Raw genomic sequence first — 100973 nt, 5'->3', positions numbered from 1 at the left:
TGATCGCTCCATGAAGATTTATGATTATTAATAAAGCTCACTGAAAGAGCAGCAAGAATATGAAAGGTTTATTTCAAAGCTGTAAGAAAATGGACAAGTGCATTTTGATTTAAAACTTGTGTGGAATCACTGCTATGGCAGCATTTCCAGCTCGCACGGAAAATCAGGGGCAGCATAATGCTGAAACTTGCTGCAACCTTAGCTCGACATTGAGTAGCAGGAAATAATGTTGCACCCATATGTGGAGCTCTAAAGACAAATGCTGATATTCAGAACAGCCTGGAGCTATACAAGGAAAACAAAGTTAGCAGGTACAGCAAATGTTAACTATTGTATGTGAATTGGAGTACAAAAATAAGTATCTGAGGTATTGTGCAGTTTTAGTCTCCATCTCAAAGGAAGGATATAGTTGCACTGAAGGTAGTACAGCCAATATTCATCAGATTGGTTCCTGCAATGAGAGGGTTGTCCCATAGTGAGATGCTAAGTAAATTGGGCCAAATCCTCAAGGGCAAGAGTTGGTCTCTTCAAAACATACATGATTCTGAAGGGACTGGATATGGATCGACAGGTTGTTTCTCTTGGCTAGGGATTCCACAACCCAGAGACAGTGTCATGATGAGGATGATCATTAGGATTAGGATAGAAAAATTTATTTGCTCAAGGGTTTTGAATCTTGAGTGTTGTGGATGTTCCATTAAGTATAATTCAAGGCCAAGGTAAATAGATTTTTGGCGTCTCAGGAAATAAGTTGACATGAGGAGCAAGCAGGAAAACAAGAGTTGGGGCACATGAACAGCCATGTTTGTACCGGAGGGCAGAAGCTCAGTCACATGGTCTATCTCTGCTCCAATTTTCCTAACTGTCAGAGGGGCCCCAAGTTTTTTCCCTTGCTTTAGAATGCCTTTGATGAATTTAGTTACACTACTGAAGAATTGCCAATTTGCTCCCCCCACCCACCCATCACCAACCTGAATCTGACAAGGTGAATAATTCATGCTTTCCACATGTTCTCTACAGCCTTTTAGACTCTCCAGCAATTTCAGATCACAGCCTCTGCCTCCAGTTTTTTTCTTGGTTCAGTTTTGTTAGTTCATTTATTCTTTCACTTTGTTTTTGATCAGCTCCTATCCAGCCACTCATGTCTTATCTGGATGCATCTTTTACATTCCCAAAACAAATCATGTAATCTCCCCTGTCCTGTCCCCTGACCTTTCCTCTTTTGTTCAAATCCTATTACATTTCTATATTTCCTCAGTTCTGATGATGGGTCTTGAACTCTTTTCCCCCCTCAAATGCTGCCTGCATTGCTGAGTATTCCCAGCATCAGGAATGCTGTCACATGCATGTATTTCAAATGCAGAATTAATCATATGCTGCTGAATATGTACTAGGCTGAAATCAGTCCCTCCTTGAAACCCACTGCTACTTCTCCCAAGTATTCTTGCATCAGGCGAATGAGGAACTTGAGCCCCAAGAGCACTGACTGCAGAGCGAAGTGTAGGAGGTGGTGGTGGTTAATACGTTAAGCAAGGTCCAATGCACTACTTTTTTGTGCTTGAATAAAGCCAATAACAATGCACATTTGACAATTCTTTCACATAGTTTACTGCAAATGTTTCAGGTACTGCCCTTGTTACTGTCAAATAGTAAAACCCTGTAATTGCTTGAACTAGTCCCTGCAGTAGAGGGGCCATTCAGCCCATCAAGCTTGCACCATCATCAATCCCATCCAGGTCCTATCCCCATAACCCCATGTATTTACTAGCTCCCTAACATCGAACAGGCAATTTTGCACGGTCAATCAACCTAACCCGCACATCTTTTGAAGGGTGGGAGGAAACTGAAACACGCAGAGGAAACCCATGCAGACACAGGGAGAACAGAGTGACTGAAAGCTGGAATTGAACCCGGGTCCCTGGCACTGTGAAGCAGCAGTGCTAACCATTGTGCCAACATGTTGAACTGTGGGTGGAACCCAGAGGAAACCCACGACACAGGGAAAACATGCAATACACAAATAGTCACCAAAGGGTGAAAATGAACCTGGGTTCCTGGTGCTATAAGGCAGCAGTGGTCCTTTTGCATCTTTGTTATGAGCATTCTTTCTGGTCGAACTGCACAAACAGTAATAACACTTAAAAATTCCATGAGTTAAAGGAAGGGGAAGAAATAGAGTAATATTTTGCATGGATTCTGCAGAAACAAGATTAAATGCAAAAACAATATCAAAACCAGAAAAATAGATTAAGGTACTCTAAAGTTGCCTCCACACAGGGATCAGTTCTCATCTATATTAACAAATTCAATCAAGTGGCAGCATAAAGCATTCAAGAAACACTAATGTAGATTAAGACAACAGCGGAGTGTGAGTTTGCACTTGTCTGGCATTCCACTCAGTTGCTGCCTGCAGATGCTGAAGCAAAAGGACAAGCTATCATAGTTCTGTTGTCCATTATTATTTTAGAACAAATCTACCAGGCAGCCATGGCAAATTTGCCCTGTTGCTAAGTCTGCATCTCACGTACCTGATTAAACAAAATGTAAAACCAGCTAGTCATGCAGTAAACAAGGCACAATCTATACAAAAGATTCACCTGACATGGGCAACCTAGACTAACTTTGCATTCAGTCACAATATTATTCCAATTATTACATTGCTTTATATTCAATGTTACAGAGAATAATACAATTCTTGCAATGATTGTAAAGAGCTAGTTTGACTAAAAATGAAGGCAGCACGGTACAGAGAAGAGAAACAGGAAACAAAGAAGTTTTTGCTGAAGTTTAATGTTCATTTTGCATCAGATATTTAAAAGCATTTCACACACTTCTATTCAGTGCTGCAGGTTCTGCACTGATACAAAAATCCTCATTTAACAGAACAGTCTCTTCACAACATGAACCCAGAAGATTTATGGACATGAATATTACTGATGGGATACAAAAATAGTCCCATGAAAGATCAAATAACTTAATCTAAAGGAACTAAAAAAAAATCAGTAGTTAACTGAATTCAGCTAATCACAATTAGTTGAGATTAAGGCCAGGCTTAAGTGCTGCATTTCCTCAATGTTTTTGAGACTGATGTTGGAAAATGTCTTTTTGATGTGGAAATTTTAAAAAATTTGTCAGAAATTGAACACTATTTTCTACATATAGTTTTCATTTAATTTGTTCAATTACCCAGTATGTAATTCTTGAAAGTAGCATTTTACTAATTTAAAATTTGGGATTTTAACTTACTCCACACTGCAGGAAAAAAGCCCTTCGCTGAGTTCATGGGACTAAGTGAGAACACAGGAATATTGCTACAAGTACAGATCTGGAATCTGCGTATGTACCAAGCCCTACCCAAGTCCAATATTAGTTCCCATCATCAAATTTCAAAGAATATACATCTTATTAAATGAGACAATAGCAGCTACAGTCATTCACCATCGCATTATGTTCCTATCAACACTCAAGCTGCTCAAGATTGAGAAAACAAAGTTTATGTTGGTCTAACGGAAGGGCGTAACAATGGTCGTTTTATTGATAACAACCTAATACAACCAGAACATTTTAAGCTTCTTACTAAACACTTTTTGAAAGAAAAAAACTTTACACAAACATGACTAAAAAAATTTGTTTCATATAAAAGAAATCTTCAGCAAATAGATCAGCTGGCCTTAAGGTTGTAAGTTGAATACATCAAATCTTCAGTAGCGACCTGAAAGAGATAAGTTATCATTCATAGCATTAAAATCTCTCAGATCAATACAGTTGGACTATCCAAGCCTTTTGTCTCCAGGATTTAAGTAACACAGAACCTCAGAAGTATAGTGAAGTGAAAATCCTATCAATTTCCATAACTGAGCTATTACTGAGAATATTTTCTGTTCAGACTTGGCAACGCTGTAAATGATTGACTTCAAATTTATATGCCCACAAAATTCTAGTAGGACAAACCAAAAAACGTATGGAGTTCATTGGGGTAGATTTCCAGGTTTTGCTGCCTAAAGACCAGTTTCATCCACACAGATGATCTCATTTGATAGCACTTGGATCATATTGCTGAACAAACCACTTCTTTGGAGACAAGTGAAATGCTAACAACTGAGCTGCACAATCTTAAGTGAGAATTCAAATCACAGTAGATGAATTGTTCAGATTACTAGCATAGAACATTTTGATGACATACAGGAGGACATTCTGAAATTGACTATTTAAGCCATAAACATGTTATGTCACCTTAGGAAAAAACACTATTCCTCTAATTAGAGTAAACCAATTATATTTGGTACCACTTCAAAAAATGGTACTTTGGAAATCTGACATGTCCATTGTGACTCGCACCAGCTTTTACAGATGCACCATAGAAAACATTCTTTCTAGTTGTATCACAGCTTGGTATGGCTCCTGCTCTGTCCAAGGCTGCAAGAAACTACTAAGAATCATGAACGAAGCCCAGTCCATTGCTCAAACCAGCATCCATTGATTCTGTCTACACTTCCCACTGCCTCAGAAAACCAGCCAGCATAATCAAGGACCCCACGCACCCCTGACACACACTCTTCCACCTTCTTCTGTTGAGTAAAACATACAAAAGTCTGAGGACATGTACCAACTGACTCAAGAACAGCTTCTTCCCTGCTGCCACCAGACTTCTGAATGGACCTACCTCACATTAAGGGTGTAGATCTTTCTCTACACCTTATCTATGACTACACTATATTGTGCACTCCTTTCCTACTCTGTGTGCCATACACTTTGCCTGTAAAGAAACAATACTTTTCACTGTATACTAATACATGTGACAATAAGTCAAATCAGATCAAAATCAGTTCTACTCACAATAAGAAAAATGACCTGCTTCTACTTGCATCTCCAAGATGGAGAAGAGGAGGAACTGGACCAGACTCTGCCAACTATCTTTTCCCTCTTCTCCAACTTCCTGGATCCCTTGAATAGCCCTATCATTATATAAAACCCTTCATAACAAGTACTTATTGATTATCAAACTTTGCACTTACGTGGAGAATAAGAACGTGATCTTGAGCGAGAACGATAGCCACCCCTGCTATAATAGGGAGAGGGAGAACGCCTTCTGAAACAAAAAAATTCATTAGACATGACATGAAAAAGTGCAACATACCCAAAACTGGTGGCAATGGAGCCTGATGGTTGCCTGGGAAGAGGACATCACTGCAACACGAACAAAAATTGCCACAATTTGTAACATATTCCACATTGTATTGTAATGTATTTGTAATTAGTGATGAGAATAGCTATTGCTAGATATTCTTGAAGGAAGTGAGATGTGTAGTCCACAACTGTCAAAGCAGTTCCAGATGCTTTTATACATGTAAATTTGCTAGACACTAGCACAAAAACATTACATATTGGCATCAGACTAAGCCTCTCGTCCCAAACTGCACAAAGATTTTAAAAAAGACAACTTCAAGTTCACTACAGAAAATAAATCCATTTTACCTCACTGAAATAAACTGATTTTATCCTCAAGATATAAAGGAGGGTTGTGTTCAAATTTGAACTTCAGAACAAGCCAGTACAGACTCTAATAATAAAGCTAGAGATTAAATGTGACAAAAGTCCATTCAAGTGAAGTCCACTGAGTGTGTGCAAGATCAGCCAGCCAGAGTGAGGGTATCAGGAATTCAGTGCTGAGGGGAAAGAGGTGGTTATCTTCAGGAGGAAGAGAGAGGGAGACTCAAAGGCAAGGTGAGAGGTAGAAAGAAATTGAACCGTGAAGTTAAGCCAGCAGGTAAGTGATTGGCTGGTGGCTGTAGATAGTTTTTTCCTTTTCTTCTTTCTCTTGGCATTGTAGTTGTTGTGGTGAGCTAACTTGAGAATTAAGTCATGGCAGAAAATCCGATACCTGCATCAGGCTCCTTTTGTGCAATGTGGGAATTCAAGGACCCTTCTGGTGTTCCTGGCTCTTTCACATGCAAGAAGAGTGTCCAACTGCAGCTGCTGTTAGACCACTTGACAGCTCAAGATGTGGATGGATTTACTTTGGAGTATCCATGATACTGAGGAAGTTATGGATAGCACGTTCACCGAGTTGATCACACCGCAGATAAAAACTGTTGAGAGTGTTAGGGAATGGGTGAGCAGACAGAGGAAGAGTAGGATGGCAATGCCTGGATCCTCTGTAATTATCTCCCTCTGAAACAGATACACCCTTTTGGATATTGTTGGGGGAGATGGCTCACCAGGGGAAGGTGGCAGCAGCCAGGTTTATATCACTCTGGCTAACTCTGCTGCACAGGAGGACAGGAAAGAGAGTGGCAGAGCTATAACAATAGGGGACTCAATTGTAAGGGGAATAAACAGGTGTTTCTGCAGATGCAAATCAGACTCCAGGATAGTATATTGCCTCTCTGGTACAAGGGTCAAGGATGTCTTGGAGTGGCTGCAGGACATTCTGGAAGGGGAAGGTGAACAGGCAGCTGTCATGGTGCATATAGTAAGAAGCCTCTCAACACCAGGTTGAAGTCTAACAGGTTTATTTGGAATCACAAGCTTTTGAAGCACTGCTCCTTCCTCAGGTAGGAATCTCAGGATTGCTAGCAGTGCCATGTGCTAGTCAAAGTGGGAATGTTAGGATATCAAAGATAAATACCTGGCTGGGGGCAGGGGGGATTCAAATTCCTGGAACATTGGAACCCATTCTGGGCGGGATGGGACCAGTACCAATCGGACAATCTGCATCTGGGCAGGACTGGAACCAATAGCCTAGGAGTGTTTGCTAGTGCTGTTGGGGAGGGTTTAAACTAGTGTGGCAGGGGATGGGAACTGATGCAGGAAATCGGAGGGAAGGTGGGGACAGAAACAAAAGGTAGTAAGGATAAAAGACAGAAACCGAAGTCACAGAACAGAGACTGGAGAACTCAGCAAATGAGTCCCGTAAGGCTAAGAGAAATAAAACATGGAGGTTTTTATTTCCGTCATGATGACTGAACAGATGGTCTGAAAAGATGGCAGAGAGCAAGGGAAGTCCTGATTAAACTGCATTTATTTCAATGCAAAAGGCCTGACAGGCAAGGCAGATGAAATCAGGGCATGAATAGGTACATGGGACTGGGATATTATAGCTATTACTGAAACAGGGTGAAGGGAGGGGCAGGACTGGCAGCTCAATGTTTCAGGGTACAGATGCTATATGAAAGCTAGAACAGGAGATAAGACAGGAGGGGAGTTGCATTTTTGATCAGGGAGAACATCACAGCAGTACTGAGAGGGGATATATCCGAAGGCTTGCCCATTGAGTCTATATGGGTAGAACTGAAAAATAACAAAAGGAGAGATCACTTTGATAGGATTGTACTACAGGCCCCCAAATAGTTAGCAGGAAATTGAGGAGCTAATAAATAAGATTACAGATAGCTGCAAGAAAAATAGGGTGGTAATAGTAGGGGATTTTAACTTTTCCAACACTGACTGGGATAGTCATAGTATTAGGGGCTTGGATGGAGAAAAATTTGTTGTGTATTCAGGAGGAATTTCTCATTCAGTATGTGGATGGCCCAACTGGACAGGGTACAAAACTTGATCTCCTTTTGGAAAATAAGGAAGGCAGATTACAGAAATGTTAGTGAGAGATCACTTTTGGACCAATGACCATAATTCCATTAGTTTGAAGACAACTATGGAATCTGATAGGTGTGGCCCAAAAGTTAAAGCTCTAAATTGGGGCAAGGCCAATTTTGATGGTATTAGACAGGAACTTTCAAAAGTTGACCGGGGGTGGGGGGGGTGTGTGTGTGTGTGTGTGCTGTTTACCGGCAAAAGGACAGCTGGTAAGTGGGAGACTTTCAAAAGTATGTTAACCAGGGTTTAGGGTAAGCACATTCTCTTTACAGTGAAGGACAAGACTGGTAGAAGTAGGAAACCCTGGATGACTCAGGATGTTGAGGCCCTGGTCAAAAAGAAGCAGCAGGCATATGACAATGCATTGGCAGCTGGAACCAAGGGGATTACTTGGAGTACAGAAGTTGTCAGTGTAGAGTTCAGAGAGAAATCGGGAGGACAAAAAAAGGGACACAAGATTGCTTCAGCAGATAAGGCAAAGGAGAATCCAAAGAGCTTCTACAAATACATAAAGAGCAAAAGAGTAACTAGGGGGAGAGTATAGCCTCTTAAGGATCAAAGTCATCTACGTGCAGATCCACAAGAGGTAGGTAAGATCTTAAATGAATATTTCTCATCAGTATTTACTGGTTGGGAACTTGGGGAAATAAATAGCAATGTCATGAGGACTTTACATGTTACAGAAGTGATGGTGCTGGAAATCTTAAAGCACGTCAAGATAGATAAATCCCCAGGATCTGATGAAATGTATCCTAGGACGTTGTGGGAGACTAGGAAGGAAAGTAGTAAGGACGGATACAATTTTCTCTTTTAAAAAGCATTTGGACAGTTACATGGGTAAGATAGGTATGGAGAGATATGGGCCAAACGCAGACAAGCGGGACTAGCTTAGCAGTAAAAACTGGGCAGCATGGACAAGTTGGATTGAAGAGTCTGTTTCCATATTGTAAACCTCTATGACTAAGTCATGGGGCTACAGTAGCAAGTAGAATGATCTCATGCCAAGTATGTGGCATCAATTTATCAGCTGAGCCACTGGCTAGAAACTAATGAACAATCTTGCCACAGAAACAAACTCAGTCACTTAGCACATCTTACTTGGGTTCTTAAGCCTCAAGCTTATCTGGGAGAAAGCAGTTTGAACAGGCAACGTTTAGTCTGGGCTACTATTCAGCCCCTCATGACAAAAGAAAACCAGGATACAACTAATGCAGTAATACAGACTTTCAATTTTCACAACTTCACTGGTTTCTAAAAACAAATCAGAACAGAATGAGGTGTAATTGAATTGGGCCACAACCCCTCCACCCCCAAACAAACAAGTTGTTTAATACCTGTCCACATACCTGTAAGACCTGCTATAATACTCTCGGTCATCATATCTGTCATAGCGATCATAACTGTCTCTGCGGCGTGAACTACTGCAATGTGAAGTAAACAGGAATGGTTAAACAGATTCCTTTCTCGTGCAGTTTATAAACTGACTAATTCTTTAATGTCACAGTTACACTCTTGAAAAGTGTGACTAAGCAAAGCAATAGTAAACAAATCAGATTTTATCCTACAACTAATGTATAGAATGGAGTTAGGTTCTTTTGGGCATTTCTTGTCAGGAAAAGATGTACAGGACATTCCTAAATGAAATAATTTTTAAAGTAAAATAAATTTCTAAAAATAACAAATCTAAATTATTCAGAGGTTTTACCATTGTACAAACTGACAGCAAAAACAGAATCATGTGGTGGTGGGTGTGTGAATAGTTGTCAGACACAGGTACCGGAATTCCACCACCCTACCTGCCATAGATTTGGAGCCGACAAGGGGGTGGGCAACCCTAAATGTCCACTGATGCCTGGTGAGGGATTTTCCAGTCTCGCTCGAATGAAGCCATTAAATACCATCCAGGATGTCTGATTAAAATTGGATTGCAAAGATTAATATTCCAGACAGAGGGGCGAGAGAGGGGCTTGGATGGGTGAACAGGCAGTAGTAGCACAAATAATTTACAGGGATAATCTGTTGACATGCCCAAAAGGGAAAGTGAGTTGAAGCCTTGAGGCTGTCGACAGTTTGGGTCAGTTTTACAGTTGGATTTGCTGCCTTTGTGTTCACCCCCAGTAAGGTCCTTAGCCCGTTTTGGAGAAAGTTCCTTTTCCTTACAGTCTGAATAAATACAAATAAATTAGTTATTCACTCATGTCAATGATTTAAATACTGTGCCTTAAAATCTGTGATTGCTGAATTCAATAACGAACAAAGCTGATATTATCAGTATTCAAATTCTCCTGTGGGGCTTACTGACATGCAACTTAACAGCAAATGTCACAAAGTTAAAGGGATATGTTTCCTACAGAGTCAGTGACATTGTAATGAAAAAATTTTGACTGAATCAACACTAAGTGAGGAACCCCTGTACAACAGAGTACCACAGGGTGGTGGGATACAGGCTTATCACATGAACAGAGAAACTCAGTCTTCGTCAGGCCACAACTCCAAAGAAACAGACATCTAAGAGTTAATTCATGACACTCCTGTGCGTTGAAAATAACAGCAAGATAGGTTCCCAGCTGTGAGGAAAACTAAAATCACACTATGTATAACTAAGCTAAATTACCACCTCTTGTACTTCATACAAAACCTTCATTAAAATCATTGATTTTCTGTCTATGCGTATTTAGACCAAGTCATTTATTTATAGAATAGATTTCATAGAAATTATAGAAACGCTACAGAGCAGAAAGAGGCCATCTGGCCCATCGAGTTGGAACCAACCGCAATCCCACCCAGGCCCTACCCCCATATCCCTACACATTTACCCACTAATCCCTCTAACCTACACATCTCAGTACACTGAGGGGCAATTTTAGCACAGCTAATCAACCTAACTCGCACATCTTTGGACTGCGGGAGGAAACTGGAGTACTATGAAGAAACCCATGCAGACATGAGGAGAACGTGCAAACTCCACACAGAGTGACCCAAGTCAGGAATTGAACCCAGGTCCCTCGAGCTGTGAAGCAGCAGTGCTAACCACTGTGCTACCGTGCTGCCCATATATAGATAGAGCCAATACCCATTTATATTAATTGTTTTCTTATTACCAAAATGATTTTATTAGGAGTAACAGATTTCTAATCCTGTCTTCTTCGGCAAGAATGTCAAATCAAATAAACTTACTAGGTTGGTCTTCCCATGTAGATTCCAGGGGTAGGTGTGTGGGCTCTTTTAGTAATAGAGAAATCAACACGAATCCTACGCCCATCCAATTCCATTCCATTGGCACGTTCTTTAGCCTGCCAAAAGATAAAAAGTTGCAACAAACCCCAATAAAACCATACCTATGTTAAGTTACTTGAAACCCAAAGCTTTTGCTCTGGGTAAGTGATGGAACTGAAATTTGATTATAGTCTTAGATTCACTGCCCCATGTACAGAATCTCAATCTTTACTGTAACAGGCCATCAAGTCTGCACCAACTCTCTGAAAGAGCATTCTACCATGTCTCACTCCCCTGCCTTATCTTGTAACCTAGCATATTCTTTTTCAGAAGTAATCCAATCCCCCTTGATCAAACCTGCCTCCATCACCCTCTCAGGAAGTTTGTTCCAGATGCCAACCATCTAGATGCTTATAGTTTTCCTCATCATTTTTTACTCCTTTTACTAATTATTTGGAATCTGCACCCTCTCGACCTTGTTGCCCACTTGAATGGTAACAGTTTCTCATTACTTATCCTGTCCATACCCCTCAAGATCTTAAGCATCTCTATCAAGTCTCTCCTCAGCCTTCTTTTCTCCAAGGAAGCGACCCAACCTCAATCTACCTTCATAGCTACAGTTATTTATCCCTGGAATACTTCTTGTGAAACATCTTCTCTAATGCCTTCACATCTTTCCTCAAGCAAAGAACACAGAATCAGATGGAGTACTCCAGATGAGACCCAATGACTGTCTTATATCACTTACAGGTTTCAGATTTAAACCGATAAACCAATGGTGCTAGTGAAAATTTTCAAGTAGCACTCTTTTACACTTTTACCTCTTTAGCATCATCGACATTCTCAAAGTAGACGAAAGAAAAGCCTCTGGAACGATTTGATTGTTGATCATACACGACGTTAACCCCTGCAAGTGGACCATACCTCGAAAAAACCTCTCGCAGATCTCGCTCAGTGGTATAAAGACTTAGACCAAATACTCCCAGGCAAGTGTTGGGATCAGGGTTAGCCTGCACACAGAATACACACTGAATTAGCAAAGCAAAGCTCTCCAAGGAGCAAAGTTGCATATTTTCCAGGACACTGCTGAAGTTTTGGATCTAATGGTGTTTGCATACTGTTATTTTATCAAAACTTAGAATTAACTGCTATGCACCATCATTAAATCTAGAGCTAGTACCTTAGCTGAGCCAAGAATGAAATGCTCCAAAGGAATGTGACCATATTGTCTAAAATCTCAGCAGTGTCAAATCAGCCAATAATTACGGTTTCAGGTCCATGACTTTTCATCAGAGCTCTTTTGACAAAAGGTCATCGACCCGAGTTGTTGAACCTTTCTTTCTCCAGATACTGCCTGACCTGAGTATTTCCACCATTTCTCACGTTTATTCCAGATTTCCAGCATCCACCATTGTATCAAATCTGGATATGCTGGGTACCATAGACACCTTTCAAGCTCACTTTAGCCAAATAAACATTTGCAGCACAAGGATTTCTAGTCCTCCCACCAGCCATCCACATGTCTCACATCCACTTGCAGACTTCCCGTTATGCTTCCAGCAGATACTGCGCAGGCTGCTCAATATTTATTCCCTGCAAAATACCATGTGAGCTCAGCCACGCAAAACACTTACTGAAACCTTGTGCTGAAATAAACAGGCCAGATCAAAAGAAAATTTAGAGGGAAAGTTGTCCACTTGCTCTTTAGACATTTCCTGTTGAAACATAGTGCTGCATATCTAGAAAAATAGGTATGTATTTATACAACACTTCACAACTACTGGATGCCCAACGTACATTTTTTGTTTTTTTTCACTCCATTCTTCAAGTTACAAAGCCAATGTTCAGAACGGACTCGGCAAACCCAAATCCATTCTTCACTTGCTCCAAAAAACAAATCTAAAATTCAACTGAATTCAATTCAAGATCCCCACAAGGGAGGCAAACAAGATCCAAGTTAACAAGATGAGGCACTGCACTCCATCTTGGGATTGACTTGATGTCCAATCTTAGCTAAAAGGCAGAGAAGCAGCCAACATACATTTCATTGGCTGAAATGTTTTTTGAAGCTTCATCATTGTTATTGCAATACAGGAAACATAGCAGCCAATCTGTGATCTGCAAACTCCCACAAACAGCAAACGAGTAGATTTGTGATTTTGATGCTGATTAATGGATAAATAATGGCCAGGATGCCAGGAATAACTTCACTGTTCTTTTTTGAAATGCTACTATGGAATTTTTTTAAGTTCACCAGGGCAGGTGGGATCGCGATTTAATATCTCACCTGAAGGATGGTACAGTGCAGCACTCTCTCAGTACTTTATTGGATGTGTCAGTACAGATTGCTGCGCTCAAGTTCTGCAGCACAACTCTTCTGATTCAATAGTTAAAAGTGCAGCTGACAAACCAATGGTTGGCACATAGGAAGAGGCATGGGCAAAGGTCTTTGCAATCAAAACCAATAGAAGGTCTAGCCAAGCAATGGGCGCTGACTGAAAGCTGAACTGCAGGGATTCGTGGATAACGGCCTCAACAGGTGTATCTGAAATTTAACAATTCTCTCAAGGGATTGGGCTGAAGCTCATTTAAAGTGACTAAATATTTGGACCATAAATCTTTAAATTCTACTTTATGGGTCCATAAGAATTCAAGTCAGAGTCAGGCTTCACTAAGAAAATTTTAAAAGCAGATAAATTGGAGCATCAAGTAGCACCTTAGTAGCAAGAGTGAATTAAAGACTTGCATTTGTACAGAGCCTTTTTTTTTTACAATGACAGGACATCCAAAAATAATTTACAGCTAATTATGTACTTTTGAACTGTAATAGCTGAATTTTACTTGGAAGTTTACATCAAGTTACAACAGTGGATGAACAATGAAGCCAGCTTCAGAGATTTTGCTCTAACCTGACACTTCCCAGCCATCCACAAAATACCCTTACAATACATCTAATGCAGTCAATTTGCAGCTGTAGCACTTTCCTATCAATTAGGAGGAAGAGGTACAAAAAGCTAATGTGGGATTTAATGATTGCTATACAATAAATACCCATTCACCTTGAAAATTCACTATGACTTGCAATTTTATTTCAAGTGTAATGTCTGGATTAAATGTACAGAATGAGCAAGAGTCATAACATTTTTACATAAAATATTATAAGTTGACCACAAATTTACAATCAGATCAAAAAGCAAATCAAGTTACACCAGCATGCATTTAGAACCTTATGAAAATAATTGGTATCTATATAGGATTCCTATAACCTCCCAAAGAGCACTTCACTTACATCTATGAAATGCATCTTTGGTCTTATGCGTACATATCCTCAAACCAAACTTTGACCTCGCAAACATCCTATTTCAAAGCTTCCTTTCCTCTCCAAAGTCCTTGGGACTTCTTGTCGCCTCCCAAATCTGTGCCCAACTATATCACAAAAATTTCAATCTTTCCCCTGAGGTTTTTGCCCCACATACCAAAACAGCTCTGATCAAAGTCACAAATAGTGTCCTATGTAACAAAAGCATTGATGCATTTAAATAAGAAGATATTTGACGAGGTTAGATGAAGGATGAAAAGAAGTTCTCATGGAGCAAAACACCCCAGCATGAACCTGCTTCAACACTAAAGTTTATTTATTCATGTCATAAGTAGACTTACATTAACACTGTTATGAAGTGGCTGTGAAAATCCCCTAATTACCATGAAGGTATAACAGCATCCCCCCGCCAAAAAATATAGATTTGTTTCATACCCGATTGCCAATATGACGCCTCCGATTTGACATAGGAGATCGACTATGGCTGCGGCGGCGCCTATAATCAGGGCTATAGGATCTGCTCCTGGATCTCCTACGGCGAGAATGAGAACGGGATCGAGACCTTGAATAACGCCTGCGAGAACTCCTCCTGGATACAGACCTGCAGAATCGGTGCACTGTTAATTCTAGATACAAGTAGCAGTTATTCTGAAGAGAGAAGGAAAGTTTAATCTTTCCTTCAATCTCTATGAAGAAAAAACTCATATCTTTGCATTTTTTGAATTGTTTATAATGTGCATTTTTAAATTGATTTTTCAGGTCAATTTGAAACATTACTCTGGTGAGCCTATGGATTTGATCATTAACACTGTTTCTCTCTGGATAGATGCTGGCAAACTTGCTGAGTTTTTCCAGCATCCTCTGTTCTCATTACTGATGGGGTGTACACCAGATTAACTCCATTCACTTCAGCAAGGATCATAGCCTCAAAGCAGTTGCATACTTTCCTGGGGTGAGGCAGCTCCAGGTTGGCCTTCAGTCTAGTCCAAAAACAAAGTGAAAAATGTCATACAAAACCTCCACTCCTGGACCAAAAAAAAGCTTTGTCCCAGTCAATAAGTGGTAGGGAGCTCAATTTAACTTTTTATAAAGTTCATATTATATCTATATTTTGGATATACACTTTGAAAAGACTGCATTTCTCTTAAATGGGATCTAAATATCAGATATACACAAACAGTCTAGCCATCTTCAAACAGTTCATTTCAAGTTGTGCTGATAGATAACATGTAACTCAGAGCTGATGAAGGGTCATCGAGACTTGAAATGTTTGCTCTACTCTCTCTCCACAGATGCTGTCAGACTAGCTGAGATTTTCCAGAATTTTTGTTTTTGTTTCAAATTCAGCATCCATAGTATTTCTGCATTTATCATAGTAGTCTTTATACTGACCCCCGGGAACATCACTGTATACTCCTCTCCAGTCTGAAGAGCAAACAAGCATTCACCACAACCTGCTTTCTGTCCCTTAGACAATTTTGTATACACAACACATGTTCCTCTAACTCCATGCACTCTAACTTTGCTAGGTGACATTTTATCCAATGACTCTGGAAGTTTATTTACAAAATATCAACCACATTACATTAACCAAACCTCTCAGTCAGTTCATTATAGATCAAGCTAATCAAATACAATTTGCCTTTAATAAATCTGTGTTCTCATCTATGAGCACATTTTTCCAGAAACCAATTAATTTTGGTTCAGATCCCCCATAACTGATGTTAGCCTCACTAGTCTATAAATTACTGGGTTTATCCTTCTCTCCTTTTTAGAAAAGGGATAGCATTTGCAGCCTCCTAACCCCTGGCTCCACCCCAATAAAAGACGACTGATTGCAAGCAGACCTAAACAATATCCACTTTTATTTTCCCCAAAAACCTTGGTTTCATCTTTGCCAGAGCAGGTAACTTTTTTCCTTGAGCCGTGAAAAGGAAAATATGACAAAACAAATAGAGCTATCAAAAGGGAGTATTACAAGAAATTACCAACTGGTTAACGGGTGATTTTATGCAAATTTTTTAACATACTGGAAATGGATAGTATATAGAGTGCAAAACATTTTCTGTTGGTTTGAAGTCTACAACTAAGCACATGGTCTAAAAATTAAAGCTCATTCAAGAATGGAATTAGGAAACATTCTACACAAAGGGCATATCAGAACTCTCATCTACAAACAGTAATTGATGCTACATCAATTGCAAGTTTTAAATGAGTGATACGTTTTAGGTATTAAAGAATGTGGCACAAAGGCAGGCAACATACATCAGCCAGAGTCTCAAAAGCACATCAGGTGAGGGGCTAAATTGGCCTGCATCTGTTCCAAGCAGCACCTTTTAAGTGCAACATTTTGCCGTCTAATACTGCACTCACCTTCAGTGTGGCAACATCCTCTTCTACTGCAGACCAATGCAATTTATTTGTTTAGTACTCTTGTCATCACAAGATCACTTTCTTTTCACCCTAGACAGCCCCATCAGACCTGAAACATTAAACACTTTTTTCTCCACAGATGCTGCCTGATTTGCTAAATACTCATCATTTTTTATTTTATTCCATCACTGCTTTGACAAATTGTGTTTGGATTCCTTTTTATATTAGTAGAAAATCTATTCAATCTATTCTCATAACTCTCATTTTCTCTCTTTTTCCTTTGAGGCCCCCTACTTTGAGTCAGTTGGTTCTCTCTGGCATTATGATCATGATTCCAAAAGCATCTTTGTTTCATTTTAATCTCTGCACCTTCAGTTATCCAGAAAACTCCAGGTTTGAAAATGCTTTCTTTTCATCTCATGAGAATGTCTACATTCTGCACCCAAACACAAGCTCTACAAGTGGCCTCTTCCAGTTTAGCCTACCAATTTTGATTCTAATCCACTAGTGCAAAATTCCTTTCTAACCTCATTGCAATTAGCCCTCCTCCAATTCAGTATTTTTCTATTTGAATGTTCCCTGTTCTTCTCTATACCTATTCTAAAATATTATAACTGTTTGCTAAATGCACCTCCACCGAAACATGCTCCATTTCCCCCAATTCATTTCCTCGAACTGGGACCAGCCTTGCTTCCTCACTGGGTTCGAAACACATTGATCAGGAATGTTCCAATACACGCATTTTAAGACTTTCTCGCTCTCTTTGCCCTTGTTACTAGCCCAGTCTAAGTTGGGGTAACTGAACTCCATTATCACTCATTTACAATTCTTGCATCATTTATGAAATGTCTGCAAACTGACTCTTATCACCTTTCAGCTATTGGTAGTCTGCAACATATAGTCAGTAAAGCATTAATTCCTTCATTACATAAAATATATGGCAGAGAAACAGACCATTCTGCCCAACCAGCCAATGCCAGTGCGTATGCTCCCCTTCAGCAGCGTCCATTTTTCCTCATCTAAATCCATCAGTGTATCTCTCTGCTCCTTGCATTCAAGGGAAAGCTAGTCAAGCATCTATACTATTCACTTCAACTAGCTGCTGTGATAGCAAGTGTTATTCCGCAATTTCCAAATAGATTCTGCCTTTGAGCCCTCAGCAACATCGTCCCTTTGTGTAATTTGGCCTGCCAACAGTCTGCAAGAGCAATTCAGTTCATCCCATGCATATTTTCACCCTTCAGATGTTTTATTCAAAGTCATGACTGCATCTGCTTCCACCACATTCTTTAGCAGATTTCCTTCTTTATATTTACTGTCTCTTTATGCCCAGGATCCTGCATGCCTTTTAAATGTCATTTTCAATTCATCCTGTCACCTTCAATGACTTGTGCACATATCATAGTCTCTCTGCTTCTGCATCCCCTTTAGGCTTTGATCAATATAGCTAATCTCCCTTTTTTCTTTCCTGGAAATAGTGTTCAGAGCATCCATGTGAAGGTACAAACGACTATCATGCTAAAATTTTTGAGCTCTATTATTTATGGACTTCTCATTATGAACATGTGTTGTATTGAAGTAAAAAGGCACAGCCAGATTCTGGATCACTGAAAAAAAAACATTAATGGTTTGGAGTTGCAAAGTAAAACAACTACTGACCTGGATTTAGATCTTGAACGAGATCGTGACTTGGACCTGGAGTGCCTCGATCCATCTCTGGAATGGGAGCGCTCAGCAGAATTTTCTGGAGACTGGCTGGCAGACTTGCCAGATCCATGTAGGCTTTCACTTGGTGATTTAGAAGGGGAACGTGAATCCTATATTTAAAGATAAATGTATTAAATTTTTAAAAGTCTAAAACATGGTTACATTAACTTAAAAGTATAATCTGATTAAAGTCTAAAGTATCTGAATGGAATAAACAGGCAACCTAACTTGTATCCCACTGTTTAGCCTTTGCAGATTCAATTAGGATTGCCCAGGCATTAAATACTTTCCTAGAATGCACTAGCAGCCCTAGAGTGTATTCTTCTACCTTGGTTTGTATAGTGCATGCATTTTCTTTTTTAGTACAATATACAGGTACGGGCTTACGTTAGCTGAACGATTTGAGTGAATTTATTAAAATATTACAATTCAATTCAAAATTAAAAGTTCTGGCATGTGAAAGTATTCAAGAAGCTAAACTTGTCTTCATGCTCACTTACTTTTTAACCAAATTTCACTCAAAAATAAAAAGTCCCTTGAGCGAAGTTTCACTCAAGACTTCGTGAGACTACCGCAAGCCCCGCACGTACACATAAACAGACTAGAAATTACTTAGCGTAGTGCTTTCTGATTCCAGATACTTCTGATCTTAACTTCATTCTATTTCTTTTCTTCATTCTTCAGTTTCAAATTCTCACTTGGTTCATCTTCCCACTTCACACACTGCACACATTCTATTTGTGGGACTTCGTGTCTTTTTTTTTAGCATGCATTCTTTTTTTTTCCCCAATTCAGCTTCACTTATTCCTGAGCTTCAATTATTACACAAAACTTGTCAATTGACTTCTTCCACATTTCTTTTCTTCATGAATATTAACCTTAACAAAAAAAGAACAGGATGAGGCATGTAATTGCAGAGAAAACCTGTGCTGAGATTAGCCAGTTACAACCAGTGAAACTTTTCATCAAAGATTCTCATCTGCAACAACTGTAGTTATAGGAAATAAAGCTATGCCAACAGTCGACTCTTAACAGCTATAGGCAGGATTCTTAACCAGGCAACAAAAGGGTCGACGTGAACACTTGAGCACTTGGTTACAAACTAAGTGACCAAAGGTACTCATACCTTAAGGTCTGTAACTGGCAATGGTTAGACATTAGAATGGTATCTTCTCAGCTATTATTATGATTTTGTTTGCATCTCACTCATCCTCCTCCAGTGGAACTATCTGGGAATAGGCTTTCCCAAACAAGTTGCCAATTTCACTCTGGTCAGCAAGTATGAGGCACAATTCAAGTTGAATTATAACATGTGAACTGGATAGACAACACTAAATTCTGTCTCAACCTTCCAATTTGGGGGTCAAGAGTTCCTAAAGAACAGGAGTTAATGCCAGTATAAGTCACCAAAACGGTCACTGTAAACATATTGTCAGACTGATACTCACCATCTCCTAATCTCCTACCCCATTTGTTTCTTACCTGGAGGCGCACACAATGCTGAAATGTTAAAAACCCGTTAGCCACAATTTAAACTGAAGAGTAACTCATTTCAGCTGAACAGTTATTCATCGAACTGGATCTTCGTGGCACCAAAAGGCCTGTGTCACTCCATCATTCACCTTGGAATTAGCATGTCACTGAACAAACAGTTTAGAAATACATGCATCATGCAGTCGTGTATCAGCATCAAACTCAAAGTAGTACCCACACTATAAATTGATGCACCCTTTTAACCATCATAAAGTAAGTAAAAATTTAACACATCTTCAAAGATATCAACCTATTTAGGTTTGCCCAGTCAAGATTTCATGTGTGTAGCATCGTGAATGAAAAAGTTACATGCTAAATGTTTTTAGAAATTAGGTAATTAATTTGAAACATTAATTTTACTTCAGCCATTTGTGTTGTCAGCTGCTCAACAGTGTGCCAATGAAGGTGGTTAATGAATAAATTGATTGTATCACGAGACAACTGCTGAAATGAGTTGACTTCTTCAGAATGGGGCACTAGATACTCAAGACTATTTATTCAACTACTTGATCTGAACAAGTCAAAGTTCGTAGAAGTTGATCAGCTCCAATTTCATGAAAAGATGTTTCCCAGGGAGGGAAAATGGATGGGAACGAAAATCAACACTTTGGACAAACCTGAATACCACTGTTTTAAGAAAACAGGGTGACTATAAACTTAGGACCACCTAAAAAAAAGTCCAAATTCAGATTAGCTTGGATTTCAGGATCATATTTTCACTTATTCCTACTGGTAACATGTAGTTGTGGACCAGCTTATTGACTTGTCTGACAGACCCAGCGAGGACCATTGTTGTAAACTTCTGTTAAACTGACTGAAATACAAGGAACAAAGATTTGTGGTTTACCAAAAAAAAATGAACACATACAGTGGGCCACAAGGATCCAACTTGAGGACAGTTACCCTAAACAGATTTGTTCAGAGAATACATCAAATGCAAAGACCTCTTTCAATAAAAGCTGTAACACAAAAGCAAAATACTGTGGATGCTGGAAATCCAAAGCAGAACCAGAAAATGCTGGAAAGACTCACCAGGTCAGGAAGCAACTATGGAGAAAGAGTTCACACTTGAGATTAATGAACTTTGAGCCACTGACCGAAACATTAACTCCATCTCTCTCTTCACAGATGTTGCCAGACCTGCTGAACATTCCCAGTATTTTGTGTTTTTATCATAGCTGATAAATACTGGATAGGTATGTTCATTTCAGTTATATTAGTCGTGGAGAAATTGTCAAAATTTCACCAATGCTTCTGATATGGTAGGGAAAGCCCAAAACTTTCACAATTTGCTGAGTTCTGATTTAGTAACAGGAATCTGCGCCATCATTTGACTAATGTGTTGCAAGTGGTACAACTTGGCCATGTAACACGGTTTCTTGGTTTAATGGTATATCAACATTAGCCAGAGGACAGGCCTTAAGCAGGCAGTATTGTAAGCTTTCTGACCATACCACTGTGATGGGTTTGGCCAACAATCACAGTAGAGCAACATAATTTTAACCACTCAAGTTATTTATTCAACTTGTAAAGAGCCACGGGAAAAAGAAACACACCAGATCAGCCAAGAAATGTTAGTATTTTAGATCAGCAAAACAAAATATCCACTGCTTTGCTACACCACTATCTAGCATGCTTACTGCCAGCCAAATTGCTGAAGTCCATCTATTTTTCAAAAGGTATTGATAATCAACTGTAATCATCTATGGGGTCAGATAATACTCAGTAAACTCCTGTCTAAACCAGCAAAATTAAGCTGCAAGGTAGCAACTCTTAGCACCAACTCATTAAGTATTAAACAACAAATACTAGGACCTTGTGTACAATTAAAATACCATTTGGAAACACATACTTGTAAATATGAGGAGGTCTGCTCAATATGTTATAGGTAGTTTGCTTACTTTAATTGCTTGCAAACTGCAAAGCTCTTTCAGATAAGAGCTGTGCAATAAACTACCTATACATTCTACCAGCTGACTGGCTCTTCATTATCCTAACCAAATTATTTTGGTGATTATACCAACTTGCAAATGAATGGACTGAACTGACAGGGAGAGCATTAATAAATACTAACTTCAACACACTCCCCATAGAAACAAGTCAATATTGCAGACCAATTTCAAAATGACTTTCACAGGACAAATATTAATATAAGGCTCAATGACTTAAATTAGCTTCAGCTAACAGTGAGCTTACTGTGTTAAAAGTACTTCACAGCTGTGAAGCTTGCTGATTTTCTAAAAAAAAATTACATTGACTTGAATTGCCCCAAATCACTAATTCTACCAAAATGCTCTCAAAAATGACTTTGTTAGTTAAGAGCATATATCAGCAAGATTCGTATAATTGAAACAGCTCAAGTCTTCATTGAGCAGCACGTTGCATTTTACAATATCACATTTCAGCCTGCAGGAACTTCTGCTCCTGAAAACTACTGCAGATTCTATTGCAATCATTGTTTAAAAACATACTACACTGTCTCTGCAGCTTAAAACGCATTAGAGACAACAAATTTTGCTTGATACGACATTGAAAGTGAAAACATATATTAGGTGTTTTATACCTGAGCACTGTTGGGGTAAGGCAGCCTAGAACAAACGTTTGGATAAACCTCTGTTCTCAGAATACAAAGCATTGGGACATTATTCTTTTCACTTCACTGGAGGAGTACTACTTTCCACGTAGACTGCGCCCTTCAGAAGCACCCTCCTCCAGGTTTGAGGTGTCAGGGATTCTCATTTAGCAATATCCTCACATCAGAATGCAAAACCAAGCTTTTTGATGAGCTATTCATACAAGGCTACATCTGCCTCAAACCATAATAAGAATGCCAATGGAGCTAGATTTTTGTATCGCTGAATTTGCGCCAATGCCACATGTGTGCAGTTTTCGTGTTTTACTTTAGGGTTTACGAGCATGGGGCAGGGTAATGGTTCAGGAAACAGAAACAGTGGATTCCGTCAACCCATCTTTTAGAGTTTTAACTCCGGCCAGTGTGAAACCTCTTGTATAAAATTAGGAAAATAATTTGGGCATTTAATGTAATCTTAACCACTACAAGGCTGCAAATGCTCGAGACCCAACAGTCTATTGTTCCAGTTTCAACATATAATGCAAATTAAATGCATATTTTGTGTTTGTAGATTTTTGGAATCATGTTTCACAAAGCAACCCAGAAAGTTGTAAAAGATTTACCATGATGGTTGTAAGGCAGATCTGTGAACTCATTCCCTGTGAACTCCCCATCACTAAACTAAACTCAGTCTGCCCATGCTCTTCCCTCCAACTACAACATTAAGATGACTACACCCCAAATGCAGTCTTCCCCACCCAACGCACAGTCCAGACAACTGGGCTGGGATGCTGAAAAGGAGAGGTAGAGAGAAATAATTCAACTTCACCTAACAATTTGTATTTAAATAATGCCTTTAAATGCAGTGAAATATTCCAAGGGTATCATACAGGGACATAATCAATAATGCAAAGGCACATAAGATATTAGGGCAGCTGATCAAGACTGGTCAAAATGTTACTTTTTAAAGGGGGAAGAGACAGGTGGTAAAAGGCTATTCCAGGATTTAGGGCAGAGAAAGCTGAAATCATGTTGCTAAAGGTAGAGCAATTACATACAAATTAGGAGTAGGTCCCCCGAGCCTGCTCTGCCATTTAACAAGATAAGGGTTGTTCTGATTGTAACCTCAATTCCACAATTCTATCTAACCCCATAATCTTTCACCCCTCCCTTGCTTATCACGGATATGCCTTATGTTGGATATGTCTTAAAAATATTCAAGATCACTGCTTCTACTTTATTTTGCAGAAGGCAAGATCAGGCTGAGTCAGATGATCAGCCCTGATCACGTGAATGGTGGAGCAGGTCGGGGGGGGGCTGAATGTTCTACGTCTGCTCCTATTTTCTATGAATAGAATTCCAAAGACTCAATGACCCTCAAAAAAATTCTTCACCTGTTTAAAAATAAGGAATCATCCATTTCCACAGAGGAAACATCCTTTCCGTATCAACCTTGTCAAGACTTTTCAGGATAAAATAACAGAAGCACAAGTTGCCACAAATGGAGAATCGCAGAAGCATTGGAGAATTGGAGCACAGCTAACTACGTCAAAGGTTATGGACAGGCCAACAAGAATTGCTAAAGGAGTTAAACTAGCTTGAAGGGATGGAAACACAAAAATCAATTCAGAAGAAATAAAAGCAAAGTTGGGATTGGAAGGCAGAAAATTAGCAATGAGTTTGAAAGAGGTAAGTAAAAGCCATAAAATAAATAAACGAGTTATCAGTGATAAGTGTTATAGAATTCAATGCAAGGAGACCGGTGAATAAGGTTAGGGCATATACAAAACTGCGATAGCATAAGCTGTTATTGAAACACAGCTGCAAGGGCAGAAATGGGCACGCCAACATTCCCAGCTAGAGAGTTTCTGAGAGAATGGAGTAGAAGAATGCAATGTTGATTGAGAAACAATTATAGCTGTGAGGAGGGATAATATACTGGAAGTATAATCAGATGAGGCTGTATTGGTTGAAGTGAAGAACAGAAAAGGGGCAATCACACTGCTAGAAGTACATAACAGACACCAAAACAGAGCAAGATGGAAGGGCAAACGTGGGCAAACAGTAGAAAAATACAGAAGGAACAGGGCTGTAATAATAGGAGATTTCAACTGCCTTATTAACTAGAATAAAGTCAGCATAAAAAGTACAGAGGATGCAGAATTCTTAAAGTACATTCAAGAGAACTTTTTAACCAATTCACAAGTCCAACAAGGAGCAATTCTTGATTTTGGGAATGAAACTGGTATCAGAGTATTTCAGTGGTAATAATTTAGTTAGATATAACAGTTATGGAAAGGAATAAAAGAAGATCAAGAATAAATATTCTAAATCAAGGAAAGAACAATATTACCGAGATACGACTTGACAGAAGTGGACTTGAAATAGCTAGTTGAAATGTCAGAGCAATGAGAAACACTTGAGGAGGACTAGTCTGCGCAGAACAATTGGACAATGCAGTCATTGGACTTGAGGACGTTTATGGAATATTGGATGAGATAAACATAGCAAGGGGGAAATATTGAGAGATTTAGCATCTTTGGAAGTGGATAAGTCGCTAGGCTATATGAAACATATCCTAGGCTGCCAAGGGAGGAAATAGCAGAGGCTCTGACAATCAGTTTCCAAACCTCAGTTTCTGGCATAGTCACTGAATATTATACCCTTGTTTAATAAGAATGGAAGGGGCAGCCCTAGCAGGGAAGCAACAGCCTGAGTAATTACAGGCAAGTCAACCAGCGTTTGAATTAGTGAAAAGAATTCTGTGACAGTATAGATCATCATTCAGAAAGGCCCAGATTAATAAAGGACAACCAACATAATTTGCAAACAGAACACTGTGTCTGACTAACTTGATATAATCTTTTGAGAAGGTCAAAAGGAGGGATGATTAGGGTAACACCTTTAACGTAGTCCACATGAATTCCAGCAAGGCAGACCAGAAAGTAAGAGTCCACAGGATTTAGGGGGAAGTAGTAAAAAGAATGTTTTAAGACTCAAATGCTTCTTCCAGTGCAGTTTCACAGGGCTCAGTGTTAGATCCCTTGCTTTCCACAGCATATATCAATGATTTAAGCATTATGTCAGAGGTATAACTGAGAAGTTTGGGAAGAAAAGCAGCAAATGGAATTCCATTCGGAAATGTCAATATATCTGGTGAAAACGAACACAAATAACAGACAAAAAAAAGGATAGGATATTCAAGAACAGAGGGACTGAAAAGTGCACAGCCACGAATCCCTGGAGATAGGTAGGTAGATTAGGTGGCTAAGTCACTACATGGAATGATTTCCTTTATAAAGCAAAGAACAGAATATAAGAGCAGGAAGGTTCTGCTTGAACTGTATGTGACATTACCTACTTAAGTTCACAGTTAGATTACTGCATGCAGTGCCTGTCACCACATTACAGGAAAGACATGACGACACTGGGGAGGGTACAAAGTAGATTTATAAGATGTTACAAGGAATGAGAATTTTAGCCAGGATGAAAGATCAAATCGCCTGTGGTTATTTTCTTTGGAATACACAAAGCTGAGGAAAAAGTTAATTGAAATGTACACAATTAATGAGGGGCCTAGAGACAGTGAATAGGGGGAACCTATTCCTCTTAGCAGGGAGGTCAATTGCCAAGGGGTATATATTTATAGTAGCTGACCAAAGTCTGATGAATGATTAAATGCATGAAATGTCATAGACAGTCTTTACTCTTTGCAGATATTGCCAAAGATGTATTTTCAGCATCTTGCTTTTTTCCAGATTTTCATGATTAGAGTGAAATCCAAGAGAAATACTTTTACTCAGTGAAACTCTTAGCCTAAAGCATGATAGAGGCATAAACCCTCTCCACATTTGAAAAATACTTCGATATTACTCAAGTGTCAAAAGTCAAAGGGCCAGAAACCAATTAGGATGGAAAGCTTTTTCAGCCAGCACAGGCACTGTGGGCTAAAGGACCTCATGCTATGTTGTAAATGTTGTATGTTCCCAAAAATGAGGAGAGATAACTTTCCTTTGTCACCCTGACAGTGACACATATCAGCAGTATTAGATAAAATGGCAGCCAGGAATAAAGGTTGAGTGATCAGCAGTTTATTGGGAATAGGGTTAATGGAGCACGAGACAGGCCTCAAGATAAATTTGGTGAAGACACGAGAAGGGACAGGAGAGAAAAATTGGCTGACTGGCAGATAGAGTAGAGATAAAACAATCCTTTTCAGGATGGCAGCCAGTGACTAGTGGAGTTCCAGAGGTCAGTGTTGGGACCACAATTTTTCACTTTGCACATCAATGATCTAGATGAAGGAACTGAAGGCATCGTATCATCTGCAAACTTAGCCACAAAGATAGGTGGAGGGACAGGCAGTATCAAGGAGGTGGGGAATTTTGCAGAAGCTCTTGAACAGGTTACGAAGTGAGCAAGGAAGTGGCAAATGGAATACAACATGGGAAAGTGAGGGGTCATGCACTTTGATAGGAAGAATAGGGGCATAGACTATTTTCTAAATGTGGAGAAAATTCAGTAATCAGAAGTGCAAAGAGACTCAGGAATCTTGGTTCAAGATTCTCTTAAAGTTACCTTGCAGGTTGAGTTGGTAGTTAGGAAGGCAAAAGCAATGTTAGCATTTATTTCAAGAGAACTAAGATACAAAAGGCAGAGACTTTAAAAGGCTCTAGTCAGACCATGTTTGGAGCATTATGAGTAATTTTGGGCCCTGTTGCTAAATAATGTGCTGGCCCTGGAGAGGGTTCAGAGGAGGTTCATAAGAACAATCCCAGGAACGAAAAGCTTAACAGCACAAGGGTGGCACTGTGGTTAGCACTGCTGCCTCACATTCCAGCTGCGTTTAATTTCCAGCTTGGGTCATTGTCTGTGCGGAGTCTGCACATTCTCTGTGGGTTTGCTCCAGGTGCTGCAGTTTCCCTTCTCAGTCCGAAAGATGCACTGGTTAGGTGCATCAACCGTGCTAAATTCTCCCAGCGTACCCGAACACTGGAGTGCGGTGACTAGGCAAGTTTCACAGTAACTTCATTGCAGCATTAAAGTAAGTTTATTTGTGACACTAATAAATAAACTTTGAACTTTAACATATGAGGAACATTTAAGGACTCTGGGCCTGGAGTTTAGAAGGACAAATGGGGTCTCATTGAAACTTACAGAATGCTGAAAGGCCTGGATAGAGTGGGTGTGGAGAAAGTGTTTCCATTGGTAGAACATAGCCTCAGAATAAAACGACAATCCGTAGAACCATGATGAGGAGGCATTTCTTCAGCCAGGAGGTGGTGAATCTATCAAATTCATTGCCACTGATGGCTGTGGAGGTCAGGTCACTGAGTACATTTAAGGGAGAGTTAGATAGGATCGTGATTGATAAGGGGATCAAAGGTTAGGGGGAAAAGGTGGAAGAACAGATTCAGAAAATTCTCTGCCAGAATTGAATGGCAGACCAGGCACAATGGGCCAAATGGGTTAATTCTGCTCTTCTATCTTATGGAAAGAGAATGATGATATTTAGAGCAAGGGGAGGGGTGCCCTGAGGAAAATTTGGCTCACTGAGCTCATTCTTAGCAACACTTTCTCTTTAAACATTTGAACTCCAAAATCTAACACTAATAATAATGATATTCCAAAGTCAGATTATTAGAAACATGGGAGGCTGAACTGTAGGTATGCAGTTCAGAGAAAGATGCAAAATAGCCTCCATCAATATCAGTATCTATGGCAAGGGATCCTGATCTTGCATTCAGCAACAGTTACATTTTTTTATTCATCCAGAAATATTTATGGAATATTACTTGTACTCAAACAGGCAATTTTGTCAATGACACTCATCCACTAAATGGGAATCAATGACATGTTCTTCTACCTTACCCTTAGACAACCAATGTCTGAGAAATTGGTTAATTTTGTATGCTAAGAAATTTAAAATTTCTTGCAAAACCACTGAAGATCTGTTTCCCCTGATTGTACGAACGCGCTGTACCCAACTACTGCAATGTATGCAGGGGATATGGGGTCATTTTTATTGCGATCATGTCTGTAAATATCATTGTATCACAGGATATTGTTCACAGCTGTGTTATACTGAATTCTGAATTTGTTTCTGTGAATATGTGTGTGCGTGTGCGCTGTTAAATTTGCTTTCATCCTTGGGCTACCAGTGTACTTGCTACACAATCTAACAAGGTTTCTACCAATATCAATTTTTGGGAGGCAGATCTACATGTTCCACTGCAGATAAAAGCCTCAAAACATGCTATACCTACCTATCTCCAGTGCTGGCAACAAATTTCTTTTCTCCCTGTACTTGCACTGCAAATTACAGGAGATATTGGCAACTTCTAATGCATGTTTCACTTACAATGGAACGATTATCAGGGGAAAGAAAATTATATTGCTTGTATTTTGAGCTGCAAGTTTTAAAATTGTACCAATATATTGTCTTAGTTTATAATACTACAGTAATTGCAGAAAAATTCCAATTTTATTTTAATATGGTCTCAAATACATAATTTAAGTAGTCATGGCTACCTAAGTCAGGATGAAGATTATGGCCTCGTCAAGGCAGAGACACGGTAATGTAGAAGTGAAAACATGGCCCTTTAACAAAAATAACAAACTGTACAGCACAAATGTCAATGAGGCGCAGATTAAGGAACTGAAACATAATTCCACCCAAATCTGCAAACAAACTTATCACTGGTCACTCTTCCTCCCTCAGACAGGCATGTCTACTGACTTCGTCCATCTTTCAAAGGACTGAACACATTACGCATTGTAAACAGTCTTTACTCTTTGCTGCTTAACATCTTGCTTTGTTCAGATTTCAATGTATGCAAACGATTTTCCTTTTCGGCATTTCATCACTACAAGTATGAAGCACATATGCTGGTTATTTATTGGTCTCCAGAATTCTCAAAAAGTCACTAATCTGAATGTGTCCTGTAACTATTGCCCAAACGATAGGTTAGCAATCAATGGGGATATGAAATGGCAGAGCAAGCTCAACGGTTGAATGGCCTACTCCTGTTCCTAATGTTACCCTCACCTCCTCTTTGAATAATATCCTACACAAATGTATATGCTTTCATGAAAGTATTAAGAAAGGTCTTGAAACAGACCAATCTAACGGAAATGCTAAGTTATACGAGTGACCTCATATTTCCAGGCGGTCAAGTGAGACCAAAAAGGAGATGAATCATGGCCAAATACTTTGATTTATGTTTTCACAAAAGGTGACAATATCCTAGAATGTGATAGCTATTTGACAAATAGGGTTTGCAGAATACGATCAAACACTGGCAAAAATCCTGAGCAATAAACATAGAATTCGACTTGATCATCACAAATCAGTAGCCCTGAGGTTGACATCCAAGCCCATTATACTGCCCATAAAAGGAACACAGTAAATAATGGTTTTGCACAGATCAGATAATATCTGAAAGAGAAAAATGACTGACACTGCAGGTACAAACCTTCATTATAATTCAGACTTCATCAATTCTAAAAACGGATTCCATCTAAAAACATCAATACTTCATTCCCAGATGACAACTGACCCACTGTATGCTTCCACCATTTTCTATTACCAAAGATTTCCAGCATTTGTATTTTTAATGAAATTTCTCAAGTGGTTCAAACTATTTCAAATTTGAATTGCCTGGATCTCAGTGTCAGTACGAAAATCGTTCCATGCACATTTGTAAAGTGCACTCGACACATGTTAAATTAATAAATTGATTTTGAAAATTGACTCTGAATTAACAATTTTCCCATGCATCAGGGATCAAGATTACAACAAAGAAACCAGATTTAATTAACTTGGCCAAGTGGCTTCAGTGGGTAAATAACCACTAACAGCCATAATTTCAACAATTGCAACGTACACAAATACTGAAAACCTTAAAATTAATATTAACCTATAGTACAGTATGTAAATAAAAACAACGAACCTTTAATGCTTCTATCTTCTTTTGTCTTGGGACTCTTCCCTCATCAATGTCAGTGACACTACTAATAAATGTAAAATAACAGGATGCTCTGACAAACACTTTAGGGAGAGCTCCAACATTTTTTAAGCCTCTCTAAATGCAGGATAACAAAAAATAAGCTTCCAGACATATGAAGAACAGGGTCTGACCAAAATTAAAGTTTGCTCAATGGTCAAAAATACAAGTAAGTATTTCCACAATTGTATACTGAAGCATTCACAGTTGGACTTGGTGTATGGATTCACATGTCAAATTTAAAGCAATAGATTTAGAAGGAAATATAAGGCACCATTTTAGCAGATCACATTTTTAAGTATTTGAAATAGTGACTGTGTCCAGGTTCTGTAAGTTGCTGTCAGGGCACAATGAAGTTACGACACTGTGCAAAGGAAGCAAAACATGGACATGAGATGGGCAGATGGGAAAGAGGACGGGGGAAAATTACCAACACTACACATTCCTAATCTCAACTTATGCTGCTTGCGAAAAGGGGCAAGCAGAATGCAAGCAATTTCCCATAGGTGGGAAAGATCTTTACAGCTGACTTTCACAAAAACATCAGAAAACCCAGAGGAAAGTGGGCAACTGCTATTCTTAAATGGAAAGTATGAATGCTGAGCCCTAATATCTTACTTACATTTTGGAACTCCCTCCCCCTTGTCTTCTATTGTCGGTAGCTTCGGTTATAAATCAGGGTTTTGGGAAAAGGAGGTTAAGAGAAAAATATTCGCACAGTGATTTGATAAAATACATTTGTCAGTAAAAATCATGGAAACTGCTCCTTAGAGGTATCGTACAACTGTTCAGTATTCAAACCTTAAAGCTGCAAAGCCTGTTAACTATGATGTGATATTTGGCATTAAGTCTGTTTTCTGATTATAACTGTAGATTCAAGGCAGCAAATGTAATCTGTACTCCACCCCCATCAAATCCTAGATTTCTGACAAAGCGTTATTTTGCAATGTTCAGGGCAGGAACAATACTGAAGTAAATTCATACCATCTCTTAATATTAATAAGGTTCAATTAGATAAAATGTAGATAAGGCATATTAATGCAGGATGTAAAAAGCATGTTACTTTTGGGGAGGGGGAACTATCGAATCATATAAATTTGAGCACTTGAGGTTAAACACTCTGCAAACTGCCAACTCCATAAAACAAAACTTTCAAGTTTTACTTCCCAATACCCACCATGCCACATTCACCAACTGCCAACATCCGTAATTTACTTCCACTGTCTAAGTGTAACGTTTCACCACCCCCTCTCTCTCCCAAAATGGTTAAAACTCCAGACAGTAGTTCTGGATACTACCAAAAGAACTGTTAATACTTGACTAAATTCTGCTTGTAGCCCAAGGATCCTAGATGCACTGCAGAAAGCATAGGAAGACCAGGCTATTACTTGCATGTTCTTGCTGCAGCTTCCTCCCCAACCTACCTCCATTCCCCACAAACAAAAACACAAGGTTCAGTGCCCCCCCCCCCCCCCCCCCCACATCCCTCAAGAGTCCCAGTTGAATTATATTCTATCAAATTATGGTAATTTACCCCCTTATTACACTTAAAAAAAAATCACAGATAAATTTTGTTAGGCTTTCTTGCCTATTGAATGCATTAAACTGCGATATGAACTAGTTGTGTTGCAGGCAGGGGGTTGCACATGGATCAAGACTGCAGGAGGGCAGAGCTGGCATAATCCACAATGAAAGAAATAGAATAGAATCACTAAAGTGCAGGTGTTGGCCATTTGGCCCATCTAGTCTGCACCATCTCTACAACAGAGCATACCACCCAGGCCCTATCCCCATAACCTCATGTCTGCCTCATTAATTCCCCAAACCGATACACCTTGGGACACAAAGGAACAATTTAGCATGGCCAATCAACCTAACCTGCACATCTTTGGACTGTGGGAGGAAATCGGAGCACCTGGAGGAAACTCTGGTGGGGGACACAGAAACTTCTGCTTTGAGACGATTAAACCAAAGTAGATTAGTGTAAAATAGGGACTACTGTGCCTTATTAAATATATAACACTTAAATGATATACAATGGTATTGTCTGGGTAAGCAAATGTATAATCATTTTTGAAGTACTTAAAATTGTGCTTTTGTATTTTCTTGTGAGCTTTGACCAACAGTTTACTTCTTGGCATAATGGGAAATAGGTTTAATTAGACAGACCACATTCTTTTGGAACAAAGTATCAGACATATATTATCAGGGACAGCCAGGCAAGCTACATTACCAAATTTTAGAAGGATTCAGCTTCTAGTGGTAATGAGTAGCTGCAATGCCAACTCTACTGATAAGGGGGCAGGAAAACAGACAGGGAAGATTCCCTTACTGTACTCAGGATTACAGGTGTTAGGAGCAATCCTAGAACCTACCAGATTTGCACAGGGGCAATTATCAGGCAACCGTTGAGGGGGAGGGGGGTCTTCAGTTGACAATGAATTTCTAATTCTGCTAGAAGATAAAGTGCTATTGGCCGAAGTGAATACAGTGTATTAATGTAATTGGATCATCCAGTTTAGATGACAGATGGTGCAGGAAGATTAATTCTTCAGAAATGTATATCTGTTATGCCCATGTGATCTAATATCAGAGAGAATACGTGGTCAAATAAAGAATGCCTTTAACTGCATACTATCCTTTGCAAAGTCTTTGTATTAGCTCAGTTTGGCTGAACACAAGACTCCCCAGTGGGACACCCAAGAAAATACGCCCCCCTGCAGAAACCCACACTGACACGGGAAGAACGTGCAAATTCCACACAGACAGTGACCCAAGGCTGGAATCGAACCCAGGTCCCTGATACTGTGAGGCAGCAGTGCTAACCACTGTGCCACCATGCCGCCCTACAACCCCCATTCTTAAATAGTGAAGGCAAAACTCCTGTCTTAAATAAGGAAAGTATTTAAAAATAAAGGCAGATTTTAAAGGAATCCACCAACAAGCGCTGAAACGCAGTAACAACAACTAGCCAAACGCAAAGAGGCGCCGCTTCATTGGAGCCCAGGCAGCTCCACCATGGGCAGGTACTTCGATTGACACCGACATGCAGCCAATCAGCAGGCGCACAGTGCAACCCACCCGGGCAGCTTCCCCTTCCCTCATTGGTGGAGCATCGGCCTCAAAGTTTGACAGGCAGTCGCACTTACCAATGAGAGCTCCCACCCCCGACATCGCGCGCAATGATTGGTTTCCCTGGCGAGGCAGCGGAGCCAATCGGCCTGAAAGGGAAGGCAGGACCTAGCGAGCACTGGGGGGGGGGGGCTCTTCTCCAGAACATTCGCAGAGCAAATAAAAAACACCCCCGAGACAGAAATAAAATGGACGATATTTCGACAAAAACTCACCCTTTCGATGTAGGTTTGTTCCTCCGTGTCGCTCATGTCGGCGCCTCTCTCCAAATGCTTCAAACTGTTCAAGAGAAGGGGGAAAGGGAGAAGAAAGGGGGAAAAAAAGGGTGGAAAAAAAAACAAAAGCTGAGCACGAGAGCCCCAACCGACGCCACCTACCTCGAGCTCGGCACTACAGGAAATGACGTCGGGGCCGCACGTATTTCCGGCCAGGGGTGGTTGCTAGGGTCCTTTGTTGTTGTAATTCAGGAGGTGGAACTTGCTGCTTCAGTCTGCTAACCGGTATGGTCCCTGCAATTTCATTCCCCACTCAAGCTGCAATCGGGAGAGTTCAGAAGCGCATCATTTGATTTATTATTGTCACATGTATTGGGATACATTGAAAAGTATTGTTTCTTACACAGGATCATTGGAATTAAGAGCAGAAGTAGGCAAATTCAACCCCTCGAGCCTGCTCTGCCGTTCAATCAGATGATGGCTGATCTCTCCTTGGTCTCAAATCCATCTCCTCACATTCACACCCTTTATTCTCATTGTAGACAACCATTAGTCTTATCCCCTAATTTATGCGGCTATGACTCATCTTTCGTTCCCTTACCCTGCAGTATAAAAATCTCCCACTTTCTGTGCCTTTTAGCTTTGACAAAAGGTCATCTGGGCTGGAAATGTCAGCTCTTTTCTCTCCTTACAGATGCTGCTGACCTGCTGAGATTTTCCAGCGTTTTCTCTTTTGGTCCACCTCCCCACATCCCTTGTTCCTGTTCATTATTAGAAGTATGTCTATGTCCCCCTTGAAACCATTCAATAATTCAGATTCCACCGCGCTACGGGGGAGCGAGTTCCACAAATTTGCCACCCTCTGCAAAAACTAGTTCCTCTTCTATATAGACAAAACATACTGTTCATACAGTACATAGGGCAACATGGTGGCACAGTGGTTAGTACAGCTGCCTCACAGCGCCAGGGTTCAATTCCTAGCTTGGGTGACTGTCTATGCAGAGATTGCATGTTCTCCCCCTGTCTGTGTGGGTTTCCTCTGGGTGCTCTGGTTTCCTCCCAAAGTCCTGCTGGTTAAGTGCATTGGTCATGCTAAATTCTCACTCAGTGTACCCAAACAGGTGCCAGAGTGTGTCATTCAAAGGATTTTCACAGTAACTTCATTGTAATATTAATGTAAGTCTGTTTGTGACTAATAAAAAAGCTTTACTTTTCAATATCAGGAAGGAGTGCAAATAATTACAAGCAGATGTTAATAAATTTACTGAATGGGCATCTTTTCACAGTAACTTAATTGCAGTGTTAATGTAAGCCTACTTATGACACTAATAAATGAACTTTAGGGGACAAGGAAAGGAAAGGGTGCAAGATAAAATGTTACAATCATAGCTAAGGTGTAGAGAAAGATCAGCTTAATATATGATAGGTCCATTCAAAAATCAGAAGGCAGCAGGAAGAAGCTATTCTTGAGTAGGTTGTTATGTGTTCTCAAACTTTTATATTTTTCCCAATGGAAGAAGATGGAAGGGAGCATGCTCAGGATGCGTATGGTCCGTGATTAGGCTGAATGCTTTTGTGAGGCAGCAGAAAGTGTAAACAGAGTCAGTTGATGGGAGGCTGATTTGCATGATGGAATGGGCTTCATTCATGACCTTTTATTGTTTCTTGTGGTCGTGGCCAGAGGAGGAGCCATACCAAGTTTTGATACAACCAAAAAGGATGCTTTCTATGGTGCATCTGTAAAAGTTCATGAGAGTTGTAGTGGACATGACAAATTTTCTTGGCCTCCTGAGAAAGTAGAGGCATTGGTGGGCTTTCTTATGCTATAAATCAGGTCAGTAATTCCAAAGTGTTTTATGAAGTCCACCTGCATCCTAAGTTTTTCAATTTGAATTTGGCTAGGGTAAGCATAAGAGGATCCACTTCAGGTATGATTCACATGACCCACCAGGGAGCTTTTCTCAAACAAAGTTTATTTAAGAATACAGTTAACATATAGCAATAACTTTTAGCAATTACAAACAAGTGAAAAAGAACCATGATATTGTAAAAACCTTAACAAATCTATGAAATGTTCCAACGAAACAACTTCCCTGTAAACATACTCCTGCCACAGCTTTATCGCAGAAAATACAAATGCTCACATGATGCTGGAACATAGTCCTTTGGCTAGAGCATTGAAACTCTGACTTCCTGGCCTTGTAACGTCCAACAGTCCACGAAGTAGAGATGATGCCATTGTTTGTCTTTAGCTTTCAGCCAGCAAACAACTGCAAGAGACAGGATCCTCATTCTGAGGAAGGCAAGAAGACCTGCTTCCAGCTAGCCAGCAGAATATATAATACCCAGGGGAGAGAGAAAAACACTGTTTTTCAATCTGATGTCCAAACACCTTCTAAACTAAAACAGCAGCCAGCAGTCCAAAACTGAAAATGAAAGAACTCCTGTCACCTGACCTTTCAATCATTCTTCTCCCTAACAATGCAAAAGGTCATAAAATCCCAGACAATTCTTGGAGCCCAGAGTAAACAAAATCCCATTGAAACAGCAATAAAAGGACTTGTAAGCAGCTTGGCAACAATGAAAAAAAAACCTGCTTACAAACTGCAGAGAAAATGATTTTTTTTAAAAATTCTTTAAGGTACATGAGCATCACATTTAACTGTAGCATCAATGTGGAGGGACCAGAACAGGCTCTTGGTGATCTGGACACCTAAAAACCTGAATCTCTCAACCATTTCCACTTCTTCCACTTCTTCTCTCAATGCCATATTCCTGCTTTCTCCCCACAATGTTTGACTTGATGCCCATCAGTCACTTCCCTCACTCACCGACAGGCTGTGCGGCACAGCAGGAGCCATTTAATCAGGCTATGACTGATCTGCACCTTTTGGTGTTTCCTTAGCCAGCCCTCATCAAACAAAAACTTCCACCCTCCATGCAGAACCTTTTGGAGTGTGCCTGGAGGGAGGTGATAGCCTACTGGTACTATTGCTAGACTATTAATCCAGAAACTTCGCTAATGTTCTGGGGACACAAGGTCAAATCCAGCCACAGCTGGTAGTGGAACTTGAATTTGATTTAAAAATGTCTGGAATTAAGAATCTAGGGATGACTATGAAACCATTGTTGATTGTCGGAAAAACCCATCTGATTCACTAATGTCCTTTAGGGAAGGTAATCTGCTGTCCTTACCTGGTCTGGCCTGCATGTGACTCCAAAACCACAGCATTGTAGTTGACTCTCAACTGCCCTCGGACAACTAGAGACGGGAAGTGAATGCTGAACAGCTGGTAATGACCATGTCCCATGAATGTGAGATGTTAAGGGGTTAACATCCCATGAATCTCCTATGATCTTGGCCATTTGTAAAAAGGTTTTGCAAGCTGAGATCCTGCAAAATTGCAAACACAGCTGGTTGCTTTAAGATAAAGTGAAAAGTCTCCATTAGCTTAAAGCTGTGATTAACTGCATCTTGTTTGAAACAACCTGTGCTGATATCAGTGCATACTCCCTTATTCTGAAATGTCACCCTGGCCTTGTAAATAACAAAATATAACGAAACTTTTGCTTTAATAAATCAGTCTAGACTGAACTTGGCTAAATGCTGTCCTTGTTTGAAGGAGATAACATTCATTTTATGACAAAGTAACATCCCAAGACATATATGAGAACGGTTGCTATCTCACACTGGAGCAATGGTGGATGTGCAGTTTCGATGGCAACTAGGAAAGTGGGTTTTCAACATATTTTTACTCACATACTGTATTTGTACTTACTTTTGCTGTTACTAAGCATGTGATCTGTGTGAAGTTATACTGTGTGTATGCGACTAATTGCTGTAAAAAGAATATTAAGGGGGAGAATCCCCCCCGTTCGAGGTAGTATCGTTCGGCTAAGCTCAGAACACTGTTCTGGGTTAGTAAAATGATGTTCCAGAGAGCTTGTACTTGCTTGAGAATAAAAACTGGGTTTTCTTATATGGATCAGTGTCTTGTTCTTGCATCAAGTACGTTAAGGGTCTCTGAAAAATGAACCTGACAAATGAATAAAAAAAAGTTCCACATTTGCTTTACCCTTTATGTGAAACAGTCTTTCCTGATTTCATTGCTAATTTTTGGATTGTTCTGTTCCTTAATCTCATTTTGTTCTGGATACCTAGATTAAATCACTGCTTAATCTTCTATTCTCAAGCCTAGTCCATCCAACCTGCTGTTACGATTTAGCACTTTAAACCCCAGCATCATCACCAAAGATCAGGGTCCTTCCTCAGCTGCAGTGCCCAGAGTGCAGCTCTGTACAATTGCAGCATAACTTCCTCCCATTTGTATTGCAATCCCCTTGAGATGAAAGCAAACGTGTCTAATCTGTGGTGCATTTATCCCTTGAGCATAGTGCTGTCAATTGTACAGATTGCAAAGCAGCACCAGGTGGGGATGTCTCCCTTTGCATTTCCCAATTTCAGATCTTTTCTAATGTGCCGGCAGATGACTAAATAACTTCTGCAACACTAAACTGAATTGGACAATCAAAATAAAAGCATAATGTTGCCATGGGGAGGAGATGGCCTAGTGGTATTATTGCAAGACAATTAATCCAGAACATCAGCTAATGTTCTGGGGACCTGGGCTCGAATCCGGTCCATGGCAGGTGGTGGAATTTGAATTCAATAAAAATATCTGGAACTAAGAATCTACTGATGACCATGAAACCATTATCAATTGTTGGAAAAACCTATCGGGTTCACTAATGTCCTTTAGGGAAGGAAATTTGCCATTCTTACCCTGTCTGGCCTACATGTGACTCCAGAGCATCAGCAATGTGGTTGACTCTCAACTGCCCTCTATACAAGGGCAACTAGGGATGGGTCATAAATGCTGGCCAGTCAGCGATGCCCAGGTCCCACAAATGAGTAAAAAAAATCCTGGAAATCTGAGACATAAACAAAAATTGCTGAAAATACTCAGCAGGTCTGGCGGCATCTGTGGAGAGAGAAACAGAGTTAATGCTTTGAGTTCAATATGATTCTAAAGAGGCTTTATTTGTCAATTGGCTGGAACTTTACCACTCCACCCACCACGAGAATCAGAAGGAGCCAGGGGCGGACCATGGAAAAGTCCGTTGACCTTGGCAGGATGTTACGATTTTGGGATGAGCAAGGCTGTAAAATCCTACTTGTTCACTCTGTTTCTCTTCCCACAGATGCTGCCGTCCTGCTGAGTATTTCCAGCACTTTCTGTATTTATGTCATGTTTGAATCAGACAATTTGTTGTATGAAAATGAGAAGGTATTGAGTTTAGTTGAGAGTTCTTCCATATCATTATATTAGTACCTCTTATTTGGGTGGATGGGACACATTTATGGTTTTCGTGGTTCTGGAGCTGTATAAAACAAAACCTGTGTGAGGATAGGCCAAGTGCTCCCAGTTAAGTGACTTTTTTTTATTCATTCATGGGATGTGGGTGTCGGTGGCTGGGCTAGCTTTTATTGTCCATAAGGGCATTGAAGAGTCAACCCCATTGCTGTGGATCTGGAGTCACATGTAGGATGACAAATCCCCTTCCTTAAAGGACATTAATGGGCTGGATGGGTTTTTAATGACAATCAATGATGGTTTCATGATCATTATTATACTTTTAATTCAAGATTTTTACTGAATTCAGATTTCAATATCTGTCATGGTAGGATTCAAACCCAGGTGCCCAGAGCATTACCCTGGGTCTCTGGGTTACTAATCCAGTGACAATACCACTGCCTCCCCTTAGGACAGACAAACAGGAGTAGGCCTTTCAGCCTCTGAAGCCTGCTCTGTCATTCTGTTGGATCATGGCATCTTGCTTCCACAACAATCTATGTCACAAAAATCTATCAATTGCTGGTTTTGAATTTTTCAATTGACTTCCAATCTCAACAGTTCTCAAGGGAAAGAGTTCGAGATTTTGTGTGAAATGCTTCCTGATTTCATCCCTGAATGGCCAAGGTCTGATTTTAAAGGTTATGGCCCCTTGTCTAAGCACCCTCACCAGTGAAAATGGATTTGCCCTCCAGCACCTCTCTGTGTCTTTCTTTATGTATAAGCCTAGACAGTGATTACTGGGAGGTTATTTCAACTAGGAGCATCTTAACAGATCCCAATCCTGTCCTTACCCAACGTGTATACAAACAAGATATTCAGCAGGTAGATGGCAATCATAACCTGGCTAGCGTAGGGGGCTAAGACCTATTACAATACCCAAATGTTAGCTCAGTTAACACTACAGTAACTGAGAACAAGAGCTGAGATCTTGTGGTCTGATTGATTTAGCTATTCACTGTTGTAACTTCCAGGTTATAAGTAGAACCTTTATTCCATTTCTTTTTTTTTGCAGAAGTGATTCAAGATTTGGCAAATGCTTTTCACAGTTACTCAGTGTTATCAGCAGCTGGTCTAGAATGTAGCAACTTTCTGATAAGACTGTAGTGGGTGATAATGTGAAATAATAATGAGGTGGAGTGGGGTAAAATAGAGGTGCAAGCCAGGGACAGATGGAGAGCTTGCTTCTCAGGAACATTAACTGCCTGCTGTGATAGTGGAGTCGGACACTTTAGGAACTTCCAAGCGGTTATTGGACAGGCACACGGAGCTCACCTGAATGATAGGGAGTGGGATAGCTTGATCTTGGTTTTGGACAAAGCTCGGCACAATATCAAGGGCTGAAGGGCCTATACTGTGCTGTACTGTTCTATGTTCTAGGACATCATTCCAAAAACAAAACTATGCAAACCAGTTTGCAAGTTGGGACACCTTTGTAGATAATATCAGCATGACTCATGACAACGTAACTGGGAAATTTTCCATATTGCCAGGTAGATGCCAGTGTTGTAGTTGTACTAGAACAGCTCAGCTTGGATTCAGTAAGTTCTGGAACACACATCTTCAATACTATTGCCGGAATACTGTCAGGAACTGTAACCTTTGCAGTATCCAGTGCCTTCAGCTATTTCTTAATATCAAGTGGAATGAATCAAATTGGCTGAAGATTGACATCTGGAGGAGGCCAAGATGAATTATCCACTTGGCACTTCTTGCTGAAGATTGTTATGAATGCTTCAGCCTTATCCTTTGCACTGATATATTGGGTTAGGGTTAACTGGCAGGGGTGAAGAATGTACTCTGGTTTGGGTTAGGCTCCTCCAATTTGAGGATGAGGATATTTGTGGAGCCTCCTCCTCCAGTGACTTATTTAATTGTCCACCACCATTCACGGTGGTGGACAGGATGCAGAGCTTGGATCTGATCCATTGGTTGTGGAATTGTTTAGCTCTGTCTATTACTTGGTGCTTATGCTGTTTGGCACACAAGCACTCCTGAGTTGTAGCTTCAGCAGATTGACTCATCATTTTTAGTTATGCCCTGTGTTGCTCCTGAAATGCCCTCCTGCACTCTGTAGTGAACCAGGTTTGATCCCCTGGCTTGGTGGTAATGGTAGAGTGGGAGATATAACAGGTCATGAGGTTACAGACTGTGGTTGAGTAGAATTCTGTTGCTGCTGAAGGCCTTCAGCGCCTCATGGATGTCCAATCTTGAGTTGCTAAACCTGTTCAAAGTCTATCCCATTTAGCATGGTGATAGTGCCACACACCATAATGGAGAGTATCCTCAACGTTAAGCCAGGACTTTGCACAGGGATTGTTGAGGTGGTCACTCCTATCAATATTTTCATGGACAGAAGCATCTGCGGCAGGCTTATATCTGGTGAGGCTTATACCAGAGCCTTATACAACCTCAGCAGTACATTCCTGCTCTTGTATTCTAGTCCACTTGAAATGAATGCTAACACTGAATTTGCCTTCCTGCCAACTGAAAGTGCATGTTAACCTTAAGAGAGTCCTGAGGTCAGTATGTTTTTCCTCAAAAAATTGCTCCTACCTTTGGGAAAAGATATTGACTATCTAGCTGATCTATGTCCCTCATTATGTTATAGACCTCTATTAAGGTCTCCCCTCAACCTTCTGCACTCCAGAGAAAAAATTCCCAGTCTATACAGCCCTTCCTTATAACTCAAAACGTCAAGTCCCAGTAACATCCTAGTAAATTTCTTCTGCACTCTTTCTAGTTTAATAATATCCTTTCTATAATAGGGTGACCAGAACTGTACACAGTATTCCAAGTGTGGCCTTACCAATGTCTTGTACACCTTCAACAAGACATCTCAACTCCTGTGTTCAATGTTCTGACCAATGAAACCAAACACGTTGAATGCCTTCATCATTCTGTCCACCTGTGACTCCACTTTCAAGGAGCTATGAACATGTACCCCTAGATCTCTTTGTTCTGTAACTCTCCCCACCGCCCTACCATTAAGTAAGTCCTGCCCTGGTTCATCTACCAAAATGCATCACCTCGCTTTTATCTAAAACTCCATCTGTCATTCGTTAGCCCACTGGCCAAATTGATCAAGATCCCGTTGCAATCTGAGATAACCTTCTTCACTGTCCACTATGCCACCAATCTTGTCATCATCTGCAAACTTATTAACCATGTCTCCCACATTTTCATCCAAATCACTAACATAAATGACAAATAACAGTGGATCCAGCACCGATCCCTAAGGCACATGGCTGGTCACAGGTCTCCAGTTTGAAAAACAACTCTCTACAACCACCCTCTGGCTTCTGTCATCAAGCCAATTTTATATCCATTTAGCTACCTCACCCTGGATCCCGTGAGATTTAAACTTGTGCAACAAGCTACCATGTGGTACTTTGTCAAAGGCCTTGCTAAAGTCCATGTAGACAACATCAACTGCACTGCCCTCATCTACCTTCTTGGTTACCCCTTCAAAAAACTTGATCAAATTTGTGGAACATGATTTTCCACTCAAAGCCATGCTGACCGTCCCTAATCAGTCCTTGTATCTCTAAAAGCCTGGAGATCCTGTCTCTCAAAATACCTTCCAACAACTTACCTACCACAGATGTATGAGGCCCAAAACTGCTTACACTATTTCAAAAGGGGTCTGACCAGAGCCTTATACCACCTCAGCAGTAAATTCCTGCTCTTGTATTCTAGTCCTTTTGAAATGATTGCTAACATTGGATTTGCCTTCCTGCCAAACTGAACCTGCATGTTAACCTTAAAAGAGTCCTGAACCAGGATTCCCAAGTCCCTTTGTGCTTCAGGTTTCCGAAGCCTTTCCCCATTTAGAAAATAGTCTACCCCTCTATTCTTCCTATCAAAATGGATAACCTCACACTTTCCCATGTTGTATTCCATCTACCACCTCTTTGCTCACTCTCCTAACCTGTCCAAGTCATTCTGTAGCACTTCCTGTAAATAGCTCTGTATCATTTGCAAATTTAGCAACATGCCCTCAGTTCCAGATCATTAATGTATATAGTGAAAAGTTGTGTTCCCAAAACTGACCACTGTGGAACACCACTAGTCACCGGGTTGCCATCCTGAAAAGGACCCCCTTATCCCCTCTCTCTACCTTCTGTTTGTCAGCAATTTTCTAACCATATCATTATGTCGCCACTTCTACCGGGTCTGTCTTGCTGGTGATACAGACGTGCTGGTTAGGTGCATTGGCCGTGCTAAATTTTCCCTCAGTGTACCCAAACAGGTGTCCAAGTGTGGCGACTAGGGGATTTGCACATGTAACTTCATTGCAATGTTAATGTAAGCCTATTTGTGACAATAATAAATAAAAGCTTCCTCCCACAATCCAAAGATTTGCAGGTTAGGTTGATTGGCCTTGTTAAATTGGTTAGGATGATTTTAATGGGGTAAATATGTAGGGTTATGGGAGTAGGGTCTGGGTAAGATACCCTGTCAGAGAGTTGTTGTAGTCTTAATGGACCGAATGGCCTCTTCTGCACTGCAGGGATTCTATGATTCAACACGGAGCAACTTGGGCAGGGTAAAACTGGCAGTTGGAAGTTTTAACTTCATTAGAAGTACCGAGGATGTGTTTATCAGGGCTTTTGAGCGGTCTCGTGTACATCTTCCAGGGTACCTCCAGTCTGCGACTATCTGGAAACTGAAGATCTGGGCTCTAGTGATTCAAGCATGAACATGCTGAGCCACAGAGCCTCTTCAGGATCAAAGGAAATTGTTTGGAGGGCTAAGGGGGATGTGAATGGGGAGAGATATAAGGAAATGGGCAGTGACTGCTTTATCTGATATAAATGGCAAGGCCAATGGAGTGGTCATGAATATTGGTATACCAGTTTATATAGCAGGGAAATCTGCATAAAAATATCAAAGTAAGCTTAAAAAGTCCTGCTAATGAATCCTGTTGGAGAAATGTTTGTTAAGGATGGACAACTACCAGTTAGTTCATAGAACAGTACTTGACAACATAAGGCCCTTCATCCCTTTGGGTGTGCGTCAGTTCATTCGAAGAGAAGTCTGGTTAGTCCCACTTCTTCACTCTTTCCAGTCATCTCTGTAATGGTTTTCTTTTTTAAACATTTATCCAATCCCCTTTAGAAACAGCAACCTAACACACATTATGAAGCTACCTGACTCCTATTACAGGTGGAATGCCATAAGCTGTAGATCTTGCATTTATACAGTACCTTTAATGATCTCCGGACGACTCAAAGTGCTTTACGCTCAATGAAGTACTTTTAACGTGTAGTCACTGCTGTAAGTCAGAAAACACAGCAGCTGATTTTGACACAGCAAGCTCCCACAAACAGCAATCTGATAATGATCAGATAATCAGTTTTTTGTGATCCAAGCTCAGAAGATATTGTCAATGTGATATTTTCAATTTCTCGATCCTCTGACCTCTCTGAGTAAGATTCTAAATGCAAAGCAGTCTTTTGCATCCACCAAGCCAGGCAGATAGTGTCTTGATTTAACATCTGATTTTAAAGGTGATACCTCCAACCGATAAAAATAGCAGTTAGAAAAGTAAAGCAAAATGCTCTTTATCTGGATGCATGAAGCACTGGTAACAAGATAGTCAAACAAGCTTTTTTGTTCATACAGAAGATAAATGTGTTTGATATAAGTGACATTTCAGAGACATTGTTGCAAAGGGAGCAAGGTTGGGAAATACATTCCACGCTACACAACCAAAAGAAAGGTAGAACGGAGAAGGAAAAGCCCTGATGGTGAAGGATGATGCAGGGACAGTATGAAGAGTCTTGGTTCAGTAGATCAGGAAGTAGATTCAATGTGGGTGGAGATTAGTAATAGCACATGTTGGGAAACTCTGGAGTAGTTTATAGGCCTCCATAACACTAGGTAGATTTTTGGACAGAGCTGTCATTATCTGCAAAGCACCACTAGCGACACGTAGTTATACCTTGAGGAGCACCACTTCACATCAAGCAGAGCTGACCAGGAATCTCTCCCACTGTTACTACCTGCTTTGGGCATGTTGGAAAGATCATGTTTAATACTAACCTGTCTGGGCAAAACATGAGCACTTATCCATTGCCAGTAAGTCCAAGAGTAGGACATTAACCCAGTGCTTCTGTCTCAGAGACAAGGGCACTGCCCATTTATCCACAGGACTGCCCAAACAAAGCATTAAGCAAGAAAGAGTTGAAGCTTGTAACAAAGGCAATGTTACTTTAATCGTTACGTGGACCTGACAAATCGACTTGGCAAAGATAGTCTGGAAAATAAGTTTACAGAATGCTTTGGTAACAGTTTCTGAGAACATTCCTAGAATCCCTGCAGTGCAGAAGGAGGCTATTTGGCCCATCAAGTCTGCACTGATTTTCCGACAGAGCATCTTACCCAGGCCCTATTCCCGTAACCCCACATATTTACCCGACTAAAATCAATTTAGCATGACCAATCAACCTAAACCACACATTTTTGGATTGTGGGAAGAAATTTATTGTCACAAGTAGGCTTACATTAATATTGCAATGAAGTTACTGTGACAATCCCCTAGTCGCCACACTTTGCTGTATGTTCAGGTATACTGAGGGAAAATTTAGCATGGCCAATGTACCTTTCCAGCACAATTTGCGGACTGTGGGAAAAAAAACTGAACACCCAGAGAAACTCACAGACACAGGGAGAGCACGCAGACTCCACACAGACAGTGGCCCAAGTCCAGAATTGAACCCTGGTTCCTGGCGCTATGAGGCAGCAGTGCTAACCACTGTGCCACCATGCCGCCCTTGTGTTGTGGAACCAAGATGCTGGATGATCCCAGCATATATGAAAATGTAAACAGTGTTAATGTTTTGAGTCTGTAAGATGCTCAGATCTGTATCTGCCTCACAATTCTTCAGCCTCCTGGCCAGTGAGAAATGCATCCTCTCAACCTGCAGCCTGCCAATGAAGAGTGAGAAGTCCTTTGGATGCCCTTGAACCTGGCAGCCATTTTGGGTTCTCCTTCTTGATTGGAGTGTCATTGGGCGGAATGTGGCACAGTGGTTGGTACTGCTGCCTCACAGCAAGACGGACCCAGGTTCAATTCCAGCCTCGGGTCACCGTCTGTGTGGAGTTTGCACATTTTCCTCATGTCTGCGTGGGTTTCCTCCCACACTCCAAAGATGTATGGGTTAGGTTGATTGGTCATGCTAAATTGATCCTGGTGTCAGGGGATTAGCATGGAAAATACGTGGGTTTATGGGAATAGGGCCTGGGTGGGATTCTGGTCGGTGCAGACAAATGGCCTCCTTCTGCACTGTAGGGATTCTATGATTCTATTCTATGATACTTTGAAATTTGTGGCCAAGCCAGGATGCACACGAAAATCCCTTCATCAATAACTGACAATGCCATTTTGAAATGCTCTTCAGTCTTAAAGTTACCCATGCACTTTAAGAATTTTAAATATGAATGACAATTCTCCTCTCCAATCTCCAATAGGCTATGGCTTTGACCTTTCCCAGACTGGAGTTATTGGAGATACTGGAGATTTTTGAGGTGTAGCACTGCTGCAAAATTAAATAAAAAATCTGAAACAGAACAAGTCAGCACACTTTTTTTTATTCCATTGAGCCAAATGCAGATGACATCATTGCAAGGCAAGCCAAGCCATTATCTGCTAAATTTAATCTTTCGAACTCTTCTTCAACCTGAGATCCAATAAAATCCTTGAACACGCCAAACTTAACAGGAGAGTCCAGGAGCCTGGGGAACCCATCCATTCCTTCATCAATTCTCTCCGCCATATGGCAGAAGAGTGCGAATATGGCAACATAAGATCCAAAACCATCCAAGACAAAATCATGGTGGGTGTAGCAAATGATCCATCCTTACACTCGACAAGGCTGTTTTGCTAGTTAAATTCTCTGAGCTGTGTGACAAGCGTAGGAGCCTTCTCAGAGAACAGAACACTTCATAGGAGAAAAATCACCTCAGTCCAAGCCACAGATATATTGTAGGGACCAGTCAAGTCAGCACAGGTTACCCCTGAACCACCCTGCCAAATGACCTTGCCAGTGCTGCAGTGCATGGTGCCCACAGGAAAGACTGAGTACTGTCCAGTGCCTCCAATGCCACAGAAAGGAACATTTTGGTGAGCTGTACAAATCAAGGCCCCTGCACCACACAACTAACCCAAAAGCCATCCATGAGATTGAGACCAGTGATCCAGAAGTTTCTTCTTGGAATGATATCAGATGATGTGGTTCTTCATTTTGAAATGCAGACATCATGGTGAACGTTCATCTAAGCAAATTTAAATTAGATTCAAGTGAAGGAGCAACAGTCCAATCTGATGAGGAACCATGACTCCCAGGTTGCTGGGTCTGAATGACAGACATCTCACTTTATGGCACAGGGAGTATCCAACTCCCAGTCATTGGGATGGTACAAGAATCCTTTGTGTACAGCAATGAACAAATCATGAAGCTGATATGTACTATGCAAAATCAGCCCTTCTCTCTCTGCCTGCAGAGGGCTGCCTCTCCCACTGGCAGAGAAAGCAGCTCTTCTCTGCCTGCAGAGCTCTCAGTCTCCTCTGGCCAAGTGAAGAGGTGAAGACAATCATGGACCCACCTAACCAGTGTAGCATGCTCCTGAAGGTTCGGCCAAAAATCAGTATTTAATGCTCTTTTCATTTGTAATTTCTCTTATCTTTTTGCATTGCAGCTTTGTTCTCTATTCCAACTCCCCGAACCTGGGATGACAAGAGCCTGAGTAAATTGAACCTATACTCTCTCAAGTTCAACAATTTTGGATCATAACCTTTACCTCCATTTTGTCTTTGTGATTTTGTCAATATTCACTTTGTTACGATCCAGCCAGTTGGACTCATCTTTTATTTCTTTACTTTTCACATTACTACAAAGCGATATGTCATTTAATCTCTTCTGCCCTTACCCCACGACAGACCTTCCCTTTTATTCTCCATCACCACTTGTAATCTTTTACTTGCACAAAACCTATCATACTGCTATTTTTCCTTTGTTCCAACAGAGTCATCACCCACCTGGAACATTCAACTGTTATTAAACAAGATGTGGCAAGGCAAGACCTCCAGACTGCCTGAATTCCTAATGTCATAGACATGAAGCAGGGAGATGAAGTACTGCTATGCAGTCATAGAGGTCTACGGCACTGAAAAAGGCCCTTCGGCCTATCGGGTCTGTGCTGGTCAAAGACAAACCCCCTATCTATTCTAATCCCATTTTCCAGCACTTGGCCCATAACCTTGTATGCTTTGGCATCGCAAGCGTACATCTAACTACTTCTTAAATGTTATGATGGTTTCTGCCTCCATCACAGTTTCAAACAGTGAGTTACAGACTCCTACCACTTTTGTATTTTTCTTCACATCCCCTCTAAACCTTCTGCCCCTTACGTTAATTCTATGCCTCCTGGTCATTGATCCCTCCAGCAAGGAGAAACGTTTCTTTCTGTCTACTTTATCTATGCTCCTCATAATTTCATACATCCAATCGTGTTCCCCCCTCAGTCTCCTCTGCTCCAAGGAAATCAGCCGTGTTCTATATAAATGAAGTGTTATTCTTTTCAGCTAAAAATGAATTTAGCTGAACAAAAAGATGGCTGCGAAGTTACCTGATGTGTAAAAGTGTAAGGTGGCCACTAAGACATCATATAGATTGCACTAGAAACATGTCCTGATATGTTGCTTGTGGAATCTCATACCTGAAACTGTCAAAGTCCATTTCACATAAGAACTATTGAAAGGGATGGATGCCATTTGCCCCTTTGTAAGCTCATCCCTCTAGCAGAGTCCGAGGGTCCAAAACAGTAGCTACCAGAATATGGTGATCAATACGGATAATTATTCTTTCATGGACTAATGATAGGGACATTATAAACCTCCAAAGAAAAGCCAGACACCAGATAAACATCTGTTAATGCAATCATTGTGGAATAAGGCCTCCATAATTAATATCTCAGCTATTACCATTGAAAAGAAGCTGAACCATATCAGATATTACAACATTGTGAATATAAAAGCGAGGCAAAAGTTGGGTATTCTGTTATCTTGACCTCTCAAAGCCCGTTAACATCTATCTGTGCTTATAAATTAGAACATAGCAGTTATTTGACCCTGTGTTCTTCTGACCTTAGTAACACTTTAGCTACATTGACATATTTAAATCAGCAAAGCTTTAAAGCATGTCACCAAGGCCACATGGACATCACAAAGTGCAGAGCATCAGCCAAGTCTGTAGGATGTTGGCTTGGAATATCAAAAGCAATAAAAGGGACGATTTCGAACAGCTAGGTGTGTTCATGGCACAAACCAGTCCAGAGGGAGCCCTAAAATAAAAACAAAGTACTGCAAATGCCGGAAATCTGAAATAAAAACCAAAAATGCTGTATAAGCTGAGCAGGTCTGGCAGCATCAGAGCGAGAAACAGAGTTAACATTTCAAGTCAGAGCTGACGAGGAATAGAAACGTGATGGAATACATACTTGACGGGGATAGAGAAGGTGGAGCAGAATAGATGGTCAAGGATAGGTCGGAGCTAAGGGCAGCTTGACAAAGACGTCATGAACATAAGACAAAGGAAGTGTTAATGGTAGCATTAAGGACTGAAGAAGATGCAGATAGTGACATAAAGGTAAGATAGCAGAATGTGTTAATAGGAGAACAAATAGCTATCCCACTGTCCCATCAATTCCTGGCTTGGGTCACTGTCTGTGAGGAGTTTGCACATTCTCCTTGGGTCTGCGTGGTTTCCTCCATCGCTCAATGACAGCAAAACTAAGTAACAAGTGGGGAGGAAGAGAGGGTTCGCTTTGAGACAAACAAAGAAAATAATAAATGGGTCAGGATGGAGGAGAAAGTTCACAGTCTAAAGTCATTGAACTCAAATGTTGCCTCAGCGGAAAGTTCCAGAATTTTGATGGAGCTCTAATGGAGAAAGGGCAATACATACCCAAATTGGTTTGACACATAGCTGAGAGGAATTTGTAGATAAAGGTGTTTCCATGCACCTTCTTCCCTCATCCTTTAGGTGGTGGTCACAGGTTTGGGAGGTGCTATCAAAGAAGCATTGGTAAATTATTGCAGTGCATCTTGTACACAATGCAGCCATGGTGCGCTTGTGCTCATGAGAGAGAACGTTTGCTGTATAACAGGGTCAAGACCTCACACTATATTTTATGAAATATAAATGTAAATAAAACTGGACAATGACCTTAAAGAAAATGAATGAAGCTATGTGTGGCAGTGACCTTAAAAAGAGCTATCAGGGCAGCATGAAAGGCTTACACCTCTAACTCTGAAGAGACACAAATGACTACAGAAGGCAAATTCAAAAGGAATTAAACAAAGGCCATTTCCATTAAGGTTGCACCTTGTCGCAATGGTTAGCACTGCTGCCCACAACACTAGGTTCGATTCCCAGCTTGGGTCATTGTCTGTGTGAAGTTTGCATGTTCTCCCCGTGTCTGTGTGAGTTTCCTCTGGGTGCTTCAGTTTCCTCCCACAGTCCGAAAGTTGTGCAGGTTAGTTGGATTAGCCATAGTAAACGTATGGGATTATGGGGATATGGTCAGATACTCTGTCAGAGAGTTGCAGCAGACTCAATGGGCTGAATGGCCTCCTTCTGCACTGTAGGGATGTATAAAATTTCACAAGCCAAGCCTGGCAACTGGTGCTGAGTCATCTGCTAGGACAAAGGATCCTTCAATCTTCTTTGCAAAGTTTGAATGCTTGGAGTACGAACAATCTCAGGAACCCAAAGGAACACATACCCTTTGTCAAGGGTCATGTGTAGTGGCGGGAGTCACATGACATGACCCCCCCCCCCCCCCCCCTTGCTGGGAGAACTATTATACTGTATTTCCTCACTGGAAATCAGCCTGCCATTTTCCATCTAGCTTGCAGTAGCACAGAAGAAAGGTCTATTCAGTTTCAAATGTCTGACCTTACCTACACCGTTTCTACAGGAACTTTTGTACTATTGCCTAATTTGTCTCTGTATTCCTATCTCATCATGGAAGTCATCGCTACTGGAAAAATGAACTACTCAGCATCAGTTTTAATGCAAGTATTATAGAAAACTCCTCCACACAAATTATGTACTTTTTGGAGAATTGAATATTCAGATCCATATCTCACCACTACATGTAACATTACTGAATATTCCTGAGAGCGGCTCTTCAGCAAAACACTGAGTTTGAGGTTCTCTGCAGAGATCATTAATGGGCACAATTTATGTAGTAGAAAAAACCCAAAACTCATCTGAAGCTGCTACAGTGCTTCTACATAAAACTTTTCACATTTACGCACATTACAGTTAAAAACAGTATAAAAGACTGTATTACTGCCTTCAGTTCAGTTCAAATCCTAGATCTAACACAACAATGACAATACCAAAAGCCATAACATGAAAACAAAATAAACTTTATTAAATGTGAAAGTCATAAATAGAGATTTTAGTAGACAAAACATTGGAAGAGAGTACAGTATCCAAAGGAATTACCACTCCACTGGTATTCCACACAGGCGCCGTTGTTGCAATAATGGAGTGACTGTATTACCATTATGACAACTGCACCAGCCAATCCTAAAAAATGTAACACTCAATCCAGATGTCTAGGAAAGGAAGGGTCTTTGTTTACCCGCATTAAGTTGATGGCATTACAAACTGCACACAGTTGGTGCAGACAAGAAACCCTTACACCACTTTTCTGGAGGTTTTATTGCTGTTAGGTGCATGACTGAAACACATATTTAAACACCGTTCTGGTCAGCACCTTTGTTTGGGGGCTTGTCAAGAAGGGACAGTCGAGCTGAATGTTCCATTCAGACTCAGTTAACTTACTTCTGCTATTTGTCATCTTCAAATACACACAAAACTTCAATGAGGAGGCGAGGATAATGGCAGCTTGTATTTTATTCCATCCTCATTTAATACATGGTGGGAGATGCAGGTTCGAGTAAAAGTCTAGCGTTTGGCACACTTCTGTCCATGCAAAAGCCAGCACAGATGCACTTGAGTCATTACCGCTTCATCTGTAATAATGTCCCTACCAATTGCCGGACATCACAGCAACCTTTTGTGGAGAATCTCCCAAACCATTTTCATTCTGAAGTATGGAATGTCATGCTGTAAGAGATCAAAATCCAATCAACTTCAATTTATCATCTGAAATTATATTTGATGGTGTCCCAAGACTTATTTAACAGTTAGTTACCAATACAGAAAATATAAATCACATTTACTCCAATGTTAATATTGTGCAATACATTAGTTATATGATACATTCAATTTATAATCCAAATTGCTGTCTCCACCAGCGACAAACCTGTAGCCCAGTGCAGTACCATAGTTTTATAGTGACAAACCTGTACCCACCAGTACAGAACCCTAGTGACATGCAGTGACAGGCCTGCACACTCAGTACCGTACTCCACTGGCATACAGTGATAGATTTGTACCTACAAGAAAATGTCCTTACTGGTATACCTACACTCTCCAATATATACATCTGGATAGAATTCAAAGGCATAATCTGTGGGTTACCCTGGTTTTGTGACTGGATTGTCTTTGTCAGTAGAGTGGTGGGAAACCAATATCTTTTCTTGTTGAGGTGGTGCCAAGAGTCTGTTGTATTTGCAATGTTTTTGTGTCAGTGATTGTAACATCTTGGTGCTTGTGTTATGTCACTGAAGCTGGATGTTGTTGCCATGTACTCCTATGGAGCGGATGGCCTGACTGACCTTCTCTTACAGAGTGCAAATCAAAACCAGGGACATTCTACTTTATCAAGCCCAGAACTGAAAGATTCAGTGTTCTGCTCAGTTCCAGGCAACACAGTATGGATATTCTTAAAATTCTGGTGTCAACACATACCCAGATAAAGTAACCAGGGACATATATGTGAACTAATCATACAACAGGAACTGCTGCAGGTCCAATATCAGAAAAGGATTATGCTTGAAAAACTAACCTGCCTTTTCTTTTTCAGATAATGCAGGATTTTTTGTTTCCTACTTTATACACCACACATCCTGATCTGTGCTTGTACCCACCTACTTCTCATTTCTCTTTCCTGTGTAATTACTTTACATCTTTTAGCTGTTTCTTTATCAATAGCCTAAAGCACTATTTATGGTCATCAATTAGCTACTCTCTTTCCTTTCATTTAGTCTTGAACAATTATTTATGCTATATTTTCCACTGGAGCTTGTCCCTCCTTTTACAGTTCCATTCCAGAAAGTCAGTTGGTGGTGATGAGATCTGGAGCCAATTTTACACGCTTTTGTAAGCATTTATGTACAGAGTTACATATAACAAGCAGGCACCCCCTGTTTCAGTGTAAATTTATTAATAGGGGTTTAAGCAAATGGCCAATCATCATCAGCCACTTAATCAATGACCTTCCTTCCAACATAAGGTCAGAAGTGGGGGTGCTCACTGATGACAGTATCATTCATGACTCCTCAGATACTGAAGCAGGCCATGTCCAAACACAGCAAAGCCTGGACGACAACCAAGTTTGGGCTGACAAGTGGCAAGTAATGTTCGTACGACCCGAATGCTAAGTGATGACCATCGCTAAGAGAGGATCTGGTAGGAAGGACTACTACTTACATGGCGAAAAACTGCAGCATGCTACGGTGCAAAGGGACCTCGGGGTCCTTGTGCATGAGTCGCAAAAACCCAGCCTGCAGGTGCAGCAGGTGGTCAGGAAGGCGAATGGGATGCTGGCCTTCATAGCGAAGGGGATTAAATATAAAAGTAGGGAGGTCTTGCTGCAACTGTACAGGGCACTGGTGAGGCCGCAGCTGGAGTACTGTGTGCAGTTTTGGTCGCCGCACTTACGCAAGGATATTTTGGCCTTGGAGGGAGTGCAGAGGAGGTTTACTAGGCTGATACCGGAGTTGAGGGGGTTGAGCTATGAGGAGAGGCTGAATAAACTAGGCTTGTACTCGTTAGAGTTTAGAAGGGTTATGGGGAGAAGGCGGGAAAGTGGAACTGCTCCACGTCAGATCAGCCATGATCTTATTGAATGGCGAGGCAGGCTCGAAGGGCTAGATGGCCTACTCCTGCTCCTATTTCTTATGTTCTTATTAACTATTGTCCCTGACATTCAACAGTACTACCATTGCTCAATCCCCCACTATCAACATCCTGGGTGTTACCATTTGCCAGAAGTTGAACTGGACTCATCATATAAATACTATGGCTACCAGAACAGATCACCGGCTAGGAATCCGGCAGTGAGTAAGTTACCTACAGACTCCTCAAAGTCTGTCCACCACCTTTAGGCACAGGTCAGGAGTGTAATAGAGTACTGTCCACTTGCCTGGATGGGTGCAGCTCCAACGCTCAAGAGGTTTGACACCATCCAGGACAAAACAGGATTGTTACACCTTCCACAAAAATTCAATCCCTCCACCACCAATGATCAGTAACAGCCATGTGCATCACCTACAAGACGCACTTCAGGAACTCAGCAAGATTCCTTAAGCAGCACTTTCCAAACCCATAACCACTATTACATTACTATCTAGAAGGTCAAGAGCAGTAGAATGGTTCCCCTCCAAGTCACTCAACATCCTGACTTGGAAACATATCACCATTCCTTCAATGTTGCTGAGTCAAAATCTTGGAATACCCTCCTAACATCAATGTGGATGTACCTACATCTCAGAGACTGCAGTGACTCAATAAGGCAGCTCATCACCACCTTCTGAAGAGCAATTAGGGATGGGGAATAAATGTTGGCCTAGCCAGCAACACTCACATCCTGTAAAATGAACGAATAGAAGTACATAATAAAATAGAATTACATAATTAAAATACAAAACATTATCTAGTTTAAAGTTCTTCTGGCTACCCCATTTATCCTTTCCACCAGGACTCTCTTCCTGGTCTGATTCAGATTGAACTCATTTCAACTGTAAATTCCCTTTGATTTTAAAACTGTTGCCAGTGAAAAGGAAACTCTATTTCTAACACCATTCCTTCCACTCAATTTGCTTATCTCCAATTTGCTTGTGGCTCAGGTAATAATCCAGGGATTATTCAGTTCTTCACTTTGTCACAGCCAAGTGTTCATAGGCCCCTCTGGACATACTGAGCCCAGGCAGTGGTTTTTCACCTTTATGATCTGTGGCCAAATCTGGCATAGACTAATGGCGTGGAAGTATTCTCTATCTGCTGGTTACCTATGGCGATGACAGTGGGTATAATTCATGACAAATGTCCATGGGTCAAGTTGGGACTAAACTGTCAATCAGGCCATAGAATGGCTTTTATCTTTGCACAAAATGGCTGATGTGGGAAAACATGTGCTCAGTGCAGTGGGGGCTGGAGTTAACATTGGCGGTGGTTGTTGTAAATGGAGGGAGCTATACTATGCACCCAGCTTTGTTACATCTGACTTGGGTCCAAAATGGGAGAAATCCAGTTTCCAAATACCTTTCACTGGATAAATGGAAAACATAGTAATTTCCTACCTGGGTAAAAGTGATCTGCTCATCCTTTGCAATGTAATCAGCATATTTGCACACAAATACCCCACAGTCGCTTCCATTCATTTGCTGTGGGATTTCCTATCAGAATACAAAGAAGTTAAAATGAATTTCATTTTAAACATGGCTTCAAAATACATTTCCTGTTTTTACTTTTTAGCACTCTCAGTTTGTTCCATTTCAGACTTTTGCACTCTCAGCTTTCCTTTAGCTCTACACAATAATTTCTACTTATTATGCAAGGGTTCCATTCCATCAGCACCAAACCAATATGCTTCTGTTTATTGTTGAGCTGAAAGGACTTAAAGGCTTTGGACATCACCAATTGTTACTTCACTTCTTGCCTGCTAACAGGATTTTGATGACGGTATTGGAAAAAGGAACTTCAAGGTACTATTCTTAAGTCAAACTGTAAACTGTTGCCTGGTGCAGAGTTGACATTCTAGCCTTTATGGAAACTGTCTCATTTTAAACTCTATAGAAACCAACGGAGACGGAAATTAGGCAGTTTCTCCAATTGCTGCAACCTGCAAATTTTTGTGAATTGAAAGTCTACCTGTACTTCTCTGCAAAGTGCAAAGGAACAAAGAAAACATCTGGCAAATGGTCAGAGTCTGAAGTAACAATCTTAAATGTTGCAGTAGACTTTTGTTCCATCAGCATTTGCAAAGTGAAATACACCCAAAGTGATGATTGAGGTTTTCTCTTCATCTGGTCTGTATTTCTGGCATTTTCCACTTCACCCTTTACTGCGCGTAAACTGTTATATTAGTTTTAACTGCAGTACACTCAGGAGTACACTGCACTCTTGTGACTGATTTAGGGGAGTCAGTGGAATAGTTGTAATGTCATTGGTTTAAGTTTAAAGTTTACTTACTGGTGTCACAAGTAGTCTTCCATTAACACAGCAATGAAGTTAGTGAAAATCCCCTAGTCGCCACACTCCAACGCTTGTTCAGGTCCACAGAGGGAGAATTTAGCATGGCCAATGCACGTAACCAGCATTGTGGGAGAAACCCAGAGCACCCGGAGTAAACCCACGCAGACACGGGAGAACATGCAGACTCCGCACAGACGGTGACCTGAGCTGGGAATTGAACCAACGTCCCTGTGAGGTGCTAACCAGTGTGCCACCATGAGGCCAGTCATCCAGATGATCAGGCTAATGCTTTGGGGGGGGAAACAAAGGTTCAAATATGGAATTAAAATTAAATTAATAAATTCCAGAGCATTTGGGGAATGGGCAATAAATGCTGGCCTAGCCATCCCATGAATGAATTGAAAAAATTTAAAAACTGATCCCAGAACAAAACAAAAAGATAATCCATGAAACAGGATCCACTACAACTCAATCACTCTAAAAATGGCTGTGGGTTATTCCTAACTTATCTGAAAACCATGATGGTTCTTCAGACATCAGGCCTGTACTACAGCCAAGTGGCCATTGTGTGTGCATCAGGACGTAGTATGAATCTCAGGAGACTTTGCACCCACAGGGGCCATCCATTTTTGTCTTAATCGGGTAGGCAGAGAAGTTACTAGAGACTAATCAGAACCTTCAACTAGTATTGATTTTCCTCTTTACTTTCAGAGAAAGTGAGGCCAAATGTGCATGCTTTCAGCTATGGTGACTGAGAATCAAACCTGGGATTTGGTACCTCAGTTTTGGTAGTATAAAACTCAAGCTATGTGAATCTTCAGGCAGCCTGTAGTGAAATATAACAATGTAAAATGCTTGTAATTACATGAGATCGCATGCTGCGGAGAACCCACTCAGAGGAATCCAAATGCCGATCTTTCTTGTTTTTGCTTTCTTCTTGCAGGTATCGTCTAAAGTCAAACATGACGAGAAAGTCAGAAGCTCCAAATCCTTAAATGTTATCTGTCATAAAAACACCATCATGGGAATCGGCTGTTTTCATCTGGTTCTCAATAGTTAAATAAGAACACATGAATTAGGAGCAGGGGTGGGCCACTCGACTCCTCCAACCTGCTCCACCATTCAATAAGATCATGGCTGATCTGATTGTAATGTTAACCCCACATTCCTGCCTACCCTAATAACCTTTCACCCCCTTGTTAATCAAGAATCTATCCAGCTCTGCTTTAAAACTAATCAAAGACTCTGCTTCTGCTGCCTTTTGAGGAAGCTCACAACCCTCAGAGAAAGAAATTCTCATCTTTGTCTTAAATGGGCAACTGCTGAGTTTTAAAAAATGATCCATTGTTTGACATTCTCCCACAAGGGAAAACATCCTCTCTACATCCCTCTAGCAAAACCCCTCAGGATCTTAAAAGTTTCAATCAAGTCACCACTTACTCTACTAAATTTCAAGGGATACAAACTTAACCTGTCCAATATTTCCTTATAAGACAAAGTGCCTGTTCCTGATATTAGTTTAGTAAACCTTTTCTGAACTGCTTCCAAGGCATTTATAGCCCTCCTTAAATAAGGAGACCTATATCATACACAATAACCCAGATGTGGTCACACCCCACGTCCTGTACAACTGAAACAAAACTTCCCTTTTTTTGTACTCAATTCCTTTCAAAATAAACAGGGAAGGGGCATGCACGAGGGGGTATGCACAAGCGGGAATGCACAAGTTAGACTTTGTGTGCGTGCATGCGTGAGAGAGAGAGGAGGTCAGTGTGAAAGAATTTGTGAATGAATGAGACAAATTCAGTGCAGGTAACTGTTGACTGAGAGAAGCTGAGGGCAAGTCAATGTGTGGAGATGAGTGCTAGAAACTGAATGGGGGTCTGTGCAAGAGACTAAGTGAGTGTGCACATGGAAAAATTCCATCACATGTCTCTGTAATGGCTATCAGATCATATTTTTTCATTTCTATTTGCTCCATCAGTTCATCTCTTTTGTTTTGAATGCTATGTGCGATTAGATACAAAGCCTTTAGTTTTGTCTTTTTATTATTTTTGTAATCTAGGTCTTAGGTACTGATTTGCTCTTAGATTTGTACTCTCCATCCTGGAACCCACACCAGTCTTTGAGCTATGTATTCAGAACACCAATCTTGTTTGTCCTATGCCTATTTGCATGTGGCTCAGGTATAATCCAGGAGGTTCTGCTTCTTAACTTAATGCCTAGTTCCTCATTTTGACTATGGGAGCCTCCTTCCTTGTCCTGTCTATGTTACTAGACCATAACCATTGGGCCCTCCCCCTCCCATTGTAAGTTCCTTTCCAGCCCTGAGCAAATGTCCCAAACCTGGCACCTGGCAGGCAGCACAGCCATCTGGACTCTTGCGACCAACTGGGAGAACAGTGTCAATTCCCCTTTACACACTGTCTCCTACAATCACTGTTTTCCATTGTGCTGCCCCCACAAATGGTTTCCTGTACCAGTGCCATGGTTAGTCAATTCACTAATCATACAGTCTCCACTCCATCCAAACAAGCTGCAGAGACTGACACTCATGCATTGTGGAACTCCTTACCTGTCACCGCTGTAATCACATCCTCATGTTCCTGACCACATTACAAATCAGAAGATCCTATCCTACGGGGTGTGATCACCTCCTAGTACAAAGCCTCCAAGTAACACATTCCTTCCCTACTGCACCAAAGTTTGTCCTCCAGCTCAATGACTGAACCAAAGCTCCTCAAGCCACAGACACTTATTTCAGATTTGTTTGTCTTGGATTACACTGGTATTCAGGAATCCCCACATGCTGCAGCCTTGACACATTACCTGTCCTGCCACTTAATTAGCTTATTCAATTGTTTATTTTCTTTTACACATTTATTAAGCTTATGATAAATTTCTATACTATTCTAAACTTTAGGAATAGAATACTAGATCACTTACCAGATACTTGCCAAACCAGCTTCTTCTGTAGTAGAGCAAGAACTAATTCCTACAGGGTGAAAAAGTTAGAAAAAAGAAAGGAGCACCTCACTCCCCTCCTCACATAACACACAGCTCAGCAAACTCGCTCCTTTTGACATCGCACACCAGTTGTGGCATAATCAGCACTAATCATGTTTAAACAGGATTGTAGAGTCAGACAGCTTGGAAACAAGTCCTTCAGCACAACTTGTCCATGCCACCCAGTTTTTACCACTAAGCTAGTCCCAATTGCCCGCATTTGGCCCATATTCTTCTATATCCATCTTACCCATGTAATTGTTTAAACGCTTCTTAAAAGACAAAATTGTGCTCACCTCTACTACGGTCTCTGACAGCTTGTTCCAGACACTCACCACCCCCTGTGAAAAAACTGCCCCTCTGGACCCTTTTGTAACTCTTCCTTCTCACCTTAAACCTATGCCCTCTAGTTTTAGACTCCCCTACCTTTGGAAAAAGATATTGACTATCTAGCTGATCTATGCCCTCCATTATTTTATAGACCTCTATAAGATCACCCCTGAGCCTCCGAGGAAAAAAGTCTCAGTCTATCCAGCTTCTCCTTATAAGTCCCAGTAGCATCCAAGTAAATAATTTCTGCACTCTTTCTAGTTTAATAATATGATTTTCTAGTTTAATTGTGGAGTGATCAAAAGTGCAGAAAAAGCAGCCTCTAAGCCTGTTCCTATTTCAGTTGTGCGGCGCACAGCTATGATGTATGTCTGGCCTCGCTGAAACCACCTCTCCCCTCTAGATCTGAGTCGTTGCAAATGGTAAAAACATTATGCAATCAACTGTAATCTACCAGGCGCCTTCAACCGAGTTCTCCTGAACCCGAGAGCTGATTGAATAATGAAAGCAAATAGTTAAGACATTCCTTTATAGCAAGATACTTACAGCAGTGTCCAGCAAACATCACTATTCCACTGACCCATGGAATCAAGATGAAGGATTATCTTTTTCCTTAAATCTGCGACCTGTTTAGTAATAAACATTTACCTTTTAAGTGATATTGTTCACCTTAAACTGAATTATGTAATGAAAGACATTCTCTCATCAAGTTCAGAAACTCTACAACGTCAATTTTCTGCCTACTTTTCTTGCGAGGTCAGGAGAGATCTTATGCTCGTATTTTCTTCCTGTCCTGGTCTGGAGTCAAATTCAGTGGTCAATAGCTGCCAATGGGAAGCATGCCATTTGGCAGTAGCAGCCAAGTACAACAAAAATGATATTAAGTCAGTGGCTTATTACAAAAGTCTCACTAGTTCCTCCTTATAGTTCAAAAGCCAATTCAAACACCCAGCAAGACCAAGAAAAGAAAGAAGATCAAACGTCCAATCCTACTGAGGCTAACCATGCTGATCCCTGGCAGGGATATAGTAGGATTGCTGCAATTGGCTTCAGTGTCTCAGGGGTAAGATTCAGTGAGCCTTCCGAGAAAGTGTGTGTGTGCAAGCAAGTGAGAGAGAGAGGAAAAGCAATTTAAGAAAGAGAGAAAGCAGTTCAGGATTGGGTTGGATGTGATGACCCATTGGTAGAACGGTTAATTGATAAAATCAGGCTGACATTGAGAATAGCTCATTGGTGAGGTACTTGAGAAGTACTATGGAACTATCCAGGGACAAAAATGGAGCAATTCAACAAAGAACGGAATACAAATCAAAAAGAAAAATCAGTTGGTACATAAGAATGCAAGCATAGGGGGAAGTGGGTAGCAGAAGAGGAAAAGTTTGAGAACCTTTCATTGAGAATAGTTCTAGCACTTGCGTATTGTCTGCTGGCCACAGTGCAAATACAATATATCAATTTGCTCAACAGAGCCACTGGCAGATCATTTGTGGTGCTGCAACCCAATTACAAATCTGTCATTCTTCAATTGTGAACATTCGGTTCATTAAAGGAACAGATTAGCGCTAGCAATGGAGTATTTTTCATTTCAAGTACCCAATGTCAGTGTCAAACACTCCCAGGCAAGTAAAGTATTAATCAGATAAAAAGCCAAGCTCCCTCTACACTGTTCTAACAAACATTCCCTGAACAGTTACAGTATGGGTTAGTCACAAGAGTAAATCTCTGACCAGTTTGCCCCAGCAATGTGATTTATCAGCATGCATCTCGATAAATCAATGAGAACAGTTTTGGATTTCCCATACCAACCATTTCATTGTCAACGTAAGCAAAATTATATACAGTTCTGTACTTGAACTCATTGGAACGTCAAACAAGATTACCCAAACCCATTTGTCACAGGTCCTTTATGGTAAGCAGAGCAACCTTCTATCTATCCACCTGAAAGTAAAATTATGGTATCTAATCACTCATAATATCGAGTCATCCTTTCTTTTAATGACTGAAAAGAGAGACTTCTGAGACCTGAAAAGAAGTGACTCCATTCACCCAAGTTATTAGAATGTGGGATGCTTCATTACGCTGAAGCAGAGATCATTATTTATACCTTTTGCAATAAAACAACACAGAGAACTACAGAGAGAATCTAGAAAGTGGTATTGGTTTTAGATTCCTCTGGCAAATACATGACGTGAAACAGGTCATTTTACTCAACATTTCCATGCAAGTGTTTCAGCTCCATACAAACAATCTCCCACTCTTCATCATCTATCCCCATCAGCATGCCATCTATTCTTTTCTCCCGCCTGTACTTGCCTAGCTTTTTCTTAAATGGATCTGTGCTATTGACTTCAATTTGTGGTGGCGAATTCCACATTCCAACCATTCTTTGGATAAAGCCAGTCTGTTTACAACCTTGGAGTCAAATCTGATCCTGAGCTGAGCTTTGGCTTCAGATGCATACCACCTACTAGACCATATATTTCCATTTCTATAACATTGCTTGGCTTCACCCCAGTCCCAACTCACCTGCTGCCTCTAGACTCAACTATCCCAATATACTCCTGGCTCATCCCCCAGATTCTACTCTCCGTAAACTTGAGATCTCCAAAACTCTGCTGCTCATGTCTTAATTCACATTAAATCCTCTTATCATTCCTGTGGTTGCTGATCTACATTGGTTCCTGGTCAAGCAACATTTTGATCTTAAAATTCTCATCTTTGTTTTCAAATCCCTCCATGGCTTATGACCCTCCCTAACTCTGTGATCTTTTCCAACCCCAAAACCCTCCAGGATATCTGTGCTGTTCTGAATTAATCAGAAGATTCCCAATCATAGTCACTGCATCATTGGTGGACACAGCATGTCTAGATCCCAAGATCTGGAATTCCCACAGCACCAGGGACCTGGGTTCGATTCTGGCTGGGTGAACTGGCACTTAGAAGTGCAACTGTGGAGTTTTCAGGTTCTCCTAGGTCTGCTTGGATCTCCTCCAGGAGCTCCTGTTTCTTCTCATAGTCCAAAGATGTGCAGGTCAGATGGATTGGTCATGTTAAAATTGCCCCTTAGTGTCAGGAGCACTAGCTAGGGTAAATGCATGAGATTATGGGGATAGAACCTGGGTGGAATCGTGGTCGGTGCAGACTCAATGGGCCAAATGGCCTCTTTCTACACTGTAGGATTTTATGATTCTAAATTGCCCCTTAGTATCCAAATATGTGTAGGTTAGGCGGATTAGCCATGGTAAGTGGGTGGGGAGGTGAGCTTAGGTAAGATGCCCTTTCGGAGGAGAGTTGGTGCAGACTTAACGGGCCAAATGGCCTACTTCTGCACTGTACAGATTCTATGTTTTAATTCATCCATCAGTAAAATTTCCCAATTTATTTTCCCTAGTTCCATTCACAGCCCCTTAAAATCAGCTTTTCTCAAAATTGGCTTTTGTCTTACTTCCTTCCTTCTCAATCTTTCTCTTCAACCTTATGATGTTGAGATGGCCGTTGGCCTAAACATTTTCATACACTTCCCTTCCTTATCTGTTCTTGTACATTTCTCATTACTTGGACTGGCAGCATTATGTAGACTGCTTACAGGCAATTTAATTCGTCTTTAATACTTTTCCTTTTACTTTTAAGAGTCCTTTTATACTTCTGTTTTATAACTATTGCATTCCCTGATCATGTTACCCTTATTCCATGCTCTTACTTCATACTTGAACATAAATTAAAGGTACAACTGGATAGTCAACTGCAAAAGGTTGATTCACACACTCACTCTTTTTAGCAGGGACTCCTGAATAATGATAAGTAGCCACTCGATCAGACTTCTTGTCTCCTCTGAATCTGGGACTGCAGAGACCAACTCTAGTACTATAAGTTGCCCTGAATGAGATTAGCAAACTCAGCAGAGATGAAGGATCATATATGGCTCTGTAGCCTAACACCACATTTCGTGCTTTACCCACTGAACCATCTCTCAGAGACTCTCATGTAAATGAGCAGACAACAAAAGGTTAACTAGTGAATCCCAAAGTAGGTGCACAGTGAACACAAGATCCAGAGGAAATGCTTACTTACCGTCAGACACCAATGCACTCCTAAATGTACCGGTACCAGTATGAGATCCTTTTCAAATAAATCGACTCCTTTGGTCCATTGCTTCACTGTCTGGTAACCTCCAGTGTGCAATTTCAGGTAGAAGAAAGTATTGAATGCGTAAACTCTGGGCAAATTGGACTCTTTACTTCTTTCCATAATTAAGCACATATAGAAGTTAATCACCTACAAAATATCACACAAAACTGTTAAAAGGCTTAGCTATCTCCAATCTGTACAACATCAATATTTAAATAAAAGGACCCATATCATTTGTCAATATATCAGCACAAAACTGTTAAAAGGCTTAGCTGTCTCCAATCTATACAACATAGATTTAAATAAAAGATTTGTTTCCCTACATTCCTGTCCTGACTCCTCTTTGACTGAAGGTAGAACAGAACAACTAGTGTACAAAATTCAACCTTCTAGCCACATACAATAGATACTCCTCTGGCACAACAGCAATGCCACAAAGAGCTTCAGTCATCTGTGTGAATTTAAGAACAGCACATGATTAACATTAGCTGTGATGTCCTCATCTTTGAGAAACATGCTTACAATTAATTCTGATACATTAAAAATGATGAAGTACCACAAAATACACATGCCCCTTACTACAGCAGTGCCAACACCAGCAAGAGGGAAGGGTGCAGGGATATACTCATCAGATTAAATTTAAGTGTAAAGTGATTCATTTTGATCATAAGAACATGGAGAAACAATATAAAAGGGTACATCCTGAACGGGGTGCTGGTGCAGAGAGACCTGGGGTATATGTGCACAAATCATTGAAGATGATATGACATATTGAGAGCATAAGAGATTCTACCTAGGTTTTATAAATAGGGGCAAGAATACAAAAGCAAGGAAGTTACAATAGATCTGCTACAGGTTTGGCCTTAACCAAAGTAGTGCATTTCATTCTGAGCAGCAGACTTTAGAAAGAGATGAGGGCATTTGAGAGGGTGCAGAAAAGATTCATGAGAATGGTTCGGGGATGAGGAACTCCAGTTTCATAGATAGATTGGAGAAACTGGGACTATTCTCTTTGGAGAAGATTTGGTAGTAGTATTCAAAACCATTTGATCCAACTAAGGCAGTGTAAGATCAGAAAATATATTAAACTAACAAGGAACCATCTGAAAGGTACTTGTACCTCATCATTTAACCAGCTGTGATTACACAGAGTGCCAATGTCCTTTCGTGTTATCCTCAATTTAAAGCCAGTGCTGAGTATTTCATCAGGCTCTCCACAGTCAAGGGCCTTCCTTACCGCCTCCACCATTCTCTATAACAGAAGATCATAAGTTACCAATGCTGAAAATAGAAAGTGGAAAACAAGCACTGCAAGTTCACACAGCAGCTGTGAAGAGAAGAATCAGGCTGGACCATGTCTGAGAATGGAAAAATAAACATTGTTTTTTCAAGGGTCAATTTTAATGGGAGGATAGAGCAAGAAGCAAATTTGCATGAAGAGGCTGTGGGAAGATTGGAGAGACTTCAGCCCCCAAGTCTGATCTTAATATGCAAGGGCAAAACTCTACCTGAATGTGGGAGGAACAATGATTGTAGTTTCACTGGATTTAGTTTTTCAAATCCTCTCATATTAGATCTCGTCCCAATATGCTTTGTTCTATCGAAAAGAGCCCTAATTTTTCTAGTCTCTTCTATCTATAAATTCTCATCCTTGGTATTACTTTAGCGTGCCTCTTTTGCATCTTATCCAGGCTTCCTGAATTGAGGCATCCAATACTGAAAATAACATTCAAACCAATTATTATATCAATCTTTATTATCACGTTTTCTTTCACTCCAGGTTCCTATTTGTAAATCCTAAATCCCCATTTGTTTTCTTCTAAAAGCAGCTTTATCAAATTAGTCTTTACACTTTAGAGGAACTCTGTCTCCGAATCCTAGTTTTACGAGTATATTTCATCAATTTATTCCTTTTTTTCAGTCTGTTCACAAAGGATTTTTGTAGCTGATTTACTTTACAATCATATTCAAAACTTCTGGAACTGTTTCTCGACTCCTGTGGCTTCAGTGACCTTGAGGACATTGAAACACACCATTTTACTGCAGAGCCGACACTCCCCCACAGTCACGTTTCTCCATCTTCCATTTAACATCTCTTGCTAATCTATTAATCTGTCTGTGATCACATACTTTACTTAACGGGCTCCAAAATTTTGTGCCCATAATGTCTATAGAGTGCCCCCTACCAAAGTCCAGATCATCCACATACATTGAGAACAACAGTCCAACAGTGATGCCTGACTGACACTATTCACATCACGCTTTTCTGAAAGACTTCTGTTTACCTTTTACACTATTGCCCACATAACCAAGTTCCTGCTCTGTGTGCCACATTCACTTTAATATCATGTGCCTTAGTTGGATCAAATGGTTTCCTCTGTAGCATCTTATCAAATGAAAAGCCTTTTTCATGGGTGTATTTTAGTTACCTCTCCTGACCTAAACCCGTGACATCTTTCTCCCCTTATTTTCCTTTCATGTTGAAGCCTCGATAATATGCATCTTAGTTATACCTCTGTTAATTGGGGAAGATGTTCTGTTTGCTCTTTACTTAAAATGTTTAGATTTTCCTTTAGGTTTTGAGAGGACGGTGTTTTGACAGATGTTGTTGCATCTCCTTCATCCAGGTACAATCGCGCTGCCACTTCATCTGATAGGTCGCGCTCTATATTCTGCTTCTGAAAAAAGAGAAAGTGAAGAGTGAATCACAGAAATAGAAACACACCAAATTAATTTCTTGTAAAAATAATAGGTAACTAAAGTATTCAAGCTGGAACGTTTCAGGTTTGGTCCCGAGTTCCTTAATGAGCTGGTCTCAGCCCAAGTAGCAGCTCAATGGCACAAGTGGTGCCAGTGTCCCAACTAGAGAAGGCCAAAATCAGCCACTGGTCCTGATCCTGATCGCAATCACTTAATGCAGGACAGAGCATTACATTAGGAGTGGCTGCTGGGTCAAAGGGCACCTGTGTAGCAGTCAGCACTTACAAAGAGGAAGATAAGGAGGAGAGAAGAGGTGTGAATTGAGCAAAACAATTGTTACTTTGAAGAACATAAATGCGTTAAAAAGCATCTGTGACAGACAGGGTTGGGGGAAAACTGAAACCACTGCACCTTTTCCCTTACTGCCTGTAATCAATATAGTTTTGGAGAGGAAGATGTATATGTTCCTTAGCCTCCCCACCCCTGAGTATGGGAAATTGCCTCAAAGAGATGCAGGTCATGAAGTTAGATACTTCCAGGTTCTGCTGCAGGGGGTCAAGCTTCTTCACAGGAGAACAAGGAATAAGAATAAAGCTGAGATGTAAAAGTCTCCAGGTTTCAGAAGGTGTTGGTAAACTGCAATTTCTGATGTCCTGCAGCTGATGTTGTGCAGATTTACTGTTTGGGGGTAATGTATTGCAGGCACTGAGAAAAGCGAATGGTATGTTGGCCTTCACAGCAAGAGGATTTGAGTATAGGATGTCTTGCTGCAGTTATACAGGTCCTTGGTAAGGCCACAGCTTGAGTATTACATGCAGTTTTGGTCTCCTAGTCTGAGGAAGGACATTCTTGCTATTGAGGGAGTCTAGAGAAGATTCACCAGACTGACTCCTGGAATGGCAGGACTGATATATGAAGACAAACTGGATTAGCCGGACTTGTACTCACCGGAATTTAGAAGAACGAGAGAGGATCTTATAGAAACATGCAAAATCCTGATGGGACTGGACAGGTTAGATGCAGGAAGAACGTTCCTGATGTTGGGGAAGTCCAGAACTAGGGGTCACAGTCTAAGAATAAGGGGTAAGCCATTCAGGGCTGAGATGAGGAAGAACTTTTTCATTCTGAGAGTTGTGAACCTGTGGAATTCTCGACCATAGGAAGCTGTTGGTGCCAGTTTGTTAGATGTGTTCAAGAAGGAGTTGGACGTGGCCCTAAAGGAATCAAGGGATATGGAGAGAAAGTGGGATACTGAAAGTGCATGATCAACCATGATCATATTGAATAGTGGTGCAGACTTGAAGGGCTGAATGGCCTATTCCTGCACTTATTTTCTATGTTCCTATGAAAGGGGCAGTCTAAACTCTGTTAGGTATCCTGGTCCTACAGCTAAATTCAAATTTAAAATCCTATTGGTTACAGACACTGGTTCGGCTGCAGAGACAGGACATCCCTGTTACTGAAAATACCCAGTGCATGTCCCCACTGATTTACTATCCAGGTTCTTTCTTTTAAAGGTTGGAGACTGATCTGGTCTTTCCTCCCTGCTTTCGTTTTCTGTCAAGGCTGTTTCTGTATCATCTGCAACTAACCTAGCTTATAGGCATTACTAATCCCAAGTTTATTTTGAATTAGAGGTTTGTGTGTCAATTTATGGTATCTGCAATGATGGCTGTTTCACTGGCTTTTGAAACTCTTTGTTCTTTCACATGGGCTTTTATGGAAAGAGGGGTTTTGAACTTATCGACCAGAATCTGAGGCTCTCATTGGTGGAACCTATCTTAAGCAGCTTTACCCATCAATCAACAGCAAGTTGCTTAATATTTTCGAACTTGATCCAAGTTTGTTCTGGCTGTTTTTGGAGAATTCAGAATTTTGGCAGCATACCTTCAGTAATAGCTCGCAGACAATGAAGATAGAAATTTTATTCATCTTGTAGCTTGGTAAGGCTTTGTCAAATAGGGAATAAATCTACTCAGCTTTTTGTGTTAATCTTTTTTTCACAGAAGGGTCCAAACCTTCACTGGCTACTCCAACTATTTTGCAAGCGTTTTTAATGCGAGGAAAGATGCTTCCATATCCCCCTATCGAGCTTTGGTATCAATTGGGAGTACTTTAAGAGCTAAGAACTCTAAGAGCTAAGATAATTTCTCTCACTTGAGCCACCTTCCCTGGGTATTGTGGCCTTTTCCTCTTCAGCTTGAGCTGTCTAAACACCTTTCTTGTTTTTTTTCTCTCTGGAATGCTTGTTCATTCTTCCTTTCCTGAAATTCTATCTTCTCCTGCTTCCATTGCCATCTCTCAGTTTTCCCTACTCTCCTGTTTTACCCTTTCTCTTTTCACCTCTTCTCTCTCATTTTCCCTTTCTTTTTTTTCTCTTGGAATTTGAGCTCTGGTCATCACTCTTCAAGACACATTTTGGCAAAGGTAACTTGTCTGTTTCAGGTTTTGTATTTTCTACGTGTTCTAATTCTGAGGCGAGGTCAAAATGCTCAGCCAGCATTTTTAGTTAAGGCTGCTAACTTTTGCCAAGTTAAATCCTCCTGTCCTACGAGTGATTCCGTATTAAAGTTAACCACTCTATTTTCTAGTGTAAAGACAAAACCTGCTGCCTAGTAGTTTAAAGACATTGTGCCACCATCCTATAAATTCATATCCATGAAACATTCCGTACCACTATATGCTCTTTCATTCTCGCAGATGGGCTCCCTCTCGTTGTCTGCAGACCTTTAGATGGATCATCATACCAGATCTGCCTACAGGGCAACATAATTATCAGAGTTAGTCCTGATACTCGCATTTCACCAACTTTCATAATTGTCAGACTATTTTTTACAATTCCAGTCACCAACAAAATTATTTCACGAGCATATGTATCTTATCCTCTTGTACTTACTTTCTAGCGGCACCATTATTCCTGTGACAGCCTGATATACTGGGGATGCACAACTAACTTAAGCTGTGCACCCCTAGGCATAGTCCCAAGTTAATGCCTAAAATCTTTTCTTTTTATCTAGAGACCCTGACACTCTCTTACCAGCAATTAATCCCTATGTCCTCTGATCAAAGACACTGTAGTCACTGCTCACAGTACCAGTGTTGATCTGAGGCAGAGGCACTTTTGATTTCAAGCAGAGGTGTAAACTCCATGTGGTCAAACCTGAACATTGATATTTGAAAAATGCTCAGATCCAATTACAAACTGGTTCTGCTCTGCATTTGTGAGCCAATCGGCAGTGAATGCAGGGATGAGGGATGACACGGAGGTCAGGCAGAGAGAGAGTGTGCAGGGACTTGGGGGAGGGGGCAGAGAAGGTGGGATGAGGGTACCCGGGAGTCCCACTCCTCAACCTTTTCTTTGTAGCCCAATAAAATCTTTTTGCATCAGATAATTATCCAGTTTCCTTCCGAAAAACCACAATTAAATCAGTCTCCACTTTACGCTAAGAATGCAGTCTGCATTCAAACCACCTGTTGTGTAAAGATGATTTTCCTCACATCGCTTCTGGTTCTTTTGTTAATCACCTTCTGCTGATGGGAACAATTTCTCTCCATTCGTGCATTCCAGGCCCCTCATGACTTTGAGCACATCTTACAAACCTCCCCTCAATCTCTCTTCTCCAAGATGAACAGCCCCAATCTATCCACAAAACTGAAGTCTCTCGTGTTCAGAACCATTCTTGCAAATCTTTTCTGCACCCTTTCCAAAACCTTCTCATCATTCAGGCTGAGCCAATATTTTATAAATCTTCATATTTTACTTGCTTTCAACCTAAAGTGCAGGATTCTGTATAATTTATTTACTGCTTTCTGCCATGTTTGATGAATTATACATCTATACACACAGGTTCCTCTGCTCCTGTATTTACCTTAGAATTATACCCTTTATTTTAAGTTATCTCTCCTCATTCTTCTGATCAAAATCTATCACTTCTCTACATCAAACTTCAACTGCCACATATTTGCCTATTCAACCAACCTGCTTATATCCTCTTGAAATCTATCATTATCCTCCTCGCAGTTCACAATACTTGCAATTCTTGTATCATCTTCAAATTTTGAAATTGTACCTAGTATATCCAGCTGAGTTATAAATATAAAGCAAGAAAAACAGGTGATTCCACTGTATACCATCCCCCCCAAAACCTCAAGGATCTGTGCTGAGTTTGCTCATTTCAACTGGAAAAGAAGGTGGAATGCTACAAATTCTCTCTGCGTTAGCAAAGAGGAAATTGCTCCGTTGATTACAACATTCAATTATTTAATTGTCCTTAGAGAAGGAATTTATTTTCTTACCTTATGTTGGTATTTGCTGATGTTGATTTGACAATACTAGGGTTCTTCCTTAAAGGTGAACCTGAAATAACAAGAACACTGATTAATGAATACTCCTGTTGAATTCAGATCATCATTTTTCATTCAGTAACCCCATGTAAATTAGTCAAATTTGCTGAACTGGGAGAAAAAGTTGATGCTCAGAAGGCAGCTCAGGAAAGACAAAATATACATTTGCCTGAAACAATCACAGGTAACATTAAATGTGGGCAAGTACAAATGGAAAGGAAAGGAACAAAAAAAAATTCAAGAGAAAGTTCTTTACCCAGAGATTGCTCAGAACGTGGAACTCGCCACCACAAGCAACAGCTGAGGTGAATAGCAGAATTGTGTTTATATGTAGGGGAGGAACTGAAAGGCATGCTGATAAGATTAGCTGAAGAGGTATGTGAGGATGCACAGATGGAGTACACATACCAGCATACAGCAAATTGACCAAATGTCCTGTCTATGCTGTAAATTCTATTGGAAGCTGAAAGACTGTTTACACAGTCCAGGACTAGGGGGCATAATTTCTGGAAAGGGACCAGCTATTTAGGACTGAGGTGAGAAATGTCTTCACTCAAAGGTTTATGATTCTTTGGAATTCAATACCGCAGAGTGCTTAGGATGCTCAGCTATTGAGTATATAAGGCTCTACGGAGAGCAGGGGGACTGGACAGGGAAGTGGAGTTGAGGTTGCTATCTTATTGGACAGCAGAATGGGTTATAGAGATTGCATGGTCTTCACCTGCTACCATTATTAAAGTCTTAGGAAAAGAAAATAATGGGTAACATAAGTACTCTCTCTAACCCATTGGGTAGAAATCAGGAATTGTGGTTGATATCTACCGTCTATAACCCAGAGGTTTCTGGACAGGGAGTGCCCAATACCATCCCAATTGGAATCAGTGAGCTCAGCTCACAGCAAAACCTGGGATCTACCTGGTTAGTGTGGCTCAACTGCTGGCTAGGTAAAACTACTGAGCCATCCGCTAGCCATCCATGGGATTTCCCTGGTTTATCACTGGTTGCAGGAAGATAATCTCAAACATTTCCTTTTTGAGGCTTCCCTGAAGATACTCACTCCCATCAGAAAATTGAGTAACTTGAGAGTCAATAACAAAGCCATTTGCAAATAGTCTGTTGTCAGGAGAATCAATTCCCAGCTCATTGTTCTGATATAGAACATCTATCTAATTCAAGGATAGATTAGATTGAAGGTAAAGGGGAAGCAGGGAGATGAATAGAAGAAGGATAAGTATGATTAGAACTGTTAGTGTATGGAAGGTACTAGTTGGGCTGAAGGGCTTGTTTCCATGTTGTAATTACTGCCTATGAGCCAATGAGTAACAAATGATGTGACAACAGGAAAGGGAAATAAATGGTAAGAATATGAACTAAATTATTCAAGGTTACAAGGGTATTGGTCACTGAAATTAGCAGGGCAGAGGACAGTAACAGTAAAGAAAGTTAACTGGAGCTTGGAATGTATACTAAGAGAGGTAGAACACAAATCCCAAGTGGTAACAATGAACCTCTATTAGACTCTGGTGTGATCACATCTGGAAAAGCTCAGTTTCAGGCATTGAAATGCAGGTAAACAAACTGATATTTAGTTTAAAGCACCTGAACTTTGCAGACAGTGTGAAGAATATAGGTTTCTTGACACTGAAGAGAAAGGTTTTAAGACTTTTTTTAAGAAAAAATTGTTCTTGGTTCATTAGTAAGGTTGTATGTAGTACACATACCCTGAGGAATTAACAGTGGGATTTTATCTTGAATCACTGCAGTGCAAATGTGTTCCATGAAGGTGACAAGATAAGGTATTGAAAAATCTTAATCCAATGATGTTGGATGGAGCGTGCCTTTGAAGGGAATTTAGAGGGTCTGTGACATAGTTGCTCTTAACATTCTCAGTGGTAAGAGATTGTGGGGTTGTGAGGTTGAAGCAAGCTTGGTGAGTTTATGGTCTTTCATGGAATAGAATCCCTACAGTGCAGAAGGAGGCCATTCAGCTCACTGAGCCTGCACCTACAACAATCCCACCCAGGCCCTCTCCCTGTAATGCCACATATTTACCCTGCTAGTCCCCCTGGAGCTAAGGAAGAACTTAGCATGGCCAATCAACCTAACCAGCTCATCTTTCAGACTGAGAGAGGAAACAAGAGCAGCTGGAGGAAATTCATGCAGACACAGAGAGAACATGCAGACTCCGCATAGACAGGGACCCAAACCGGGAATCAAACCTGGGTCCTTGGCATTGTGGGGCAGCAGTACCAACCACTGTGCCAGTGTGCTCATAGACTGAACCAAGTAAAACATTTGAAATTGCCACAGGATGTAAAACCAAATGACATAGGCTCAAGATTAGAAAAGAGAAAATGCACAGAAGGTTTTAGTTTAACTCTATGTACTGGATACTCAGCATCGTAACTTTAAAGGAATATTACATATCCTCAACTGTATTACTGATCAATGTCCCTGGAAAGAGTCAGACAAAGATGTGTAGATTGATATTTAGTTTAAAAAGCCTTTAATTATCAGGACAGCTGAAGGTCTTGAAGCTTTTTACTTTGGAAATGTACAGCTTTCAAAAAAAAAATTGACATTTTCAAATTAATGAGAAGATGAGACAAAGTCCTCATGGATAAGCTTGATAGGAACATAGAAACATAGGAAATAGGAGTAGGGTCAAGTGGCCCCTTGGGCCTAATTAGCCATTCAACCAGATCACTGCTGATCTTCTACCTCAATGCGATTTTCTTACACTGTCCTGATATCCCCTGATGCCTGTCAAACTGTCTAAAAATCTGCCAATCTCAGTGACTGAGCCTTCACTGTCCTCTGGGGCAAAGAATTCCAAAAATTCACCACCATCTGAGTGAGTCTATCCCTTATTCTGAGACTGTCTCAGTTGTTGATAGCACCCTGCACCCCCCATCGCCTCTGTCAAGCACCAGAAGTTTGAAAAGCGCCTCCATCTGCTCCTTCCCTATTGGGCAAGCTTCCAATTGCCTAACAGGGAAGCTTGTACTCTATGATTTGATTTGATATGTTATTGTCACATGAATTAGTATAAAGTGAAAAGTATTGTTCCTTGCGCGCTATACAGGCAAGAATTCTCACAATACCAGGTTAAAGTCCAACAGGTTTATTTGGTATCACAAGCTTTCGGAGCGCTACTCCTTCCTCAAGTAACTCAGTCCTGTTGGACTTTAACCTGGTGTTGTGAGACTTATTGCTGTGTCTACCCCAGTCCACATCATGGCTATGCAGACAAAACATACCATTCATAGAGAAGGAAAGGAGAGAGTGCAGAATATAGCGTTACAGTCATAGCTAAGGTGTAGAGAAAGATCAACTTAGTGCAAGATAAGAGGCCTACGGGATGATAAGCTGACCATCCCACATGGTCATCTTAACATCCTTCCCCCTCTTGAGTCTGTTTCTTCCCCTACAAAACATGGTCCTTGCCGTTGCTTGGTGATCGGCCTGGAGTTGATTAGAGGCAAGACTGGATCTGGGAACGTGAAGCAGATTGGAGACCTTTGTTTCCAAAGGAAGCATCGTAAAGCTACACTGTTTCTTCCTGAGGTCTTGCTTCAGCTGGGGTCCTTCCATCTCAGAATTCATGCCCTTACCAACTGGAGAGACAGACATACGGTTCTAGTCATGGCTCAACACTGGTGGTGATTGTCCCATGGCTGATAATGATGCTTGCAGTGGCACAGCTTCCCTACTCCTGACATGATCCAAGTGCTTCCTGACTACTTTGTTCTGCACTTGAACACGTATCCCGTTTTTCCGTTATGGTCCTGGGGACCCAACTGAGACCGTACCCAAAGTTCCTCACATGGACGTGCCTGCCGGTTTTGAACACTGTTTCTGTCCTTGCAGAATCATAGTTCTTCTGACTACAATGAGTAACTACCCAGCTCTCCCAGGACCTGAGCTGTATTCTCTTCAGACATATTGACTGCCTATACATTCCCCCAAACGATAAAAAAAAATTAAATGCACCGCTATCATCACAACCTTTTCCACAACTGTAATGAAATCAGGTTTATAGGCAACGGCAGATGACTCAGTGCATCGGCATTAGCTATCCAGTTTGTGGACAGTGCTCTAGGAGGATTTTATAAGACACCAATAACAAAGCCCAACTTGTATCTGGGTGGAGGCAATGGGGGTATCACGTCTACCGTATACATATTGATGGAACTTTTTAACACCAAAGTCAACTGCCAATCTCTCTTTCTTGATCTGGGAATACCTCAGTTCAGCATCCAACAAGGTTCTAGATGCACATGCAACAGGCTACTCTGTTCCATATTACTGGCACTGTGCCAGTACCCATTTTAACCCCAAAAAGGGCTTTATGGTGGCCACCAGTCAATCAGCATACAGTTCTTCAATCCAGGGCACAGGATATCTGTCAAGTTTGGAAATCTGATTGACAGTCAACTTATGGTCTCCACAATGTCGGACTGACTCATCAGGGACAACAAGTGCTGCCTGCTCTGTAAACTGTAGAGGTCTTATGATGCTCAGCTTTTCCAGCCATTCCATTTCTGACTTGAGTTTTTCCAACAGGAGTACGGAGCTAGTCTTACTCTAAAATACTTAGGCATAGCATCAGGATCGAAATAGATCATAGCTTTGGTTCCCTTTATTTTCCCAAGCCCTTCCTGGAAAACTTTGGAGTACTTATTGGTGACTTTATATTGTCCCCCTGTGCCCAGCCTGAAGATCTCTAGCTAGTTCAGTCTGAAATGTTGGAGCCAATCTCTCCCCATAAGACTAGGTCCTTGTCCCCATACAATGAGGAGTGAAAGTCAAGCTGACTGCTGCCTAGAAGTCACTAGGGTCACCCTAGTGCCCTTTTCTTGCAATGGTTCCCCTACATAGATGGCCAACCTGGCCTTTGTGCTTTTGAAGTTCAGGGGCTAAATACCAGTCCGGGAGGCGATAATAAATCTACTCCCCGATTAGAGAGACTGCAGCCCCTGTATCCGTTTCCATTTTTAATGAGTAGCCATTTACTAACAACCACCATAATGAGAGCAACCTTCATCGTGGTGATGAATTTAATTGCATTGTCCCAGTTCCTGGTAGTGGGCCTACCTGTAAGGTACAGTCTGTCAGTGGCCTTGACTTTTTTTTCCCCAAAAAGCATGCATTTTGACTGTCCCTATAGCTTTGCCTTGGTTGTGGTCTTCATCAGCACTTGCAATCATCCACCGTCTGGCATCTACAATCTTCTGGAATTGCTCCCTAGGAGTCTGATGGCTGTCCCTGCCCTTCCTTGATGACCTGGTGATGCAACTTGGGTTTCACCACTGTAAGGGATTCTGTGATATTTCACTAATACCATTGCTTTAATTTGAGGGCTGAATGCTGCAAAAGGGCTCTCCTCCAATCAGAAGACACTGTTACCTGATGTCCCTGTAGCTTCTGAGCTCCTTTCTCCATATTCTCCAATCATAGAGCTATCTCAATGGCCTTCTTTAGATCCAGATTGGTTCTGCCAATAATTTGGACTCCTATACTGTTAATTCGACAGACCAGAGTATCTCATAACATGTTGTTCAGGGATGGCCTGAATTAACAGTGCTCTGCCAGTTTTCGTAGCTTGGTCAGAAGTTCAGTGACAGATTCCCCAGGGGTTCTCCCTGCTATGTTAAAGTGATATTGCTGGAATATTATGGAAGGTTCCATAATATTCCAGCCTTTAACTTGAAATGTACATAAAGTGTTGATGTCCTTTAACTAAGTCCACCAGTTCATTAAAAGTTTTGGTGTCAGGGGCATCCGGGTAGTCAGGCTTTTTATGACACTGAAGATCTGGGCCCCGCATGCCATCAACAGGATCACTTTCTGCTTCCCGTCCTCCTCAATATTTTTAGCCTGAAAAAAAATCAACCCTTGCGCTCTGCATACTGGGCCCAGTCTTCTATGATTGCATTGTAGGCTTCAAGTTTACCAGAGGCATTTTTCTGACTGAAGGATTACTTGTCTCAGCATTAAAGGTTGTCCAGAAGAAAACTCATTTTACTCCTCGTCAATGTAATAATCTCGCTGAAGCCAGTCTTAAATCATCATCACCCTTTATTTACAACATGCATAAAGTGGCGACTACAGTGTACAGATAAAGCCTGGACTCCTTCAGCTACCGGCCTGAAAGGAGCCAGCTGGTTTTAAACCTCCTGATCCTTTCCTATTGGGTGAGCCGCCCTTTACAAGGCCCATGAAGGGATTTATTGACGATCCCCCATGGCCATCATAATAGCAAGTACCTAGTTGAGGGGACCAAAACTGTACACATTACCCAGGTGTGGCCTCACCAAAGCTCTACACAATTGGAACAAGACCTCTTTACTCCTGTACCCAAATACTTTTACAATAAAGGCCAACATACCATTTTCCTTCTTAATTGTTCAGTGTACCAGCATGTCAGCTTTAAGTGACTCATTAACAGAGACATTCAGGTCCCTTTGGACATCAACACTTTATGCACATTTCAAGTTGGTGAGAGAGGATTAAGTATACAAATAAATTACAAAGACATCAGGTTAATTTAAATGTTAGGAACTAATTTTTTTTCCGGAGTGTTGTTGACCTCTGGAATAAGATGTCAGGTTGCGCAGTGAGTGTAGATTCATAGCAAACAGTCTAAGTGGAGCTGGTTGGCCTGAATTCAGAGAAGGTAGGTAGAATGAAATTAAACCTACTATGAAAGTGTTGAAACTTGGTTTGAGCTTCATTCGGAGATGTTCCATCTTACCTTTTGGTCAACAATTATTGTTTTGACAACAAATGTCTTAAAACAAAATAGAATATTTTAAATGACAGTTTACTGTAAAATGAGGAGTCTTGTGTTACTTTCCTGTGCTGTGAGAGTAGCTATATTATTACTAAACCTATTTTGCATTACTAAATCTTATGGAAACAAGAATCACATTTCACCAATACCATTTGATGCTGTGGTTCTTTTACATCCTCCACTCAAATTCCTCCTACCCGCCATTACTTCACCTGAGTACTCAAACTCAAAATCCTCTTTCCAGATTGAAGTTGGGGCTGGATAATACCATAAACCTTTTGCTTTACATAGGTTTCATGCAAATACAAACTATCAGTGTAAGGACAAAATCTGGAGTGCAAACTGAGTGCATTGTTTCACAACAAGGATCAGCACTTTTATTTAAGCTCTCCTCAAAGTGATCAACATTCCTTGCCTTGTACATGAACACACGCATGAATCATTTCAAATTAATATGCATTTAACAACTTCTAACATTCCCCCAAATGATCAAACATAAAATTCTCTCAGTGAAAGTTGGTGCTTACCCAGTTTCAGTGTTGGCAGTGTTATTGGTTTGTTCTCATAATCACCGAGTTGATCCTTGGATTCAAACCTTACAGGATGACACTGGCTGGGATTGGCAGAACTACTGCAAAGACATTTTGAAACCTTTGAGGAACAAAGCAGTTTTGCACAAAAATAGAAATAATAGAGGAATTTTAGAAAATGTTTCTAATCGGTTTCTACTTCCTGGGTTTTCCTTCTACATCAAGGCAAGTAACAAATCAGATTTTGAAAAGCAAGGAAGTGTTGGAAGTGCACAGCAAGTCCCACAGTTTCTTAAATTATTTCAGTTATTGACCCTTCACTAAAAGTAGAAGAAAACGAAACTCCACAAAACAGATGGGACCTTGCTGCATACAATTTAATTAAACAATGACTCCACTTCAAATATACATCATTGCCTGCGAAGCACTGGAGGACACTAAGGTTGTGCAAGATGTTATGTCATAGAAGCAAATAGAATTGAAGGGGGCCATTTGGCCCATTATCACGGGGGGGGGCTCTTTTGCAAGAGCTATCCCAATTTGTTCCACTCCCTTCTTCTTTCCTTCTCGCACTGCATATTTCTGATTTTCAACTATTTATCTAATTCCCTTTCTGTCAATGGAGACTGTATGTCCCAATCTACTTTATCAAAGGCCCTCATAATTTAATGTACCTCTATTAGATATCCTCCTAATCTTTGCCAAGGAGAAATGACCCAGTTTCTCGAGACTCTTCAGATCAATTAATTCCCCTCATTCCCCTATAGTTCGAGGAAATCTTCTTGCATCCTCTCCAATACTTTGAAATTCTTTCTAGAGAATGATGCCCAGAATTGAACCCAACAATCTAGCTGGTCTAACTGGTGATTTTATAAAAGTCTACCATAACTTACAAACTTTTGTCCCCTATTGTCCATTTATAAAAATGAGGTTCCCATTTGTTTTTTTTTCAAACAGCTTCATAACTTTGTCCTGTCATCTTTAAAATATTTTGTACATAAATCTGAGTCTCTCAGATCCTGCATTTTCTTTAAAATTGTACCATTCTGTTTATATTGCCTCTTTCATTCTTTCTTCTAAAATGTATCAAACATATACAAATTTAAGTTCTTTCTTTAGCAACTTCCAACATTTGCTATTGCTCTCCTATTTATTTAACAAGGAACAAATGTATGGCACTTTCATTGGGGCTGAGAGAATGCTGTTGTTTGTGTTGCAAATGCAGACACCTTAATAAAGCCTAATAAAGCTTTATTAATAAGAGCTTAGAAATGGAAAGGAGGTTATGCTGAACTTATAAAAGACAGGAGGTAGACCTCAGCTGTGGTACGGTTCTGGGCATCACACTATAGGAAAGATGTGAATGCAATGAGAGCGAGTGCAGAAGAGGCTTATGCAAATTGCTCCAGAGAAGAGGAATTAATTATGAGGATAGTTTAGAGAGGTTGGGAACTATTCTCCAAGAGAAGGTGGCTGAAATGGAGATTTAACAGAGGTGTTCGAAATCATGAGGGGGCAGGACCAAGTAGATGGGGAGAAACTGTTCCTGCTCATAAAAAGCTCGAGAACGAGAGGGCACAGATTCAAAGTGATTCTCAAAAGCAGCAAGTATGATGCGAGGAAAAACTTTTTCACACATCAAGTTTGGCTCTGGAATGCACAGCCTGAAAGTGCAGTGGAAGCAGATTCAATCGTGGCATTCAATAGGGCACTGGATGATTATTGGAATAGAAACAGTGTGAAAGAGTACAAGGAAAAGGCAGGGGAATGGCACAAAGACAAAATGTTTGCTTGGACAGCCGGCATGGACACAATGGGCTCCTCCTGTGCCATAGTAAGTCTGGAATTCTGTTGTTGAAAACATAATTCTAGCATTGTGGGTAGGGGTTGTCTTTCCTCCACTTTCAGCTGATGATGGAGAGTCTGTTGTGTTCTTCCCAGTAGCCGGACGAGTTGATCATTCCTTACCAAGGTTACAATTTTCCCCAAAACCACACAGAAGTACGAAAACGTTATTAAACAGAATATGTACTTTTTCTTGCTACCTTCACTCCTTTTTTACAAAAAAGGCATGCATCTATATAGCTCCATTAGGTCCACCAGGCTGTTCATGCCAATTAAGTATTTCAGCCAATGAAGTAGTTCTGAAGTGTAGTCATTGTATTAATTTAGAAAACATGCAGCCAATTTACACACAACCACTCCTATAAACAATGTAATAATGAATGTATAATCTGTTTTTGTGTTGATGATTGATGGGTTATTAGACTAATAGTGATTTGATTGTACAAAACTTGAGAATTGCTGAAGAAAGACAATGCCATGTCATCGAAGTTTTTCATATTGCACTCATCAGCATAGTTAGCAAGGATACCAAAAGTAAAGGGGTGAATATATACTGCACAATAAGAGAGTCCTGATTGGTTGATAAGTGGACTCTTATTAGCAAAGATGTTGTCAAGAAGAATGCACCACGGGACAGTTAACTGCCATGCTTTTGTTCACATTCAAACCAGACAGGTCGACTCTGATTGTCAACATAAGAAATAGGAGGAGGAGTAGACACCATTTGCAAAATGCATTGCAGCAACCTCTATCATGACCTATAAGAACAAAGGTAGCAAGTGCATGGGAACACCAGCATTTGTATATTTTGCTCCAAGGCACATACCATCCAGAATTGGAACTATTTTATTCATTTATGGGATATAGGTGTCATTGGCTGGTCAGCATTTATTGCCCATCCCTAACTGCCCTCCATTTCAGAGACTATTCGAGAGTCCACCACATTGCTGTGGATCTGCAGTTACATGTAGGTCAGACCAAGTAAGGTTTCCTTCCCTAAAGGGCATTACTGAACCAGATGTATTTTTATGACAATCAACAATAGTTTCATGTCCATGAGACGTATAATTCCAGATTTTTATGGCATTTCAATTCTGCCATTTGCCTTGGTGAGATCTGAACCTAGATTACAGATCCTGCCCTGAGTCTCTGGACTACTAGATCAGTGACAGCACCTGCATGCTACTGCCTCACCGATCCTTCACTGTCTCTGTCTCATGCTGCAGTATCTCTTGTAGATGATGCCTACTCCTCCTCTTATTTCTTACATTCTTATGTTGACCTGTCTGGTTTGAATTCGGAACTCCCACTTTACAGCACAGAGAGTACTTACACCAGACCGTGGTAGTTCAAGAAGGTAGTTTAACATCACTTTCAAGATCAATTAATGATATGCAACAAAAGCTGGCCTTGCCTGTGATGCTTAGGGCCCATGAACAATTAAAATTAAGTTCCAGGGTGCAGCAGTTCCAGAAATAGTTCCACCATCATCTTGGTGACCTACACTGCCTCCAATTTAAGCAATACAATATATTATTTTTAAATCTCAACTTTGTTTTTAAATTCCTCATCCCTCCCTATCCTTGTAACTGTTGAACCTACAATCCTCAGGTCTTTGTGTTTCTTTAATTATGGCCTCTTGTGCACTCCCTACTTTAATTGCTCCACCAATTGTGGCCGTACCTTCAGTTACCAAAGCTTTAAGCTGAATCCTACCTTAAACCTCTCCATCATAATAATCCTTAAAAACCAAGAATAAGAATTTTAAAATTGAGGCACTGCTGGAACATAATACAAGCTTTTGGGTATCTATTTTAAAACTTTCTTAAGTTGTTCAGTATCATATTTGGTTCAATAGCAGTTCCGTGAAATGTCTAGGGACATCTTATTACATTAAATGCTATGTCCAAGCAAGTTGTTGTTGAAACAAATAAGAGACTTAAAACAATAAACATTGATTACTGACACTCACACATGTTGCGTTGGATTGGATGCAGAAACGGAGGGTTGCTGCTTAGATTTTTTGTCTAATCCTGCAGCTACCAGGCGTAACAGGAGTTGATACTGTTCCTTCTCATTCTTCTCAATGCTCTGCAAAAATAAACTTTGTTTTTTAATTTTGGAGAATCTCCCCTCCTTTCCTGAAGGCTGGGGAACAATTACTGTACCGTTTTCCATCTGTGAGCCGAGATATGATCATCAGTAGATTATTTAACATTAGGGTGCGAGCCTAAAGTTGTTTTCATCAGATATCGCTATGCATTCATACGTTAGCAAGGAGACATCATCTGGCAATCAGGAATAGGAGCTGGAAGCAAATTTTCTCTGTAACTCCAGTTAGCAACTGACTTAGATCAGTTCAAGGATTGAATCTGGGACAGATTTCAGTGCCTAAGACTGAGTGACTTCAGTACTGCATATGAAAAAGAAAAAAACAACTCAATGGGCAACATCCATAAGAAGGGGCACATTTATCAAGAGTTGTATTTAGGTGGGGGGGAAATAAGACAGGATTCTTCCCCTTGCTCTGCTTAAGTGGGTCTCTAAAGGTACATGTGGCTACTCCTCATTTCTGAAAAATAACGTATTGAATGATTTAAATGGTTTAGAATGCGGAGTGAAGTGCCACTTTGTCTTAATGCTAGCTTGGAATCATAAGACATGGAACTCAGGTTGGGAGGAGTGAAGGGGGGATTGGTTGCTGGCTCCGAACAGGGAGTGGGGGGATAGTATACATCAGCTTCGTGTCTAATCAGCTCAGTGTTTTCTGTTTTTATTTTTGACCTATTACTCACCTCATTCACAGTGCAGTGGTGGCTTCTGACATTTTTCCTGCCTGGTGATGGTGTTGGTGGAAGGCTATGGTACTTAACAGGAAGAGGCTGCTGCTCACTGGTTTCTTCTGGAAGCTCATAGAATGGTCTGTTAGGAAAATCAGTACAAAATAAAACTCCTCTATGTGAATTGTACATCAGAATATTGTTGGTCTATAGTTTCCCACTTTTTGCCTCTCTCCTTTCTTGGATAGGAGTGTTGCATGAGCATGCTTCCAGTCCACTGGTACCTTTCTGGAATTTTGGAATATCATATCTAATGCATCCACTATCTCTGCCGTCACCTCTTTTAACACCCTAAGGTGTAGACCATTAGGTCCCGGGGACTTATCTACTTTTAAACTTTTCAGTTTACTGATTACCTTCTCCCTGGTTATAATAATTTCACCAAGTTCCACTGTATTAACTAGTTTTTGGAACAGAATTATTATCTTCTATCAAGAAGACAGAAACAAAGTATTGATTAGTGCCTCTGCCATCTCTGAATTTCACATCATTACCCCACCGTTTCCATCCTCTAAAAGGGCCAATATCTACTTTGACTATTCCCTGCCTCTTTAAATACTTACAGAAACTTTTGGTTGTTAGTGTTTATGTTTTTAGCTAACTTCCTTCAATAGTCCATTTTAGCATTTTTGATATTGTATTTGTTGGTGTTTGAAGTTCTTCCAATCCTGCATGCTGCTACTAACTTTTGCAGTATTATATGCTCTCGTTTTTGCCGTTGTGTTATCTTTAATTTCCTTATTTAGCCATGGATGATTTTTTTTTACCCTTCTTCAATTCCTCTTCCTCTCAGGACATTAGTTGAGATGTCTTTAATATCTCCTTAAACAGCTGCCACTGTTCTTCTACCATCTTCCCCTTTAATGCTCTAGCCCCGTGCACTTAGGCTAACTTTTTCCTTAGGCCTGCATAATTACCCTTGCCCAATGCTAAAACTCGAGTATGTGATTCTGTCCTCTCACCTCCAATCTGAATTTGAAATTCTACCATACTGTCATCACTCCTTCCAAGTGGATCCTTAAATACAAGGTCATTAAATGAATCCTTCCTCATTAAATACTAGATCTAAAGTAGCCAGTTCTCAGGTTGGCTCCATAACATGCTGCTCTAAGAAACAGTTCTCATATACTCCGTGAACCCTTCCTCAAGGAAAAGTTGGTTAATGTGAATGTTAAAGTTGCCCATAATTACCACTGTGCCCTTTTCACAAGCCCTCCTTATTTCCTGATCTATACAATGCCCTACTTCTGAAGTACTGTTTGGGGGCCTGTAAATTATTCCTAGTAATGTGTTTCTTTCCTTGCTTCTTATTTCTACCCAGACTGACTCAACATGTGCCAATATAATTTTATGTCATCCTTAACCAATAGAGCAACTCCACCTCCTAATCCTTGTCATCTGTCCTTCTGGAAATTGAATATCCTTGGACATTCAACTCCCAGTCCTGATTCTCTTGTAACCACTTTTCAGTGATTTACAGAAACTAGAAACAGGAGTAGGCTATTTGACCCTTCGAGCTGATCACTGAACTCGATGATGGCTGATCATTGAATTCAATATCCTTATCTCCCCCCGCTCCTCATGTCCCTTGATTCCTTTAGTCCCAAGAGCTATATCTAATTTCTTCTTGGAATCGGACAACATTTAAGCTTCAACTACATTCTGTGGTAGTGAATTTCACACATTCATCACTTTCTGGGTGAAGAAATTTCTCATCACCTCAGTTCACCTCATCCCTTATCCTCAAACTATGACCCCTTGTTCTGGACCCTCCCACCATTAGGAACTTTTTTTCTGAATCTACCCTGTCTAATCTAATCCTGTTAGAATTTTATAAGATCCCCTCTCACTCTTCTAAACTTCAGCGAATACAATCCTAACCAGCTTAGTCTCTCCTTACATGATGGACCTGCAATCCCAGGAATGAACCTGGTAAACCTTCACTGTACTCCCTCTATAGCAAGGACATCCTTCCTCAGATAAGGACACCAAAACTGCACACAATACTCCAGATGTGGCCTTACCAACTCCCTATACAATTGCAACAAAACATCATTATCCCTATACTCAAATCCTCTCGCTATGAAGGCCAACATACCATTTGCCTCCTTTAATACCTGCAGTACCTGCACGCTTACTTTCAGAGGCTGATGTGCAAGGACTTCAAGGTCTCGGTGAGTATCCACCTCTCTCAACTTATATCCATTCAAATAATAATCTGTCTGTCTATTATTGCTACCAAAGTGGATAATCTCACATTTATTCATGTTATACTGCATCTGCCATGCAGATACCTACATGTTGAGCCTGTTCAAATCACACTGCATCCTCCTCACAGCTCCCACCCAACTTTGGAGATAATACATTCAGTTCCCTCTTCCAAATCATTAATATATAATGCGAACAGTTGGGGTCCCAGCACAGATCCCTGCGGAACTCCAGTAGTCACTGACTGCCGATCAGAAAAAGACCCATTTATGCCAACTCTTTGCTTCCTATCTGTTAACCAGCCTTCTATCCATTTCAAGACATTACCTGCAACCCCAGGTGCTTTAACTTTACGTAGTAGTCTATTACGTGAAACCTTGTCAAAAGCCTTCTGAAAGTCTAAATAAACCATGTCCACTGGTTCTCCTCAGTCAACTCTACCAGTTACATCCTCGAATAATTTCAATAGATTCATCAAGCATGATTTCCCTTTTGTAAATCCATGCTGACCAGGTCATACCTGATTGCCACTATTTGTGTTGTCAGCTCATCAACTTTGAACAACACTGCACACAAAATATGGAGTACGAAATTCCTGAAAGTAGTTATTTCGCCCCAGTTTTCTTTTCAATGTATAATGGAAATCACACTAAACAGAAACTACTCTTCCAGGCATTTCAACCCCTTGTAAATGTATAGTGCAGTTAAGTATTTCATTACAAGCGTACTAGGTTTCACAAGGAAATGACAGTTGCAAACAAGAAAATTAATAGATGTTAATCAAGCTCTTGCATATTGAAGTCAGACCGTCAGTGATAATTTGACCAGATTTTGCAGTCATAATTCAATCTCCATTTTAAACTCATATATTCAGCACTTCCATTCTGAATTCCTATATCCACATTTACAATGGAAACAGTCCATGTAAACTGGTCAACTGCAATTAAATATTCCCTCCAATGTCTCTATTGGAAAGGGTGTAATAATTATTGCATGATTAAATTATACAGGCAGTTTCCTTCATAAATGTGGACAGGAAATAGCAATAGAAAAAGTTGACAGGGAATGCATGCAGGCCTAAGATTATTATATTATAGATTTTAAAGAAGATAAGAATAAATTGGTGCTGTGACATTCATAACACTACATATTACCTCTGTTTTATCTTGTCAAATTCATGCCAATTCCTTTCATTTCCGTAATTCCTTCTCCTTGATTCTCGGTCAACATCTAAGTCAAACAGCAAGGGCCAAAAAGCAATGTGATTGATACTCCTTTAGGCCAGTTTAGCCTTACAAAAAAATAATTTCAATGGAATTTCACAAATTAAGATGCTTGGTCGATAGCCAAAGGTCCATCTTCGGCATGCTGGATTTCTACCCAAAGGGCAATAGAGTTCACAGATTATACTTTCTCTGCAGATTCTGCCTGAACAATTTTTGTACTTTCCCTGGCAGATTCTCATGTGTGAAAAACATAAAAATATGGACAGAAAACATTGCTGGAGAGCACAATACACAATGGTGAGAATATACTAAATAACAGGTGGACCTCAAAATGTGAAAATATAGAAATTGTTATATGAGATGCACCTTTCTTTAGAAGTTGTGACAAAATGGCATCTCATCATTTGGTTCCCTATGCAGATGTGGCATACAGTGAAAAGTATCTGTACTTCTGCTGTAGATGCAGACTAAATATGTCAAAAAAGTTCGGACTACTTTATTTTTGTCCAATTTCTGTTTATTTCTGACAGCATGGCAAGCCTTTAAGAGAATTAAAACGTGTTAATAGTTACATCCTCTTTTTTTCAAACCTGTATTTTTGACTTCCAAAACATTTATGTTGTCCATAATGTTTCAGTAAAGCAATGGTGGGCAACCTGTGGCCCGGGAGCCAAATGTGGCCCACGTGGGTGCTGAATGCAGCCAAAAAACATTTTGTCGACTGCTGGCCATGCATGGGGTTGCCACATTTTATTCATTTCCATCTGCACAGTTCTTTACCTACTGGTATGACTGAAATTACATGCACGTAAAGCAAGGGAAAATGAAGTGAGGGCTGTGAGAGCTGTATGCTTGCTCTGCATCCAAAGTGTAAATATTTATTTTGTTTCTACCATTTGAAGTTGATGACAGTTCTAGTAATATGTAAATGATCAAGCATTTTCTATAACTCGTTATTAAATATTCAGGGTGTATGAAATGACTTATTCGTGGGGTCACAGTGAGTGAACAAGCCTGATTTCAATCTTTCAATAAAGGAAGGCCATTCATGCATCCTATTCACTAGCTTAGGTTACCCATCACTGCAATAAAGTTAATGAATTCACTATATCACTCTGAGTATCCCACTCAGCACTTTTTTTAAAAGCTGCGATAATGAGTATCCCACTCTGCACTTTTCTTAAAAAATTTATGATAATCTGTGCTACTCTCTCTTCACATTGAAAAATAGTCTTCGCTCTGTTTGGAACTCTGGGGGTCAGAGCATCTTGATTTGTTGCATCTTGTACATGTCCCAAATCCAAGGCATGGTCTATCAACCCTGAGCTTGAGACTCAGGTCCTGCTCCTTCATTCCAGCAAGAGCAAGGAAGCCAGGAGCAGGCAAACAAAAAAAAAAGCAGAAAATGAAGGTATTAGCATTGAAAAGAAACTTAGAGGAGCGTTTGGCTGTTTTGAAGGAGAAAAAGCAAAGGTGGAAGGAAGTGATGATCAGTCTTGGCAGCAGACAAATGTATATATGAAGGAGAACAAGGGAATTCCAAAACCTATCTGTAGCAGTGGCAAAGTACAGAACTGGTGGCTGTGGTAAGCAATGTTGCTTCTATTTCTATAAAAATAGAAAACGAAGCTTCAGTACCAGCAAAACTAACAGGTTCTAAGTCTGCAGCAAATAAGGCTTAGTCTGAGACTTGTAGCAGAGGTCTATGATTGGTTAAAGGGGCAGGATGACTTGCTAGTGATATGTAGTATTGGATTGCTTCAGAATCTAAGCTCCTAATATATACATGAGAGGAAGGTAAATAGTTAAAGAAACAGAGAGAGAGATGGATGGCAGAATGAAGATCTGTACCAATTTACACCTATCAAAACATGTTCTTACCGAATTTGAAGTCTGCTCTCGGTAAAGATTCACCAGAACTGCAGTAACGGAGGTCAGTCAGGGAGGAGGAACGAATCTTTAAAGAAGAAAGTGCATCATTAATATTCAGTACAAAAAAAATCAGCACAATCTATTGGTGTACTATGCAAATAAACATTCTGGGAGAGTTACACACACAAAACATGTTCATTTTTTCACTTTTGTCCTCACTAATCATTCTCTTGACACACTGGGTCAGGATTGGCTGGGAAAATAACAATGCACGTGGTTACTGACACAAAAAGTGGCTAGTAACTTGTGACAAGGAAGGAATACGCCATGAGTTACAAATCATCACAAGCTGTTGGATGATTTGTACCACTGTGTCATTAGTCTCATGTTATTAAACTCAATTTTCATGAAGTCCACATTAATTGCCTATAAACCCATCACAGAAAATCCAGTTGAAAGTAGTAGATTAAGTACCCTCTCAATCTCATGATAATGTTGACAGCTGTCTAATTTTGAATCCAGAAAATTAATAACTAAAAGTGTGCCCTGTCATTCCTTCAGGTTGTAAATTGTTTTTGGAATGGTTTTGGTTTCATCACCATTCTAGGGTTTGAGCACATAATTTTAACTGCCATTTTAGTGTATTACTGAGGAAATGTTACATTTCAAACTCAATGGTGGTCCAGGGGTTCAGATTTGGTGCTTTCACTGCCATGGGCCAGGTTCAATTTCCAGTCAAGGAATGTAACTTTTGTTTTCCCCGACTCAGTGGTAGTTCCCTTGCAAGATCTGAGCGCATAATCTAGACGGAATCAAGGGATATAGGGAACAAACTGCATGGTGAACTTGAGCAGAAGAGCAGTCATGATCAAGGGCCGTATGACCTATTCCTGCTCCTATTTTCTATGCTATATTCTTAAAAATGCCAAATTTAAAAAACTTAATGTTTCTCTTTACCTCCATTTATTTTTCTTTCTTAAACCAATCTTTCTTTCCCTCTCTTTATTTGACCTAGTTAACATAGAACATAGAACATAGAACATTACAGCGCAGAACAGGCCCTTCGGCCCACGATGTTGCGCCGACCAGTTAAAAAAAAACAATGACCCACTAATCTAAACCAATCCCTTTTCATCCATAAACCTATCCACGGATCTCTTAAACGCCCCCAAACTAGGCGCATTTACAACTGCAGCAGGCAGGGCATTCCAATCCCTCACCACCCTCTGGGTAAAGAACCTACCCCTGACATCCGTCCTATAACTACCCCCCCTTAATTTAAAGCCATGCCCCCTCGTGCTAGCTTTCTCCATCCGAGGAAAAGGGCTATCACTATCCACCCTATCTAAACTTCTAATCATCTTATATGTTTCAATAAGATCCCCTCTTAGCCGCCTTCTTTCTAGCGAAAACAACCCCAAATCCCTCAGTCTCTCCTCATAGGACCTCCCCTCCATACCAGGCAACATCCTGGTAAACCTCCTCTGCACCCTCTCCAAAGCCTCCACATCCTTCCTGTAATGTGGGGACCAGAACTGCACACAATACTCCAAGTGCGGCCGCACCAGAGTTGTGTACAGTTGCAACATGACGCTGCGACTCCTAAATTCAATCCCCCTACCAATAAACGCCAAGACACCGTATGCCTTCTTAACAACCCTATCTACTTGATTCCCAACTTTCAGGGATCTATGTACACATACACCTAGATCCCTCTGTTCATCCACACTATTCAAAGTCCTCCCGTTAGCCCTATACTCAACACATCTGTTATTCCTACCAAAGTGAATCACCTCACACTTCTCCGCATTAAACTCCATCCGCCACCTCTCGGCCCAGCTCTGCAACCTGTCTAAGTCTCCCTGCAAACTATGACACCCTTCCTCACAATCTACCACACCTCCAACTTTGGTGTCATCAGCAAATTTACTAATCCACCCAGCTATACCCTCATCCAGATCATTAATAAAAATTACAAACAGCAGTGGCCCCAAAACAGATCCCTGAGGCACACCACTCGTAACCGAACTCCATGATGAATATTTACCATCAACCACCACCCTCTGTCTCCTATCTGCTAGCCAATTCCTGATCCAATTTCCTAGACTACCCTCAATCCCATACATCTGCATTTTCTGCAGAAGCCTACCATGGTGAACCTTATCAGACGGCTTACTAAAATCCATATATACCACGTCAACTGCCTTACCCCCATCCACATCTTTGGTCACTTTCTCAAAAAACTCAATAAGGTTAGTAAGGCACGACCTACCCGCTACAAAACCATGCTGACTATCTCCAATCAATTCATTACTCTCCAAATAACTATAAATCCTATCCCTAATAATTTTTTCTAAAACCTTGCCCACAACAGAAGTAAGACTCACCGGTCTATAATTCCCGGGGAAGTCTCTGTTCCCCTTCTTAAACAATGGGACAACATTCGCTATCCTCCAATCTTCCGGTACTATACCAGAGACCAACGATGACCTGAAGATCAGAGCCAGAGGCTCTGCAACCACCTCTCTTGCCTCCCAGAGAATCCTAGGGTAAATCCCATCCGAACCAGGGGACTTATCTATTTTCAAACCCTCTAGAATATCCAGCACATCCCCCTTATCAACTGCAATACTGTCTATTTTACACCCCTGCAACCCAGTGTCCTCCTCAGCTATATTCATGTCCCCCTGCGTGAACACCGAAGAAAAATATTGGTTCAATGCCTCACCAATCTCTTCCGGTTCCACACACAATTTCCCTCCACTGTCTGTAACTGGCCCTAATCTTGCCCTAACCAACCTTCTGTTCTTGACATACCTATAGAACGCCTTAGGATTCTCCTTAATCCTATCAGCCAAAGTCTTCTCATGTCCTCTTTTAGCCCTTCTTAACTCACTCTTCAACTCCCTCCTAGCCAATCTAAAGCTTTCTAATGCACTACCTGAGCCCTCAAGCCTCATCCGAACATAAGCCTCCTTTTTCTTCTTAACCAACGAATCAACTTTTTTAGTGCACCACGGTTCCCTAGCCCTACCAAATCCTCCTTGCCTGACAGGGACATACCTATCACGGACTTGCAGTAGCTGCTCCTTGAAAAAACTCAGTTTAGACACCGAATTCACCCAATTTTTGTTTATTTGTTTATGGGACATGGACAGCACCAGATTTGATTTATTATTGTTATATGTATTAGCATAAAAGAAAAGTATTATTTCTTGGGCGCTATACAGACAAAACATACTGTTCATAGAAATGGGAGAGTGCAGAATGCAGTGTTACAGTCATAGTAGAGTTTAAAAGAGTTAGAATGAAGTTTGAGAAACATAGAAGGAGAGTAAAAGATAGAATTTGAAGGTATGCTGGGCACAGCTTGCAAGAAGTCGCCTTGCTCCGGCAGCATTTTGAATCAGTTTTGAATCAGGTTGGTCAGCATTCACTGTCCATCCCTAAATGCCCTCGAGAAAGTAGTGGTGAGCCACCTTCTTGAACCGCTACGGTCATGTGTCGTAAGAACACCAACAGTGCTGCTAGGAAGAGTGTTCCAGGAATTCAATTCATCCTCCTATTTATTTGTTTATTTCTCAAAACTTTGAGATCATTAAATAAATAATACATTATTAGTCCAATTGCTCAGTAAGAACCCAGATGCACTGTTACCCTCATTGCACCATTATCAGCTCTAACTTCCAGCAATTTACTGAACAAAAATCTTGAGCTGAAGGGCGAGGGGCAAAGTCTAACTAACTGGGCACGTCATGAGTTGCCCTGGCCCAGCAAAATCTGGCCAAATTACTTTTTGCTGCAGAAAGTTTCACAGGTCCAGCCATGGGTGCTCTTACACAAACCCTCCAGATAGCCTGACTCTTCAATCACAGGTAGTATTTAGCTTGGGATGATCTGAGCAGGGCAAGAAATAAGGACAATAACAGAATTAAAACAAATTTCCATCGCCTATTTTACCCAGTCTGTGCTATTAGCAACAATTGGACACTGTTGTTAGTTCTTATGGCCCTGATTTGGAAAGGAGAAAATCAGCAAGAGTTCTTTGTATGATCTGCTCTCCAATGGCCATTGCTTCCATGCTACATCGTCTGCTGTTGGTCACTGTTTCGTCAGCTGATGTACGAAGAATAGACATTGTGAGGTTCTTGAGCTACAAGTACCAAAGGAATTAATTTGCATAATGTGTTCCAGATCCTTAGATGTCGTATAACTAACCAGTTAATTACTTTTATTCCCCACAAGTTTAGCCAGCTTCTTCTGTAAACAAATGCAGCAGCCATTTTATGCACAGCAAGTCCCACAAACAGCAATCAAATAATCTGTTTTGTGGCGTTTGTTGAGGGATAAATGTTGATCAGAACATCAGAAAACTCCCATGTCCTTCCAATAGTACCATGGGAATTGATTTTTATGTCCAATCAAACTGAAAGGTGGGTTCTTGGTTTAATGTTTCATTAGAAAGGTGGCACCTCTGACAACGGAGGACTCTATCTGTACAGCAACCTAGAGGTGAGTGTTATTAACCTAAACTCCCTCTCATATTCCCAAAACAACCATATTGAAATTGAACTTCAAACAACTAAATTTTAGGACAAACAATACGTGAGACACATTTAAAATATTCATAAACTGAATGTGGAAATATGAAGTGTTTGTATTCCAGTTTTAAAAGTTTTTGCTAAGCAAAGACGTTGTCAAGGACTTAAAAATTGCAGCTGCATTGACCATTAAATCCGTAATTTCAAGCGTCATTTCTCAATGCTGGAGTGTACTTCCTTGGGCACTAGCAGCTTTGCACTAACTAGAGTCAAAAAGTCACACAGCAAAATGAAACGAGTGGAGACAGTTGCATCTATTCCAGTAATTTACATCACTGATTAATAGGCAAATCATGAAATCATCGTGATTTCTGGTTGGTAACAGCTTTATGTGGTCTTTCCAGGTACTGTGTTCCAGATCATAACTCAGGTGAACAATCCCAGTTTCTCTTGTCTCTCCATATAATTCCCTACCAGTAATTTATAAAGGGATTGTATAACTTCAATGTTTTTGTGCTCCATTTTGCTATTTATAGAGCTCAGGACCCCGTTATCTGTTTTTGTAAAAAAGCTTCATTAACCTGTCCTGCCAACTTCAAAGATTGTCTAATGAGTCTGAAACTGTACCTGTGAACTTCCACATCTCCATATTACAGCACCCCTATATTGCACCATTTAATTTGCCTCTCTTCATTTTTCCTCCCACTTCTTGTTATTACATTGCATTGGCTATTAGTCTGACCAATTCTTCATGTGTGAGCCTAAAAGGGGAAGTTATCAGTCAATGTCAATCCTGTTCATGTCCAATGTGTAGCATTTGCACTTACCAGGAGGGGGGGGATGTGACTGGATAGTAATTATGAATTTAATTTAATTTAATAATTAAATCATAAAATCATCTTGATTTCTGGTTGGGAACAGCTTTATGCGGTCTTTCCAGGCACTGTGTTCCAGATCATAACTCAGGTGAACAATCCCAGCTTCTCTTGCCTCTCCATATAATTCCCTACCAGTAATTTATAAAGATAATTTATAATTTATAAAATTACTGGAATAGATGCAACTGTCTCCACTCATTTCATTTTGCCGTGTGACTTTTTGACTCTAGTTAGTGCAGAGCTGCTAGTTCCCAAGGAAGTACACTCCAGCGTTGAGAAAATGACGCTCGAAATTACGGTTTTAATGGTAATTAAATTAATTGATAGTAATTACTGAAATTTAATTTAATCTACATAGATAGAGGATGTGGTTAAGAAGGCATATGGTGTACCGGTCTTCATCAATCGAGGGATTGAGTTTAGGAGTCGGGAGATAATGTTGCAGCTTTATAAGACCCTAGTCAGACCTCTCTTGGAGTACTGTGCTCAGTTCTGGTCGCCTCATTACAGGAGGGATGCGGAAGCTATTGAAAGGGTGCAGAGGAGATTTACAAGGATGTTGCCTGGATTGGGTGGCATGCCTTATGAGAATAGGTTGAGGGAGCTTGGTCTTTTCTCCTTAGAGAGACGAAGGATGAGAGGTGATCTGATAGAAGTGTATAAGATGTTGAGAGGTATAGATCGGGCAGATTCTCAGAGGCTTTTTCCCAGGGCTGGAATGGTTGCTACGAGAAGAAACAGATTTAAGGTGCTGGGGAGAAGGTACAGAGGAGATGTCAGGGGTAAGTTTTTCACTCAGAGAGTAGTGGGTGAGTGGAATTGGCTGCCGTTGGTGGTGGTGGAAGCAAATGCGATAGGGTCTTTCAAGAGACTTCTGGATGAGTACATGGGACTTAATAGAATTGAGGGTTATAGGAAAGCCTAGTAGGTAGGGATAAAATCAGTGCAACTTGTGGGCCGAAGGGCCTGTTTGTGCTGTAGTTTTTCTATGTTCTAATTAGAATAGAAATATTTAGCAGACTGTTTCTGCTTTGGCAAATTAAAGCATTCAGCTGCTATCCTAGCTGAAATTAGCCAATTCACTGTACAGCAAGAATTTAATCTTGAACTTTCCTGATTATACACAGAAATATACTTCAGGTTTAAGTTATGTGCTGCCTTTCATGTGGGCCAACAGAGGGGGCAATTTACTTCTAAGCTGTGACTCAATTCAGACTCAATAAAACCATATATCACACACACACTCACATCTGGTGTTCATCATAAATGTAATACTGCATTTTTTTCAACTAACAATCTAAACTGTAACCATTTGAATGTAATCCACATTTGTACTAAAAATACGATACAGCTATTCTCAATCTCTTTCCAGGCAAAGCTGAAAACCATTCACCAACAAAGATGAATATAAACTTCTCTTCCTCACCCTGCCACCACATTCAAGATCATCTCTCCTAAATCTGTAATTCAAAGCCCACTGAAAAGATGCAATAAAATAAATCATGCGTGGGGGCAGGCCAATAGCCATGACTGCTTGTTCTCTTTCTCTCTCCAGTGATGCAGAGGAAAAGACAGTAGCAAGCCAATGTGAAAAGAAAAGGCTTGCTCAATCACCAGAAACACCGACAGGTTACGAGCATAGCTGCTGAAACACCATCGAACTTAAATGGCTGAGACTCACACTTGCTAGTCAGATCCTTGCAGAAAAATTAGATGCACTCGTCACTCATTTTAGCTTCCCTCACAGAACCCTATTTTCATTTGACAGCAGATATGATGAAGTAATAGAGTAGAAAACTCCCCTTGAAGAGTGTGGGGCATGCAGGAGTGAGACAGTAGCCCTTTGAGGTGTGCAGGTCTCAGAGTAATACAGCTCCCAGGGACAATCTCATATGTTTCACACCATTGGGACAACATTCACATATTCAGAATTATAATAAACAAATAATGCAATGGAAAATATCAAATATTACAATTATCACCTTTGTGTAGTGGGGTTAAAAGGAAGCTTAGACTGCAACAAGATTGGAAGGGACAGAAAGGGTTAAATAGGCAGCCAGACTGAAATATTAAAACCTTCTGCAGGAAGGCACATGGAGACAAACTTCAGATAATTATCTCCCAGACAATACTAGACAGTCACACCCAAGTGTTACTCTTCAGAGTTTGCCGCAGCAATGAAGAATCAATGCTGTTTGTCATGATCCCTCAATGTCTGCCTTCGAAAAACAAATCAAGCATCAGGGTAACTGTGGTAATCAATATCCTTAGTTGAAATTTATGCATTAAAAGCTACTTGTAACGATTTGGTATTACAACAAGGTAGATGTGATTAACACAAGATACGAACAAAAGAATGATTAAAAGTAAAACCACATAGGTCAATTGAGATAGCACAATGTGACAAAAGCAGATCTTAGAATAACAAGATGATGACTTGATTGGAATTTCACATATAAACATTGTAATGTGAAAATGCACAAGAATGCTATAACAACCCACAGGGAGCCAAGTAGCTCTAAGCAATCCTGACTAAAGCTCTAAGTGCTTTCCCTCATGCATGTTGAACAAGCTTGGATAAACCACTTTTGTTGAAACTCTATGGTCTGGGAGACTTGGTTCATTCGATCCCTTTAGCAGTCTGATTATTTTCACAAGCTTATTTTTGACTAATGATAGCACTGACCTGTTTCAGTTGTTGGGTCTGCTTCCTCTGCACGGTGGATTTGGAGTCTACTTGCATGGCCTTGTAACCAAATGGTGACAATAACCTCACATAGCCCACAAATCCAGATATCGACTTCTTAACTGTGTTCACAAAGTTACCTAGAAAACAGAGAATCATTTGTTTTCTTCTAAGCCATTTCATTTTGCTCCATTTTCTCTTTGATTATTTCTTTGATGTGTTTTGGCTGGAGAAACAAACTGAAGGTCAACTGCAAGGTCACTGCTAATCCCTCTCTGCAGCTAATTGCAAGGAGGTGTCTGACAGCAGTCTCGAGCTAACCTCCTCATGATGAGTGTCAGATCAACTCATCATTTTCCTCAAACTGGGCACATATCTAACAATGTTGAAAACTGCACTTTACCATTTATAGCTCATTATACCACAGCCTTATCTACTGTCTTACTGAGTTATTTTTTATGTATTTTTGAACATCCTTTGGATGCCTCAATGAAACAGCCTGTTTAGCATCAACCAGTTCCATGCTAATTTAATTAGCAGTCTCCAACTAATTAAAAGACTAGAAAACAAATTTGGGGTTTGCAATTTTAGAAAGTATAACATTCGAGTGTAGGACTGGGAGACACTGAACTGTCACTGGGTTACCACAGTGATGGGTAGAGGTCTATAACCCAATATTTTATTGACAGACCTCTACCCATCACTGTGGTGCCCCAAAGATAGATCATTTTTTAAAATGCTCCATTCAAACAATGTTTTTTCTTTCATGGGATGTGAGCATCATTGGCTAGGCCACTATTTAATGCTCTTGAAAGGCGTGGTGGTAAGCCGCTGCTGTCCATGAAAAAAAAACCATTTCCCAAGTTTTGATAACAAAATCAAGCACTGCTATCCTTGGTCTACCAAGCTCCACATTCTCTACCAAACTGATTTCAAAATCCTCATCCTCATCTTCTTATACCCAGTATATACCTCAATGATTTCCTTCAACCTGGTGCCTCCACAGCTACACTCTCCTCCTTTGACATCACTGACAGCTGCACTGTGTCTCAGCTCTCTGGCATTTCTCCCTAAAACATCTGTTCTTTTCATATACTTTCAAATGTCCTCATCTATTAAATTTTACTTTTATGTTCTCCCCAAGTTTTCTGATCAGTGTTCATTTATACTTGCCATTTTGTAAGATGTGTTTTTTTTAATGGAAAGCATTACAGAAATACAAGTTATTGTTTGATGCCATTTCAGATATCTTCCTCCTATTATATGATGAATTGCCAATGCACTTTCACATGCAAAAGGGAGGATCTCTCAGGAGGGTTGCTCTGTCAATGATTAAAAGGCACTGGGCACATTTCTGTTTTGTATTGATCCATTATTTTCCCAGATTTTTTTCCCCAAACTCTCCTGCCCACTGCTCTGCATCGGTGGAAGTTTGGGAACCCAAACCAAGTTTTGATGGCAAAACATTAATACTCTCAATTTACCACAAAGAAAAGAAAGTGGCAAAATAACTTGAACACAAGATATGAAGTAGTCATGCACTATCTTCTGTTCAACTAAAAGATGTTATCCTGGAAGAGAAACTTACCCAGTCTTTGCCTTTTTACTGATATCCATTCAATTTCATCATTAGAAGCCTGGACACTGAAGAAAGACCAAAATGACATTAAATTTAAAGACAATATTGAGAGACTTACCTTAAATAAGGAAAAACAGCCAAAAGTTTCTTGTGAATGTATGGGCTTTTCTTCAGTAGGAAATGTGATTTTTAAAGAATCTGACTCTCCATTAAAACATATTTGGCATTTAATTTTTCCTCACAGAATGATGTTCAAACTCATCGGATATCCCATTAAAGGAGGAGCCAGTTGCAAAATACCATTTGCCAATCTGACTGATTTTGCGCCACTATGTTAAGTGTTTGAATTCAAAGAGTTTTTTTTTAACTAAAAGCATTCTGGAAGTATTTTAGGATTCCCTTCCAGAAACCCTATAGTGAAGTCCATTATGGATATTAGGCTCCTGGAATCATATCAGCTATTTACAATTCGGCTTAGAGAACCAATGCTACCGTTGGTGTTTATGTCCATAGCACTGTCAACAATAACTGTGAATCTATTTACTGCATTGAATGACACACATACAAAAAGAACATATATACAACTTCTAATGTCACAGGGTGTTTCATAATAGTGTTATTAATCAAGTTTCGATATATTCTGCAGAGAAAAGGGAGTAAGCCAGAAGTTCTGGTACCAATTGCATATAGAGGTCCTATATACGAGGTCCTACAGTCAGATTTTTCAGAACTAGGGAAGAAGTTAAAAAACATAGGATCTCTAAGGTTGTAATACCTCCCAGTTCCACACAACAGCAAAGGTAGAAATAGGAAGGTAGGGAAGAACATTGTGTGGCTTGAGGCATAATGCTAGAGGGAGAGCTTCAGATTCTTGGGGCATTGGAACCAATTCTGGAGCAACAGATTCAAAAGGGACAGTTATATCTCATTAAGACTGGGGCCAATGTCCTTACAAGGAGATTCACTAATGTGGTTGGGAGGGTATAAACAAAATTGGCAGGGATGGTGGGCATCAGCATAAAATCGACAAAGGAATAAGAATTTGAGGGTCCTTAACAAGGTCCAGAGGAAACTTAATTACAAGGTTAGATTGGAATGGCTGGATTGTTCTCCTTAAGCAAAGGAAGTTGAGCAGAACTTTGATAGAAGTGTCCAAGATTACAACATTTTTAGATAAGTTGGACAAAAAAAGGGTGTTGCGAATAGCTGGCGATACAAGGACCAGAAGATAGAGATATAACATTCTAGGCAAGAGGAAGAACTTCCTTTTTAAGCACTGAGTAGTAATAACCACCTTCTCAAGCGCAATTAGGGATAGACAATAAATGATGGCCTAACCAATGATGTCCACACCCCATGAAAAACAGAAAAACTCACTGCGTAAAAGATGGCAATCAATTCTTTCAAAAATAAATTGGATAGGTTCTTGAGAGGAAATAAGCTTGCAAAAATCACAATATTAAAGTAGGGAAATGAGACTGACTGGACAGCTCTAACAGAGAGTAGGCATGTTAAAGTGACAATGAACAAACCACCTAAGCAGATAGTAGGACAGGTGACCTAAACATTGGGTAGCAAGGTAGATTTTAAGGAATGCTTTAAAGGAGGGGAGACGAAGGATTAGGGAGACACTTTTTGCACTTCAGACCCAGCTGCCCTTGGTAGAACAAGTCAAATCAGGGATGTGCAAGAAGAGCATAGATGTCTCAGAGTTCTGTAGGAAATAACAATGGGAGATTGAAGGACTTGAAAACAATTATATGAAGGTTACAGTATGGAATATGGTTAGTAGGCCCATCAAGTCTGTGCTGACCCTCTGAAGGCACAATTCACTTAATGTCACTTCCCCTTTCCTTGTAGCACTGCAATTTACTTTTCTTTTCATTTAATGATCTAACAAATATGAGAATATTAAAACTGAAGCATGGTGGCACAGTGGTTTGCACTGCTGTCTCACAGCACCAGAGACCCAGGTTCGATTCCCAGCTCAGGTCACCAACACCAGAGTGCGGCGGCTAGGGGATTTTCACAGTACCTTCATTGCAGTGTTAATGTAAGTCTACTTGTGACTACAATAAATAAAAACTTTTGAAATCTTGGAGGATAAACAGTATGTCAGCATACACTGGGATAAGGGAGGGCAGGAGGGAGTTGGTGCAAGTTGAGACAAGGGCAGCAGTTCACTGCTGTGGACAGGTCTGCACGAGTAATGGGGTTGTTCAGGAGACCTTGGATTTGCATGTTACAGTTGATGAGAGGGGTTCCAGCGCGGGGATCAGCCACTTGCTGTGGAGCCTAAGGCCGCTTTGTTTATGTCTGACCCGCGGCCCCTCCTCCCACTGCGGCCTAGCTCACTTCCGACACCCACCTCTGGTAGTTCCTCTTGACAGGGACAGCGCCGCTCCGGTTAGGGATACCGACTTGCGGCGCTACGGGCCCGGCAGTGAGAAACGAGGTGATATTGCCGCGGATCCATTCGTACATATCCCACCGAGGGCGAGGGCCTGAAGCCTCGGCTCGGCCTGGCCCGTTGCCAAGGAGACGGTGGCCTGCGCGCGTGCGCACTCGGGCCTGTTGGCCGTTAATGGATGTTTTCAGTGTGATGTTGTCATTGTGTTTTGTCAGCCTAAATTCTGTCCCTTTGCCTAATCTTGTACAGTTCACTTTGTCCCTCTGCCTCACCCTCAGTGGATGCGCCTTCAACTGCCCTGAGCCTTTTTTAAAATTTAATTTATTATTGTCACATTTTCATTGAAGACTGAGAAGCGACCTGATTGAGGTGGACAAGATTATGAGGGACATGTCCTCTCGAGAGAAGATGAGGAGCAGCTGTTCCCTTTAGTTGAAGTTACAAGGGGACATAAGTTCAAGGTGAGAGGCAGGAAGTTTAGGGAGGAAAAATCTTTTTACCCAGAGGGCGGTGACGGTCTGGAATGCGCTGCCTGGGAGGGTGTTGGACGTGGGATGCCTCACATCCCTTAAAAAGTACCTGGATGAGCACTTGACAGGTCATAACATTCAAGGCTATGGGCCAAGTGC

General features: G+C 40.6%; 2 protein-coding genes across 3 annotated transcripts; both read right to left on the bottom strand.

Annotated features, from left to right (window-relative positions):
- Window positions 1-2771: 2771 nt before the first annotated feature.
- Window positions 2772-33847, bottom strand: LOC145349896 (transformer-2 protein homolog beta-like). 2 transcript variants are annotated; one of them, XM_080198523.1, is made up of 8 exons: window positions 33670-33847; window positions 18164-18321; window positions 14567-14732; window positions 11634-11822; window positions 10774-10889; window positions 8943-9017; window positions 5016-5089; window positions 2772-3712 (listed from the first exon to the last, which is right to left on the bottom strand). In XM_080198523.1, the coding sequence occupies exons 1-8, from the start codon at window positions 33703-33705 to the stop codon at window positions 3702-3704; spliced, it is 825 nt and encodes a 274-aa protein (XP_080054649.1). In that variant the 5' UTR covers window positions 33706-33847; the 3' UTR covers window positions 2772-3701. The 2 variants fall into 2 exon arrangements, with proteins under 2 accessions (XP_080054649.1, XP_080054650.1); XM_080198524.1 differs by having other exon boundaries at window positions 5016-5086.
- Window positions 33848-51444: 17597 nt separating this feature from the next.
- On the bottom strand, window positions 51445-100443 carry LOC145349895 (sentrin-specific protease 2-like). Its single transcript, XM_080198522.1, has 17 exons — window positions 100303-100443; window positions 97944-97999; window positions 96356-96495; window positions 88260-88335; window positions 86307-86382; window positions 82900-83026; window positions 82077-82195; window positions 78257-78360; window positions 70886-70946; window positions 69264-69345; window positions 66403-66567; window positions 65010-65141; window positions 63833-64036; window positions 60308-60387; window positions 57291-57375; window positions 55531-55626; window positions 51445-52171 (listed from the first exon to the last, which is right to left on the bottom strand). Exons 1-17 carry the CDS (start codon window positions 100416-100418, stop codon window positions 52109-52111), a joined length of 1782 nt encoding a protein of 593 aa, XP_080054648.1. The 5' UTR covers window positions 100419-100443; the 3' UTR covers window positions 51445-52108.
- Between the last annotated feature and the right edge of the window lie 530 nt (window positions 100444-100973).

The sequence above is a fragment of the Carcharhinus amblyrhynchos genome, chromosome 11 (assembly GCF_965287045.1).
Source record: "Carcharhinus amblyrhynchos chromosome 11, sCarAmb.v2.hapA, whole genome shotgun sequence".
NCBI lineage: Eukaryota > Metazoa > Chordata > Chondrichthyes > Carcharhiniformes > Carcharhinidae > Carcharhinus > Carcharhinus amblyrhynchos.
The sequence above is the reverse complement of the archived record's forward strand: the minus strand, read 5'-3'. Positions and strand labels throughout refer to the sequence as shown.

Coding starts and splice junctions, on each gene's coding strand:
- LOC145349895 (XM_080198522.1), bottom strand. CDS start 100,418: ATGTACGAATGGATCCGCGGCAATATCACCTCGTTTCTCACTGCCGGG. Junction 86,383..88,259: donor GAGAGCAGACTTCAAATTCG/GTAAGAACATGT, acceptor TGTTTGACTTAG/ATGTTGACCGAGAATCAAGG. Junction 57,376..60,307: donor GATGTTTGCTGGACACTGCT/GTAAGTATCTTG, acceptor GTTTGACTTTAG/ACGATACCTGCAAGAAGAAA.
- LOC145349896 (XM_080198523.1), bottom strand. CDS start 33,705: ATGAGCGACACGGAGGAACAAACCTACATCGAAAGG. Junction 18,322..33,669: donor AACAAACCTACATCGAAAGG/GTGAGTTTTTGT, acceptor CTTTAAATATAG/GATTCACGTTCCCCTTCTAA. Junction 11,823..14,566: donor GGCGTCATATTGGCAATCGG/GTATGAAACAAA, acceptor TTCTGTGTGCAG/GCTAACCCTGATCCCAACAC.